Source organism: Mustela erminea, chromosome 16 (genome assembly GCF_009829155.1).
Source record: "Mustela erminea isolate mMusErm1 chromosome 16, mMusErm1.Pri, whole genome shotgun sequence".
Taxonomy (NCBI): domain Eukaryota; kingdom Metazoa; phylum Chordata; class Mammalia; order Carnivora; family Mustelidae; genus Mustela; species Mustela erminea.
Genome location: NC_045629.1, coordinates 17,462,346 through 17,595,877, shown reverse-complemented (window position 1 = coordinate 17,595,877; position 133,532 = coordinate 17,462,346). Strand labels below are relative to the sequence as shown.

Sequence of the window (133,532 nt, the reverse complement as noted above, 5' to 3'; positions counted from 1 at the left end):
AGCAGATTGATGCTGTATCCACTTTTGAGATTTCAGATTCACATGCATTTTAATAAAAGTCTCCATGCAGTCTTAATTCTTAAGGTTAAGGCTTTCTGATTTGGAATTCATATACATAATAGTGCAAAGGTTCTGCGGTATATCTTTGTGATATGTATAGGCATAACAATTTTCCAAAAGTAAGTCTGGAACTAATGTATAAATGTGCTCTATAAAATCAGTAATATTAATAAATCTGAATTACTTTAAAGAAAAATCTTGGATGATATGTGACGTTTATAAACAGAGATAACTTGATTTTCCATTATATTTTCTTTCAGACCAAGTCCTGTGTGGTGGTTAGGGGGTGGCTGGGAGCCATGATAGGAAGAGAGAAGTACAATTCCTGAGTTCAGAGTTCTGACTCAGAACCCTTCTTCGACTTAAATGAACACAATTATCTGATAGAATAAACAGTGTTCATTATTCATAATATCATATAGATGTATTTCTCTAAAATACAATCCAGCTCAATAATGAAGAAGTCAGCAAGTCAAATTAAGGGTTATAAGAAAATTTTCCAGCTAAGTCTTACACTGAATATACCTTGTCCCCCAAAAACCTATTCCAAAGAACTACCTATCTGTGCCAGACTTTGTCTGTGTCTACTGTATTGTTCATCACAGTGGTTCTTGAAACGGGTGAAAGGAGTGGTAGTGTTTTCACAATATCTGGAAACACATTCATGTCTCATGCCCACACAGTGCTGTGGTTACAATAATGTAGTGAACTGGGTTCTGGGGCCAGAGATGCTTAACTCCTGTATTGCTCAAGACAATCCCAAATATTGAGAACTGTTCTGTCCAAATTGCAAGTAGAGAAACACTGATAATAAGTAAATTGAGTGCATACCAGTAATAATACCATAATTTTGCTGGTTAATAAATTACATAAATTTAGATCAGATATTTTACATTTTATTTGAGTATGAATCAGCAAATTGGGACAGATTTTTTTAATTTAATTTTTTTTTAAAGATTTTATTTATTTATTTGACAGAGAGAGATCACAGGTAGGTAGAGAGACTGGCAGAGAGAGAGAGCGAGAGAGAGAGAAGCAGGCTCCCTGCTGAGCAGAGAGCCCGATGTGGGACTCGATCCCAGGACCCTGAGATCATGACCTGAGCCGAAGGCAGCGGCTTAACCCACTGAGCCACCCAGGCGCCCCCTTTAATTTAAATTTTTTTAAAGATTTTATTTATTTGACAGAGACAGAGGGAACACAGCAGGGTAAGTGGGAGAGGGAGAAGTAGTCTCCCCAAGGTGTGGAGAGCCTAAGGTGGGGCTCAATCCCAGGACCCTGAGATCATAACCAGAGCGAAGGCAGACATTTAATAACTGAGCCACCCAGGCACCCTGGGACAGAAGACTTTTTTATGTCATGTGTTCATTAAATCTCAAAGTATAATTATGGTAACCATTAGGAAATCATGGAAGTCCTAAATCACCCATGAGGAGATGTTTCTTGACTCATTGACCTATATTCTAATGGAAGATTAGACATATGTTCTAATGGATTGGTCAGTCTAAACAATCTCCACTCATAACCACTAAATGTAAGAAACAAATACATTTCATTAAACTGAATCAAACAAATAATGATTTTTGAGTAAACATACTGAAATTCTTACATTAATTTTAAAAAATTTAAGCCATTTTTCTAATGAGCCCAAGCTTCCTTAAACTATATTTCTGACTTTTTATGCAAAAGGAGGAAAAATGGTAAAATTGAGTTTGTTCATGTGACTTTTTGCTCTACCTAGATGAATAATATGCTAAGGGAAAGGTTGTTTACTAGAACTAAGAATCTTTTAAATTTGTGTGTGTTCTATTTCAGTGGCTCAGTGGGTTGAGCCGCTGCCTTCGGCTCGGGTCATGATCTCAGGGTCCTGGGATCGAGTCCCGCATCGGGCTCTCTGCTCAGTGGGGAGCCTGCTTCCTCCTCTCTCTCTCTGCCTGTCTCTCTGCCTACTTGTGATCTCTGTCTGTCAAATAAATAAATAAAATCTTAAAAAAAAAAAAAAAAGATAGGGATAGATGGCATTCCTCGTTTTCACTAGCCCTGTAATACAAATTGCTGAAACTGTAAAATGTGTATTTCCTGAGGCTGTTACTCCAGTCAGACTGTCTTACCTTATTGTATTTTGGACTTATACATTCAACAATTAAAATAATTGTATAGTAACTATTTCGTATTCTTTTCATGTTCCTGTAATGATTACACCAAAGTTAGCCATTGATTTACTTATCAAGAAATCTACTAATTCAGCTTCTGGGAATCTGAGAAGATCTAGGATTAGGGTCCAGCTATAGCCCAAAACCTGTGTGACTTAATTGTGCTCTTCAATTTCTCATATGCAAAGTAAGATTAATACCTATCTTCATAGGACTTGTGTGAGGCTCAACTTAGCATTTTAATTTTATTTGAAACAAAGGTAAACTTGAACTTAATCTTTAAAAAATTTTAACCAGTATTGTCTTTCTAAAAACAATCTCATGTTGGGGCGCCTGGGTGACTTAGTTGGTTAGGCATCCAGCTATTGATTTCAGCTCAGGTCATGATCTTAGGGTTGTGGGATCAGCCCCATGTCCAGCTCCATGCTCACTGAGGAGTCTGCTTGTCCCTCTCTTCCTGCTCCTTCCCTGATTACACACACACACACACACACACACACACTCTCTCTCTCTCTCTCTCTCTCTCTCAAATAAGTAGAGTCTTTAAAAATGAAAACAATCTCATGTGAACTTACCATGAGGAATAAATAATGGCTTCAAATAATCTTTGGGATCCTTTGGAGGGGCGTGGTATTTGGTATTTGTACTAAATATGGATGGAGCCTTAAAGTGACAGTCTCTTAAGTTGCCTTTGTCAAAGGAAAATAGCCCAAGACAGCTTTGTCTATTGGAATAGAAGTGTTTGCATTTTACCATGGTGTTAACTCAGCCATGGTCGTGACTCTTCAGGGGTCCGAGATGAGGGATGGTGACGGATGACCTAGTCAACTTCCAGCTTGGATTTTTTGGAGCTAAAAAGCCCTGACAGGGACGCCTGGGTGGCTCAGTTGGTTAAGCAGCTGCCTTCGGCTCAGGTCATGATCCCAGCGTCCTGGGATCGAGTCCCACATCAGGCTCCTTGCTCCGCAGGGAGCCTGCTTCTCCCTCTGACTCTGCCTTCCACTCTGTCTGCCTGTGCTCGCTCTCGCTCTCTCTCTGACAAATAAATAAATAAAATCTTTAAAAAAAAAAAAAAAAAAAAAAAAAAAAAAAAAAAAAAAGCCCTGACATAAACAGAGATAATAGTATCAAAGTACTAGTACCATTATGGATGCTGAAAAATTTCAAATCTTTCTTCTTTAAGTTTACCTGGATTTTTCTTACTCTGAGCAAAGCAATAGCAGAAATTAGTACCAGGAGTGGGATATGAACCACCATTTCAAGATCTTGATTTCATTACCAGTATCTTCATGTACATAGAGGAATCCCATCAGAGTTACACTCAAATTTTATGACTCCAACTGGAGTGCTGGGCCAAAGAGAAAGTGAGAAAGGTTGAGAATTTAAGTCCTGCAGTCACTTGTGCCTACCATTTCTCTTGAGTATCCCCCAGACTAAGTGTTAAAAGGGAGACATTAATCTGTGGCTTCCTCAATTGGTCATAGATTCTTTGTGCCATGTAGTGTGAGCTTCTCACTGTGCAGAGTGTGATTCTAGTGTTTAAAGATAAGTGTTTTTTTTACACAAGATGGCCTCAAATACAAGCCAACTACTTCATCTGGTGCTCACCCAAAGAATGAGCCATCTGTTTGAATGCTGAAGGAAAAATTGGCTGTGTTGGACATATTGAGAGTCTGCCTCCAACATGGTCTGTAAATGTTGTATACTGTATTTTAAAGGTGACTTAGATTTTCAAGCATAATTTTGACTTTATGAGGTTTTTTTTCCTTGTATGTACATCTCTGTATGAGAAGTAAACTCTACTATAATAAATGTTGCATCCTTCCAATTTCCCTTTGTTACTGGATAACAGATAATTCCAACAGTTCTTTATCTTTCAAGGTGTATAGGGACATTAAAGTTTTTTTTCATTAAAAGAATTGAAATAATGACCTGAATATAAATTAAGGTTCCCAGCAAATAGTTTTAAACTTTAGGTATAGCTGCAAATGACCCATACAAAGTCAAGGCTATTACACAATTTAATTAAATTGCGTAATTAATGAAATAAGCCCCAATCATGGCAGCAGCCTTGCATGGTTATCCTCTGTAACCATCCTTTGTCCAGTCCAGAAGGCTATGTGGTAGGGTTTGCTATGGGCTAAAAGATGATGCTCTAGATCAGAGATGAGCAAACTTTTCCTTTAGGGGACCAAATTCACCAACAGTGAATATTCCAAAAAGGACCAGAAAAAGGGTTTCGTAGGGTATAAAGTTTGTCCCAGCTACACAACTCTACAACTGTACCAAGAAAACTGCCAGAGACAATATGTAAACAAATGAGTATGCCTGTGGTATAATAAAGCTGTATAAAGAGAGGACAGGTTAGATTGGGCCCCTCTGGGCTGTCCTGAGCTAGAAGATGGTGCCCTAGGCAGTGGTTCTTTAATAATGTTTGATTCCCAGACCAGCAACATTGACATCACTGAACACTTGTTAGCAAGGCAAATTCTTGGACCCCACCCAACAAGTAGCTGATGGGTCAGAAACTGGGGTTGGGATCTGGCAATTAGGGTTTTAATAAGCCCACCAGGGGACCTCGATGCAGGTATGCTGAAGTTTAAGAGCCGCTGCTATAAAGACCTAGAACCCTTTGAGGCCAGCCCTAAAACTGCACAAGATGATATTTTTGGTGGTGTCATGATTGGTGTACAAGACAATAAAGTCATTTGAACAATGAAGTATCCACAAGCATTCTACTGAGTCAGAAAACAGTTTAATACTTCTAATAAGGACATTTTTGTTTTTCTAATTTCTGAAGTTGTCTTTTCTGGTTAATATGTTTGAATGTATTATAAATTTCTCTTGAAAAAAATTTCCCTTAAGTTTGAGACCAGTTTTTGTTTGTGCTATCATCATATATACTGAAACCTATGAAAATAGTACAAAGTTTCTCATTGTGGGATTTATTTTAGTGGAACCTAACAATGTTGCAAAGTTGTTGCATATGTTCATTTCCCATGTGTATAAAAGACCCATGTCTTAATGCAGGTGTCAGGATATTCAGTAGGAACTTTCCTATTGTTCTGGAATCCATGGCCATGCCTGAAACTAAGAAGAAAGGATAGTAAATTCTTCGTCCTAACCCAAAATGGACTATCTACTGTCCAACACTACCAAATTCTGTATTTATTGTATGAACACTTCCTTTACCTGTGAGGTTATGTAAGAAGTTTGAAGAAGGGGGAGTGAAATTTTGACCTTAAGAAGAAATAGCAGAGGACTTGTTCCACTTCTCTCGGTGGTTTCTCCCAACCTGGGGCGGGTGGGGAGGGGTGGGTGGCTCCAAGACAATCAGTCTGACACCAAAAGTACCAATAGGTCCTTCTTGCATTGTCACTTTAGTGGAGCATGGACAGAGCACAGAGAAGCAGAAAATATTTCCCATAGAATCTGGAATGGAATGTGTACACAGAACTACTACGTGCTTCTGTCTATGGGTCTCTGAAGGCAAGAAGTTGGCTAGAGTAGCCTGAGTCAGTAGAGTGTGAAGGGACCTTGAGGTGCATGTGGCATGAGTGCTTCTGTAGAAGTGGGTGGGAGCTGCCACCCTGTTCTAGGTTTGTTCTAGATATCCTGTTCCAGGATATCCTCAGGCTATGGAAAAGTTACTTAGAGATTCTTTGAACTCCTTGAGAAGGAACTTGGAGGTTAAAGGAAGGACAGGAACTATACAGTTACCTAGGTCAAGTGAGAAAACTAACCACCTCAAGAGGGGCTTTGAGGACGTTTGTTGTGTATGGGTCAAAGGGAGAGACTCCTCCTCCCTGAAGGAGCTGGGCTGAAGCTAACAGGAGCATGAGAGGAACACACATAAAGCCTATTTGGAGACCACCAGCGTGAGACAGAACCAAGTCCAGTTAAGAGAAATGAAGGACCCTTCCTACCGGGGGTATCTTCCCTCCCTCCTCCTTGTCTCCAGCTCCAGATTTAAAGAAGAAAAGGGAGAAAATATCACAAGGATGGACAATACTGTTACAAGTCCTGGGGTTGCCATCCAGCCCTCGATGGAGATGGTTTGGAGGATAGCAATGGGCAAGGGGTTTTGCATCAGATATGAAAGTCAAGAACTGTAGAGGATCTGATTTTACTTTGCAAGCTAACAAGTTAGCTTCCACATCTACTGGCAGAAGATATTAGATTCCTAAGTCAGAAAAATTGATTATATTACTCACCACACAATAAAAGCACAAACCTCCTTGCCCCCAAGTCCCATTGAGGGTAGGGGTGATTCATGGGCTGGGCTAATATGAATACATGGAGTAGGTTATACTCCAGGAAAAGCCAGGACCCAAATCAGCAAACATCATAGAGCAAGCAAACCAGTTTCACTCTTCTTAAGAGTGAGCTGTTACGTGGGAGTTGTCTGGGCTAGGAGAACGGTGAGGCAAAGGAGGGCATCCATGGTGCAAAATTTAGGGAAGCACTCAGTCCTAGGTTTGCACAAATGTAGGATTAGTATCTAAGGGTGAGAAATTCCTTAACTTTTGTGTCCAGGGCATCTTGCTTGCCTCACCCTAATCTTGGCTTTGGGAATCATGGGGGACTTCCTGGTGGTCACTTTGATTTACTTAGTTATCTACATGAGTAGCTACAGTATTTGCTCAGTGTCGGAGGACACATAAACCTGGCAGTCCAGCACACATGGCAGAAATGGGCTTCTCCCAAGAATGAGACTGAAGCTTGGGGCACCTGGGTGGTTCAGATGGTTAAGCATCTGCCTTTGGCTCAGGTCATGATCCCAAAGTCCTGGGATCAAGTCCCACATCGGGCTCCCTGCTCATTGGGGAGCCTGCTTCTACCTCTCCCTGTGCTGCTCCCCCTGCTTGTTCTTGCTTTCTCTCTCTCTCTCTGTGTCAGACAAACAAACAATCTTTAAAAAAAAAAAAAAAAGGAATGAGACTGAAGTTCAAAACTGAACTTTTTTTTTTTTTAAAGATTTTATTTATTTATCAGAGAGAGAGAGGGGAGAGAGCGAGCACAGGCAGACAGAATGGCAGGCAGAGGCAGAGGGAGAAGCAGGCTCCCCGCCGAGCAAGGAGCCCGATGTGGGACTCGATCCCAGGATGCTGGGATCATGACCTGAGCCGAAGGCAGCTGCCCAACCAACTGAGCCACCCAGGTGTCCCCAAAACTGAACTTTTTAAACAATTCATGGGTCAAATCCAGTCCCAATCCATAGTGTTGTTATTTTTTAAAGGATCACAAAATAACAATATGAAACAGAGATCACATGTGACCCACAAAGCCTAAAATATTTACTATCAGGTTCTTTACAGAAAAAGTTTGCTGACTCCCATAAAAACTGGAAGGCATTTAATTTGTGCATATCTTTAAAAGATGAGAGAGGGAGACTCAAAGTAGTATAGCTTCAGGCAATAATTTAAAAAATTGCTTTACATCATTCCCCTAAAGAGCCATGTTTCTTCAATAAACTATTTACATAGATGATAAACATTAAGCCTCTTTCAAATGACAAAAACCCAACTTTAATTAAAGCTAAAAGAATGCATTGGTTCGCATAGACATCTTGCTGAAAGGGCAGGCTCAGAGTCAGCTCCAGGTCTGGTGACATCTAGGGATTTGAATGCCATTGGGACCCTACACAGGCTAGCTTTGTTTTTGCCTTGTACATTGTCATGGATGGACTTTCCCTGAATGGCAGGGAACAAAGCTCGAGCCACTCCAGCATCGTCCCCGTGCCACTCGGACAGGCAATATGGCGCCTGCATCCTAGCTACAGGTTGAACCATTGTCCAATCCTGGACCCGGCATCATGGCCAGCATGGGAGAGGAGCTATGTGAGTTGGCAGGCTGTGTGCCACCTCTGGCACCAGTGGGAGCATGAGCTGTTAGAGAGCAGTGAAGAGCACAGACGTGACCTTGGGTGGTCATTGGCAGCTGCCCCAATTTGTGTCTAACTATGTCCTTTAGTTTGGAATAACATGTGAGCTTTTAGGTCCTGTCAATGTGTGCAGTTGAAGCGCTTAGCCTATAAAATTTTCATGTGTTTAAAATTAGCTGCTCTGTTTCTGATTGATGTATCAGATTGGCCTCTCTACCCTTGTTTCTACAGTTTTATCACGTTGTTTGGAGTTGACTATGCCTTGCAGCACTTCCTCTTTACTGTGGGCTTACCATGGAAGAGTTGCTTAGGGAACTTTGATTAATCATCCTATTATGGTCAGGCACTCCTGTCTTTCTGGCCTCGCCAGATAGTTCTATGGCAAACATTACATTCCTGACTTTAGACTCACTGCGTCCTATAATCACAGTGATGAATCTGTTTTGCTAATTAATTTTTAGTGTGGCTTGTAGATGAGGCTCATGAAACGAGTGAAATGTGACAGGCTTACAATCCATAAAGAAGCCTGAGTAAAAGCAACCATTCTCTAGATGGTTAACTCTGTTTGGGACTTAATGCCAGGTTGATCCTCGGGGCCTCACAGACTTGCGAGGCTAACTCGGTTTTCCTTTGTTTTGTCTGACACTTTGTGGCAGCATAAATCATTCCTACTATCCATAGTGGGTCAAATTTTGTATGAAAACTATTTCCCAAGTGTCTACTTTCTCATCATAATTTCGGAAGCAACTGCTTTCCTGTTACATCTACAGGTCCGCGCTGGTCTGTTCTCTCTGGGGCGAGATCTAGCAGGCAGACTGCTCTAATATTCTGTTCGTCCTTCTCCCACCCAAGAAATCAACTCACCATGTTGATTTTAGTTAAAGATGTGTTTGACAGGGACATTTTTTGTTGGGTGATATATTTTCATTGGTTTTCTGCAATAAGCTAGTTTTTAAAATTTATTTCTGGAAGCATCTTAGTTGGCTCCTAAAATGGTCAATAGCCCCTAGCACCACAAACTTAAGAATATCATCTTTCACTCTATTTTTTATTTTCAGTTGCGTTTCAGGACTTGGGAAACATGAAAAAGAAAGGTTCTTAAAGACAGTGAGTGTGGATTTGTGGGAAGTAAGCAAATTCTTAACTTTTTTTAAAAAAAGATTTTATTTATTTATTTCACAGAGAGACACATAGCGAGAGAGGGAACACAAACAGGGACAGTGGGAGAGGGAGAAGCAGGCTCCCCACCCACCAGGGAGCCCATGTGGGGCTTGATCCCAGAACCCTGGGATCATGACCTGAGCCGAAGGCAGAGGCTTAACCACTGAGCCACCCAGGCGCCCTGCAAATTCTTAACTTCTGAAACAAATCTGTGGAAGAGTTGTTTCCCATTAGAACACACAGAAATCTGAACAAGTTTAGTGTTTGCATGATGTTTTTTCTTTTACAGCATTAAAGCTGTATTAAGCATATGTCAGTGTTTGATCACTCTGTTATGAGGCAGTGGAAGTATTTTAACAGTTTCTTGGACGTCAGCATACTGTTTCTGTTTCCAGCATGTGCAATATAGAAAAATATAGTTATGTCTTGAAGATAAAATGATACTTCTTAAGTTATTATTATTACATAATACATACACATAGTTTTAAAAAATAGATTGGTATTCAATGGTTTTAAATAACAAGTAAAAATCTCTCACTCTATCTTTAGTATCACTTTTCAGAGGTGGTCACTTCTTAACTGTTCTGTTTTTTAATTCTAAAGGTGGCTACCACCAGAGTAAATAATACAGTTCTCTGTTTCCTGATGTATGTCATCGTTAGGCTGTATTAGTCAACACCCTAATGTGAAAGATGACTCCCACCTCCCCCACTACTGGCCCCTGAGTTTGTTAGTTATATTATTATTATTATTATTATTTATAAAAGATTTTATTTATTTATTTGACAGAGAGATAACACAAGCAGGGGGAGAGACAAGCAGAAGGAGAGGGAGAAGGAGGAGCCCAGCTGAGCAGAGAGCTTGTTGCAGGGCTTGATCCCAGGATCATGACCTGAGTCGAAGGCAGATGCCTAACCGACTGAGCCACCCAGGTGCTACTTAACTGATTGCTTCATTTTCTGTATAGAACTTTCTTTAGTTTGATATGGTCTTATCTGTTTATTTTTGCTTTTGTTGCTTATACTTTTTTGTTGTTGATGTTGTTGCTTGTACTTTTGATGTTACATCCAAAAAATCATTGCCCAGACCAAAATCAAGCAGGTTTTCCCCTATGTTTTCGTGTAAGAGTTTGACAATTCAACTTTTACATTTAGGTCTTTAATACATTTCAAGTTAATTCTTATGAGTGGTACATGTAATACTATTTAACACTGAGGCAGGAGGATTGAACCAATAAACAAACATACTCCCACCAAATCAAATCTTTGCCACTTGGAAGAGAATTTTTCCTATTTTTTTTTTCAGGTTTCTAAAATTTTTCCAGGGCTTCCAGAGTTGTTGTTGAGAAACACAAAAAAACATGTTTCTTTGCCTTATCAGTAAGTTCTTTCAGCTTCTTACTCATATGATTTGCTGAATAAAATCCATTCCAACATTCTTTTTGAAGACAGTCTTCTTTATATCTTCTAATGTCTTGTCTTAGCCACATAGCTGTCTTCACAGGATTTTTTTTCATAGTAATGTGGGTTAATCTTATTGTTTTCAGATTCTATGAAATTTTTTTCCAGAAGGATGTGTCCACAGAGTCCTTGAATATCTCTGAACCTTTTTACTTTTCTTCACACTTGGCTTTGTTGCTTCTCTGAATGATATCTTAATTTCTTTCTTTCTTTCTTTTTTGAAACATTTTATTTATTTGGCAGAGAGAGACACAGTGAGAGAGAGAACTCAAGCAGTGGCAGAGGGAGAGGGAGAAGCAGGCTTCTCGCTGAGCAAGGAGCCCAATGTGTGGCTCTGTCCCAGGACTCCGGGATCAGGACCTGAGCCAAATGCAGATGCTTAATGACTGAGCCACCCAGGTGACTAGTATCTTACTTTCAATTTTACTTTCTTTTTCTTTTTAGGTAGGCTACACGCCCAGCATATGGCTTGAACTCATGACCCTGAGATAAAGACCTGAGCTGAGATTAAGGGTTGGACACTGACATGATTGAGCCACCCAGGTGCCACTCAATTATATTTTCTTTTTTTTTTTTTAATTTTTTATTTTTTATCCCCAGCGGTACAGGTCTGTGAATCACCAGGTTTACACACTTCACAGCACTCACCAAAGCACATACTCTCCCTCAATTATATTTTCTAATTGGTGAGTGTAGAATAATGCTATTGAGAGGTTCATTTTTTTTTTTTTTAATCTGGGAACTTGGCTTAACTCATTATTTCTAAGAATTGACTGATAGTCAGTTTTATCTTTTTCCTTCTAAGTCTTATCATTTTCTTAATCTTATTTCCGTGATCAAGATGGCTGGTACTATGCAGTTTAGAATTATAGATCTATACCATTTTTTTCTCTCCAAATGTTTAAAATATTGTCTTATATCATTCAGGCACTCTGTTGAGCAGTTAAATATTACTTTGAATTCCTCCTTTGTAGGGAACCTGTTTTTATTCTCTAGGAGCTCTATGGTCTCTACTTTTTCCTTGAAATTCTGCAGTTTTACAAGGCTCTACCTTGGCATAAGGTATACTTTGGTGTATATATATAGATAAATATCTATCTATCTATCTATCTATATCTTGGTATAAATCCTTTTTATTTATCTTGCATGGCATTTCATCCTGAAGACTTTTGTCTTCAGCTCTAGGAATTTTCTTCTTTTAGTTGTCTCTCCCCACCCCAACTCCCACTTTTTTTTTTTTAAATTTTTTAAAATTTATTTATTTTCAGCATAACAGTATCATTATTTTTTCACCACACCCAGTGCTCCATGCAATCTGTGCCCTCTATAATACCCACCACCTGGTACCCTGACCTCCCATCCCCCTGCCACTTCAAACCCCTCAGATTGTTTTTCAGAGTCCATAGTCTCTCATGATTCACCTCCCCTTCCAATTTACCCCAGCCCCCCTTCTCTCTAACTCCCCATGTCCTCCATGCTTTTTGTTATGCTCCACAAATAAGTGAAACCATATGATAATCGACTCTCTCTGCTTGACTTATTTCACTCAGCATCATCTCTTCCAGTCCTGTCCATGTTGCTACAAAAGTTAGATATTCATCCTTTCTGATGGAGGTATAATACTCCATAGTGTATATGGACTATCTTTGGTAAGTGTAATTTTCTTTCCATCACCTTTCCTTGAAAATAAGCCAAGCAGAGAAAGTCAATTATGACCTAAGCCAAAGGCTTAACTGACTGAGCCACCCAGGCACCCTATCTCTGCCCTCTTTTTAAAGCACCACCCCCTGGGAGATCTCAAGGCAGGGATGTAACTTACGATTCACAAAACTGAAAAGGTTGAGTAGTAGTGATTTCTTTAGATGAAGTTTAGTTTTCTATGGGAGCTTACTTTTAACCATTTCCATTTTAATGGGAATTGTCCTAATCAGCTTTCCCGTTTCTAAAAGGGATCACCCGATACATACATAAATAGGAATGTGGGCTATTTCTGGGGAGATGGAGACAAAGCTTCCCCACACAACTTCAAGGATTTCTGACAGGAAGATGCATTAAATAAAGGAAATTTGCTGAAGGGAAATTTCAAGGAAAAGGAGGACAAGTACTTCACTATGTTAATGTCATTTCACCCCTTCCTCTCGGAGATGGAATCTCAGCTCTATTCTTTTTTTTTTGCTTTCTTCTCCCTATTTATTCTTTTAAGTTAGAGTGACAAGCAGAGGAAAGAAGGCAATAAATAACTAGCATCAGCAATTCATAAGTCAATTTCTATACTCTATCTGTTCTGCAAACCCGTTGTCAACTCACTGTGAATTTTCCTAACCAGTTTGTTTTACTTAAGTTCAGACATAAGCCCTTTGACTCAACCTTGTGAGGATAAAGGATAGAATGACTGGATTTTACCCGCTGAATTAGCTGGAAGCATCACATTTGATTTTAATACCTTTTTCTGTTTTCCTTCCTAAACCCACTGTGCACTTTGCTCTTGCTGGAGTGTTACAGTGTGGCAATAGTCGTTCTTGTAACTCTTAAAAATTCTCACTACTTTGACAGCTTTGGTGTCTGGAAGCATGAGTTTACTCGTCACTTGGAACCTGAGATATGGGCCAGTCCACCCTCATGGCCTGATGTCACCTGAGGAAGCAACAGTCAGGACAAGACTCTGGACAGAGTCTGCAGATTAGGGGACTGCCATGCTGATGCCCACTGATACAGGGCTCTATGCCTCTGTTCTATCACACAGACATGCTGGATGAGATTTCTAAGGTTATTTGCAGCTTTGACATTTTATCATTTTATTATCTGCCAGACAATGTGTTTAGATTTTGTTTTGTTTGTTTCTTGTAGTGGGCTTCACGCTGGGCATGGAGCCCAGTGAAGATTTGAAATCACGACCCTGAGGTCAAGACCTGAGCTGAGATCGAGTTGGCCACTTGACTGACTGAGCCACTCAGGCACCCCAACAATGTGTAGGTTTTGATGTTAACCAAGAATCAGACAGTTCTGATCTATTTATTAAAATATTATTTATTTATTTATTTGACAGACAGAGATCACAAGTAGGCAGAGAGGCAGACAGAGAGAGAGGGAAGCAGGCTCCCCGCTGAGCAGGGAGCCTGATGCGGGGCTCAATCCCAGGACCCTGAGATCATGACTTGAGCGGAAGGCAGAGGCTTAACCCACTGAGCCACCCAGGCGCCCCACATTGAATAAATTCTTAATATAAATATGTCTCAAGTTCTTTTTAAAGATGTTTTTATTTAAATTCAATTGAACTAACATATGCTGTATTATTAGTTGCAGAAGTAGAATTTAGTGATTCGTCAGTTGCACACAACACTCAGTGCTCATTACTTCAAGTGTCCTCTTTAATGTCCATCACCCAGTTACCCATTCCTCCACCACCTCCCCTCTAACAACCCTCAGTTTTTTCGCTATAGTTAAAGTCTCTCATGGTTTGTCTCCCTCTCTGTTTTTGTCTCATTTTTCCTTCCCTTCCCCTATGTTCATGTTTTGTTTTTGAAATTCCACATATGAGTGAAATCATATGGTATTTGTCTTTCTCTGACTGACTTATTTCATTTAGCATAATACCCTCTAGTTCCATCCATGTCATTGTAAATAGTAGGATTTCATTCTTTTTGATGGCCGAGTAATATTCCATTGTCCAATTTCTTTTTAAAAAGCTAAAATCTGAATTTAACTGGGTGTCCTTTCCCCCTCCTCTAAATTTAGCAATACAGGCTTTCTTCCTGGCCAATGTAATATTTTATCTTCAAGTCCCCAAGCATAGATTTTATAGAACCTTATGAAGAAGTGGCATTTTAGAACCAGAATCTGGCTCAGAAGATCTATCAGGTCACCTTTCTCCTCTTATGGAGCCATCCACATTATAACCAGAGGTAAATAAATTGCAACTGAGAGTGCATATTAGTACCCTGCTCTCCTACCTTTCCTAAAAACTGATTTACTATATATACCATGCTTAGACTAGCAATCAACTGCAAGGTGCTGGTCTGACAGTGGCCATAGATATACATGTCCCTGGAGGTTCCTCAAAAAGTTGAGCATAGAGCTACCCTATGTCCCAGCAATTGCACTACTGGACATTTACCCTAAAGATACTAATGTAGTGATCTGAAGGGACATATGCACCTGTATGTTTATAGCAGCAATGTCTACAATAGGCAAACTATGGAGAGAGCCCAGATTTCCATCAACAGATGAATGATAAAGATGTGGCATATATATACAATGAAATACTAGGCAGCCATCAAAACCCCCCAAATCTTGCCATTTGCAACCATGTGGATGGAACTAGAGAGTATTATGCTAAACAAAATAAGTCAATCATAAAAAGACAATTATTATATGATCTCTCTGATGTGAGCAATTTGAGAAACAAGACAGAGGATCATAGGGGAAGGGAGGGAAAAATGAAACAAGATGAAACCAGAGAGGGAGACAAATCACAAGAAACTCTTAATCTCAGGAAACAAACTGAAGGTTGTTGGAGGCAAGGGGGGTGGAAGGGATGGGGTGACTGGGTGATGGACATTGGGGAGGGTATGTGCTATGGTGAGTGTTGTGAATTGTGTAAGACTGATGAATCACAGACCGGTACCCCTGAAACAAACAATACATTATATGTTAATTAAAAAAAATAAATTTCAAAAAAAAATACATGTCTTCCACCTTGATCATGGGATCCTGAAGAACAAATTTGGAGAGTCTCATGAACATTCCTTTAATAGACTCTTTTAAGTTCTTTCAAGTGGGGAAAATTCTATACTTCCTCAGATTTACTGGAGAAAGAAGTCAGGGAGGGCTAGGCAGCAGGATTTTTTCCAGTTTTTTTTTTTTTTTCAGTTCTCCAATATATATATTATGACTAACAAGGATTTCTATTTTTTCCCTTCTACCCCTTTCTGGATTTGTTGCTGACCCTAAAACTTGGGTACTCCAAGGAATGCTTGCAAGTCCAGAAATGGTACAGGACATTTCAGCACGAATGAGTAACAACACTTGACAATGGGTTTGGCAGCCACGTAGGAAATGTCTCCCCACACTTCACAATAGCATTCACCCACTGGGTCTGCATTCAGAATCAGACAAGGGATGATAGCCACAATCCTGACACCAGTTTCATTCTGTGTGTTTTTCAACACCACCAAGAAGTTCTCTAGGATCAGTTGAGTCCCACACTTCAACTCTGTTCTGACACCACCTGGAGACAGTACCACATACCTCATGCTAAGGTCTCAGTCCCACGAGACTGCCCCCTCCACACACTTCAGATGACAATTGCAAGTCCAGATTGTCACCTGTGTTTCTAATCGACCAGCTACAGATTGAAAGTTCTAAGGAACCTTCCTTCAGTGCGATTGATTTGCAAGAGCAGCCCACAGAACCTAGAGAAACATCTTACTAACTAAGATGTTAGTAAGTGTATTATAAAATGTGTATTATAAAAGGGTCTAACTCAGGAACAATCAGAGAGAAGTGTTACATAGGGCCAGGTGGGGGGAAGGGGTGCAGGTCTTCTGTGCCCACTCCAGGCACACACTCTCCCTGAATCTCCACAGGTTCGCCAAACTGGAAACTCTTTGAACCCTCTGTTGGTTTTTTTTTTTCTTTTTTTTTTTTTTTAAAGATTTTATTTATTTATTTAACACAGAGAGAGATCTCAAGTAGGCAGAGAGGCAGGCAGAGAGAGAGAGAGGGAAGCATGCTCCCTGCCGAGCAGAGAGCCTGATGCGGGGCTCGATTCCAGCCAGGACCCTGAGACCATGACCGGAGTCGAAGGCAGAGGCTTTAATCCACTGAGCCACCCAGGCGCCCCAACCCTCTGGGTTTTTAAGGAGGTTTCATTACATAGGCATGATTGATTAAAGCACTGGCTATTGGTGATTGATTCAACCTCTGGGGCCCATTCTGAGATGTGGTCCAAAGCCACATTGTTAACGTAACAAAAGACACCTTTATTGCTTTCATCATTTAGGTAATTTCAAGAGTTTTAGGAACTCTGTGGTGGGAATGGCGACAAAGACCACCCATATATTTATCGCCAGAATCACAATATCTCGTTCCCATTTCCCCTTTCCCTCTCTCTCCTTTCCCTGCTCTCAGTGTTTGTGGAGGGGAACGCCTCTGAAGTTATTGTACTCCTACCTCACCTCATCAAAAGTAGGCTGGCGGTTCTTCGAGGGCCGTTCCAGTCTCTAACGAGTGGTCACACCACCGGGTGAGCTCCAGCGGAAGACCTTGAGGGCAAAGCAACGCCTGTTGGGAAACTGAGAAAAGAAACTACTCCCTCAAGCTGTCAAGATCGCACTGAGGCAGCAAGACGCTGCCTGTGACTGACTCCAAGACGGTCATCGCTTTGATCCTCAAGGCCCACCTGCAGGTACACACCCACCTCTGTCCCACAGTTTCCTTATATAAACTGTGGAGGTACTTTTGTCTCTTTGGAGATAGTCTTTGAGATGGTAGTCTGCTGTCTTCCCAGGGTTGGCCTCACCAAAATTAATTCCTTTCTCATTTCACTACTACTCATTTCTCTGTCTTTGGATTTTGTCAGGGGCTAGTGGCTGCACCTGGTCCATTTGGGACCCCCAGCTCCATGCTCTTGTGTTCCTGCTCCCAGCTACAATTTCCCAACGGTGTGTAGGTTTGGAGGGACTGGGTTTGGAGCTAGACCAAAACGCCACGTATGTTACTTTTTAGGTAAGATATTTTAACTTCTACTTTTTAAGTTTATTTATTTAAGTAGTATCCTTTAAAAAAGATTTTATTTATTTATTTGACAGAGAGTGACACAGTGAGAGAGGGAACACAAGCAGGAGAAGTGTGAGAGGGAGAAGCAGGCCTTCTGCGGAGAAGGGAGCCCGATGTGGGGCTCGATCCCATGATCCCAGGATCATGACCTGAGCCCAAGGCAGACACCCAATGACTGAGCCACCCAGGCACTCTTTAAGTAATATCTACACCCAACATAGGGCTTGAACTCATAGCTCTGAGATCAAGAGTCGCAAATCCCACAGGCTGAGCCAGCCAGCACCCTTGGATTTTAACTTTGTTTTCTAAATTTTTCTAAAATTAGGCACTCCTGTTGGATAGAGATAATGCCAATAGTGTATAGTGATAGAGATAATGCCAATAGTGTATATTACAACATTAGGTTTTTTTTTTTTTTTTGGAAGTGATCAGTAATATAGTATGTAGCCATTTAACATTTTATTATCTATTTGGTTAAAAGTTGCAGCTATCAGTCTTACCATTTATAAAACATTGGTCTTTTATAGTAATTATTGCCTAAGCGGCGAAAAGAACATTTGTTTCCCTATCAAGGTAACATTTGAAAACTAAAACATCTTAAATTTAAAAATAAATTTAAATTTAAATTTAAAAATAAATCTGGTTCTTATGAAGATGTTTAATATAATATGTTAGAAATAGAATGCGATATAAATTGAGTTATATTTTGTTCTGTCACATAAATGGTCATGAACAACCAAGAGTCTTTTCATATCTGGTGTAATGGGTGGGGAAGGACTAGATTGGCCGCTCCTCAGCCTTGACTGCATTACCTCGATAATCCACGAGATGGCAGCAGAGAAATGTTCATTTAAATTTATCATCCACAAAGAGGTGGTTGTAAGCGCGCTTCAACGGCAAAACAGACTAACCTTTTTAATTTGCTTCTTTCTGAACAGAGAGTAGCCAGCGAGGGCTTTCAAACCACTTCTCGGGCCTTTTATGAGACAAGTACTGAGGATTTTATTTTCTTTGTTCGTCCTGAAATTGTTTTCCTTGCTTACCATCTTTTGCTGTGAGTCAGGTCTGAGCCTGGGGCAGTGTGCCTGCTGCCCTCCGTGTTTCTGTCACTGCATTCTCTTAAGTGATCTTAGAAAATCTGGGAACAAAAACTTTGGGATCTTTCTGTGTTCTTTGCGGTGATTGACAACCTGCTCCCACCAACAAGCAAGACAATGAAAGACAGTGATTTTGGGGTCTTGGGGCCTTGAGGTTACCTGGGGAAGTGTGGGTGGGTAGAGCACGAAGAAAGAGTGTGCTTTGGGGAGAGAAGGTGTTTTTATCTAGGCTGTGGTTTTCCACCTAAATTTATATTTCCATTATGGGCTTCTCTTTCACGTATTTGTTCGAGTGGGTAATTGCAGTTAACAATAGATGGTCATAGGGGCTTTTGAGTCAGAAGAAAAGAAATTGTTTTTCTGTGAATGACCTCCGTCTTCTCAGTTGAGGATCATGTATTTCTTAGGAAGTGATAAAAGGCATAATGTAAGTCTGGGTATGATTAATAACAAATTAACTGCCATTACACTGTGTCATTTATTACTTTGGATTTTATTATGTCCACAGTTTGGAGAACTTAATTACAGGTGCACGTGGGCACACACATACACACACACGCAAACCTGCATGTGTTTTTTGTTCAAAGTAATAATAAATGCTTGTTGCAAACTTTCGTTCTTTTTTATTATTTTACGAGAGATTTTTTAAAGAAAGATTTTATGTATTTATTTGACAGAGGGATAGAGAGAGGGCACAAGCAGGTAGAACAGTAGGCAGAGAGGGAGAAGCAGACTTCCTACTGAGCGGGGAGCTCAATTTGGGACTTGATCTCAGGACCCTGGGATCATGACCTGAGCCGAAGGCAGATGCTCAACCAACTGAGCCACCCAGGCACTCCTGTTGGAAACTTCCAAAACATAGGAATATGTGAAAGAGAAAATGAAGTCTCCCATAATCCCCTCAGGTGGTTTGTTCTTATCCTCCGAGGTATCTCTTTGTGTAAAGACAAGCATTTACATTTTAATAAAATGAGATCCTGTAACATTGATACTGTTTCGTGGCTTAAATCTTACATTCACTTTATCGTGGACACCTTCCTATGTTTAACTTTTGCAGGCTATATATTATTCCAAAGTATGTTGGTGATGTAATTTCTTAAACTACCTCAATGGATAAATATTGTTTTCCATGCTACTCTTGTTGCTAATGGCAATGTTGCACTAAACAAGTTTGTTGATCTTTGTGTACTTCAAATCTAAACTTTTTTTAAAAAAATTTTTTGATTTTTTTATAAACATATAATGTATTTTTATCCCCAGGGGTACAGGTCTGTGAATCTCCAGGTTTACTCACGTCACAGCACTCACCATAGCACATACCCTCTCAAATCTAAACTTTTGACCCAACAACATTTTCAAAGCTGGACCACCACATTGAAATTAGTAATAAGATCCTATAATTACGTTGTTGCCGCAATGGATAGAGTCTGTGCAGGAAACATAGGAACATGTTGCTAAAGTGTCCTTCTCCTTTTTTAAATTTTCAGGTGAAGCCTGTGCTTGAATGGTGGCAGCAAAGGACAGAAGACACACTTTCCCAAGTTTTTAAATGTATTAAGTAGTAGCGATTTCTACAAAAGCCCTCCCCTTTCCATGGAATGTCTTTGCACTTGTGCAGCCTTGACGCTGCTGGCTCCCGGTATAACTGGCCGAGCAGGTGCAGGGGCCGGCTTTTATCTAGACAGCCGGCTTGAACCGAAATGTGCTCTCCCCAGGAACCCTCCTGTCTGTGATTCCTCCTCCTGTCTGTGATTCCTCCTCGGTGCCAGAGAGGAAGGAGCTGGAGGCTTGAAGTCTGGGAACTCAAGAGACAGGGTATTTTCAAGGAGAGAAACAGGACCCTGGAATGCACTCCCTCCCAAGGTCCAGCAGAGCCCGGTCTGTTTGCCTTCAGGGCACAGCAGAAGACCCATCTGTTTACTCAAGCGTGTTTCTGAGTGGTCGCCTTATGGTGGCTCCCCTCACCCACGAGCCTGGGTAGCAGCAGCCTCATCTTGTCGTCTTTGCCACTTCACGCGGAGGGGCTAATGCCGGCAAAGATGGTTTTACAATAGGGCTTCTCTGCCAAAGGATTCAGACTCATTTATTCCACGTGACGTTTGATCAACATTTGATACAAATGGTAGGAATTAAAATCTAAGACATGCGGACCATTTCAAATTCAGACCTCTTTTTCAAGTCCCATGGTTATTTGGTTATTTATTAAATCTTATGTCTCTCTAGCTGTATAAGCTGAGGATTTAGGGTCTTTAAAAAATAAAAACCTGTCTTCGTATGAACGGGGGAAAAAAAGATCCTGACACTGTAAGATCCCAAGATTTGCAAGGAAGACTGTTGGAAACAACTTTTCCTTATAATGTAAGGCAGCATCTTATCAATATTCTTATCAATAACTTTTCTTCTTGTTCCACTTTCCAACTGTACCTTGTTCTATAGTCGGGACTGCTCACCGTGTGTCCGGTGTCTCAGAGTCCCTTTTAGGTTTCCAGCACAGCACATGCATTGTTGCTTGTGACTTTACAAATAAGACAGCGCTGCTCTGCTGCTTATGAGTGAAACCTGTAAAAAAGGCAAAGCCATGAATGTGCACTTCTGCTCCATCCAGGCAGCATCTTCTGTGTTCTGCGTCCCATGCAGTTGGAATAGTAACGAGGGCAAGATATCAAGCTTGCGGAGCATTAATGCTTTGATTTCATTCATTCAGCAAGCTTACTTTGAGTCCCTGCCACAGGCCAGGTACTGTTCTTGTCACTGTTTTGTGAAAAAAAAAAAAAAAAAAAAAAGGCAAAAATTCAGCAAACAAACCCGTCTCAGGCTATTAGGCGGGGATCATTGCCAAGGGAGGAAAACAAAGCAGGGAAAGGGAATGAGTTGTATTTTTAAAGCAGGGTAGGCCTTACTCATAGGATGAATAAGATGACATTTGGACAATGACTGGAAGGAGTAGATAAACCGGGAAAGAGGGCCCCAAGTAGGAGGCCTAGCATATGCCACCACTCCAGGCAGCAGCCCGCCTTGTGGGTATGTAGCTGGAGCGCACTCAGCAACGGGGAGAGAGCGCGGCATGAGGTCAAAGAGGGAAGAGGGCTCTAGTCTAGGCTCTGGAAGACTTTGCTATCTAGGTTTTAAAGCAGAGGAGAGAAGCGATTCGATTCTATTTATAAAAGGGTCAGTGGAAGTGCTGGTTGGGAACAGTGCAGTGGGGGCAGCCAGGAGACCCGTGGAGGCCACCGCTGTAATCTTAGAAGGAGCGTGACTGGCCCACACCACATGGTGGTGGTGGACATGGAGATTATCTATTTTGAGGGTCATGATGACAGGATTTCCTGAGAGTACGGGATCTTCCTAATAAGGGTCTAAAGGAGGGGAGAGTTTCTGACACAGCTTGAATGAATAGAGAAGCAGAAAAAGAAGCTGGAAGAGTAGAGTGGGGAGAAATCATTTAGGAGATAAGCCTGACAAGAGGGGGAGACCTTGGATGTGGAAGGAAGCTAAGGAATTCGGTTAATTTATAGTGTTTGGGTGAAGAGCGCAGTGAAGACTTCTGACGGGATCCAACGGCCCGTGAGATGAGCCAAAGGCATTACGGCTCAGAGAATGAAGTTGTCCCAATTAAAGCAAAGCGCACAGAAAATACCTTTGTCAGTAGCAATATGGATAATATAAAGGCAAAGAGTGGAGAGAATATAATAATCTCGGCAAATCTGTAGTGAGTGAGGAATAGAAGGGAAGGGATGGTTCTGAAAAATTTGATAGCGAAGACACCAGCAACATTTGGCAATTTAGTGCTTAGAGTGTAGGATAGAAGATAAATTCAGGGCTTCTCCAAGGTTCCTAGTTTGTGTTTTTTTTTTTTTAAAGATTTTATTTATTTATTTATTTGACAGAGAGAGACAGAGAGTGAGAGCTGGGGGGTGGGAGTGGGAGGGCAGAGGAAGAGGGAGAAGCTGACTCCCCACCTGATGTGAGACTCCATCCCAGGACTTAGGACCCTGGGATCATGACCCAAGCTGAAGGCAGACGCTTAACCACCTGAGCCACCCAGGCATCCCTTTCATTTGTAGTTTCGAAGAGATGTTAGCCGTCTTTTCAATATTCGGAGGTTAGAGCCAGGGAAGGCTCATGACTGAAGAGTTAAATAACATGTTTTTTGAGAAGCATTGAACAGATCTTGTAGAAAGAGCAGGAGACAAAGTGCCATTTTCAACTCAGAAGGTGAAAATACAGGGTCAAAGTCGATTGGGGGGTTTACCAAGGTTAGGCAAAATAACAGGCCGAGAGCAAATGATCTTCTCTTATTGTAAGTAGAAAAAGGAAGGGGTCACCTCAAAATGCCCTCAGATAATAAAAAGCTCAGGGAGAGGAGAGAGAAAAAAGACAAAGCTCTCCCAGAAGCCAGTTCAGACGGGACTCTGAGAAGTCAGGGGCGCCCTGTCATATCACAAGTTATATAGACATTTTAGGTGGGGGTCTCTGGGCCATGGGAGACAAAAACCCAACTGGGAAGGATGACAGAATATTATCTTCATGGACGCCAGGGTAACGGGAGATGGTGTATTTCAGTCCTCCCAGGAACAAGTTTTAGATAGAACAGGAGAAGGGAAAGCTGCAGGCATGAATTAGGATGAGGGAAGGGACATCCATGAAATTCATACTCATTTTTAAAATTATTATACATAACCGGCTGATGAATAAAGCCCACCAAATGTTTGCTGTAACAGGGCATGCAATGAACATCACTGCTGTATGGGAAAAGATTCTGCCTCCACAGGGAAAGGAACACCCTGCCTTCAATAACTGCTGGCCCCAAGTTTTTATTTATTCATTCATTCAACAAAAATTACGTAGGGCCTGCTGTGTGTCTGTCACTGAACTAGACAGATTCTGAGGACACAAAGTTGAGCAAGGTATGAACCTTATCCAGAAGCAATCTGGAGTTTCGTCGGGGACAGAGACATCAAATATTCAACAATCAGAGTAAAAAAATTACTTGGGCTTTGAAGTCAGATAGACAACATTCACACCCCTGCTTGCCGCTTCCTTTCTTGCGTATGCTTGGGAAACTGATCTTTGATTCTCAGCCTCCTCGGCTACAAAGCTGTTATGGTAAGTTCTGCCTTGCATTTCAGGTGCAGGGGGGATCAACAGGTGCCAAGGCAGGTAGTCGCAATAGAGCATGATCAGTAAGACTTTTTTTAATCAGTAAAAAGTTTGAAAAAAACGGATTAGGGCTTTTCTGAAAAGACCTTTGACCCTTTAACTCTGTGAAATATCTTTACTGAAAACACTTGATATCAACTAATTATCATTCCTGGCCCTGGCTTTATAAGATCATTTTCACGTAACTTTTTTTTTTTTTTTTTAAGATTTTATGTATTTGACACAGAGAGAGAGAGTGAGAGAGAGAGAGAGAGAGAGAGCGAGCAGGGGGAGAGGTAGAGGGAGCAGGAGGAGCAGACTCCCAGCTGAGCAGGGAGCCCAACTTGGGACTCCACCCCAGGACCTCAGGATCATGACCCGAGCCGAAGGCAGATGCTTAACTGACCGGGCCACCCAGACCCTCCACATGGAATCTTCCTTTCAACCACACTGTTAATTACCGTTCCTCTACGCACTCTGCTCCCTCCAGCTTCTGCGCTATTCCTGGAGTATTTCCATCTATCCTGTGCAGCTCCCGGATCCACGCCTCCGGATCCAGGGCCCAGCAGCCTGAGCCCTCCCACCTCGGACCCCCCAGCACTCCTTTTGCTTCCTGGACTTTCTCGGTCAACACTTGCATGCTTAGCCCAGGATAAGAAGTATCTGGGGGTCAGGAATCAGGTCTTATGCATACTTGTATCTTCTCAGGACCTAGCTCTCCGCGTTTTACGCATAGTGGATGACATCTGAATGTTTGGGAGGTTGAGTTTGGTGCAGCAAGCCATTTCTTGTCTTATAGCTGCAGAACAAGAGCTAATCTGTAGTTGTAAAGGGTTCTGGATCATTGAATGAAAGCTGCTCTTTCAGCAGATCATAATTGTGCAAAGCTGTTAAGTGTATACTTTTGAAGAACAGGTTTTGCTGTGTTACTGAGTTCATGTTGCCATGGCAACCTTAACTTTTGGCACTTTCTGAATTTAGTGTCCTACTTAATTTCCTGTGTTTGGCTCTGAGAGACCATATTGTTCTGTCCCTTTTGCTTGGTTATACAAATCTTTGAACTGAAAAAATCTTTTATAAATTTATTTTATTTGCCTTATTAGGTCCTCAAGAGGATCCTTAAGATTTGGGACTTGGTCTGTTATCCTTAGGATCCCTGATTGCACCCAAGAGTGCCCTGTACTTTTAAAATAATACGTGTGTCAATATATGGTTTAGATGAATTGAGAAATGATCGGTGCTGTAGGCTGAACAATGTTTGTCCCAAAGACATTCAAATCCCAATCCTTGGAACCTGGGAATAAGTCACCTTACAAAGTAAAAAGGGCTTCAGAGGGGCGACTAAGGATTTTGAGACAAGGAGGTTTTCCTGGATTGTCCGGGTGGGCCAGTATAATCACAAGGGCCTTTTTAAAAAAAAAAATTTTATTTATTAGAAAGAGAGAGAATGAATGCGCGTGTGCGCGCGCACACACACACACACACACACACACACACACACACGTCAGGAGGGGAAAGGGACAGAGGGGGAAACAGATCCCTCGCTGAGCAGGGAGCCTGATGCACAGGGCTCGATTTCAGGACCCTGGGATCAGGGCCTGAGCCAAGGCAGATGGTTAACTGACTGAGCCACCCAGGCGACCCCCCACAAGGGCCTTTGTAAGAGGAAAGCAAGAGGATCAGGGTCAGTGACAGGAAACTGATGATGGAAAAAAGTGGGGAGGAGCCACAAGCTCTCAAGGAATGTGGCAGTCTCTAGAAGCTGAAAAAGCCAAGGAAATGAGTTCTCCCCTGAAGTATCCAGAAGGAATGTAGCCCTGTGTACAGCCTGATTTTAGTCTTCTGACCTCCGGAACTGTAAGAGAATAAATATGTTGCTGTAAGCCGCTTAGTTTGTGGGACTTTGCTATCACAGCGAGAGGAAACCAATACATTTGGGTTACTCTTTTAACAGGTTTCGAAGACCACTTAATGGAGTGAAGTGCAAGTCCAGTTGGAGGTATTTTTTGGCTAGATTCCAGACAATACTACTTCTAGTAGTACATAAGGGTGAAGTGGGAAGGAGGCATTGAGATTACCTTGTGAATGTGGTTATTGTCAGAACTCCAGTAGTATCTAAGACAGACATGGAGTTATCTATAACTAGTCTACTAAGTTTAAAACTGCCATTCACTGGAAAAACTTACAAGGGGCGGGTGGGGGGTGCAGTCAGAGAGTTCTGGTCTCCAGGTCAGACCTCACAGGGTTTGAGTAAGAACATCCGTAGTTAGCAAGGCTTGGATTAGTGAGTGTGTGGGGCCTCAGGGGGTACTGACTATGACTCAGTTGATTGTAAAGCGGGAATTAATATGTCAAACCCTATGTCAAAGCCCAGAAGGATGGTGTCTTCAGGATCCATGCAGACCTTCCGCAATAGTCATTCTCAACATCAACTGGGCATCAGATCCTTTGGTGGAGCTTTTTATGGATCCAGATGCCAGTGCCTCATCCCAGGAGATCTGGATTCGGTTGGTCTGGGGTAGAGCCTGGGAGGCTATGTTTTAGAGTCTTAAGTCTGTGGTGCCCCAAAATGTCGAATGTGGCTTATACGTTGATAATTAAAACTACTCAGTCCTCAATTGACAACACGGCCTGCCAGTGATCGTACTGTAAGTGACATTTCTAATGTGTTTCCCTAAGAATACATGGCCTCTCACATGGCACACCCACACCAATTTGATGAACTTTGCTAAAGAATGTTCACTACTTTTTTTGGAGGGTCATGATGGACATTCGTACAGTAAAAGCTCTTAGTTATCCTAGACTAAAAGAATCTGTTTAACTCTTCCTCAGTCATATTCTCCAAATTTATGTGACCATTATACTGCCTCAGTATGTAATTTTAATTAAATATGCTGTACCATGAATGCTATCCAGGGTACACCTGCGAGGACACAGATCTAGAAAAACGGAGGTAATGAAGGCATTTGCCTTATTTAGAAAGTACCAGTGGATGGGTGGGAATCTTGTAATTACCATCAGCACAAACACGATGCATCCATTCACATGAGAAGCAATGGTCCCAGGATTTTCCAACCTAGAGAGTCCATTAAAAGTGTATATTTTAAGTCACAGAATCATAAAACTTCCATCCAGATGGTCTTTCTCGTATTGATCATGGGTGGGAGGTTGACGTTTGCAGAGTGCTCGCTGCTTCCCACATACTCTGCATGTTTCGTGTTGCTTCCATTTTATTGCTAGTCCACATATGATCACTACCACCATCAAGATGAAAAAGCCGAGACAAAGCAGTTAAATGGCTTGACTGCAGCCAGGTGCTTGTGAAGTCCACACCTAGTGTTTGGACAGTGCCGTGTGTTTGACAGGCAGTGTTTCATTTAATCCTCCCACAGAATTTAGAGGATCGACATTAATGTGGGTGAAATTGTCCAAAGTCCTTCAGCTCATATGTGACAAAGTGGGACTGTCTCCACAGACCATGTCCTTCCTAACTCCCAGGGCACCCCATTTTTATCTTCTCAGGGTAGAGCTAAAGGATATAAATGTTGACAAAGTATGAAATTGATGGGTTAGTACAGAAGCCAAATGGATGATTAAGGAAAAGAAGTTCAAGGAGTGAATGCTACCAGCAGGGAGAAGAATAGAAATATTAGAATTTGAGTCTTACTCAGGAACAAAGAGAAAAGTCATATCCCACTTAAAAAAGACATTTTGCCAGGGGATTCAGTTATCTCTGTTTTAATTAAAGTCTTTCTATGTGTTAAAAACACTGTCTTTTTTGAAGGGCCCTCTCTCTGAGTCATAGTTTCTCAAATTCAGTTGTTAGAGTCAACATATGAACAACTCATGAAACACAAGTGCTTGGTGACCACAGGGACAGCTGCCTGGAGTCTCCTTGTGACAGCAGCATTGATTCAGAGCGAGGGGAGCAGCCAGCAAATGAAGTAGTTAATAGGAAGGCTAGACTCCAAAGTGAAAAAAGATCTCTACGAAGTCCCAGAAATCCTGGAGTATTCTTTCCAGGGATCAGTGAATTTGTCATATAACTTTTATTCCACCGTCACCCACCCCGCCCCCCAGCCATTCACAAGTGAAGTAATCACAAAAATCAGTAGCAGTGTTCACTTAGGAAAGGGAAAATTTAAATAGGGACTGCTGGAGATTGGCACAACCATCTTCTTTCTGCTTCTGAAATTATCCTGACGGGCACGCCTGGGTGGCTCAGTCAGTTAAGCGTCTGCCTTCAGCTCCAGTCATGATCCCAGGGTCCTGGGATTGGGCTCCCTGCTCAGCGGGAAGCCTGCTTCTCCCTCTCCTGCTGTAGCTCTCCCTGCTTGCACTCTCTTGCTTCCTCTCTCTCTGTCTCTCTTTCTCTGTCAAATAAATAATAAATAAAATCTTAAAAAAAGAGAAATAATCCCAATGTGTTCTGGTCCTCACAACTTCCCAAATTCCCCCAATTTTTTTTTGTTATAACTTTACTGAAGGATTACTTACAGATTAAACAAGCAGAAGATTTTCAGGGAGGCACCTGATACTTCCCTTCACCTGTAATTCGGGCTCACAATTGGGATTTTTTTTGTTTTTGTTTTTGTTTTTTGTTGGTTAACATTACTGCTAAAGAGAGGAAAGGGAACAAGATTAGTATTTTTTGGTAGCAAAACCACTGAAGCTGAGATGCCTCCTTTCCTGACAAGAAGGGATTTTCAGGGACACCTGGGTGGCTCAGTTGGTTAAGCAGCTGCCTTCGGCTCAGGTCATGATCCCAGGGTCCTGGGATCGAGTCCCACATCAGGTTCCTTGCTTGGCAGGGATCCTGCTTCTCCCTCTGCCTCTGCCTGCCTCTCTGTCTGCCTGTGCTCGCTCGCTCTCTCCCTCTGTCTCTGACAAATAAATAAATAAAAATCTTTAAAAAAAAAAAAAGAAGGGATTTTCGTACTCCTTGAGATTGGGTAACTCAGGGTTTCTCCTCCCATTTCTTTTATAATATGAGACAAAATCACTTCTTTTCTAAAATTAATTTTTATTATTTTTTAACGTTGTATTAGTCACCATATTGTACATCATTAATTTTTGATGTAGTGTTCCAAGATTCATTGTTTGCGTATAACACCCACTATTCCCCGCAATACGTGCCCTCCTTAACAGCCGTTAATAGGCTCACCCCATCCCCGTCCCTTCTAAAACCCTCAGTTTGTTTCTCAGTGGTTCGTCTCCCCCTCTCATGGTTCGTCTCCCCCTCCAATTTCCCCCAAATCACTTTTCCTCTCCTTCACCCAATGTCCTCCATGTTATTCCTTATGCTCCACAAGTAAGTGAAACCATATGATAATTGAGAGAAAGATCACTTCTGAAAAATATTGTCCTTAGGTGTTTCCCTAATGTAAGACTGAGAGGACCCAGCGTGCACCCTCTTCACTGCTTTATGAATGACACGGTACAAACAAGCAACCCTCACGCATCAGGCACTCTGGGAGCAGATGACAGAGACAGTAAATGAGAATTCTCACTCTGCTGTGGGCTTTGTAGGGGGAGCAAGGCAGCTTTCCTGCTTTATCTCTATGTTAGCCTTTCTGCCTGTAAAATGAGGTCACACCATTAATCCAGCTCACAGAGCAGTTGTGAGAGAAGTGAATAAAAACAACACTACTGTTGAGTCTTTGTATGAAATGCCTGCATCCTAGGTGTTTAGCAAGATATATTATAATTGTTAGAAACAATTGTACATTAACAGACTACCAGGCACATCTCACTAAAAGTTGGTAGGGAAATGAAAATATTTGTGTTTCTATCAATGGTGTTAAAACAACTGGGTATCCACATATAAAAAACAAAATCTAGATACAGACCTTATATCCATCATAAAAATTAGCTCAAAAGGGACCACAGACCTAAATGTAAAATGCAAAACTGTAAAACTCCTAGAACATAATATGGGAGGAAAATCTAGGTGACCTTGAGTGGTGACTTTAGAGATAAAGCACTGAAGGCATGATCTATGAATGGAAGAATTGATAAGCTGGACTTCATTAAAATTAAAAATTTCTGCTCTGCAAAGGCATTGTTGAGAAAGGAAAAAAAAAATCCACAGACTAAAAGAAAATATTTGCAAAAGACATGAAAGACTGTTGTCCAAAATATACAAAGAACCCATAAAACTCAACAATAAGAAAGCAAATAACCCACTTAAAAAATTGGCCAAAGACCTTAATAAGCACCTCACCAAAGAAGATATACATATGGCAATTAAGCATACGAAAATATGCTCCACATTATATGTCATCAGAGAAATGCATATTAATACAACAAGATACCACCACACTATTAGAATATACCACTATTAGAATGGCCAAAATCCATAACACTGACAACACCAAAAAGTGTTGAGGATATGGGGCAGTAGGAAGTCTCATTTATTACTGGTGGAAATGCAAGATGGTATAGCAACCATGGAAGACAGTTTGGTGGTTTTTTATAAAAGTGAACATACTCTTATCATATGATTCAGTAATTGTAGTCTTTGGTATTTACGCAAAGGAATTGAAAACTTATGTCCACACAAAGACCCAAACATGGATGCTTATAACACTTGTATTCATAATTGTCAAAGTTTGGATGCAAGCAAGCCATCCTTCAGTAGGTGAATGAATAAATATACTGTGGTACATCCAGACAGCGAACTGTTTTTCAGCACTAAAAAGAAATGAACTACTGGGGTGCCTGGGTGGCTCAGACATTAAGCATCTGACTTCGGCTCAGGCCATGTTCCAGGGTCCTGGGATCGTGCCCTGCATCAGGCTCCCTGCTCAGCCGGAAGCCTGCTTCTCCCTCTCCCACTCCCCTTGCTTGAGTTCCCTCTCTTGCTGTCTCTCTTTGTCAAATAAATAAATAAAATCTTTTAAAAAATAAATAGAAATGAACTATTAAGTTACAAAAAGATATGGAGGAAACTTAAACATGCATATTACTAAGTGAAAGCAGTCAATCTAAAAAACTACCTATTGTAGGGTTACAACTATGTGACATTCTGCAAAGACAAAACAACGGAGGACAGTAAAAAGATCAGAGGTTGCCAGAGGGTTGGGGGAGGGATGATGAGCAGAACATAGAGGATTTTCAGGGCAGTGAAACTACATTTCTCCAAACCCATAAAATATGTAATACCAAGAGTGGATAAACATAAACTATAGTCTTTGGGTGATACTGATGTGTGAACGTAGATTCATCAGTTCTAACACGTGTTCCACGGTGGTGGGCTATATTGATAATGGGAGAGGACATCTATGTGTGTGCAGGGGCAGGGAGTGTATGGGAACTGTGTGTCTTCTGCTTGGTTTTGCTGTCAACCCAAAACTGTTTTAAAAAATAAAGTCTGCTGAGAAACCCACTTTTGTAAGTGATAGCTTCACTTTATTTATTTATTTATTTCAGGTAAGCTCTTGGCCCAACATGGGGCTTGAACTCATAACTCTGAGGTCAAGCCAGCCAGGTGTCCCCGCCCCTTTTTAAAAATCACATTTTTCTTTAAAATAAGGGCTCCAATATTCACCTATATAAAGTTGTACATAATCAGAAACAAATCCTGGTGAATGACAATGCTATCTTCACCTGTCATTTAATCTGTCAGTTCCCTAGTTGGTAGGAATACTTCAAAATCACTCAACAAAAATAAAAAATAAATTAAATGATTGGTATGGGGGTTAGTGGGTACACCAGGGAACATAAAACTTAGCTTATCAGACAATTTCAGATTTCTTTTTTGTTTTATATATTTTATTTATTTACTTAACAGAGAGAGAAATCACAAGTAAGCAGAGAGGCAGGCAGAGAGAGGGGGGAAGCGGGCTCCCCACAGAGCAGAGAGCCCCATGTGGGGCTCCATCCCAGGACCCTGAGACCATGACCTGACCCGAAGGCAGAGGTTCAACCCACTGAACCACCCAGGCACCCCCAATTTCAGATTTCTTAAGGCACGTGTGTTGGACCATTTGCTGAGGTAGGAATCTGTTAGGCTCTGGCACTAAATCATTTGTCCCATGTAAATATATATCATAATCATCTATGTTGCCTGTAAGTTCATACTCAATTAGATGAGTTATAAATGTAATTATACATTACAGTTATTCATTCCCACATGTTGCTATCAGTTTTCCAGAAGGACTGGGCTTTAGAAGTTATAACAACTATGTCCATTTCTACGTGACTTTCTTGTATCTTCTGTGTCTGATAATCTGCCTTATCCAAAACTCACTTACTGTTCACTACTAGCTCTTAATGTGTGAACAGCCTTTTCTTCTTAAGATTCCTCCATTCAGCGCCACCTCCTTATAGTCTTTCTTCGCTGTTCCTGCCAGAATACTTTTCTCTGTTTACCACTTTGATTTGACAGATATATTTGTTATCTATTGCTGTGTAACAAACTATCACAAATGTAGATGCTTCAGACAGCACTGATCTATTACCCGCAGATTTGGAGGTGAGAAGTCCAGCACAGCGGGGCTGGATTCTCTGTTTGGGATGAACTCAAGGCAGAAATCAAAGCATCGGCTGGATCGAGTTCTTGTGTGGAGACTCTGGGAAAAAATCAGCTTCTAAGCTCATGCTTATTGTTGGCAGAATTGCAGATATTTGCAGTTGCAGGGCTGTGACTTTTGCCTCCTTGCTGGGTGTCAGCTGGCAAGGGCTTTTAGCAACTAGACCCCGCCCATATTCCTTGCTTTGTGGCCCCTCCATCTTCAGGCTAGCAATGATGAGTTGAGTCCTTCTCATGCTCCAGGTTTCTGATTTCCTCTTCTGCTGCCAGCCAGAGAAAACTCCAAGCTTTTAAAGGCTTCAGGCTGTTAAGTCGTCTACATCTTTTTTTTTAAGTCATGTACATCTTGATAAGATTCCTTTCTTAAAGTCACCTGTGTCATATAATCTAAGCATGGGAGTAAAAGCCATCAGATTCATAGTACTGAGGGTTATTTGGGGTGGGTGTGGGGCTGAGGAGAGGAGGCATGACATCTTGAGGGCCAGTTAGAGTCGTACCTACACAGCACTCCTTTCCTCCCTAGAACTTTATGATGAATCCAGTCTGTGAGCTTTAAAAGCCTTCTGCAGAGTACCATGGACAACCTATATTCCTTTTTTGTCCCAGTCTGACTCTGTCACATGTCATTGTTCTCCTATTTTCAACCCTCCCTCAAGGCAGCATCTCATGGCGCAATTCCCAAATGTTCCCAAATGCTCACTGAGTTCCATTACACCAGTCCTCAGAAGCTCCAGCTGCTCTGAGCTTGATCCTTGGGGATCCTAGGCCTGTAAACAATCCATGTTGTCAGACACAGGGGGCACCCTGCTGGTTTTCTCTGAGGATGGGCTATGAATATTAAGATATATTACAGTTATTTTAGTATATGTGCTGCCGAAGCGAGCACGATATATTACAGTTATTAAGAACAAAACCAACCAACAACAAAACCGAAGACAGCACAATTCCCAAACATTTAGTGCCTATAGTCACTTGACTGAATTACTTAAAATCTTAAGAGCTATGGTCCTAAAATTTCTACTAAGAGACCGGAAATTAAGTTTTTGCAGGCTGCCATCTGGGCCTTGAATGAAAGAGAATGTTGTGTCTAATTCTCAGTTCCAGTTTTGTTCAGAGGCAAAATAAAAAAAAAAAAGGAAAGAAAAAAATAAAAGAGGTCTTTTGTAGGCAGGCCCTGGGAAGTGGTATGTTGTCTTGTTCTAATTTATCACACTTGCTCATTTGTCACAGCACCTGGGTGGCCCAGGGATGGGTATTGTATAAAATTATAGACCAAAATGCTTTAATTTGTTTTTGGCAAGGTGCTTCCTGATTTAGATTTTTAATAGACGTAATTCAATTTTTTCAGTACTTTTTTATTGTTGCAAATAACTGAAAACCTGTCTCAAACCACCTTAAGATTTAAAAAGATTGATTTTTTTCTGTCACTGAAAAATAAAGTAATCCAGGCTTTGGGGTTTCATTTAGAGCTTATTAATGATATTAAGGATCAGTTTTCACCTTGTCTCCAGTCTACCTTCTAAAATGTGATCTTTATCTCAGATCTGATGCCCTCTACTGGTTATAAGATGACTTGCAATAACTCACAATGCAGTGTGCCATTTCTGTTGACATCTAGTAGGAGGAAGCAGAGTTCTAAATAGGCAGAAGAACTATAATAAGTTATGAATAAGCCAGTTCTCCAAATGGCAAAATTATCCCATTCTTGATATAGATATGGAAGATGAGATCTGTCTCTGCTCTCAGAATTCTCATAGCTTGGAGATTTAAATTCTGTCATTGCTTGGAATGGATAATTCAATAAGAAAAAGGTCAATACCTGAAATAGAGTTGGAATAATATATATGGAAAAGACCTTTCCTGACAGCAGGTTTCTCTCTCTCTTTCTGATTTAGCACAGTTCCAGAAACATTTATACTACTATTTGGCGACACCTGAGAGTGAACAAGACCTTTTCTTCCTCTAAACCTTATCTGTCAATCCAAATCTTAAGAAAAAGGTCAAACCAGTCTCACCTTTGTGCCTTACAGAGTTCCAGTAATCAGGGAATTTTCTCACCAAATACCCAAGCTTTGGCGTGGTTGTGGTTTCCCCCTTCATTCCTCTACAGTGGCTCCAAAGGTCCCATCATGCTGCATGAAGCCCGTGCATCTTTGGTAGCTTCTGCTGAAAACCACTGGCCAACAAGGGCCATGGCCTCATACCCAGGCCTGATAAAACCACAGTGTCAAAGGTATGTATTCAACATGGGAAGACGATTTCTCAACATTTTGCCCTCAACTCCTAGGACTTCCTCTTCAATACTTCTTGGAGGTCTTATAAAAGACTCTATCTCCTCTATTTCTTCCAGTGGGATATTTTACCTGGATTATTATCACAACTATTTTGCTACATGCAATGAAATTAGTGGTGATTCCATTTGTTGAAATCATATGTAGACGGCAGTGCTCTCTGCCTTATTACCAAATGAGTACAGTGTGCCCTTCAATAATTCTTTAAACTCTCAAATGCCAAGGAAATAATATGCTGGAATATTACTGAGCTGTGACTGAAGAACCATTTGTGCTAAATATGACAGCGCACAAATGATATTTCTCTATAAAAGTTCAAACTACATTAATCTTTTAGGGAGGTTCATTGACTGAGAAGATGGCTTAGATATAAAATAAAGACACTGAGGGCTCACTGAGGAGAGCTTTTCTGGTCAGGATGTCTAGGAACAAGTGTAAGGTAAGGTCTGTAAGTTAACCCTTTATGATTAGAAATGTGAACAAGAGAATGCAGTTCTGAAGGGAAGAGATTCAAACGCTAATGCATGTATTTCAATATGAGGGAAAAACACGCTTCCAGGTCTGAGAAATACAGATTAAAAAACAGGGATTAAACAACCAAGACAAATAGACAATATTATTGTTGTGGGAATCTGGAGGAGACAAATGTGTTGAGAATTCCCAGGTTGATGCTTATAGTCCCAGCCCTTACCCATTTGCTGTTTAAAAGAATGGGAGGATTTTCCTGCACAGTCTCTCCAGTGCCATCTCGTCTTTCATTTCCCCTTATCTTAGGGCTGCACAAAGAGAAACAATCGCATGAATATCTTCTTTTCCTGGGTTTCTAGGAATGGCAGTGAGTCAGGAGGATAGCAGCACATATCAAGAGGTGAAAACGGGTTAGAGCTTTAATTAGCATTAACAAAAGTAGTTTCAATGTAAATATGAGATACTATTAGGTTTCTCGGTACTAGTTTTTCTAAAATGTATGGAACGTATAAAGAACAACACTGCTATTTTTCTTAAATTATAAATGTAATATATATTTATTCAACGTATAAAACATGTTAACAGTATAGATGCATACAGAGGGAAAGTCACCTATCATCACAGCGTCCAGAGAAAACCATCACTAACCTGCTGGCGGGTATCTTGCAGTCTCTATTCTGTACAGATAGAGACACAGTATCATTTCATTTTATTTTTTAAAGTTTTTATTTAAATTCCAGTTTGTTAACATACAGTGTCACATAAGTTTGAGGTGTGCAATATTCAATATTCAGCACTTCCGTATGACACCTGGTGCTCATCACAAGTGCACTCCTTAATCCCCACCACCCATTTCACCCATCCGCTCACCCACCTCCCTTCTGGTAACCATCAGTTTGTTCTCTGTAGTTAAGAGTCTATTTTTTGGTTTGCCTCTATCTCTCTTTTTTTGTTAGAGTGTCATGATTGACTTTTACTCAATAATGTATTCCCCTATGTCAGTAAATAAGTAAGGTAAGTCTCCCCGCACCAAATGAAGGAGCTTATTATTAATATTTTTATTATAAAATTATCATATTATTTATTGTAAATGTAATATATACTTTTCCAAGGAAAAAGTAAGCACCACAAAAAGTTCTAAAAAGAAGTAAAGACCATTCGAAATCCCATCACCCAGTGATAAACCCAGTTAACATTTGGAAAAACATTCTTTGATATATCTTTATCATCGGAGTGATAAATGGGTCCTCCTCAATTTCTTTTTTTTTTTAAGATTTTATTTATTTATTTGACAGATCACAAGTAGGCAGAGAGGCAGGCAGAGAGAGAGAGAGAGAGGAGGAAGCAGGCTCCCTGCTGAGCAGAGAGCCCGATGCGGGACTCGATCCCACGACCCTGAGATCATGACCTGAGCCGAAGGCAGAGGCTTTAACCCACTGAGCCACCCAGGCGCCCCTCCTCCTCAATTTCTTAAGGTGACCAATCAGAGTCACTTCTGAGGCATTCCTGAAATTCATAGGAATGTAGTTGGAAAACCAGTAGATTGGAAGATAGATAAGACCTACTTCAGTAATCTCTGTAAGGAATGATGACAGCGCAAAATAAGTCAAAAGAGACATCAGAAGGATATTGATGAGGGAAAAGCTACAGGATACAATGACGATGTGGGAGGAGGAGAGAAGTCTGTGGTAACTCTTAACATTTCTGACTTGAGTCCTACTGAGGAAAAGGGAAAAAGAACCCATGCTCACATGAACTACTCACTCACCCATTTTAGACAATGAGGCTTTCTTGTGTTTCTGGCCATGAGCTCTTATTCTGATTGTTTCCTCCACCTGGAACCCTTTCCCCATAGATCTTACTTCATCAGCATCTTCTCCTCTACCAGCTGAATCTCTGCTCAGACTTTACCTTCTCCATGAGGACTCCCTGAATATATATCCTCTCTTACTTACCATATTGATTCCTCCTTACCTTACTTAGTCTTGTCTTTTTGTTTTTTTGGTAGCACTTAACCCCTGCTACCATTACTATATAATTATATAACTTACTTATATATCATGTTTTGTATTTGTTTGTTTACCTCAGTAGAATGTAAACACCTTAAGGACAAGGAATTTTGTTTGCTTGGTTCCCAAGTACCCAGAATAGGGCCTGCTCAATTACTATATGTTGATGACATTAATTAAATAGCACTGGAGGGTACAATCATGAAAGTGGGCAAGAAGAGAGGAGAGGAAAGATTGGAGAGCTCTTATATGGATGGAATCCATAAAACTTAGAGAAAAAAAAAATGAACCAGACATGTCCTTAAGATCCCATATGAAAGTGATTCCCTGCCTTTTCACTATTGAATTATCCTGTCAATTATTTTTAAGTCTTTTCCCAATAACTTACAACTTACTAATAGAGATTCATAGAACTGGGTCAAAAGAGTCTATTATTTTTAGGCTAAACATATATTGAGTACTTGAAGCCAGAACCAATTGACCTATTGATTTGAGAGCCTCGACAGAAAGTCCATTTACCTGCCAAGTTCTGATTTTCCGTGTCAGAAAGAATCCCTGCACTATTGATTAGCTGCTTCTGGGTGCCATCAGTGTATTTTGTGACTGGATGTTTCTAAATAAGGATTAAGGTAGAGACCATGACTTTTAGATACCAATTAATGCAGTAACAGAGACCAGTATTGTAAATAAAGGTTTTCTATGACACGAGCCACGGGACAGGATGTTGACTTTGCCATTCAGCCTCACTTACTACAGGGAAGTCATTTAATTTTTTCCCCAAAACATTTCTGTTTGCCTTTGAGTCTTGCCTGTGGCACTAAGATGGTAGAGAATATCCCTGCCTAGACTCTTCACTGTCAGTGATTTGTGGTGTAACAGTGCTAATAAGCTACTTGATGATGGGTAAATATTTTGTAATCTTTTTCCTGGCTTGCATATCAAAGAATCTACTCAGCTTCAATCTGCAAGCTTTGCTCTCTCCCTGCCCACCAAAACCCCAACTACTTGCACTTGGATGCTATTAAAGCCAATAGATCAAAGCCGGAAATATTTGTGTCCATCCTGGACTGGTGAGTTCTGTACACTTGAATGCTGTAGTGCAGCTTAAATACTTGACACTCGACCTACCTTTTCTTACTTACATTTTCAGTCAAAAACATCCTAATGACAAAGTTTTCCTGAAGAGCCTTGCTTTTCCCTTAAACTTCTATTCCCTCCACCAACTTTCCACTCCACAGTTAAAGACATCATGCACTTCTGATTACTTAAACCAGGAACATAGCAGTATCCATAATGCCATCACTATCTGCACCACCACATGCAGTCCCGTCTGAAACCCTCTCTTCAGATGTCTTAACATTAACCCCTTTACACTTTCACCTTCCTGCCTTTGAGAGAATCTTTCCTCTTTAGCCTCTGATCCCCTCTGACTCACTGGCTGTAGGACAGCAAAGTCACCTTCTTAAAACATAAATTGGATCTGATCAACTCAGTTTGAGCCCTTCCATGACTTTTTTACATGTATCCGCTTTGGAATACGGGCCCACTGTATTTTTGGGACTTTGGACCATGCCTCATATGTAGTTTGTGCTCAGGAGGTACTCTCAGAATGAAGAAGGCTTGATGACCTAGACACGTTTCTAAAAAATGCAAGGTCCTCATCATTTTTTTTTTTTTTTTGAATGATCACAGTAAGAGTTGGAATGGACCTTAGAGATTATCTGGTTCAATCTCCTTTCATATCTAATTTCACAGTGTGTGCCTGGCTCAGCATTTTGGAGCTATTTTGTTGCTAGCCTCCGCTTCAAGTTCCTGTCTGATCAGTCACTGGTCCTATGTATGCACTATCTACAGTGCCTCTTGGATTGGGTTCTTTTTCATTGCTTCTGCAGCTAGACCTCATCCTGTCTCTTTTCACTTTGTGTTCAGATCATTGAGACGCACAGTAGCTCAGTTTCTCTCTGATTTTCTTTCTTCCAGTATTTAAACAGATGTATCTCCCCAGGTAATTATCAGTCTGCTGTTCTTCTACTTAAGAACATACCTGACTGATCAAATCTGAATTCCTTTGCTTGAAACGAAGGTGCAGGAACCATCTCATCTTCCCTCTACCTATTCATGCCACCTCACAGACACAGCCTCTCTTTTCCTGGCAAGCCTTATGATAAAGAGGTGCTGGTTCCTAGATTTTTTCAAGGTATTACAACACTTTCCTCATGATCAAGGTCACGACTTTGTCTCAAAGGCCTAATTCCTAATGAATCCATTTCACATAAGTTCTTAAAACATAGGTCATAATACTTAATATCACTTATTATTTACTTGCATTTTAAAGATATTTCTTATGCAACAAAGTAGCTTGAGCGGAACCCAATTGGCAAGTGTACCTTTAAAAATCTGAGATAACTGTGTAAATACTAGAAAACTTATTTCCATAAGGAGCCCAAGTCTTCTAGGGGATGTGGCAGAGAGAACTTTTGGATTTATTATTGGGCTACTGAGATACTGGGATAAACATGTCTCTATAGAGAGGAGAAGCAAACGTTATTTGTTTTTGAAAATGTTTATTGATTTATTTGTTTGAAGAAGAGAAGTGGGGGAGGTGCAGAGGGAGAGAGAATTGGAAGCAGACTCCACACTGAGCATGGAGCCTGACTTGGGGCTCCATCTCATGACCATGACATCATGACCTAAGCCGAAACTGAGAGCCTGATGCTCAGCTGACGGAGTCACGCAGGTGCCTCAAAGGTTATTTGGTTTAAAAAAAAAAAAATAGGGTACCTATAGTGGCTCAGTTGGTTAAGTGTCTGCCCTTAGCCCAGGTCTTGATTCTAAGGTCCTGGACTCGAGCCCCTTGTGGGGCTCCCTGCTCAGCATGGAGTCTGCTTCCCCTCTCCTGCTGCCTCTTCCCCTTGCTCGTAATCTCTCTCTCTCTCTCAAATAAGTAATAACAAATCTTAAAAAAAGAAAAATAAAAAAGCAGCTGTCCTGGTAAGAGAGGGAATTAAGGTAAAATGTGCTGTCTGAGATTTGGTCTTGGTTGACACCAGGGCAATGTATTTCTCGTATTTTCCCAAACAAGGAATAATTCAGGCAAGTTCATCATCTCTTTAAAATTTTTTAAAAAATATTTTATTTATTTAGTTGTCAGAGAGAGAGCGCACTTGTGTTAGCACAGGCTGGGGGAGGGGCAGGCAGAGGGAGAAGCAGACTCCCACTGAGCAAGAGCCCAGGCAGGGACATGATCCCAAGATGTTGGGATCATGACCGGAGCTGAAGGCAGATGCTTAACTGACTGAGCCACTCAAGCGTCCCTCTTTAAAGAATTTTTATATAAATGTATGTAATTGGGGCACCTGGGTGGCTCAGTGGTTTAAGCTTCTGCCTTAGGCTCAGGTCATGATCTCAGGGTCCTGGGATTGAGCCCCGTGTTGGGCTCCCTGCTCTGCAGGGAACCTGCTTCTCCCTCTCTCTCTGCCTGCTTGTGATCTCTCTCTCTGTCAAATAAATACATAAAATCTTTTTTAAAAAGTGTGTAATTAATAAACTCTAATGTTTGCACTGGCCAATTTAACTTTTTTTTTTCACCTAAAAAAACGCAAGGCCAGAGCCCAATGTGGGGGCCTGAATACACTACCCCGAGATCAAGACCTGAGCTGAGATCAAGAGTCAGAAAGTCAACTATGTGCAAGTAACTCCTCAACCTGTAGATTTGCTGAAGTGTGAATGGGAGTCAAGAACATTGTGGAACTAATTTGGAGGTGACTATCTGAGCTCTGAAAGAAAGAGCTTTCAATAAATATATCCTATGTGAATGAATTGACCTCAACCAAAGAGTAAATCTCTTGGAGTTTTGAGTGTTGTTACTTTGTGAAAATATCCCTTAAAACACTGTCCATTGCCAGTTCTGTGTTACTGTTCCTGAATGTTCTTAAGATTTGGAAGGTCACGGGACACATCCCTTAGGGACAAAAAGACTCTATAGTGATGAGTTTGGTAGTTAGAGCTCCCCATGCCAATCAGCCAGTGGAGACATTTTGGCTTAAAGAAAAATTGATACTTGGTCTTCGTAAATATTTTGTTCTCATGGCCTTGGGACTTCCTGATCATATAGCTATTTTGAGGAACATTCCTGTTAAAACTCATAATAGTCCTCCAAAAAATGGAAACATGTTTTCCCTTCACCTTTCTTTTTATTTATTTTTTATTTTTTAAAAAATATTTTATTTATTTATTTGTCAGAGAGAGAGAGAGAGAGAGAGAGCGCAAGCGCACAGGCAGACAGGGTCAGAGGGAGAAGCAGCTCCTTGCCAAGCAAGAAGCCCGATGTGGGACTCCATCCCAGGATGCCGGGATCATGATCTGAGCCAAAGGCAGCTGCTTAACCAACTGAGCCACCCAGGCATCCCTCATCTTTATTTTTAGAAGACCAGTATTTTTTTTAAAATTTTTTATTTTTTATAAACATATAATATATTTTTATCCCCAGGGGTACAGGTCTGTGAATCGCCAGGTTTACACACTTCACAGCACTCACCAAAGCACATACCCTCCCCAATGTCCATAACCCCACCCCCCTTCTCCCAACACCCCTCCGCCCAGCAACCCTCAGTTTGTTTTGTGAGATTAAGAGTCACTTATGGTTCGTCTTTTAGAAGACCAGTATTATGGGAATAAAGGAAGCAGTTTATCCAGGAAGAAGCATATCCAGGAAGAATCTGAATCATTCTTTGTAATCAAATAATTTCCTGCTTTGATAACTCTATAATTTGGCCTCACCAAATAAACAGCAATATAAAATTCCTGATTCATATATTGCATTCTGGGTTGCCTCTTGAAATACTTCAAAATGGTCTTCTCCTATTGTAAGGCTGGATTAAATTTTTCTAAACAGCATGAACTTATCCACCGTATTTCATGGAAATGTATCTTAAAAATGCCAACATCTCAGCACATTTGGGTGGATCTGTCCACTGGCAGGGCAAAATAATCACTTTCTTTAATCTTTAAAACCAGCTGTTCACAGACATTAATTGCCATGTCACTTACACTCCTCGAAACAGTGTCATTTGACAAAGACACACATTTTAATTTGTTTGCTGCGTCTGGTCCTATTACACTTGATACCTAGCCATTGTCAGTAGTAAAAGATTCTCAGATGCTTAACTGACTGAGCTTTAGGTGGTTGGCATTGTTGTGCAAGATGTAATGATTCCAAATAGGGCATTTTGAGAATAATTGCATTCATATAGCATTAGTTTAGAACATAAACCTTTTTTAGTTGAAAACATCACATTTTCAATTAGAACACAAAATCAGTGCTTTTTTGTTTTTTGTTTGTTTTTTGAGGATAGATGCATTTATTTTTGAAGTCAGGCAGTGATGTAGAAGGCTGTGTATCTTCATTTAACTAGCCCTCGTAATGCATTGACATTTTCATAAGAAAATAAATAGTTGCATACTTAATGTCTGGGTCAGCATATTTTTCCACTTCTTTTTTTCTTTCACTACAATTTTGAGTATCATCCAATAAAGTAAAGAAGCTATTTCTCATTAATTATTATCTTTAGACACTTTTGCATAAAAATGCTTAATGTATGTAAACCCATAGTTCCTTAAGTTACAACAGAATCCTAATGCCTGATTAATTGACTTATTTTTTTCATGTATTTATTTAATATACATTTACAGAAGAGTTACTCTTTTCCAGGCAGTGTGTTAGATTCCAGTAATATAAATAAAAATATAAGATTTCTGTGTACCTCACAATCTAGAAGGAGAGAAAAATTGTAAAGATGGAATTATAATACAACAGTAGTGAGACAGGGAACTATGGTTAAGGTATGTGAACCCAGAATATCTAATGATTAATTCTACCTGGAAAGCTCAAGGAATTACACAGTGATAACCTTAGCAGTCAGAGTTCGGTTTGCAACTTTTTCTGTCCTATCTTGGCCCTGCAGACAGAAAACATCTGAACACCAAGAGTCTAATGACCTTGGTTGAGTGGTAGAGATTTGGGGTGCCTGGGTGGCTCAGTGGGTTAAAGCCTCTGCCTTCGGCTCAGGTCATGATCCCAGGGTCCTGGGATGGAGTACCGCATCGGGCTCTCTGCTCAGCAGGGAGCCTGCTTCCCTTCCTCTCTCTCTGCCTGCCTCTCTGCCTACTTGTGATCTCTGTCTGCCAAATAAATAAATAAAAATCTTAAAAAGGAAAAAAAGAGAGAGAGGTAGAGATTTTATGACCCTGTTGACATGCCATAGCCAGGGTAGCTGGACTAGTGTGGAACGCAGGTAACCTCGCTGTCCCTGCTTACCGAGAAGCACTGACTTCCACTTCTGTGGTTTTGGGTCTCAAATCCCATCCTCCTCTGCATTCAGTGTCTACTGGCATTCTCATCTCCTGTCATTTTACTGGCCTATTTCTAGTCATTTGGGGTTTAAATATCTTCTTCAGCAGTCCTTTCCCTGGCCTTTTTTTTTTTTTTTTAAGATTTTTATTTATTTGTTTGCCAGAGATCACAAGTAGGCAGAGAGGTAGGCAGAAAGAGAGGGGGAAACAGGTTCCCTTGCAAGCAGAGAGCCTGATGTGGGGCTCGATCCCAGGACCCTGGGATCATGACCTGAGCCGAAGGCAGAGGCTTTAACCCACTGAGCCACCCAGGCGCCCCTCCCTGGCCCTTTAATCTATATTAGTCACTTCTCAAAATGTTCACCAAACTCTTTGAACTTTCCACCATAACCTTTCTAGCAGTTTATAATCACAGCTTTATTTATATGTCTGTTGATTCATATGGCAAGGACAGTGTCTACCGTTACTGTGACATTTTCAGTACCTAGCACACATAGTACCTACTTGGGGAATGACTGAAGTATTTGTGATTTATACAGCAGCACAATCTTGGATGTAATGTACCTCAAAAAAGGAGACCATACCCTTCTGAAGATGCTCCCCCCCCCCCCCCACTTCTTAAATTCTTTAGTCTTTCTTATTTCTTGCCAATGGGTACTTTACCTTTGTGGTTGCTCTGAGCTGAATTAATTATGTACCTAATCAATTGTGAGGGTCCATACTGCAGGGACACCCACCGAAGAGCCCTCCCTGTTCTTTACCTAGCAGCTCCAGTCTTGGCTTGTGTGAATAATGACATCAGGACTGTTCATTATCCGTCACTTTATTCTTTTTCAGGGTGGTATAGGCTTCTGATCCTCTGAAGATTTGCCAAAGGTGTTTCAGCCTGTAAAGTTTCGAGGGGTGTGCTGGTTGGGCTGATGATACGAGTATTCTGGCATTTTATTTTCACTAACAGTAGTGATTGTAACTAACATTTGGTAGCAACGGATCATTTACAGGATACAGTCTGTCGTACACTGGTTGCCTCAGGGAAAAAGTTTGGGGCAGGGGAGTCTGATGCGTGGAGTTGAAAGGATTAAAGAAAGCATCAGTAGAGTAATACCCTCTTCTCCGTGGTGTTGCTGCCCGTGGTTTCAGTTACCCATGGTCTGAAAATATTACCTGGAAAATTCCAGAATTAAACAATTCATAAATTCTAAGCTTCTCGAGCCCCTGGGAGCAGCGTTATGAATCTGCGGGGTGTGCTCCTGTCCCGCCCCGGACCTGCAGCCGTCCTTTCCCGGCGCATGCGCACTGTGAAGGCTGCGCCCGCTTGGGTTTTCAGATCTCCTGCCTCGGGGACTGCAGGGCCTGTGTTTAGGTAACCTTTATTTTACTTAATAATGGTCCCAAAGCACAAGTCAGTGATGGTGGCAATTAGCATATGGCAGAGAGAAGCCTCCAAGTGCTTCTGTTAAGTGAAAAGGTGAAAGTTTTCAACTTGATAAGGAAAGAAAAAGAACCGTATGCCGCGGCTGCCAAGATTTACGGTAAGAACAAATCTTCGTGAAATTGTGAAGAGGGAAGCGGAAATTTGCGTTAGTTTTGTTGTTAATCTCTTACTGTGCCTAATTTATAAGTTAACTTTATCATAGGTATATATGTATGGGAAAAAGACGGTATATGTAGGGTTTGGGAAGAGTTCCTGTTTCAGACACCCATTGTGGGGTCTTGGAATGTATCCCCTACAGATAAGGGGGAACCACTGTACCAGGAACAATCGTGGGCGTGGGGGGGAAGATAGTCCTTGATAAAGATCAAATTAAAATGAAAGAGTCAGGATTTGGAAATGAGAATCTGAGAGGAAAGTCAGTGGTACGATAAGCCAGTTCTTGTTATTTTTTTATTTTATTTTATTTTTTTTAAAGATTTTATTTATTTATTTGACAGAGAGAGAGAGATCACAAGTAGGTGGAGAGTCAGGCAGAGAGAGAGAGAGAGAAGCAGGCTCCCGCTGAGCAAAGAGGCCGATGCGGGGCTCGATCCCAGGACACTGAGATCATGAGCTGAGCCGAAGGCAGCGGCCTAATCCACTGAGCCACCCAGGCGCCCCCCAGTTCTTGTTATTTTTAAGGATTTATTTATTTGAGCGAGAGAGCGGGAGCACTTGAGCGCCAGGGCAGGGGAGGGGCGTGAAGGGTGCAGGGGAGAGGAAGAGAGAAGCTCAAGCAGACTCTGCGCTGTGGAGCCGGGGACTCCATCTCAGGACCCTGAGATCACCACCAGAGCTGAAACCAAGAGTCAGCCACCCAACCAACTGCACTACCTAGGTGCCCCACAAGAAGCTGATTCTTTAACATGTGAGAGCGGCTCAAAGCAGCAAGACTCGTTGTGTACTATGGTCACAAGTACGAGTCCTTCTGGAGGGAGAATGGGCCCCTCCCTCTGGGTTAGGATTGGGCTCCTGCCTCCTGGATGCAAAAGGTCCCTTCCTCCTTTTTTTTTTTTTTAAAAGAAGGATTTTTTTTTTTAAAGATTTTATTTATTTATTTGACAGACAGAGGAGATCACAAGTAGGCAGAGAGGCAGACAGAGAGAAAGAGAGAGAGGAGGAAACAGTCTTCCTGCACAGCAAAGAGCCGTGTGTGGGGCTCGATCCCAAGGGCCCGGAACCATGACCTGAGTTGAAGGCAGAGGCTTTAACCCACTGAGCCACCCAGGTGCCCCTGGTCCCTCCCTCTTTACGTCAGGCAGGCGATGCCTCTCACCAGCCACTACTTTCCCTACTACAATTGTTATACATTATTAGGAGCACGGTATGGAATGTCTGTTTTCCCTGCTAGACCTTGCAGAGAAGGGATGATTTTGTGCCTGAATATCTCTATATTCCCAAAGCCTAGACAGATTCTGAATAAAGGGTGATATCCAACCTATGTGGCCAATGACTCAATATGGACAGAGTCCCTTCCAAGCCCTAAAACGTGGTCACTGATTATGGCACTATGCAGGGAGACCCTCTTCCGGTGAGGAGGGGTGGACAGAAAATGGCGAATTACTTCTACACCCAGCATTTGGTAGGTTCCAACTCTTCGGCTTAGTCCCTTGGTGAGAACAGGTCATGGCTCATCTACTTAACTCTGGCAACGTGCATCAGCTAGTCTGAACAGCCTTCTGCCCTCCGTCTGGTTCCCTGTCTCCACTGGAGTTCCTTCTGGAAAACTAGCTTTCAGTCTCTGTTAGCTCAGAGCTTTGCATAATGGTCTAGTTTACCTCAAATTTACCTATAACTCATGTGACCACCTCACTCTACCCTGTCCTCCTGACTTTGGCACTTAAGCTGTCTGAGCTTGGGAAAGTTGCTTTACTCCTCTAAATTAAGTTCTTATCTCTCAAATGGGAACCATAATATCCACTTCATATGTTTTGTGTGAGGGTTAAATGAGTTAGTATATGTAAATTATTTAGCACAAGGCTTGAGATGTAAAAAGATTCCAGGGGTGCCTGGGTGGCTCAGTCAGTTAAGTGTTTGCCTTTCCCTCAGAAAATGATTCCAGGGTCCTGGCATGGAGCCCACGTCGAGTTCCTGCTCAGCAGGGAGTCTGCAACTCCCTCTCCCTCTTCCCTGCCATTCCCCCACCTGATTAGTGCTTGCTCTCTCTTGCTTTCTCTCAAATAAATACATAAATAAATAAAGATACCAGCTGACAGTGTTAGCACTGTACCGGTAGCAGAGGCTTCTCAAGGATCTGGTAGGAGAAATGTTATAGTCCTTGTGCCCAGACTGGGCAAACCTGGCATTCTCTAAGCCTAAATCTGAACTGGCACAGACTATAATGCTAATTGACTCACACCCCATATCCATTCTCTCCTTCAGTTCTTCCTTCAGTTAAAGAATTCCCAAATTTCAATGGGTGCATGGCTGTCCAACTAGGGACTACATTCCCCAACTTCTGGCCAATGGGATAGAAGCAATAGAAGCAGAAGTCACATGTACTAGTCTACTTTCTCCTTCTTGCAGACTGTGGTATGGTTAGTCATCTCTAAAAATGCAGATGAGGGCAACACTCTTGGATATAGAGGAACAAAAATAGAGAAGGGTTGTGTGTACCTGAATGATTTCATGGAGCAGAGCTATCAACCCCCAGAATTGTCTATCTCTTAAGTTGTTATGGGAGAGAGAGAAGTGTCTTCTATATTGTTGTATTTGGGAGTCTCTATGATAAACAGCTTGCTACAATATGACTAATACACCAGCCTGGTGAGAATGTGATTTGGTTGGACTCCAGGAGAAAGAAGAGGAAGTAGTGGGAAAGAACATAGGAAAGCAATTAATATATTGAGCACCTGTGTTTTATTCTCTTTTTTCCTCTTGTAGTCATGTTAGTGAAAGTAGACAGCATATACTAACACATTCATGTCATTTCTGCATAAATCAATGAGAAGTCATGTGGTATCCTGTGGAATACCACAGGAAAAGAACCATATACCTTGTGTGTTGTATGAGTTTTTATGACGTATGTGAGAAATGTGTGAAAGAAAAGCAAAGTATGTGGCAGCTTCCTTGAGGAGATAGCTTGGAATGCTCCCTCACTTGAGCAGCCCAGACAGTCCCCTGGCTGAGATATTTTCTGAGAAGTGGGTATTCTGAGAGAGGTGGCAGTTCTTACTGCCTGAGAGGGAGATATGTCAGGATGGATTGGGGGGAGGGATAATTGACCTGAATGTGCCAGTTATAATTTTTAGCAGAAGCACACCTCTAAAGGAATTCACCTTCAAAGTCAATGGAGTGTCAACTGAGGAAAACATTTTTGTGTTCTTGAGCGTGACTCCCACAAACTGAGTCACTGACTGAGGCAACTTAGAGGGAGCGAGAGGGAGAGCCTTGAAAAGGACCCTGCGGGAAAACTCACAGTGAGGACAGGTCTGGCCTCAAGGTTGATCTTAACAGAAAGAGAATGTCTCTAGCCTGGTTCAATTAATATGATCTTATGTAGGTTGAAGAGAAATAAGTGTTAGTGACAGAACTGATGCTCTGGAAGCTGTCAAAATCCTGTCCAGAGTTGACAGGGAGCTTTTGTGACTGAGCCAGCAAGTGACTGTAACTGACGGATAGGACAGTGTTTGGGTATGAAAGACAGCTTTAAAGAAGCTGTCTAACTAGAGTCCAGAAGAGTATACCTCACATAAAGTGCTTGCAGTTTCTGTCTGCAATTGCCATGTTGACTATTTCTTATTCCAGTAATGAATTTAATACTAAATTCCTTGTCGGTTTTAAAATAAAGATTTAACTTCTGATGGTTGGTAGAGTTCTGTTTCTTCTTTATTTACAATACCTCAGCACATCAACTTGACACAAACCTCAGTTGTGCACTTCCAGCTGCGAAATTAATTGGCACCTGGAACAACCTAGCAGAACTTAGGTCTCAGCTAAGCCGCTAAGAGCTTAAAGAGGTTTCTGGGGAAAATAATTACAAAAGAGGCGGGGTGGAGGCTAGGAAAAGAAAGGGGAGGAAAAGGAGTGTTGCATAGGTCATTGCAACCTTGGGAAGAGAAAGGTCGCTGAGGCAAAGTGCGTGCATTCAGGAGTTTGAGTTGTCTTGCCTCCCCCTTGGGAGGAGATGTCAGCCTCTGTGAGGGGAGCCAATGGGACTCCAGGGAGAGAGTTTGAGACCTCTCAGGAGCTGGGTAGAGCCAGGTCTGCTCATTGTTGTAAATATGCAGGGAATTTGAAAGTAACTCGGGAATGTACTTTGGGAGTTATCCTTAACTATGGGAGTAATTTAAATGAAGTTTACCACCGATTTTTCATATTTTAAACATCTGCAGTACTCCACTGCAGTGATAACATTTTAAAGTGTGCTGTTCTTATGGTTGCGTCTATTTGCTTCTACAGGTGGATAGATTTGTAAATAAGACAAGGTTTTTGCTTGCATGTTTGGGGCTGATCCCAAAGTCATCACAAGGGCAATAGCCATTGAAATCACAATATATAGATAGGCTTCACATTTATAAAAAAAATTCAAGCTGGAGAGAATTTAATACCATGACTACTAATACAAAATCATGTTATTTTTTAAATTGTTTTTTTGTAAAAGACTTTATTTATTTGAGAGAGCGCGCGAATGAGTGAGTGCATACCTGAAGGTGGGGAGGGGTAGAGAGAGAAGCAGACTCCCTGCTGAGCAGGATGGCTGGATGAAGCTCAATCCTAGGACCCTGGGGTCATGACTTCGGCTGAACGCAGCCGCTTAACTGACTGAGCCACCCTGGTGCCTCCAAAATCATGTTCTGTTACTTTATTTTTTAAAAAAATCTTTTATTTATTTATTTGACAGAGATCATAAGCAGGTGGCGGCGGGGGGAGGGTCCCTGCTGAGCAGAGAGAACCAACGTGGGGCTCCATCCAGGACCCTGAGATCATGACCTGAGCCGAAGGCATTCTATTGTGCAGAATGATTTGTTGTGAAGTACCTGTAACATACAGAGTTGCAAAGTAGACTTTGGGTAAGACTTTGGGTAAACAAGCTTCATTGCTCTGAAACTTTCTCGATAATGATATACAATTACTGAAAGTTATCTTTAGGGTTATTTGGAACATTTTTTTTTTAAATTTTATTTGGAATAGCTTTAAAAGTCATTTGCCAAATTTGCTCTGAGTACTTTTTGATGTTTATCTGTGTTTTCTTACTTCTGTCTAATTTTTAATGATATTTACACTGATCTTTTTGGTAATGATGGGGTAACTTGAAAAAAAGATGAAAGGCAACTTTGGCCCCCAGAAATTTGGGGGGCTGGTATTGATGCAATTCTGCTCTATAAGGCAGAATATGAAAATCTTTTACCTACCTCTGAGGTATTTACGAAGGCTTATATAAAAAAGGTGATTATGCATCACAATGTGGATACACTGAATGCCACTGACCGTACACTTAAAAATAGTTAAAATGGTTAATTTTGTTATATATGTGCTTCCACAATTAAAAAAAAGTGGTGGGGGTGGGGAAGAAAGAGAAGAAGTGCATCCCTAATCTCGTCATTGTCATCTTCCCCTATTATTCAGATATATTTCTTCTGGGAGACTTCTAGGTGTGCCCAGGGCTCTGAGCATTGCTGAATCTTGACATTTTAAAACAGCTTAATGGGGGTGCTTGGGTGGCTCAGTGGGTTAAAGCCTCTGCCTTCGGCTCGGGTCATGATCTCAGGGTCTTGGAATTGAGTCCCGCATTGAGCTCTCTGTTCAGCAGGGAGCCTGCTTCCTCCTCTCTCTGCCTGCCTCTCTGCCTACTTGTGATCTCTGTCTGTCAAATAAATAAATAAAAATCTTAAAAAAAAAACAAACACATCTTAATGTTCTGGTCTCTCCCATACCCAGTTAAAACAAACCAACCACACATAAAACTACATTAATTCTTAGTGGTGGGTGTTGGGATATACAGAGAAGTATAAGATGAGGGTCATGTTCTCAAAGAGATGACAAAGGGTTGGAAAAATAGTTGCAAGTTTAGCCACAAAAACACACGTATAGCTAATGTTCCATATAAGGCTTTTAAGTGGTAACTGATTAATGTTGATTGTAAGGGTTTAGGAGATGGGCAAGGAAGAGAATGCTAGAATAGTAGGACCATCAGAGAAGAATTCATTGAAAAGGTGAAACATGAATTGGTGCTTAAAAGATGAAGAATTAGGGGCGCCTGGGTGACTCAGTGGGTTAAGCCTCTGCCTTTGGCTCAGGTCATGATCCCAGGGTCTTGGGGTCGAGCCCCACATCAGGCTGTCTGCTCAGCGGGGAGCCTGCGCCTGCCTCTCTGACTACTTGTGATCTCTCTCTGTCAAATAAATAAATAAAATCTTAAAAGAAAAAAGATGAAGAATTAGATTGGTGCAGAATTCATCACAATGAGAGACAAATTATAATTTTATCTAAGAACAAGTGCTCATTTTCTTCTTTATGTGAACTCCATTCTCTCCTTTGTTTTTTATTTTTTAAAAATATTTTATTTATTTATTTGACACAGAGAGAGAGAGAGAGAGAGAGAGAGGGAGAAAACAATCGGGGAACAGCAGAGGGAGAAAGAGAAGCAAGCTCCTTGCTGAGCAGAAAGGCCATGGAGCTTAATCCCAGGACCCTGGGAAGGCAGACGTTTAACTGACTGAGTCACCCAGGCACCCCTCTTCTTTGTTTTAATAACATCATCTGGATACCTTAATTTATTATGCATTTAAGAATTCATTTCTTAGCGCCATGTGTCTTGCATATAGCCTGATTCTTATCCATGTGTTGGGGTACACTATAAACAAAGTAGAATCTCTGCTTTCATGGAACTTACATTCAAGTGAGGGAGACAGATGATAAAAAAGTTCCGTGAATGAAATATAGTGATAGCTGTAGGAAAAAAGTATATTAGAGGAAAAGATATAAATTGTTAGGGGATATTGGAGTATAATGGGGTGGCCAAGGAAAGCCTCGCTGAATATCTAAATTTTGAATGAAGATCTGAACACAGTAAGGAAGTTACTTAGGGGAAGAGCATCCTGGACCAAGGGTCCAGCACACACAGAGGTCATGCTGTAGACGTGTTCCTGATGTGTTTGAGGAACTGCAGGAAGGCCAGCGTGGCTGGAGTAAGGAGCAGGTGAGAGTGTCAGAAGATGAGATAAGTGAGGCAATGTTGAGCCCAATCACGTAGGGTCTTTCATGTCATAGTAACAACTTTGAGTGAGTTAGGTCATCTTTGCAGGATTTGAGTACAGAAATAATATGATCTGACTGGGTTTAGAGTAGATTCTTCTGAAAAGGACTGAAGGAGAGAAACTGGTTAGGAGGTCATTGAAGTAAACTAGAAGAGAGGTGCTCTTTGGTGAAGATTGGTCAAGATGGTGAGCAGTGTTCAAATTCTTGATGTATTTTGAAAGTAATGCTGATAGAGTTTGTTGAGAGACCAGATGTAGGAGGTGAAGGAAAAGAGGAGTTAAAGACCTCTTGCCTTGAGTGACCATAAGGATATAGTGTGGAGAAAAGATATGAGCAAAAGAAATTTGGAGGATATAGAAAGTAAGGTTCAGACCTGGAGTGGCTGGTGTTTGGGTCACTGGTGACTTTGAAAAAATGAGTGTCAGTGCCATAGTTGGGATGAAAAACCCAAGTGACAAATTCAAGAGAAAATGGGAGAGGAGGAACTGGTAGTAACTGAGTATCATTTCAAGGAGTTTTGCTGTAAGAAGAAGGAAAGAAAAACAGTAGTATCAGAAGGAGAGAAGTCAGGTCAAAAGAAACTTAAAAAAATGATCTCAGAGTAATGTGTGCATGTTTGTATGCTAATGGGAATAATCTAGTAGAGAAGGAAAAATTGAAAATGCAGGAGAGAATATAATTGTGGGGGAAATACCCTTGTAAAGCACGGCATTGGATATAAGGAATGGTTATAAGAATTTGAAGTAACCTGAGAGAAGGTAGAGTATATACACATACTTGAAGGTAAGTGGGAGGATGAGAAAGTGGCACATTTACTTCAACACATTTTATTTTTATTTCTTTGAGTCCTTTATGAACCTCCTTGAAGACAAAGACTACTACTTCATCTTTAGATGTGGCCCCATCACTCAACAAATGTTTCTTGAATGAGTGAAAATGATAAATTCAACATTTATGGCTTTAAATACAGATAAATGAAAAGCTGGGTTTTAAGCATTAAAAGAAACAAAGTGGAACCTAATATTTTTAGCCTTCCTCCATGAAGGCTAGGATGTTAGAGTTGGGAAGATATAATGAAATTTTTATTCTCAAAAGAAAAATTTTCATGATTATCATCTAAGTAGATATTACTAAGAAATGACTTTTAAAAATTAACTGCTTTATTGAGATATAATTCATATACCGTTAAGTTCACTCTTTTTTAAGTGTACAATTCAGTGTTTTTTAGAATATTCACAGAATTATACATCTATTACCACTAATTCCAGGAAGGAACCGCAGAAAAGAAACTGCATAGCCATAATGGTCATTTCTGTCTCCCAAATCAATGGCAATCTCTAATCTATTTTCTGTTTCTATGGATTTGCATATTCTGGACATTTCATTAAAAATGGAATCATAAAGGGATGCCTGGTCCACCCAGTTGGTTCAGTGTCTGCCTTCAGCTCAGGTCATGATTTCAGAGTCCTAGGATTGAGTCCCACATTGGGCTCCTTGCTCAGCAGGGAGCTTGTTTCTCCCTCTGCCTGCTGCTCCCCCTGCTTGTGCTCTCTGACAAATAAATAAATTAAAAAAATATATTTAAAAAATGGAATCATACAACATGTGGCCTTTGTGTCTGACTTCTTTGACCTAGCACATTTTCAAAGTTCTTTTGTGTTGTAGCATGTATCAAAACTTCATTTCTTTTTATGATCAAATAATATTCCATCATGTGAATATACCATGTTTTATTTGTCCATTCATCAGCTGGTAGACATTTGGATTGTTTCTACTTTTTGGTTGTCATCAATAATGTTATGAACATTTATGTACAAGTTTTTGTGGGGACATACATCTTAAATTCTCAACCTGTTATAGCATCAACTCAAACTTCACAATCTATTCTAAATATTTTTTATTTTTATTTATTTATTTATTTATTTAAAAGATTTTATTTATTTATTTGTCAGAGAGAGGGAGAGTGAGCGAGCACAGGCAGACAGAATGGCAGGCAGAGGCAGAGGGAGAAGCAGGCTCCCTGCCGAGCAAGGAGCCCGATGTGGGACTCCATCCCAGGACGCTGGGATCATGACCTGAGCCGAGGGCAGCTGCTTAACCAACTGAGCCACCCAGGCGTCCCTATTCTAAATATTTTTAGCTCAAAGGTTCAAATATCAGTTTAAATCATACAAATTAGGTATGGTGAGATTCTTGTAATAATCCATTTCAGGGCAAATTTTGTCTTCATCTGTGGATGAAGCAGATTATCTGCACATAAATATAGTGGTGGGACAAACATAGCCTAACAGTTACAGACATTCCTGTATAAAAATGGAACAAAAAAAGGAGGCACTGGTCCCAAGCAATTTTTCTGGCTGGAAAACTCTATTAGGTTTCAAGTTGTGGGAATAATTCTCTGTAAATCTTGACTCTCCCCTCTGGGCACTCAATTCTGCCCTCAGAATTATCCTTTCTTTTTTGTCAAAGGTAACATGTCTTGCAGCTGGGTTGACTCCTGCTTGTAAAATTTTGGGTGTCTTAACAGCCTTCTTTCATTTTGTAGTCTCTCTGTCCTTTGGGTCCAAGCTAGTCTTGCTTCTGCTAGTATTTAAAATTCTCAAGAACCTTGTGGGTCTCCTGTTATGTTATGGGATTCGCTCCATATTGGTGAGGATCCTCCAAGATATTTCTTAGATAATCCCATCTTTAGTTTTGGCCTCTACTGAGACAGCTGAAGGGATTTATGCGACACAAACTTAATCTTTTTAAAGGGCCTTTTGTGTGATATGTGACTGAATATTCTGACCTTTTGATTGATCTGAGGTATTAGCAAAAGTTTATGCAGCCACAGACTCAGCTTTTTCTTTCCTGAAGGTACATCCCTTAAATTTTAGCATCTTTGGCAATCTGATAAAGCTGAAAATTCCCCCAAACCATCAAGTCCTGGTTCCTTTTTTGCTTAACTCTTTCTCCTGTCATTCTTCCAACAGTCTGTCGACATGATTTAGGTACTGTGTGAGGTGATACATGTTTTCCTTACCACACTTCCTCACTTCTTTCCAAGGCTTCACCAGCAGAGTTTTTAGTACCCATATTTCTGCTTTTCCTATCCTGCATCTCAGAAACTTTCCAGCCTCTGCCAACTGTCCATTTCAAAAGTTACTGCCACACGTTTATGTATTTGTTGCATCAGAACCCCACTCTCATCGCTATAACCTCTGTTAGCTTTCCATCACTGCTGTAAAAACTTACTACACACTGAGTGGTATAAAGCAACACAAATCTATTACCTTGCAAATTTGTTAGAAGTCTGACACAGATCTTACTGGGCTAAAGTCAAAGTGCCAGCAGGGCTGATTGGGTTAATGGGAGAATACTACTGCTGGCATTCTCTGGCTTCTAGAGGCTGCCTGTACTCCTTGGTGTTTGGCCTCCTCCTTTATCTTGGAAGCCGGCAACAGGGGTTTCAATCCTCCTCACGTGGCATTCTCTGACAACCTTCTACTTCTGTTTTCCACTTTAAGGCCTCTTGATTAAATTGGGTCAACCCAGATAATCCAGGATAATCTCCCTATTTTAAGGTCATTTTATTAGAAACCCTAATTCTCTATGCAACCTTAAATCTCTTTTGCCATGTAACCTAACATATTCACAGGTTTAGGGGATTAGGACATGGACATTGTTGGGGTGCCATTATTGTGACTACCATGCTCTTATAATCTCTTTATTTGTTGTAGGTCTATTAAGATTTTTCTTTTCTTTTCTCTTTCTTCCTTTTATTTTTTTTAAAATCAATTTTGGTAGTTTGGGTCTTGCTAGGAATTTGTCCATTGCATCTAGGTTGTCTAATTTCTTGGCATACATTTGTTCATACTATTCCCTTATATTCATTTTTATTTCTTTGAAGTTGACAGTGATGTAATTTACTTTTATTCCTGGCTTTAGCAATTTGAATTTTTTTTTTTTGGCTTTGTCAGTGTATCTAAAGTTTTTCCAATTAAAAAAAAAATCTTTTAAAATGGAACAAATGGGGTGCCTGGGTAGCTCAGTGGGTTAAGCCTCTGCCTTCAGCTCAGGTTGTGATCTCAGGGTCCTAGAATCAAGCCCCTCATTGGGCTCTCTGCCCAGCGGGGAGCCTGCTTCCCCCTCTCTCTCTGCCTATTTGTGTCTCTCTCACTCTCTGACAAATAAATAAAATCTTAAAAAAAAGGAACAAATAATCCTAAAATTTATATGGAACCAGAAAAGAACGTTAATAGCTAGAGGAATGTTCAAAAAGAAAGCCAAAGTTGGTGGCATCGCAATTCCAGACTTCAAGCTCTATTACAAAGCTGTATTCATCAAGACAGTGTGGTACTGGCACAAAAACAGACACATAGATCAATGGAACAGAATAGAGAGTCCAGAAATGGACCCTCAACTCTGTGGTCAACTAATGTTTGACAAAGCAGGAAAGAATGTCCGATGGAAAAAGACAGTCTCTTCAACAAATGGTGTTGGGAAAATTGGACAGTCACTTTGCAGAAGAACAAAACTGGACCATTTCCTTACACCACACACAAAAATAGACTCAAAATGGATGAAAGACGTAAATGTGAGACAGGAATCCATCAAAATCCTTGAGGAGAACAGGCAGCAACCTTTTCAACCTCAACTGCAGCAACCTCTTCTTAAAAATATCAGCAAAGGCAAGGGAAGCAAGGGCAAAAATGAACTATTGGGACTTCATCAAGATCAAAAGATTTTGCACAGCAAAGGAAACAGTCAACAAAACAAAAGATAGCCAGCAGAATGGGAGAAAATATTTGCAAATGACATATCATCTAAAGGGCTAGTATCCAAAATCTATAAAGAACTTAGTCAAACTCAACACCCAAAGAACACATAATCCAATCAAGAAATGGGCAGAAGATATGAACAGACATGTCTGCAAAGAAGACATCCAAATGGCTAACAGACAAATGAAAAAGTTCTCAACATCACTCGGCATTAGGGAAATAAAAATCAAAACTACAGTGAGATACAGAGTCAGAATGGCTAAAATTAACAGGTCAGGAAATGACAGATGTTGGCGAGGTTGTGGAGAAAGGGGAACCCTCCTACTACACTGTTGGTGGGAATGCAAGCTGGTGCAGCCGCTCTGGGAAAGAGTGTGGAGCTTCCTCAAAATGTTGGAAATAGAGCTACCCTTTGACCCAGTGGATATTTACCCTAAATATACAAATGTAGTTGTCTGAAGGGGCACGTGCACCCGGATGTTTATAGCAGCCATGTTCACAATAGCCAAATGATAGAAAGAACCTAGATGTCCATCAGCAGATGAATGGATAAAGAAGATGTGAGATATCTATCTATCTATCTATCTATCTATCTATCTAAATACTATGCAGCCATCAAAAATACTGAAATTTTGCCATTGCAATTAAGTGGATGGAACTAGAGGGTATTATGCTGAGCGAAATAAGTCAATCAGAGAATGACAATTATCATATGATCTCTCTGATAGGAGGAATTTGAGAGATAGGGTTGGGAGTCGTGGGGGGCAGGGAGGAAAAAAATGAAACAAGATGGGACTGAGGAGGGAGACAAGCCATAAGAGACTCTTTTTTTTTTTTTTTTAAAGATTTTATTTATTTATTTGACAGAGAGAGATCACAAGTAGGCAGAGAGGCAGGCAGAGAGAGGGAGAGGAGGAAGCAGACTCCCTGCCGAGCAGAGAGCCCAATGCGGGACTCGATCCCAGGACCCTGAGATCATGACCTGAGCCAAGGCAGCGGCTTAACCCACTGAGCCACCCAGGCGCCCCATAAGAGACTCATAATCTCAGGAAAAAATGTGAGGGTTGCTGGGGGGTGGGATGGGGAGATAGGGTGGCTGGGTTATGGACATTGGGGAGGGTATGTGCTATGGTGAGTGCTGTGAATTGTGTAAGACTGATGGTTCACAGACCTGTACCCCTGAAGCAAATAATACATTATATGTTAATTTAAAAAATCTTTTCACAGAAACAACTTTTGATTTTGTTGCTTTACTCTGTTGTTTTTCCATTCTTTATTCCATCTATTTCCACTCCAGTCTTTATTATTTCCTATCTCTTGTTTACTTAAAATTTAATTTTCTTTTCTTTTCCTAAAACCAGAGGAAAAAAAAGGACTTTTTAAAGAGATTTTATTTATTTGAGAGAGATAGAGAGCACACAAGAGAGAGCACGAACTGGTGTGTGTGGGGAGAGTGGGCAGATGGAGAGGGAGAAGCATACTCCCGCCTGAGCAGAGCACCCAATATGGAGTTCGATCCCAGGGCACTAGGATCAAGACCTGAGCTGAAGGCAGGTGCTTAACCATCTGAGTTACCCAGGTGCCCCCAAACAAAATAGTTTCTTAAAGTGAAAGATTAGATTAGTAATTTGAGATCATTTTTCTTTTTTACATATAGATCTTTATAGCTGTAAATTTTCTTCTAAGCATCACCTTAGCCATATTCATACATTTTGGAATATTGTATTTGGTTTCTAGTATTAAAAATATTTTCTTTTTTTTTTTTTAAGATTTTATTTATTTATTTGTCGGAGAGAGAGTGAGCACAGGCAGACAGAATAGCAGGCAGAGGGAGAAGCAGGCTCCCTGCCGAGCAAGGAGCCCGATCCCAGGATGCTGGGATCATGACCTGAGCCGAAGGCCGCTGCTTAACCAACTGAGCCACCCAGGCGTCCCAAAAAATACTTTCAAATTTCTTTTGTAACTTCTTCTTTGACCCATTGGTAATTTAGGAGTATGTTGTTTAATTTCTACATATTTGTAAATTTCCCAAGTTTCTTTCTATTATTGGTTTTGAATTTTATTCCATTATTATCAGAGAATGTACTTTGTATGATTTCAGTCTATTTCCATTTTTCAGACTTGTGTTAATGACCTAAAACATGGACTATTCTTGGGGTTTTGTGTACACTTGAGAAGAATGTGTATTCTGTTGTTACTAGGTGGTGTCTTCTATAGATGTATATTCTAGTTTATAATTTTGTGATAGTATTGTTTATAGTATTGTTCAAATCTTCAGTTTCCTTGCTGATATTCTATTGGTTCTTCTATTCATTATTGAAAGTAGAATATTATATTTTCCAGCTATTATTGTTTAATTTTATATTTCTTTTTTTAGTTCTTCCCTTATTGCTTTGTGGATTTTGGGGCTTTGTTGTTAGGTATATATGTTTACAACTATTTTGTCTTCCTGACAGATTGATCTTTTTATCTTTATAAAATGTCCTTTCTCTATTGTAACAATTTTTGTCTTAAAGTCTGTTTTGTCTAAAATACATAGTTAGGTCTTTTGGTTACTCTTTGCATGGTATATCTTTTTCCATTATTTTTTACTTATTTGTATTCTATTTCTTATTCATCTAAAATGAGTCTTTTGTAGACAGCATATAATCAGATCACTTAAAAAAAATTCACCCTGCCAATTTCTGTTTTTTGATTATTGTGGGTAGTTCATTACATTTAATGTAATTACCAGTAAGGTAGGATTTATGTCTGCCATTTTGCTGTTTGTTTTCTGTATATTCTGTTGTGTTAAGTAGACATTTCCTAGCGTGACATTTTAATTCTGTTATTGTTTTTTTCACTATGTGCTTTGAGTTATTTTAGTAGTGGTTGTCCACTACTAAATTACAATTAACACCTTAATTTAAAACCATGTAGTTAGATTAATACCAACTTAGTTTTTTTTAAAAATTTTTTTAAAAAAATTAAGTAGATATTTCCTAGCATGATATTTTAATTCTGTTATTGTTTTTTTCACTGTGTGCTTTGAGTTATTTTAGTAGTGGTTGTCCACTACTAAATTACAATTAACACCTTAATTTAAAACCATGTAGTCAGATTAATACCAACTTAGTTTTTTAAAAAATTTTTTAAAAAAAAATTTTAATTTTTAATTTTTTATAAACATATAGTATATTTTTATCCCCAGGGGTATCCCCCAGGTCTGTGAATCACCAGGTTTACACACTTCACAGCACTCACCATAGCACATACCCTCCCCAATGTCCATAACCCCACCCTCTTCTCCCAACCCCCCTCCCCCCAGCAACCCTCAGTTTGTTTTGTGAGATTAAGAGTCACTTATGGTTTGTCTCCAACTTAGTTTTTGTAGCATACAAAAATTGCGCTCTAGTGAAGCCCTATTCCTACCTCCCTTTCTTGTACAATTCTTGTTATACAAACTACATCTTGACTTATTATAATATACCAATACAGTTTCATAATTATATTTATATCTAGTCTTTTTAATTAGGAGAGAGAAGGAATTACAATCTAAAATACATTTATACTACTTTTTATATTTTTCTATTTATTTTTAAAGGTGCTTTTAAAATTTTCATGTGGATTTGAATTACTGTCTAGTGTCCTTTTATTTCAGCCTGAAGGACTTCTTTCAGTATTTCTTGCAGGGTTTGTTTTCTTGTGACAAATTCTCTGGTTTTGTTCATTTGGTGTTGAAGAGAAAAACTGTCCTGACAGCTTGGTAAAATAGTAAGAAAAACTTTACTCAAGACTATTGCAGTAGGGGGGCGCCTGGGTGGCTCAGTGGGTTAAAGCCTCTGCCTTCAGCTCAGGTCATGATCCCATGGTCCTGGGATCGAGCCCCACATTGGGCTCTCTGCTCAGCAGGGAGCCTGCTTCCTCCTCTCTCTCTCTGCCTGCCTCTCTGCCTACTTGTGATCTCTGTCTGTCAAATAAATAAATAAAATCTTAAAAAAAAAAAAGACTATTGCAGTAGGGAAAGAATATTGCAATAGATGGAGAGATTGGGCTTAACTCTGAATACAACAAGGACGAATGGGGATTTATAACCAAAAAGCAGAGAGTAAGTGCCAATAGATAGAAAATTACTAAGAGGGGACATTAATAGTAGAGAGATTCTTGCTAAACTGACTTAGGATTCTTGCTAATTGCAGATCAAGATTTAGGCCTAATTGAGAAGAGGGCTCAGAGGTTTGGTCAAGGAGAGAGTCTTTGTCACTGGGAATCTTGTAATTTAGCTTTCATCTTTGAAGCATAGTTTTGCTGGATATGGAATTCTTGGTTGACAGTTTTTCTTTTAGAACCTTGAAACATCATTTCCTTGCCTTCTGGCCTCCATGGTTTCTGGTAAGTCAGGTTTTAATCTTATTAAGAATCCCATGTACATGATGAGTTATTTTTCTCTTGCTGTGTTCAAAACTCTTTCTTTGTCTTTTGCCAGTTTGATTATGATATGTTTAGGTGTGTATCTCTAAATTGATCTTACTTGGAGTTCTTGAACTTCTTAGACATACAGATTAATATTTTTCATCAAATTTAGGAAGCTTCTAGCCATTATTTCTTCAGACATTCTTTCTGCACCTTTCTCTCCCCCCTTTTCTTCTAGGATTCTCATAATTTGGTATGATGTTATGCTTGTAGGCATCCCATAGGTCTCTGAGTCTTTGTTCATTTTTCTTCATTCCTTTTTCTTACCATTCCTCAGCTTGTATAATCTTCATCAGTTTGTCTTCAAGTTTGTTTTCTTTCTTCTTCCAGACAAAATCTGTTGTTGAGTCTTTCTAGTGAAATTTTCATTTCCATTATTGTACTTTAAAACCACAGAATATTTATTTGGTTCTTTTTTCCTCCTCTTCTTCTTCTTTCATCTTCTTTTCCCTCCTCTCCCTCCTTCTTTGTTCTCTTCCTTCCTTCCTCCTCCTCCTTATTCCTTATGATTTCCATGTGTCATTGATGATCTCAGTTTGCTGAGATGTTATTCTTATAATTTTCTTCAATTTATGACACATGGTTTCTTTTAGCTCTTTGAATATATTTATGGTAGCTGCCTTAAAGTCTTTTCTTAGAAGTTCAACATTTAGACTTTCTTAAGGACAGTTTCTGTTACCGATGTTTTTCCTGTGTGTGGGTCATACTTTCCCTTTCGTTGCATATCTTGTTTTCTTTCTTTCTTTCTTTCTTTTTTTTTTTTTTTGTTGTCATCTGGACACTTAATATAATATTATGTGGCAAGTCTGGAAATCACATTCCTCTGTACACACCCATCGTGAGTTTTGGTTGTTGCCTTTTATGTGTTTATTTAGTGACATTTGACCTATTCTGTAAAGCCTGTAAAATTATATATAGCCACTGATGTCTCTGCTTGGTTACCTTTGTGACCATCTAAGGAATGGACTGATTCCATAAATGCTTTGGAATCAGTAAGGCTTCCAACCTTTGCTAATGTGTGTGTGTGTGTGTGTGTGTGTGTGTGTGTGTGTGTGTGTGTGTTGGGCATACTTTCAATGCTCTGGCAAGTTATTTACAACTCTGCCTTAGCCTTTACTTTTTACTTGATTTGGGTCTCAAGATAAGCCAGAGGTATGAGATTCTGGCCTTCTCAGGTATTTTCTGAGCATATGCAGAGCCCTGGGTGTGTACACAGCCATGTTCATATACACAATCTTCTTGCTTGCCAGAAATATTTCAGAACTTTTCAAAGCCTGTATGGACATGTTATTCCCCAGTTTTTCATTTTAAGTATTTTGGTCAGCCTATTTGTTAGCCCCAATTGGTAATGCTCTCTCAGGCAGCAGCAATGTTATACCAGTTGCCATTGGTTGTCTTTGACAAGTGTCCTGTAGATAGGTCTGTTTGCACAGAGTGAGTTCTGAGTCATGTCAAATAAAGACAAGCCCTGCACAGAGCTTTTTTGGTAAGCAGCAAGACAGAGCAAATGGTGACAGTTTTGTGGGGACATATCTTTTTTTTTTTTTTTTTAAGATTTTATTTATTTATTTGGCAGACAGAGATCACAAGTAGGCAGAGAGGCAGGCAGAGAGAGAGGAGGAAGCAGGCTCCCCACTGAGCAGAGAGCCCGATGCAGGGCTCAATCCCAGAACCCTGGGATCATGACCTGAGCTGAAGGCAGAGGCTTTACCCACTGAGCCACCCAGGTGCCCCTGTGGGGACATATCTTCTGGGGGAGTTCCAAACCCATTCTGTTTCTTCCAGTGACTGCTAGACTACTATTTTTCACAGCTACCATAGAACTTTTATTCTTACAGTTTCTTTCTTTCTTTTTTTTTTAAGATTTATTTGACACAGAGAGAGAGGGAGAGACAGTGAGAGAGGGAATACAAGTAGGTGGAGTGGGAGAGACAGAGAAGCAGACTCCCTGCTGTGTAGGGAGCCAGATGTGGGGCTCGATCCCAGGACCCTGGGATCATGACCCGAGATGGAGGCAGACACCTAATGACTGAGCCCCCCAGGTGCCCCTACTCTTATGGTTTCTGACTTGCAGCTTTCTTTAAGAACTACACAGGAAATAAAAAATGAAGTTGTCATTTATTATATTAAGGAAGAAAAAATAAAAGAAGGTATTATGTCTTTTTAAAAATGATGAGTCTTTAGAATAGGAAACAAATTGAAGGTTGATGGAGGGGATGAAGGATGGGTAACTGGGTGATGAACATTGAGGAGGGCACATGATGTAATGAGCACCAGGTATTATATAAAACTGATGAATCATTGTCCTCTACCTTTGAAACCAATAATACACTATATGTTAATTGAACTTAGATAAAAATAAATAAATTTTAAAAAATGATTAACCTGTTCAACAAGGATTTTATTAAAGAAAAGTTAAATATCATCTTTCACTTTCACCCACCACCAAAAATGATACTGATTTCTCCCCAGTGCTGGGTAAATGATTCTCCATGAATTGCAGAGAATCCTTGTTTAGAGGGATCCAGTTCCCTTTTAATCGATTTAGGCATGGAGGAATCTAGAATCATACCATTTCATAGAAACATTTGAGTTTGTTCTATAATAGATAACTTAAATGCGTTCACCTGAGACTAATTTTCTATTTCTGAATTCTGAATATGTAAGAGAATTCTGAGTATGTAAGAGGATCACAACAATTGAAGATCTGGTTTTATAGCCAAGTAAATTTGATTAGGCTAACATCTAAGTTATAGGCTATAAGATGAAATTTCTAGTCGGCATCATCCTTGAATTTGCTCAACTCAGTAGACAACAAAAGCAACAACAAAGCTTGCAAAAGACAAATATATAAACAAACAGCCACAAGCATAAACATCTGAACTCTACTGGGATGAAGCCAGAATTATCAACAATTAATTTTATTTTATTTATTATTTTTTAATAATTTGGAAGTAATTTTTTAAAAGATTTTATTTATTTATTTGACTGCGAGAGATCACAAGTAGGCAGAGAGGCAGGCAGAGAGAGAGGAAGGGAAGCAGGCTCCCTGCCGAGCAGAGAGCCCGATGCGGGACTCGATCCCAGGACCCTGAGATCATGACCTGAGCCGAAGGCAGCGGCTTAACCCACTGAGCCACCCAGGCGCCCCAACAATTAATTTTATTCTGGAGCTTGGGGCTCCAGAATTTTTATGGGGCTTGGAATTTAATTACAAATTGTATGATTTGGGGAACAACTAGCTGGCTTAGTCAGTAGAGCATAGGACTCTTGATCATGGAGTTGTGAGTTTGAGCCTAATGTTGGGTGTAGAGATTACTTAAAAATAAAATCTTAAAAAAATTGTATGATTTGGCCTTCTATTTTTTAAGTGTGACTAGTCCACTTACTTGAGTATAAGATGGTGTGTGTCATTGAGTGCCTAATATCTTGGGTTAACCTTTAATCAGTGACTAAACTTTTCAGTCAGTCAAATTCATAATTTCCATATTCTTTTTTGCCTCTTTTAAACATGAGAAAAATAAACTAGTTGTTTTCCTTCTTTTTTCCCCCTGCCTATTCTTCTGGTAGTACTTTAGATCTTAATAATTCAAAGTCTGAGATTTAATAATAATTTTCCCTGATGGGAAAATGAATAATTAAATGATGAGTATTTAAATGACAAAAAGTTGTTTTTTTTTTTTAATTTTTATGTTTCTGTAGGAAAAAGTGACCACAAGCAATCTTATTCAACTTTCTAATCAAATCTGGTCCTGGGTTCTGTTCAGATCTGGGTCCAGATATACTTTTTTGTCCTAGGTACCTTAGCGGACCAGAAGGTCAAGGTAGCTTTTCTCAAATTTGTTACTACACAGGGATTAGTCCCAGTGCAAATTGGAGTTTCTTTCTCATACTTGGTACAACTTTGTTTGTACTCACTTTTTACCAGATCTGATAAATATTTATGTAAGCATTAAAGTGATCAGCACTTTAGAAATATATAGATCCACCTGATTACCTGTGAGAGTGAATTATAATCAGTGTTGTTGGTGAATGATAGTTTTGGTTATACAGAAAACCTTAAATACAAGTTTCCCTCCCCAGCCTCTCCACAGAAGCACATGATTGTGGCTGCTGGTTTATGGAGTGGGGAATATCCATTAGTCTCTGGTGGCTTGAGCCAACATAAATGATTCCTTAGAGCAGTGAGATGGAAAACTAGAAATCTAACTAGCTGTATGGCAGACAAGGACTAGACTTCCTCCTATAATTAACATGTGAGATGGAAGCATTGCTCCTTGTGAGGCTTGATGGCCTCTCTGCGTCATGTAGCTCACTGGGTGTGAATGATGTCTGCTTGTTTATCCGGAAATCTGAAAGTTTGCCTTTGTCTTATCTTTACAGCTCATTGATCCTCCATCTCCTTTTCAAATCTCATTTAAAAGGTATTTAGATATTTTTTCCTTGCCTATCTTTCTTAATTTTACTCTGCCTCTCTTGATAGCCTCATGATTCCAATGTCTAACATTATTTTTTTCCAGGGTGTTTGCCAATCTTCTTCTTCAACTCAAACCTTCATATAAAATATCTGTAAATTTGGCCAATGAAACTTGACTAGGGCATGGAAATATAGTTGTCTAAATTTTAGTTCAGGACAGTAAACGTACATTTCTAAAATGTAAGTTGGTCACTTAGGACCTTGCATTACCACAGCCACTAATAGTTTCAGAAGTTAAATTATTAGTACAGTGTGCCAGTAACACACTGATGTTCTGAATAACACTTGTTATTCAAAAACTATTTATAGATTAAAATATGCAGATGTTTTGAGATGAAATTACCTTTTAAGAGCATGGCCCCTCTTTTTTTTTTAAATTTTTTATTTTTTTATAAACATATATTTTTATCCCCAGGGGTACAGGTCTGTGAATCACCAGGTTTACACACTTCACAGCACTCACCAAAGCACATACCCTCCCCAATGTCCATAATCCCACCCCCTTCTCCCAACCCCCCTCCCCCCAGCAACCCTCAGTTTGTTTTGTGATATTAAGAGTCACTTATGGTTTGTCATGGCCCCTCTTTTTATAGTAAGGGGTTATTCTAGCCAGAAGAGGTGGTAGGCAGTAATGAATTTATGAGGTTATAAGGCAAGGTGGTAACTATGGAGAAGTGTGGAAAGGAGTTTGTAAAGTTCTCACTAGGATTTCCTGCCATTGAATTGAAGGGAGTATACTTTAGCAGTGCCTTCTAAAATTTTAATCTCTTGTAGCTTGTGTATGCTTGTTCTTTCCCTGTTAAAAAGGCTGGTGGATAGAGGTCTAGGAAGGGGGTCATGAAAATCACCTGTGGTTACATCCCTATTCATTTTAGTCTCGGGGCATTTGAAAGTGAGTGAGACAAACTTTGAGTTAATTTTACCAAATGTGTGCATTCTACTGGATATAGATTGAGGTCAGTCAATTAGTCATAGTGGACCTGCTGGGGACCCTTGTCCCTGGTGTGTAACTTCAGTCACAAATAGAATAGAGACTCTGGCTGAATCTGATCCACTATCATTGGAAGGTATTATTCTAAATAGACTGGTTTTAACCCAAATATCCAAGTCTTAAGCATGAGCTGCTTTTTTTTTCCCTCAATGACTTATTATTTCTTGAGCTAGTCTTTGTTTACTAGTAGTGGGCTAGCTAAATCTCTTAGGTATATGGTAGGTAATCCAGAGAAAGAAGTGAGGGTGCATGTCTTTTTCTGCTGTGAGCGGGCTGAACATCTCAGTTTCTGGGCTACTTTCAAAGTTTGTGAATGCCAACATGTTTGTCTGTATTATTCTTGGCAATATTGGTCCTGGAGAGACTATTTCTTGGATGGATGCTGCACTGCAGGAAATAAGGGTTTCTGGCCAATGTGGTACCATTCCAAAGGAGCTCTGCCTTTCAGGGAGAGGCTTTCTGTGAAATGTACTGTGCCATTGCTTTGAGAGATGTCTGTCAGCATCTCAAGGAGACTAATTGTGATCAAGCGCCTGGAAGTAGAGATTTAAGGGCAGGTGAGAAACCCCAATGGATTTTCCTCCATACCCATACCATTTGCAAAAACAAATCAGAATTTAGGATCTGGGAGCTTGAGTATCAGTTTTCCTCAGAGATGGAAGGCACAGCCTTAACTTATTCTTGCTCCAAAGTGTTATTTCTTTGATGCATAGGTCATCTTTTTAATATCTCTGTGGGAGAAGTAAGACATAGGATTTAATTTGCTTACTTGAATTGGGGTTGAGGGGGAACTTGGAAAAGTAAAGAATCTCCAATTGTTTCTTCTTTGTAGAAGAGCCTAAAGAAAGGCAAATCCATTGAAATGGAAGAGATAGATATGTACCATGGTATGTTGACAAAGTTTTCTAAATTCAAACAGTTGAGTTCTAGGATCCTATGAGGCCTCCCTGAAGGTTTCTTGAAGGAAGGTTGGCCGTGGCTGATACTTAATCTCTCCTGTTCTGTTACCTCCAGACTTTATCCTCATCAGTGTTTTTGGAGAAGAGATTTTTACATCCTAACTCCCTATGTTTAGAATAATGATGAATTGAGCTGCATGTATTCATCCCCGTATTCTTTTTTAAAAATATTGTCTTCATTTTTATGAATCTTTCTTTATCTCCTTATTCTTTTTTGTCAACATTTATTGATACCTATTGTGTGAAAATAGATGTATGTGAATTTTCCTCTGCCTCAGTGATAGACTGTTTTGTGCTTTTAGTAAGTCAGTCACCCACTGGTATCCGGTGCCTCTTCAGAAAGTGGAAGGTCACTTTTCTCAGAGCAACAGCATGAGGGCTAATTTTTTTTTTAAAGAACTAGGTTGCCGGGCCATAGGTTCTTTCTTATGCTGCTTCATCTAGGTGTTTTTTCTTGTTCAGGATAAGCTTTCATGAGTTAAAATGATTTCCCAATGGTCTGCCTTGTCTCCTCAGAGTATCTTTCAGTTCAGTGCCCTCAGATGATGATGAGTATGCTGGATATGAAAGCTTTTGGCTGAGGCTGAATAAGCTCCCTCTAAGACAGATGTTCAGTCTGTAGAAATGTAATAGAAAATCTATTCAGTGTCTCATCAGCCCCAGGTTGATGATGTGATTCAACTTCAGGTGCTTTGTCTTCAGTGTAAACTTTTTCATCTCTTGCTTTGAAGATGGAATGATGGTTTCAAATTGGATTTAGGATGCTGATGGAAACCAATGCCTACCTCATTGCTCCTGGTGGCCTATACACTTGTCATTCTTGTCAGCCAGAGAAAAGGCCACTTTTTACTTCTTTAATCCCTTTTTGTTTAACATTTCCCTTCTAGTCAATATTGCTTTCTTTCTGTAATGTCCACAGGGCAACCCCTTTAGTTGCTGTGATAGGTTGTAGTTATCCCTCGACTCATCCTCCTTCTTATTTTACTTCCTTTCCCTCTCACCTGGTCCATTTTGTTCTGGTAGGAAGAACTCAGTGCATTTTTTCAGCATCTACATTTTCAAGGTAAGTCCGTATTCTCTTTTTGAAATCCTTCTTCTTTAGGTTTAGTTGAGTATGACAGATGTTCCTTATAGGTAGGATCAAGGTCACTGTGAGTCAGTATACACAGATAGATCTATACTAGTTGTTGAAATATTGAAATATGTCTGAACTGGTCAGGAAGTGACCCCTTCCTTGAGACCCTGGATACTCCTCACATGTTTTGGCTTTCTTGGCCCCTCCTCTGGAATCATTCCTTGGAATTCCCCATGAAAGGGTATTTCAGACCCCACTTCAGTGCTGTGGCATCCGGGAGTTCATTCTGATTGGTTGGTGCCTATACTAACCAGTTATAAATACTTTGAGCATTATCCCTCAATATGAATAAAATAGAATTTATTGGCAGAGCTTTCCAGACTTTAACATAGATACCTCTTCTGAGGACTAAACCTTTTGTTGAGAAGCTTGACTTCCAGGATTAGATACCAAAATGGAGGTGAATGTCATAATAGAAAACAAACAATATTCATGTCAATCCAATAGTAGTTTTAAAGCAGTTTCTCAGACCTAGGCTAGTGCTTTCATGGTTTTCTTGATAACATTCCAGTGTCCCATTTCCTAAGACAGTATTTGGAACTAACTTGACTTTTGAAGTTTTGGGACCATGGGAGATTACATGTTTAAGAATAGTCAACTCGACATCATTGAGAAAAAGTTCTGATCTTTCTGAGTGATTTTTGGAAAGCTGTTTAGTTACCACCTTTTTGTTTAGTGACTTGGCAGGACTTAACCAGCTTCCAGGAATTAAGATTTATCTTTTTCCAGTAAAAAACATTCCTCCTTTGTTTGGCATTTAAAAAATGTGATTCAGTTTGCACTGTACACATAAGCTCTAGAGTTACATTTCAGAAACCTGCAAGCAAATGGAATGAACTTGCTTTGTGTGTCAATATGTGGTTTTATGGATGGGAAGAGATGGGCACATGCCCATTGCAGGCCCATTCATTCCTCTCATGTTTGAAAGCTTCACTCTGAAATGCCTTTAATGGAAGATGTTTGTGTAATATAGAGGTGGTTGTTCACTGTACCATCACTGATGTGCTGCATTTTGACCAAATGACTAACTTTGTAAATAGACTGTTTATGTCGAGTAGGAGAAAAGCTTCTCCACCGAAGTGCATTTTTAATGATCTACTTTAAGAATAAGTGGGTTTAGAAGTAGCTGCCCAGGAATCTGATTGGCTGGCACCAGTGCCACTTCCCATAATTACCCAATAAACCATAAGGGCTTTGTTGGCACATTTATTCATGCCTGTCATGTCAGACCAGCTGCCACCCAGCATCCTAAGTCCACTTATAATATCCTCTTTAAAATCTTTGTGGAGAAATTTGGTGCCTACATACCTTTGAAAAATCTTTGTGGAGAAATTTGGTATTGAAGCGCTACAGATTTCATGATGAAATGTCATGTTGTTTTAAAAATGAGTTAATTTTTTTTCTAAAACATTATGAAATTATGAAAATTATGATCTAGACTAAGCTGTTATATTGAGTTTTAAAAAATGTTTCACTTTAGTACATTTAGGATAAGTACTAAAAATGTAGATGTAATTTAACCTAAAAGATGCAAATTGTAAATTCCAATTTGAAACCCATTCTTGGAAACTTGTGGGAACAATGTATTAAAAAATTAAAGGAATAAAAAGAAATTTAAATTGTATCCTGGAGGTAGGAAGTAACCTGCTCAGTTTCTATGGTTAAAAACAACAACAACAAAAAAAACCCCAAATAAACTGTAATGTAAGAAATCAGAAGAGCAACCTGTACACTAAGTATAATTAAAGTATTTTCTGATTTCTTTTTTTTTTAATTTTCTGATTTCTTGATGAAATATTTCAATTGTATGGTAGACCAAGTCTGTCGTAAATGATTCTTACACCATTTTTTGAGGAGTAACAGGAAAAATATTGAAACTATAATAAATATGGTACATTTAGAGGAAAAACATTTCATTTTCTGGGAGTATAGTGATTTTGGATCTTTCACTTACGCCTTCAGATCTTCCTACTAAGATCTCAGCTGTGTTTTTATTGATTGGCAGGTAAGTAAATGGCAGTCTGTGGGCTCTGCCATTCATTGTTGATATCTAGAGTAATTCAGCCTATTTTCTCAGACTACTGGACAGTCTCTACATTATCATATAATTAAGTGGGACGTGGGAACAGTGACATATTGAATAAAGAACATGGACATAAACTGAAAGATTAAGCTCTTACAATAGCTGGGTAGGCTTTCCAGAAAAGAATAGTTTTCACTTTAAGAGACTATCAGAGTGACTCTCTGTAGCAATACAAAGTGAAAATTCAGTATTTCCCCAGCAGAATATCCACTCCATGGAGATGAGGATATTGGCAATGTGCTAAAATGAAATAGAAGAAATTAAATGCACTTGACAATAATTGGCTTAAGAAAATTCAGGAGATGTGCAGTAGCAGCAGAGCACAACAAAATAACACAATTAGGGACACATTAGCCATATGTCTCTATTACATCGAGAACACAGCAATATAAATGACCAGGTGATGACCTTCACCCCAAACTGGAAGGTGGATGACAAAGTCCATGTTGGTTTGGAAACTTAAATGTGGAAAAAAAAAAAAGGACGAAAAATCAACAAAACATTGGAATGGCAGTGGTCTGCAGCTTAGAGCTGATGAAGACTTGATATCAAGTTCAGTAAAGGTTCAATACTAGAAAAAATTGTCTTGGTAGGTGCTGTGGATTAAATGAAATTAAAAGTAGTTTTTATTAGATCTCACCAGGACCCCTTGTAATTTAAACTTTATGTCAGGAAATATTTATATGTAGCATGTATAATTACATCAGAGTAAGTCTGCCCTTGGTACTCATGGATGAACGGCCTTCTGCAGCCACTGCATCTTGTGCATTTTGCAATTAGAGCCATGATCAAATGGCCCTGTAATTGTTGGCTTGCACATTTCTCTTCTGACTAGCATCTGGTCTTCCATTAGGTGGGCACAGTGTCCTCAGAATCTAGCCTACTGCCAAGTACACTGTGGTTACTGAATAAAGTCACTGAATGAATGGTTTTAAGGTGACTTCAGTTATGAGGCTTGGTGTGTCTGTGAAGACAATTGACTTGCTCTTTTGGAACCTTCTCTCTATCTCATATGCATTTTGTCTCTTTTTATGGGTTTGTCTTAAGGGAGGGCTTGGTCATAATACTGTGTGGTTTTCTCATATTCATTCTGTGGTTGTTACCAAACTCCACACAGCTAAAGTAAATATGTGCTAAAGAAGTAAAGGAAGGAGGAAAAGATAAATTAATGAAACAGTTTAAAGAAATAAAATCCCCCAAATGTTTTATGAGTAGTGGCAGGGAGAAGAATTAAATTATAAATATACTTACTTATAAATATGTTTATAGAGTTATAGGTTAGATAAGTCCTGCAGAAAAACTTAAGAATATATAAGTGTGTGTACAATATCTAATATTTACAAATATATACAAATACCTAATTTAACACAATTGGAAATAGAATCAGAGATCTGTCCTTCTGTCCCACATATTCCGTCTCAATTTTAATATGAGTACTGGTTGTACAAGTATTTCAGACGTGGGCAAAATTTCACATTTTATCTTACTCTTCATTTTTATGATTTCTGTTTTGTTTGCAAAAGGAATAAAGGTTTTTATCGACCTTTTAATAGATGCCAGGTGTAGCTTCAGAGTACTTGGTTTTTGAGTATATATTGGGTTCTAGGTAAAAATTTTTTCATGCTTGTGTTTTGTGTTTATTTTCCTTTATAGAAAAGGGTATTCAGGGCACCTGGGTGGCTCAGTCAGTTAAGCAGCTGCCTTCAGCTTCAGGTCATGATCCCAGACTCCTGGGATCGGGTCCCACATTAGGCTCCCTGCTCAGCGTAGAGCCTGCATTTTCCTTTCCCTCTCCCTGCCACTCTGCCTACTTGTGCTCTCTCTCTGTCAAATAAATAAAATAAAATAAAACAAAAAAAGAAAAGGGTATTCAGGTTTGCATCGATATATTTTACTGTAATGCCAGTTTCAGATTTAGTAACCTGGCTTAATAACTGCTGGGGCAATCATAAGCCAGAAGGGGAGGAAACAGGTTTTTGAGGCAGATGAGTCTTTATTTAGGTTCCAGATCTTCCCTTTACTACACGAGTGATCATAAGGAAGCTACTTAATACTTCAAAGTTTCAGTTTTCTCCTTTGTGAAGACAAGATGATATATTCCTCATTGGGTTGTTGTGATGAATAAATAAAATAACATAAAATACGATGGAGGTATTCAATTAATAACAGATGTTAGTGGAGGAGAACACTTTTCTTCATTTTAGTGTTTGTCTTCCTAGTTACTGATAGGAGTGCTATTGTTTTACCTCTTGTTACCTGATGTTCTCTGTGACAGTGGTAATACTATAATATTAATAGATCATACTTTTTATTACATTGATTCGTTATATGCTAGGACTCCCTCAGGTCCAGGTGCAATGTAATGCATTTAAAGTTAATGAATTCTGATTCTGTCAGAGTAAGGCTCCTGTTTTTGCTGAATTTTAAAATCTGATTTGAGGCAGAATGGAAGTACTGATGAAGAAAGTGATTTGAACCCTTTGAACATCAGAGTTATATTAAAATATATTATCATTAAAAAAATATATATATTATCATTATCACAAAAGTGTTGATAGATTGAATGTTATTATGTTCTCAGGGAAGTACTATATACTTTATGTAAGTTTAATTTTGGAATAACCTAAGAATATAAGTAAGTATTATCAACCCCATTTTATAGATAACAAAACTGAGGAACAGGTAGTCTAATCTTTTCCAAGGTCAGAGCTAGCTACAAACTGAGGTCAGTGTCACTCCAATACCTATCTTCTAAACCATTGAATGGCTGTTGTTGTTATTATTATTTTTAAATTTATATCATTCTTATGCCTCCTAAGAGTGTTTAAATCATTATCATAGAGCCCTAGAATTCTAGAAGTCCAAGAGATTTCTTGGGATGAGCTTATTCTCTTTTCCTATATATCACAAGCTACTATATGGTGTGTGTGTTTGTGTGTTTTATCTTTTTTTGTTTTTTTTTGAAAAATATTTTATTTATTTATTTGAGAGAGAGAGAGTGCACAAGTTGGTGGGGAGGGGCAGAGGGAGAGGGAAAAGCAGACTTCCTGCTGAGCAGGGAGCCTGACTCAGGGATCAGTCTCAGGACCCTGAGATCATGACTTGAGGTGAAGACTGAACCACCTAGGTGCCCAGGGCATGTGTTTTACCTTAGTTGATGCTGCTTATATTCTATCAATTTAGACTCTTGCTTTAGCTCATCCATCCCTTGAATGTTGTCCTGGATGACATAAGGGAAGTTTCTAGGTTATCCAGTTGTAATGGGGTTCTGACTTAGGGTTCTACTCTGGATGTTATGAGGACTATGTCTTAGATGTTCCTCATCCTAATGGCTTTCCTGACTTCTTCAGCCAGGCTCAGCCCTTGGTACTTGGCAGTAGTTAGCCAATCTCATATTTTTTTTTTACCTAACCCATCATTCCCTAATCCAGTCTTCTAGAATCCTGTTCCAGGTCCCCAGTCCCGGCCTGATCCCTCTCTTCACTTATCTTCTGGTCCTAATTTTGGCATCTTTCTGATGAATTACTGTATTGGCTTCTCATTTCTCAGCCTGATAAGTTCTTACTCCTTTGTTCATATCAAACAAATCAGCAGTCAAACTTGGCCTCTGCTACCAAGCGCCTGGTCTTGGTGCAGTCACCATCATCAGTGTCACCATCATCATCGTCATTGTCAATGTCATTATTTTTATTCCTCCTTTTCTCCCTTTTAAAATTTTCCTCTTTTCTTTTTAAGACAAAATCACTCCCTAAGTCCCATTAAGGAAAAAATACAGAAGTTTCCTTCTAGTTTCTTCACCCTGGTAAATATACAAAAGGAAGGGCTAGAGAAGGGAATGGAACCACCTGGGACTTCTCTATTTCAAGAGGAAGAAGTGCCCTTGAATGATTTTATTGTCCATGGAGCTGTTTAAAATCTTCCCACTGGCTAGTTATACTATTAATATTTACTTCCAGTAGCATATATCAGTTTCTGTTTCATGTAGAGATCTAAGGCACTTCGGGTTAGGTTCATTGTTTTGGACTTTAGTCCCTGAAGTCAGGTTAAAATGAATATTGGAGATAGTTTTGGGAGACAAAAAGGCAATTTTTCTTGCCTATTCCTTTCAGACAGCTTCAAATGGTTGGAGGCTAGGGATCAAGGGGGAGTTAAAAAAATAACAACAACAAAAAAGAAACACTGCATTTCTACTGTGTCTTTCTTCTTTACTTTCACTTGGAATACTTCACTTATGATCAGTCTGGTTATGAAATGTGTTTTTTTCCCCCACATCAAGCAATTTCATAACACCAGGTAGAATTAAAAAAATTTTTTTTTTTAGAGTAGGCTCTATGCCCAGTATGAAGCCTAATGCAGGGCTTGAACTTACGACCCTGAGATCAAGACCTGAGCTGAGATCAAAAGTTAGATAGTTAACCCACTGAGCCACCCAGGTGCCCCTAGAATTTAACAGTTAAGCTCAACAATTCTCTCAGTTTTGGAGATCATGTCAGATCCCACAGGTTAAATGGTTCAGTCCCATGGGACTACTACCCACTTGAGAAGCCATTCACAAGTATTAAGTTCCCAGGTTACCCACAACTTCTTTCTGACATGGCTTCTTTCATGACTTGAATCGTAAGTTCCCATGACCTCCACCCCCTTGGATTCAATTATTTCCTAGAATGCATTAGCTCACTGAACTCCCAGGAAGACTTATTTACATTTACCAGTTTATTAAAGTATTCAGATGTATAGCAAGATGAAGAGATACACAGGGTGAGGTCCGGGAGGATCTTGGGCATGGAAGCTTTTGTCCATGCAGAGTTGAAGTGTGTCACCCTCCCAGAATGTGGATGTGTTCACCAACCTGGATGTTCTTGGAACCCCATACTTTTAGGATTCTATAGGGATTTCATCATGTCTGCATGATCGGTTATTAATTCCATTTCTAGTCCCTCTCTCTTCTCCAGAGAGGTTGGGGTAGGGTGGTTTTGAAAATTCTAGTTGTGGCTTGATATTTTTGGTGACCTGCCTTCATGTGGGAACTCATGCAGAACAAAAGATGCTTCTTGTGCTCTGATTTATCATTAGAAAATTACAAGGGTTTTAGGAGCTCTGTGCCAGGAACTGAGGGCAAAGACCATTATATATGCTTTTTCTTATCTCACAGTGGGGTCTTGGATAAAGCAATGCCCACGTCATTTGTTCTAGTTGAAATGTGGCTGAGGTTTTTGGGCTGTAGTGTACTGTTCAGCCAAATGGGCAGAAGAGCTGATCAGCTGCTTCAAATTGAAGACCAGAGTGAGTAATTACATCTGAGTGTCTGTAATCCTGGAACATGATCTGTCAGTCATGTGAAGCTGGAGAGGGATTTGGTTGGCATTTCAGCTTACACAAAATATCTTTATTCACTTTAAAATACCTAAACTCACTTACACAAATATCTTTTTTAACTGAATTAAGTCTGAGTTAATGAATGGAAGTTGAGTCTGGTTTCAGGGTTAAGGTAAGATATTTGAAAGTAGAATTTCATATATGGCAGAGGAGTTTAATTTTTCTACGAAGTTGCACTTCATATGAATGTATATTTCTTGCCTCTGAAAGATCTGAAGCCATACTGGGACACTCTGATGCTCAGGATTTATCCATTAGATTAGGTGGAAGGGTCATAAAACATTCTGCAGAAGCCAGCACTGATATATCACTCTTGAAAGGTGTTAATTTGGTTCTCCAGCTCTGATTTGTTTAGTAGAACATATTAATTGCTTGGTGGACAGAACTAAACCATTTTAGGCTTCAAAAAATTGGAAGCTTTCAAAAATAAATAGCTTGATCATTGTAGAACATTCATTTTGATTACAGCAGCTTATTTGATCAAAGGCAGTATAAGTTTATTCTCAGAATTTTTAACAATTGCTTTTAAAATGGGATTTGATACTGATACTATTCAAATGAAATACATCTTCCTTCAACAGCTAAATAAAAATGGTAAGAATAAAATGCTGTCACTCTGTCTCTGAGGGCATTATCACATGAAAGCATAGCAGTCGGGAAGAAGGAAGATGTTTTGGCCCACACTGTATATCAACTGAATATTATAGTGATTAATTTTTAATATAGATACCTGCCCTTTATTGAGTTTTTACCTATTTTATACCTGTACAGTACCTTGTGTGTCTTTAGTGAGTCTTTACATGCCTTAAGTTATTTAATCCCCAAAAGACTCACCTATAAATATAATTCCATAATACAAGTGAAGGGACTATAGGGTAGGGAGGTATGCCTTGTCAAATGTCAGATATAGCAAGTGGTGGGTCTTTCTGATTCCCAAACCTGTGCTTTCAACCCCATGACTTAATCATCTTTAAATTATTCCACCTCCCTAGGAGGATCTCATTGTAACGAGATAGTAAACAAGTGTTGGAGAGGATATGGAGAAAGGGGAATCTTCTTACACTGTTGGTGAGAATACAAGTTGGTGCAACCACTTTGGAAAACAGTGTGGAGATTCCTTAGGAAATTAAAAATAGAGCTACCCTATGATCCTGCAATTGCACTACTGGGTATTTACCCCAAAGATACAGATGTAGTGAAAAGAAGGGCCATCTGTACCCCAGTGTTCATAGCAGCAATGGCCACAATCACCAAACTGTGGAAAGAGCCAAGATGTCCATCAACAGACAAATGGATAAAAAGACATGGTCCGGGGTGCCTGGGTGGCTCAGTGGGTTAAGCCTCTGCCTTCAGCTTAGGTCATGATCCCAGGGTCCTGGGATCGAGCCCCACGTTAGGGCTTTCTGCTCGGCAGGGAGCCTGCTTCCTCCTCTCTCTCTGCCTGCCTCTCTGCCTACTTGTGATCTCTCTCCCTCTGTTAAATAAATAAATAAAATCTTAAAAAAAAAAAAAGACATGGTCCATATATACAATGGAATATTATGCCTCCTTCAGAAAGGATGAATACACAACTTTTGTATCAACATGGATGGGACTGGAGGAGATTATGCTGAGTGAAATAAGTCAAGCAGAGAGAGTCAATTATCATATGGTTTCACTTACTTGTGGAGCATAAGGAATAACATGGAGGACATTAGGAGAAGGAAAGGAAAAGTGAATGGGGGAACACCAGAGGGGGAGACAAACCATGAGAGACTGAGGACTCTGAGAAACAAACTGAGGGTTTTGGAGGGGAGGAGAGTGGGGGGTTGGGTGACCCTGGTGGTGGGTATTAAGGAGGGCATGTATTGCATGCAGCGCTGGGTGTGGTGCATAAACAATGAATCTTGGAACACTAAAAAAACAAAATAAAAAATAGCTTCATAAATATACAGTACTTAAGATAAAGAAAAAATACCACTTCTACCATCTAACAAATTTTAAATTAACTTTTAAATTAAATTTTAAAATAACTAAAAATATTGTTGAGATATGGGAAATGCTCTGTATCATTTTTTTCAGCTTTACTGAGGTATAATTGACAACATTGTTATTTCAAGTGTACAGTGTGATACTTTGATACACGTATACATCATGAAGAGCTTCACTATCGAGTTAATTAGTACATTCATCACCTCACATATTAATTTTTGTTTTTATTTTTGTTTTTTGGTGAGAACTCTTAAGTTCTGCTCTCTTAGAAAATTTCAGTTAAATAATACAATATTATCAACTATAGTTACTATGTTATTCATTAGATCCTCAACCTTATTCATCTTATAATTGAACTCTCTTACCAGCCTCTATCTCCCCCACTCCTAACTCCTGATAACCACCATTTTCCTCTCTATTTCTGTGAGGTTTTTTTTGTTTGTTTGTTTTTATTTTTTTAGATTCTACATATAGATGGTACCATGAAGTATTTGTCTTTCTTAATCTGGATTACTTCACTTAGCATAGTGCCCTCTAGAATCATCCACATTGCAAATGGTAAGCTTTATCCTTCTTTTTTTAAGACTGAATAACATTCTATTGCATGCATATCTATCTATCTATTTAGCTATCTCACATTTCCTTATCCAGTCATCTATCTGCAGATACTTAGGTTGTTTTTTTTTTTTTTTTTCAATAAAACACAAGTCTGGTTCAAGTTTTTGTTTTTGTTTGTTTTTTAAAGATTTTATTTATTTATTTGTCATAGAGCGTGAGCACAGGCAGTCAGAGTGGCAGGCAGAGGCAGAGGGAGAAGCAGGCTCCCCGCTGAGCAAGGAGCCCGATGTGGAACTCGATCCCAGGACACTGGGATCATGACCCGAACCTAAGGCAGCTGCTTAACCAACTGAGCCACCCAGGTGTCCCACTTAGGTTATTTTCATACCTTGGTTATTGTAAATAATGCTGCAGTGAACACAGGAGTACAGACACCTCTTTGAGATAATAATTTTGTTTGCTTTAGGTATAGTCCCAGAAATGGAATTCCTGGATCATACAGTAGTTCTATTTTTAATTTCTTGAGGTTACTCATTACTACTTTCCATAGTGGCTGTACCAGTTTACATTCCCACCAATAATATGTAAGTGTTCCTTTTTTTTCCCCAGGTCCTTGCCAGTATTTGTTATACCTTGTCTTTTTGATAGTAGGCAACCTAGTAGGTTGATATCTCATTGTGGTTTTGATTTATATTTCCTTGATGACTAGTGGTATTGAACTTTTCATTTACCTGTTGGCCATCTGTATGTTGTCTTTGGAAAAATGTCTATTCAGGTCCTTTGCCCATTTTTTTTTTTTTAAAGATTTTACTTATTTGATAGAGAGAGATCACAAGTGGGCAGAGAGGCAAGCAGAGAGAGAGAGAGGAGGAAGCAGGCTCCCTGCTCTGTGGGACTCGATCCCAGGACCCTAAGATCATGACCTGAGCTGAAGGCAGAGGCTTAACCCACTGAGCCACCCAGGTGCCCCCCTTTGCCCATTTTTAAAACTTGGTTATTTTATTTCTTTTTAAATTTTTTGCTATTGAGTTATATGAATTACTGGTCTATTTTGGATATTAATCTCTTCTTGGATATGTGGTTTGCAGATTTTTTATCCCATCTCATAGGTTGTTTTTTATTTTGTTGATGGTTTCTTTTGTTGTACAGAAGCTTTTTAGTTTGATGTAGTCCTAGTTGCTTAGTTTTTATTTTATTGCCTTTGCTTTTTGTGTCAAATACAAAACAAATTCTTAAATCTAATGTTAAGGAGCTTACCCCTTATATTTTCCTGTAGGAGTTTGATAGTTTCAGATATTATGTTCAAATCTTTAATCTTTAATGCACTTGAGGTGATTTTTGTTTACGGTATAACTAGGGATCTAGTTTCCTTCTTTGGCATGTGGCTACCCTGTTTTCCCAGTACCATTTACTGAAGAGACTATCCTTTCCTTATCATCTAGTAGAGTATCTTGGTTGGCAGCTTTTTGTTTTTTGTGTTTTTAAATTTCAGCCCTTAATATATCATTCCACTCCCTTCTTACTTCTAAGGCTTCTGCTAAAAAAATCCATAGATTGTCTTATGGGGATTCCCTTTGTGTGTAACAGTTGCTTTTCTCTTGCTACTTTTAAGATTCTCCCTTTGTCTTTGATTGTAATGTGCCTTGGTATGGTTCCCTTTAGATTTACCTTTTTTTTTTTTTTTTTGGTACTCTTTGGGCTTCCTGAACCTAGGTATCTGTTTCTTTCTTCAGGTTAGGAAGTTTTTAGCCATTATTTCTTTCAATAAGCTCTCTGCCCTTTTCTCTCTCTTCTCCTTCTGGGACCTCTGTAACGTGTATATTGGTCTGTTTGGTAGTTTCCATAAGTCCCTTGAGCTCTCTTGACTTTTTTTCATTCCTTTTATTTTTTACTCCTTTAATGGATGAATTCCTCTGTTCTGTCTGAGTTCACTGATCCTTTCTTCTGCTTGACTTAATCTGCTATCGAACCTCTGTATTAAAATTTTCAGTTCAGTTATTCTACTTTACAGCTCTATTTTTTTTGTATTTCTTAATAATTTCTCTTTGTTGAAATTCTCATTTTGTTCATATATTGCTCTCCTAACCTCAGTGAGCATCTTTAAGATTGTATTTCAACTTTTTATCTGGTAAATCACTTAATCTCTGTTTCATTAAGATTAGTTTCTAGAGGGGCCCCTCGGTGGCTCAGTCAGTTAAGCATCTGCCTTCAGCTTGGGTCATGATCCTTGAATCCCAAGATCAAGCCCTGTGTCAGGCTCCCTGCTAAATGGGGAGTCTGCTTCTCCCTCTCCCTCTGTTCCTCCCCTGCTCATGCTCACTCCTCTCTCAAATAAATGAATATATAAAATCTTTAAAAAAATACAATTAGTTTCTAAAGATGTGTTTTATTCTTTTGTTTGAAACATATTCCTCTGTTTATTTTCTTTGACTCTCTGTGTTGGCTTAGGCACATTACATAAAATGGCCACTTCTCCCAGTCTTGACAGACTGATTTTGTGTAGATGAACCTCATCAATCAGCCTGTCCTGAGCTGGTTGCCTTTCAAACCTCTGTGACTCTACACCTTGCTGTCTTTGTTCTTAGTGGCTCCCAGTAGTTGAGGGTATGCTAAGGCCCATCAGTATCCTAAAGGGGAGGATCACAGTCAGCACCTATGTGCAGGCTGATTAAAAACTGGACCCTCAGGCAGTAGCTATGAAGGTAGTTAAGACCCTTCATGGAAAAACTGGGAGGTAGGCATTTTTTTTGCCTGCTCCGTCTTCACTGAGCTTGAGTGTTATAGCCTCTGGGTGGGTTCGTCTGTGACAGTTTAAAAACTGTTTCTTTGTTTGCTATAGTCCTGTGAGATTCATGAATGTAAGCCCACTGGCTATCAAAACTAGGTGATGGGGCACCTGGGGGGCTCAGTAGGTTAAAGTCTCTGCCTTCAGCTCAGGTCATGATCTGAAGGTCCTCAGATCGAGCCCCACATTGGGCTCTCTCTGCTCAGCAGGGATCCTGCTTCCCACCCCCTCTCTGCCTGCCTCTTTGCCTACTTGTGATCTCTCTCTGTGAAATAAATAAATAAAATCTTAAAAAAAAAAGCTAGGTGATTTGGAGTCCCAGCTTTTAGGTGATAACCAAAAAATTCTACTCAATAAGTGGATAAACTCCTTGCAGGGAGACACCAGTGACTTGGTCTGATTGTTGGAGTGAGTCAGGGGGAGAAGGCAAAAAAAGTGTCCACCAGCTCTTTCAGGCTCCAGCCAAATGCATGCTAATTAGCAGCTAGATCCTCAGACCACAGCTTAGAAAGTATATAGTCAAATCCCTTCTCGTGAAAGACTGGGAGATGGGTGTTCTGTGTGCTGCTTCTGCACTGGCCCCTGGGGGGATAGCCATGGGGAATGCTCACATGCTTGTTAAGGACTGCTACTTTTTTGGTACAGTCCTGTGGGACTTGTGGATCAAGCCCCACTGGCTTTTTGGGGGTCTGTCCCTTCAGTCTTCAGGGAGAAGCTGGCAGTTGGGAGGTTTGCTTCTGATTGTATGGTGCTGTGCTGGGCTGGGGTTTATGGTGAGTGTGTGTTTCAGACTTTTCCTAATTTCATTTGCTAATGCGTAGAAGTCACTCAGTTTCTGTTTTTGTCTCAGAGAGAATTGCTCCATATGTAGCTGTATATTTGGTGTGTCTATGGGAGGAGGAAATTTCAGGGGCTCCTACATTTCCATTTTGATCCCGCCCTGCCAAGTGATCCATATCTTGATCTGGATGTGGTTCCTTGCGTATGGAATTGTATAAAACTTCATCGAGCTGTGCACTTTGAACTTGTGTGTTTTACTGTATGTAAGTCGTACCTCAGTAAAAATGTCAAAACAAAATACTACTAATTTGATGTGCTTAGTATATTATTTATTCAACACTGATTATGTATACACCGTGTGTTTGACTAGCCATGGCCTATAGTGCGATATTTCTCAAAGTCTGACCATCTAAGGGATGAAATTGCCCACTCTGAGAACGAGAGGGGAGAGTTAAATTCAGGAAGTTATGGTCCTGGTGTCTTCTTGCAGACTTGAGGCTAGGATTCATCACATTCCTGCTTCTTTTCTTTTCTCCCTTTCCTTGGAAATAGGTTGATATGAGACTCATCTTCAGAGTGACTATTCTTTATTTCTGTAGTGTTTTCTCTCAAGAAACAAGATAGGGTTTCTGTTAAGAGAGAAATTATAAGAAATATGTTCCTTTTGTACTGTCTTCATCCTGCCTCTGTAGTCTGTGCTGTCTGATAAGCTCAAGGACTAGCCTTTCACAGCAAGGGAAATGGAGAGCTCGGTGGAGCAGTGTTATTCAGCATTTCTTCTTTCCTACTACGAGAAAATTCAGACAACAATTTGAAATGACAGAATTGTCATGATTATGCACTTTACAAAATAATTTAAGGTTCTATAAATACTTGGATCTCTAGAGATAATTGCATATGTGATTGATTATGAATCCTTTGACAGACTGGTGGTTGAAAAATTGTAAAGATTTAGCAGTCACTGTTAATTGAAATTTAGTTAAACATGAAGATAATAAAGTATCTCTGAAAGAAAATGTCCTCAAATGGGAAAGTATGACTTATTTTATAAATATTTCAACTTATACCTAATTTTTGGGAAGCTGTTCTTTTAAGGGAGATAAAAATGTGTTGTGGAACATTATTAAAAGAAAGAACAAACTATTCTTTATTTACATTATAATTTCTATTGTTATAAGTTAATCTTATAAATATCTAATTACTATAATAAGTGACTACCATTTATTGAACACATACTGTAGGTCAGGCTCTGCTGAAGCATTTCATCTAAGTTTTCTCAATCCTCTGAAATCTCTTGAGGTACACTTTATTATTATTTCTATTTTATGGTTGCTGATCCTGAAATTCTTCAAAGTGTTGATATGTTTTCTGAATCAATAAAGAAAAGTGAAATTAGTTATCATTCCAGTGCTATGTGGTTTTTATATTGTGACTTGGAAAATTATTGCAGAATTGCATGAAATAATTCTTTGTTAAGCATAATGCTGGCTTAACAAGAGAGGAAGTATGGAGTAAATGGGTCTCCAGGACCAATGCCATGGCGTAAGTCCTAGATTGCCACAGGCCAAGATTAAGAAACCCCTGTGTGCTGTTGTTCCTTATTAGTTGAGGTGTAATATTCACCTTCTCTACTTCACAAAGGTATTCTGATGGTACAATAAATTAATACGTCTATAGCTTGTAGAACAGTGGCTGCACAAAGTCATCTCAATAAATACTCATTTTTATTGTTATTCCATTACCTGAAAATACCAGTTAATGGCAAGTTGATGTAGTTTGTTAATGCCTGGGATATTATCTGTTCTTTAAAGGGGGACTGAGAATTTGAGTGTAGTATAAGGACACATAAATGATATAAAGATATGAACCAGAAAAATACTATTTAGTTACATTTTGATTTGTTAAACATCAAGTTTCTCTTGATGGCTAGATCTGTTGGTATATTTTTTCTTTCTTTTTTTAAAAAAGATTTTTTTAAAAGATTTTATTTATTTATTTGAGAGAGAGATAGTGAGAGAGAGCATGAGAGGCGAGAAGGTCAGAGGGAGAAGCAGACTCCCCATGGAGCTGGGAGCCTGATGCGGGACTCAATCCCAGGACTCCGGGACCGTGAGCTGAGCCTAAGGCAGTTGCTTAACCAACTGAGCCACTCAGGCACCCAAAAAAGATTTTTATTTATTTAACAGACAGAGAGCACAAGTAGGCAGAAAGGCAGGCAGAGAGAGAGGAAGGGAAGCAGGGAGCCTGATGTGGGGCTCAATCCCAGGACCCTGGGATCATGAACTGAGCTGAGGGCAGAGGCTTTAACTCACTGAGCCACCCAGGTGCCCCTCTTTCGTTCTTTGTAGGAAGTAGGGGAAAGACAGGAGGGAGTTAGAATGTTGAACCCCACAGCTATAATACAACTATAAAATGAAAAAAAGTGATTTGGAGTCCAGACCAGATTTTACTATTTTCTTACAGTAGTAGATAGACGTGGTACCCATAAATTTGCCTCTATGAACTTCATTTGTAAATGGGATAATGATAATCTTAAAGCCATTTAGGATTTTATCGAAATAGTGAATAATTCATGTTTGTGATGTGCTTTGAGCATTATGAATGCCTTTGCCTAAAATAAACTAAAATGTAGAATTCTAGTAAATATAAAAGGACCCATTTATTTATAAATTAATCACTTTTGCGTGTCCCTTTTTGTCCTCTAAAGATCCAAAGAGTAATATTTTCTCTCTTGGTTTGGCACAATAGAAGAATGTGTTATTCAAAATTCTAGTTGTGTAAGTTGGGAGAAAAAGTGACATTTATCATTTAATTAGTTCTTTTGACTCAGGATCCAAAATTACAGTCCAAGTTTCCTAATAAGCTGAAGAATGTGAGCAAATGATAACATCTTGCTAATAATAATAATAATAATAATAATAATAATAAAATCCTTAAGGGATACCAGCAGCTTGTGTTCTGATTTAATTATTAGTAGGATATTTTCTCATATGTTTATATTAATATACAGTAGCCCCTTTGATGCTTCACGATTTTATTTAAGATATAGAAGGTTCTGTGGGTAAGAACAGGCTAAAGCTATAGATTGAGAAACTTATTTTTAAAAATTTGGCTGTTGAGACCTGTACCCCTGGGGATAAAAATATATTATAAAAATAAATAAATATATTATAAAAATAAATATATTATAAAAAATAAATAAAAAATGAAAAAAAAAAGAAAGCTCTTCAAGGCAGAAGAACATGAAAAAAAAATTTGGCTGTTGTTTCTTTGTCCAACTTTTTTTGGGTGGGGGGACAGACGTTAGTCTCTAAGTCTCCTTTAAGATTAAAAAAATCATGATTTCTATGACTCTATTGCTTATGTACAGGGTATTTGTTTAAAGTAGGAGAGAAGATGAATTAAATGGTGTGAGGTTGGTGATTGGTATTTGGGTCAATTATTTCAGAAGGGAGATAAAGTCTGAAGAGATTATTAAGAATTTCTGTATAGATGCTATTTTGGGAAATGTAAATAAAATAAATATTAAATACATCTGTAGGATTAGCTGAATTCCAAGGATTTTTAATTAAAAAGATCTGAGAGCTTTTCTGTTTGTTTTCTTTTTGGTCACAGTTCACGTGGTGCTTTTTAGGATAAGGCAGAGTGAGAGAGAGAGTCCCTGCATGTACTTTGGTGCCAATATAAGCCATGTGAAATAGCATTCAATGCTGGTACAATTTCGAAGAATAGCCTAGTGCCTAACCTCACTGGTAGTACTTGGTTTAATCATCTCTATTATTTTATTTTGTGATTTCAGGGTGTTTTAACCACAGAATGTTGTGTGTGTGTGTGTGTGTGTGTGTGTGTGTGTGTGTGTGTGTTTTCCTTTTTAAGTTTTATTTAGGTAATCTCTATTCCCCTGCACAGGGCTTGAATTCCCAAGTCTGAGATCAGTAGTTGCATTCTCTTCCAACTGAGCCAGCCAGGCACTCTACCGGTAGTATCTGGCTTACAGCTCAACTCCCTGGACTTTGAATTGCTTCCTCTTTGATATCTGGCTTTGTAGCTAACTCTGAACTCTGCAGTGCCCCATGAGGCTTGCTATATGTGTATGTGTGGATGACCCTGATTCCTATACTATAAGATAGTCATAGGGTTGTCATAGAAGGTTTGACATATACCTCTTACTTCTTTTGGGGACTTGACATTCCCTGCACCATTTCTGCTAAGTGTTTCAAAACTGAGGAATAAGACTGAAGTTAGATATTTAGAGACCATGGATTATAGGCCAAGTGTATAATGAAGGCATTAATAGGGGTAACAAAGGTCCCCCAGACCTCAGTAGATTACATCAGGGAAAAAAAAAATTGTTCATGGGTTGCTGGGACTCTGTTCATACCTTGATTTCACTTATCTTATGATTCCACCAGTCAGCATGATGCTTCAAAATTTACTATGGCTGAGAAAATGTAGAGATGAAAGTGTCACTCTAGCAGTTAAATGCTGGAGCTCAGAAACGACGCATTCTCATAGTTCATTGGCTAGAACGATCTGCATTGCCCCATGTAAGCACAGTGGCGGTAGGGAAGTGTAATTCTCCCATATTCTAGAAGCAGAGCAGAGCTGGGTTTGAGTGAATCTTGGATGTCTCTACCTCACCATTCTTCATTATTAATAATATTGTATATTCACACACAGTACATTTTATACATTGCCTAGGACTTATTCAGAATATCTGTAATGTAAACATTTGCCATGACATATCTGTGCCCAAAACGCATACATCGTTATGTGTTACTGACCCATGTTTGATATAGCAGATGCTTTAAATGGATTTTGTATTGGCGCTGGATTTGCATGGATCCAATTACATTCTATAAATATGCAATTTATTACATCATTTCTGATCATGGGTAAATCTGCGAGGTGAGCAACTTCAGTTGTGAAGAGGCAGCTGCCTGAAGCTAGTTGCCAGCCTGAGAAATGAACCAGTTCTTGGTTTCATTTGGATTATGTTCTAATGAAATGCATCCACCCTTTGCCCCAGCCCAGTCCTAGGAATCTCAGGATGATATGTGAACATGAGTCGAGTTTCCTAGTCTTCCTTCTTCTTACTGAAGTGAGGAGGTAGGAGCACGTTTCTAGACTTTTCACATAAGGAGACCGAGGTAGGCTGATGGCTAGGGGTGGTGTCTAGCGCTCCAGAGAATGGTATGAGCTTTTACTCCTGTGTCTGAAGCCACAATATGGAATTTGTAAATTGGAGAGAATCTTGCTGGCAAATGGAAGTTTTGCTCTTCAAATTTTTTATAACTTTTGGGGTATAATAAAGGTCATCCAATTTTTCAGATTCATCCATCTAAACTTTTTTGGTCCATCTGTTTTTGTCCTGGCACGCACAGTAGTAAATTCTTCATTTCAGAGCTGCTTCACTGCTCTTCCAGAACAGAGAAAAGAGAGCACTCAGAATTATTATTAATTTCTAAATAAAATGGGCCAGGTCTTATGCTCTCCTAAAAATGGAAACAGTTTTTTTTTTTTTTTTTTCACAAACCATACAGGGGGTAAGATTTTAGTGTGGTTTGTGGGAGAGTGGCTGTCAAACTCTTTGTATGAAAAGGCAATTAACTGTTTTTAAGCTGGCAGTGGGGCCCTGGAGAAGGGGGAGGAGTGGGAGATGAGAGGGTCAGGTTCTGATTCCCTTCGGCAGTCCATGTGGCTCTTTCCTGGCAGAGCGCCCCTTGATGTCAAAGTGAGCGGTGTGCGCCAGAAATGAGGCAGTGTGAGCAGAATTAGATACCAGGTCTGAGCGGTTTGCATTTTTCTTTCTTTTCCTACCCCCATGCCCCCCCCACCCCAGTTTTTTGTACAATGCCAGTTTTCAGAATAAAGGAAGTTTGCTTTCTGCACAGAGTACCTCTTAACAAAATTATTTTGAAAATGCTGCATTAAGCCCTAGGGGACAGTATTTTTGGACATGGAGCTGAGTGCAAAGTTCAAGTTGAAAAGGGACAAATTGAACTAGGGTTTCTATTATTAAACTTGGCTAAGTTGGAGCCTTATCCTTAAATTTGGTAAGTTTAGCTGGTCATTTGGAACCAGCAGGGGAAGCAAGGTCAGTGACTCTCTAGATATTTGATTTTGTCTCTGCCGTCAACCCACTCGGTGTCCTTGGAGGAGACTCTTCAAATCGAATTCTTCATTTACGAAGTCAGAGTGGGTAGGGGTACAAAAAGAGCCCGGAAAAATGCAATATTTAATCAAGACGTTATAATGCTTTGGTAACGTGGTATACATTGTACTGTGCCTAATAAATGATTTTTAATCAGGAAGATGCTTATGAAAAGGCTGAGGAAATATGGTAATTAGCATTATGGGACCAGACATAATTAAGTACAAATGGTGCCTCAAGGTCATCTGGTCCTAACATTTGCTTCATGGCGGGAGCAGTTCCAACCATCATATTGAGTCCTTTCATTTGACTCTGCTGATCATATTCTTTCCTGGTGGGATGAGGAATGTGTGCATTTGTGATTTAATATTGTGATATACTGTAATATATATAGCTGTATTTTTGAGGTCTTCCCCTGTACCAGGCATTGTGCAATGAATGCTTTGTACTTTGTAGATGTTAACTCATTTGATTGTCACAATAGCCTTATGAGTAGAATTTAAAAATAGAAACAGTGTTTACTGTTCTCATAATAAATAATTGATTATAATAAAAAATTGAAACAATTTCACACTTACAGAAAAATTAGAAGAGTAGTACAAAGAATTTTTTTTTCTCAAACCATTTGAGAGCAAGTGGCTGACATGATGCTCCATAATCCTGAATGCCATGTGTATTACCTGACTTCCATTGACATGGATGATACATTATAGCCATGGAACTCACAGACCCATTTAAGTCTACCATCCTTTATAGTGAAGGGATTCAATCCCACGACTGAATGTTGTACTTGGTGGTCATGTCTTTATAGATTCCTTTAATCTGGAACAGTTCTTCCTTCTTTTCTTGAATTTTTGTGATCTTGACACTTGTAAAGATTTTTGTCTACTTATTTTGTAGGATGCCCATTAGTTTGTGTTTTTCTGATAATTGCTCATGATTAGATTCAAACTCTACTTTTTTTTTAGAAGGAATATCACAGAATTGATGCTGCGTTCTTATTGTATTCTATCAGACGGCACACAATTTAATTTGTCTCATTGCCAGCAATAACCTTGATCCCTTGATTAAAATACTTGCCAGGTCCATCATTGAGTTACTCTGTGATCCCCTTTGTAATCAAAAGTATTTTGTGGGGAGGTGCTTTGAGATTATGTAAATATTCCATTCCTCATCCAACTTTCACCCAGTAGTTTTAGCATTCTTTGTTTTCTCAGGTGAATTAATTACTTTCATGATTACCAAATGATGATTTTCTGATTCTGTAATTCCCCCCACATTCATCAGATGGCATTCCATTGTAAGGAAAAGCTATCTCATCTATGTACGTAAGTATGTATGTATTGTGTATGTCAGTATAGACTCATGGATTCTTTCCTTATTTAATGGTTTATAATCTACTGGTATCATTATTTATTTTTACACTCACACAGTCCCAAATGGGCCAGTGGGAGCCTCTTTAAGCTGGCTTCTATGTCCTTCTGATGTATGCCCATCACTCTGAAAACACTTCTTTACCATCTGAAACAAGATATTGCAGGTTCAGCTTATATTTTCCCCACCTCAGCCCTGGAATCAGTCATTTCTACAAGGAGCCCCAGGTTTGTTTTAGTGGAGAATAATATGTAGTGATCAGGATCGGGGTGTTAGGTGTGTTCATTACTATTGAGGTGTCGGGATTTTAGACCTCTCAGTTCATGGAGCTAGGGAGTATGTGTATATATGTATATACACACAGCTACTAGACTTGCTTCTAAAAGTATTTATCTATATTGAAAATCTTGAGTTCACATCAACACTTAAAATCCAAATTCATCAACATCATAGCATTATAGTTTTCCCCCTGGTTCCCATTTTCTTCTATATGTTTACATATTTGACCAGTCTCTCCTGTATGTACAAATCTTGCCAGTTACCATGTCCCTTCCCTCCCCCAGATTTCTACTTTACTCTTTTCAGTCTAATGTCTTTTAAATTATTTTATCATTATTATTATTATTATTATTATTATTTTTTTTTTTTTGAGAGAAAGAGAGAGAGGGAGAGTGAGAAAGCATGCATGAGTGGTAAGGAGGGGCAGAGGGAAAGGGAGAGAGAGAATTTTAAGCAGGCTCAATCTCACAACCCTGCGATCATGACCCGAGCTGAAATCAAGAGTCAGATGCTTAACCAACTGAGTCACCCAGGTGCCCCCAATCTAATGTCTTTTATTTATTTATTTATTACAAACTTATTTATTTATTTGACAGACAGAGATCACAAATAGAGAGAAAGAGAGAGGGTAGCAGGCTCCCCGCAGAGCAGAGAGCCTGATGTGGGGCTCGATCCCAGGACCCTGGGATCATGACCCGAGCTGAAGGCAGAGGCTTAACCCGCTGAGCCAGGCTCCCCTCTAATGCCTTTTAGATTGAATTATTCATAAAAGGAAAGAGGGAGGCAAAGAAGGAAGAAAAATTGCTAATTTTCAATTTAAAGCCAATACATTAGAACTTGTTACTAATTCTTTCTTTGGTGTCTCTACCATGTATGAGAAATAAAGTTATATTTTCTCCTAGCACATATTCATGTTAGTATAAGCATGTTGCTCTAATTAGGTTGCTTGTCTCTATGTGGTAAACCAAATAATGGTGGTTTAGATGAGACAGAATGTTTTTCCAGCTTATACACTAAACATTTATTGGTTAGGCACTGTCATAAGTACCCTATGATAGTACCCATTCTTGATAACGCTAGCTTTTTAAACAAATTCGGACGTGTTATCTACTTTAGACACCAAAACTCAGGGTTTGCTTATATGCTTTATATAAATTATGGCTCATTCTGGCTCAGTAGTGCTAAACTCACTTAAATTGATATTTTAAAAAGATAAAAAACAAACATATTCATCAAATGTTAATTTTGCACAATGGCTACATTTTACATAATTTAGCCTGGCAAAACTGTGAATTGTGAGTTTTCTGTGTCAAATAGCATTTGTGGGTTTTTTTTTTTTCTTTTTTTGTGGTTCATCAAACTGTAGTTTAAGATGCAGAGTCATATAAAAACAGGAACCCAAACTGAGAAGAGGGTGGGGCAGTTCAGAGGAAGCCAAACGTGGAAGAAAAAGCTCCTGGACTCCAAACATTGCTGCAAGCATTTATGTATGCTTTTTATGTAAGATGACTTTATTGACACCACATCATGTACCTGTATGCTTATTGTGACATCACCAAATCACCTGATAGAATTCTTTCCTAACATAAAGGCCTTTCAGATTTATGGAAATATGAACTCTGGCTTGATAGTCAACAGACTTCAATGCTAGTCTTGAAATTTTTGTCAGTGAGAATTTCCTTTGATTTTTTTTGTGCTTGTTTCTACCTTGCAAGATGGAAGCAACAGTACCAGCTTACACTTTTTGTTCAAGTATAATACTAACTTTTTTTTTTTTAAGTATATTACTGACTTAAAAGAGATTTGTGACAGATGCGAGGGACACCAGAGATTGTATAGCCTATGGTTGTATAGCTTTTTGAAATCAATAGGTCTCTTTTTTTTTCTAAATAATCTGTGCATGAGAGTCTTTTTAATAGCTATAGCTAAAAGGTTAGGGTGCATTTATTTTGCTAATAACATGCTCAGGCTGGGGGCCTGAGGTCTGACAGGTCTGGCCTCACCTTTCCTTCAGGACCCCTGAGGTCTGTAGGGTACTGTTTGAAACGCCCTGAGGTCTTCCACTTCACTCCCATTTTATAGTTGAGAAAAACCCAAACCCCGATGCAAAGTGATTTATCAGAAGTTGGGCAGAGAATTTGCACTGAAGCTGAGATCCAATCTCTGGTCTTTTGACTCCCAATCAAATATTCCTTCCATTAGACGAAGTTTTATTGTTATTCTCCCTTTTTAATCTTTTTAGAAAGCTCTAAAATTCTTTATCTATATGTAGCTGGCATCATGATTTTTGATCTATCATTCTCTTCTCTTTTTTTAAATTACAATTTAGTTATCTGAGAGAAAGAATGAGCATGTGGGAGTGTGGGAAGGGGCAGGGGGAAGGAATCTTCAAGTAGCCCCCCCTGCTGAGTGCATGGGGGTGGTGTAGGGATGGGGGGGTGGGATTGGCGGGGGTGCGCATGGGGCTTGATCCCACCACCCATGAGATCATGACTCCAGCCAAAACCACGAGTCTGATGCCTCACCAAGTGAGTCACAGAGGCACTCTTCTATCATTATTTTCTGCTTGCTGAAGTACATACCCATTTATTGTCACAAGAATGCTCATTCTTGGTTGAATTGCTGCCACTCAAAACAATATGGCAAAGAACTTTGTAGTTATAGCTGCTCACTACCAAGCTTCCTAGTTCAAAACACTATTCTCCTCCTGTTTTCTTTTCTTTCTTTTTTTAATTTTAAGATTTTATTTATTTATTTGACAGACAGAGATCACAAGAAGGCAGAGAGGTGGGCAGAGAGAGAGGAAGGGAAGCAGGCTTCCCGCTGAGCAGAGAGCCCGATGCGGGGCTCGATCCCAGGACCCTGAGATCATGACCTGAGCCGAAGGCAGAGGCTTAACCCACTGAGCCACCCAGACACCCCTCTCCTTCTGTTTTCTATTACTAATATTTGGGGTGATATTTGATGCCTCCTTTTCCTCATTTACAAAATCTAAGTCACCATAAATTATTTCAGATGGATGTTGTACTTCTTTCTAACAACAAACTTAAACTGAATGTCAGCTGCATGTCCTGTTTGCGTTGCACACTGAGAAAACAGATGAATAAGACCCAAGATTCAGGCAGTCTCTCCTCCTCCTTTCTCTCTTCTCTACCCCCAGCTGTCCTCTTGATGAGTTCACAAACTACTGGGAAAGTGAGGTCCCGATGATAGAGGCAAACTCAGCTAGACGATGAAATCTTCCTCACGTAGGAATCTTTTATTCCTGATTTTACTCCTTCAGTTATTTGTGGGTTTCAGTTAGAATGGTTCACCAACCCTGCTCTCATATTATATCCTTTGTTGATCTCTTCTGCTATTATTTTCCAGTGAATCAAAAGCCAAGTACTGATACAAGGGCTTAAAGACTTTCCATTATGTTTCTGCCACCCCTCCCATGCCAATAAGAGCATGTAGATTCTGTGGCCTCCCTTCCTTTTGTCCCTTAATCAGACTCTCCTATCAAGCCCTACTTTCTTCTTAAAGGACATTTTTTAGTCATTCCCCACCCTCCCCCAATCAGTGGTTCTCATATGTTTTCCATCATGTTTTGTTTAGAAACATTGGTTTGTACATCTACCACCTTGAATCCTTTCTGGCCTTCACAAAATCAGTTCTGTAAAAGCTTTTATTAATCCAGTTCCACCTACCCCCACAAATAAAGGCATCATAATGTTGGCATTGCCCACGAGTTTGCACGCATTAGAAAGTAATATGACCTTTTATTTTGACATTTGTCCTATTGGGTCATTAACATTTTTTTATATTGATGGAGGTTGATATAAATAGCCCTGGGAAATTATTGTATTTTGTGTATGGATATTTAGGACATTGTTCACAATATTATAGTCATAAACTTTGTAAATTATGTGATCATGTTTCTCTTTTTGCACTTGTTGCCCGTAAGCTCAGACCAAAATGTGTGGCTAATCAGAAAGTGGCTAGAACTTCACACTGTTTGCTGCTTTTTTCAACCTTACCTAGTGGTTTTACCTTTATTTTTCTTCCCCATTATCCTTTGCTTTCTAATCTCCTCTGTATTTTTTTTTTAAGATTTTATTTATTTGATAGACAGAGATCATGAGTAAGCAGAGAGGCAGGCAGAGAGAGAGAGGAGGAAGCAGGCTCCCTGCTGAGCAGAGAGTGCAGTGTGGGGCTCCATCCCAGGATGCTGGGATTATGACCTGAGCCGAAGGCAGAGGCATAACTCACTGAGACACTCGGGTGCCCCTCCTCTGTATTTTTTTAAGGTTTTATTTATTTATGAGAGAGAGAGAGAGATAGTGAGACGGGGATGGGGAGCCGGGAGAGGGAGAGGCAGGCTCCCTGCTGAGCAGGGGTCCGGTGTGGTTTGATCCCAGGACCCTGGGATCATGACCTGAGCTGGAGGCAGAGTGACTGAGCCACCCAGGTGCCCCATCATCTGTGTTTTTGTTTAATCTCACCACAAATAATTTTTTGTACATTTAAACCACCTTAATTCCCGTTTGGAAAAAGATGTAACAAAACAAGACATGACTGCTTATTAGACTATGGATTTAAGTAGCTAACTAACTGGGGAGCAAGCCTGTAATTCTTGACATTCTGTGTAGCTTCATCTCAGGTGTGGGACTCCAGTGTGCACTTGGGTATGTTGGCCAAAGAGCCAAAGAGAAGACATTTCACATACAAATTAATACTATTTATTTGAAAAGATTTTAGAGAATTTTTGGAATGTGTGTAAGGAGGCTGCTTGTTTCTATTTGGAGCTTTAGATTTTTATGTTTTTTTTTTGTTTGTTTGTTTTCCTTAAAAATCTGCCTTAATTACCTTTCCTCTGGAAGAACTAGTTGTATTACTTAGAGAGTCATGTTGGATGATCAATACGCAAATTCGCTTTGAAGTTGTCTTATAGGTATGCATTATCTAAAACCTTCTTACCAGTGCTGTAGTCTATGCTGTTGTAAATTCAAGTGTGCTGTCTCATGATGTTGAGGAAACTGCAGTTGGAAAAGTGGATGTGTTCTGTTGATGCTAATCAAAGTGACAAATAGCATTTCACTGAAAAAAGCATCTGGTAAGCAAAACTTTTAGGAAATTTGAGACTGAAAAAAAAAAAAAAAAAAAAAGAACCCAAACCCTTGATCAGTCAACAGGCACTTACAGAGCGTGCCTGGTATGTAAGGAGCTTATTGCTACACATGTGATTTATAGCAAATAAGTTATATCAGATGGTATCTCTAAGAGGATTTACTACATTTGCATGCGCAAGAGCAACTGGAAATAATGACTTTAATTATTCAGTAAATGATAGGCATTAAAAAGTCTAACCTTATCCAATGAAAACTGTTCGGAGCCAGAAAAAAATTATCAATATCCCACAAGCTCTGCTATTAGACTGCCTGGGTCAGATATTGGGTCTTGGGGGAATGCTGCCCAGTGAGCAGTGTCAAAAAATTATTTATGGAACCCTGGGCTGCTTTAAGAAATATAGAAATTTTTTCAGTTAATAGGTGAAGGAGAGATCATGATGATGGTGATGATGATGATGGCGACATCAAGTGACCACCATTTCTATAGCCTTACTCTGTGCCAAACACAGTGCGTTAGCACTGTACATTTATCACCCCAGTTAATCCTAACAATAACCCTACGAGGTGTGTTTTATTATTTTCATTTTTATGGATGAAGAAATAAAAGATTAGGGGGTTTAACAGACAGGGTAGATTAATACCTTAAAATTGTGTTGTTATATAACACAATCAAGGTCTATTTCCCTTCAGTGAAATGAAGGCCCAGGAGAGGACTGCTTTGGTCCATGCAGCCTTTGGAGTGCAGGCTCTGTCCATTCATAGTGGCACCATCTGAGGGTTCCAGAACCCACCCTTGGATCCTCTGCACCTGGCTGGGACAGATTAGTGAGTGTGTGGAGCAGGAGTGCTCCTTTTTAACCGCTGCATCTGGGGGTGACACACAGTACTTTCCTCGTATTTCCTGGGCAAGGACCACACCTAATGTCAAGGGAACTGGGTACTTATGTGGCTCCAGGAAGAAGAGGAAATAGGCGTGATGAGCATCTAGCCGGGGTTTGTCACAAGAGATGGGACTGAGGTCATAGAGCTGCTAAGGCATAGAGCTGAGATGCAGAATCAGTGCCTTCTCTCGTCAGGAAAGCTACAAGACCCACAAAGCAAACATCCTTCTAGTCAAGCAACAAAATGACATCATTGAGCTTAAGATTTATGATACAATTTGAACTAAGAAAGTGACCTAAATCTATAGGTTAAGTTTATTGCTGCTAGGATGAGAACATTAATTGCTTCTGTGAAATGGGCTTGAAAATGTCAAACAGGATTTCGAGAAGGGCTTCGTAGTGTCACCAAGAGTCTGACAGGCTGTAGCCAGCCTGGGATAGACTTTCTGCCTTAAATATTGAACTCTAAGACCCCCTGCTGTATTAGTGGCAAGAAGGCATTTTATAGAAGAAGGCATTTGACTGGTTTCATTCACAATGAGACACATGTCTCCAATGGTAATTCACTCATAAATGGTAAAAGAAATGGGTAGATTTTGTTAACAAAACCACAAAATAGTTATGTCTGTATTATAGATAAGTACAGTGTGTATTAGATTGAAACAAAAGAAAAGGCCAATATTGGCTTATTTTTGACCTACAGGAAGGCCATTTCACATGGTCCAACCTAATACAGGAAGTGAGTGTCTACATTAACTGGTAATCTGTAAATATATTCTTTCATCATATGGACTCAGTGCTTATCAAGCAGTCGTAGTTTGTCCACGGGAAATTCCAAGTTAAAGTGACCCCCAGATATTCTAAGTAGGGAGCCTGCCCAGGTGATGAGTAGCATTCTTCATGAACAGTTGGATCAGGACCCCATTTCTATGGGGATGCTTCCTCACTGTTCCAAAAACGCCCTACTTCATTCACTTTAGTCGTTCTTTTTTTTTTTTTTTTTTTTTTTTTTTTTTTTTTTTTTTTAATTTGACAGACAGATCACAAGTAGGCACAGAGGCAGGCAAAGAGAGGAGGAAGCAGGCTTCCCGCTGAGCAGAAAGCCCGATGTGGGGCTTGGTCCTAGGACCCTGAGATCGTGACCTGAGCCGAAGGCAGAGGCTTAACCCACTGAGCCACTCAGGCGCCCCAGTTTGGTTGTTTTGAAAGCAGCTTTTAAGTGTGAATGTTTCCAAGAGAAATTGTCCAATGAATCACTATCAGAAAATAGCACCTTTGTGTGCCAGCAGAGTGCAAGGCTGTGATGTCCTCAGAGAGACAAACAAAAAGTTTCGATGAAGAAGAGTGATGTGTTAGAAGTTTGGGGCTTCAAAAGTACGAGGCAGTGGTCAGTTTGAGGATGCTGTGTACCTTCTATGATTGAAGATTCAGAGTGACTGGATGGGAGAAGGGATAGAGAAAGGGAACCGGAGTGATGTTGGAGAGAAATTCAGCTTGGTTGCAGTTTGGCGCAGGGCTGATTTTACAATGACTGTGGTGTTCACAGAAGGAGAACTTATTTTCCATCTCTACTGCATGATTCTGAAGATCTCCCATGTGTTCTAAAAAATTTTTGAATTTTGCATACTGATGGTCCCAGCCTAAAAAGCTAAACTGGCATCTACTTCTAACTCCAACAAAGTAAAAGAGCTGTGTGGAAAGAGGTAAAGTATCTGCCAAGGAGTGGTTAGAAAGGTAAACAATCGGCTACATTTCCCGTGTTTTCCTAATTTTGTATATTTTCTCCTGTTCTCCTCAAATGTGCTCTTACTGCCCACCACTCAGCTTTTCCTTTCAGTGCTCCAAAATCAATATATATGAATGATATTTGGACCTCTTAATGTTTGAGTGCTCTTTTATTCCTTATTTTTGTTCCTTAGGGAATCTCATTAAGTCTCATGGCTTTAAATATAAACTATTAGCTTAAGTGTCTCAAGTTTATATATCCATTTTGAATTTCTCACCTTTATCTCCCCACTGGAATATCCGACTTGGACGTCTATCTCCATGGTCAAGTAGACATATCAAACTCAGCAGAAACTGCATTTCTAACTTTCTAGGTTCTACACGTTGCCTTTCCCTTTTCAGAAGATGGCAATTCCATCTTTCTGGTTGCTCAGGCCAAAAATCTTGGAAAATATACTTGTATCCTCTTTTTTTCCCCTCTTACTCCTCATCTAGTCTGTCAAAATGTCATTGATGTCATCTTGAAAATACATCCAGAGTTATATTGAGACAGCATGATCTGTGTTACTGCAATGAGCTCCTATCTGGCTTCCAGTTCTTTCCACACACTCCCAGCACCCCAGCCAGAATGGTCTAACCCCTTTTCTCCCCAGTGCAGTGCTCAAGATGGCACTCAAAGTAAAAGCTGAAGTTCTCACAATGGTCCCCTGACCCTGTGGCTAGTTCTATCTCACTCATCTCCATGATCTCTCATAACTATCTTTTCCTCCTCATCCTTCTTTTACTCCATTCTAGCCATGTGGTTTTCCTGATGTTCCATGATCAGGATGGGTATAATCCTAGCCTAGGGTCTTCCTGCTGGCTGTTCCCTCTGCCCCCAGACATACATACACATGGGTAACTTCCTCACCACCTTCAAGTTTTTGCTAAAATATCTATTTAATCTTTTCAATGAAGTCCATTCTGGTTACGTTGAAGAAAGTTGTAACTCTTTTCCCTGTCCCGACCCTACAGATCTACTTAGCTTTACTGTTTTCGGTAATATGTGCCTCCTTCCAATACGATGTACAAATATATACCATGTAATTTACCTTTTTATATATTTAAGCCTTTGTAATCTGTCTAATCATTAGAATATAAGCACTGTAAGGATGAGGAGGTTCTTTGTTTCTTTCTCTGATGCACCTAAAATGAGACTGGCACATCGTACATGCTCAATAAATATCTGTTGACTGATTATTATTACTTATTATATGGAGGTTAATTATTTAATACACATTTGAATAAAATCATCATACAATTTGTATGAAACTCATTGAATACTTTCTTTTGGAATTAGATATAAGTAAAGAAAACAATGACATATATTAGTTGTCCAATAGGAAACTTAAAAAAAAATGATATATGCCACCTTCAGCAGGAGTTTAAACTTGAACTGTGATTGGACTTCTGTCCCCTTTAGTGATAAACCAGATAATTTGCACCAACACTGCTGTTTACATTGACTGGAAAAGCTTAAGAAAATGTTTAAAAATCTTCTAAAATCGCCTAAGAACGGACAAAAGAGTAAAGAATTACTTTGCGGAGACCTGTGAGAAGACAGTTATACAGAACAGGAGCCTGGCATTTGGGATCACTTTTGCATGTCGGGAACATTTGCCAATCCAGAACAGGTGGATGAAAGGATGAGCACTGCTTGGGAAAGCCTCAGAGGACGGGGCGGGTCGGGGGGGACCTAAACTAGAGTTTAATGATACCAAGAGTGGAGGGTCCGTGGGACCGCCAGTTGTGGATGGGGCACCAAAATTCTGCACCCTTGCAATGAGACATAGAGCAACACTTGCATGGATTCCTGGCAGCCTTCCGGTTATCCGTGAGCCCCAAAACTTCAGACCTCGAAGTTTGATCAAATGGAGCCTGGATTGCCAGTGCAACCTGAGCTCTAGCGGAAGCTAGGAGTCTTCTTTTAGAGGAGGACAAGTCATTCTCAGCCTCAAATTAGAACTCTAAGGTCCCCCCCCCAACTGTAAAGTCCACTACATTGTTAAAGATAAGAAAAAGAGACAAGAACACATAACTGAGAACAGAACACTTAAAGAGACGCGTGGGATATCCGCAGAGTAGAATTACCAGAGGCAGACCGACATAAACCATGTTCATTATGCTTATGGAGATAAAATTCAGTGTTAAATATTTCATGAAGAAACTGGAAACTATAAAAAGTGATACTTCAAATTTGAAAGAGAGTGACCTAGAAATTCTAATAGAAAAATATGATAATCAAACTGGAAGTGTCCCCCCTCACTATTATTCTCTTACCATGAAATATTCTGTGTCGAAGTGAGGCAGTGCTGGTGAATATTTCTCTTTTATTTTCACTCTTTCTGGTTATGCTTTTATCTAACCTTGGATTTTTTCCTGATATTTTTCTGGCTTATCAAGTTTAAAGTGAGATATAAAGTAATTGTTAAATATGATTATACTTTCTTTCTCAATGTTACATTTTCATTCTAAATGCTCCTTTGTGACAACAAAGTGATAGTTACCCTGTTTAGGATACTTTATGTTTTGTTTTTGGTTTTGGGAACGGTTCTGCAGTTGCTCCTTTTATATGTAGACGTAAGAGGATTTTTATTTTTGCCATTTCTTTATTCTTTTATCGCAACATTTCCTGTTAGATAACCAAATTTAAACATCCATGAGCCCTACACATAGTACTTTTGGAACAAGTTTTTTTGTCATCTTATATTTTCTCCTTTGATAATTGGTTAACTTAGCTATGAGAATTTCAAGAATAACGGGATTGTAGAGTGAGAAGAGGAGCTGAGGCCAAAATTTAAGCCCCTTACTTCTCATTTTAGAGAATCCTATGGCTTTGGAGATGCTGAACGTTCCAGACTGGTCTCATTGTTGATATCAGACTCACAGCTGACTCATGTCACTGATATCAGAAGGTTTAGCAAAGCAATTCTCTTGTCCTTTGAAGGCGTTTGTTTAACTGTGGTATTGGTTATTACATTTTCAGAGAGTTTTATAACCCTGAGATTGCATATTTGAAAGAGACTGTACTGGAAGAAGACACACCAGATGGCATAAAGGGGGAAAAAGCCAATCTAATCTAAAATGTGGTAATAAATGAATTTTTATTTAATTAGTATGCTAATGATTAATAGGAAAGTCAATACAACTGACACCAAAGATATATTAGACATGTATTCTAATAAACACTCTGATTTGTGCTGCTATAGTCTGTCAGATTGACATATCCCTGCTTGTGTTTTATGTGACACAGGAGTAAAGAAAGAAAAGTATCTATTATTGCCAGGCATACACTGAATGGTGGCTTTATTTGAACAACTCCCATCTTCCTTTCTGAGGAGCAGCATTCAAGTAGCCAAAGTGTCCTAAAGGATCTGATACAACAGCAGGAGTTTCCAGGTAGAGCCAGTGATTGAGTCAGGTGAGTGGCACCTTTGTGATTGTAGGTGTTCTGTATGTTTGCAGGATCACATTCCCCACCAGAGGCTGAGGCTTAAAGGACAGAGTCATGCTGTCAGGGGTGGGGAAGGGATTTGAAACAAAATAAATTAAGTTTCAGGGGTCCAGATGAATGGCTTGGGATTCAGATGAGGGTGCCTCCTCTTGGTGGGAGGAAGAGGGAACCCGAGGGCAAATCAGAGAGGTAGAAGCACAGTCACACAGAGGAGGAAAACATGACTGGGGCTTCCAGGAGCAGCTTCCACCAAAGGTCTCCAAGCTGGAACATTCAACCTGGGGACTATGCACATGATCCATGGGAGCAAAGAAGAGAGACACTAGCACTATCATTTATATTTATTTTCATCTCATTCTTTAAAAAATTATACTTCTATGTATGTGTTATGATGTATATAATATAATACTACAGTAGAACTTGTGTGAAATTTACGTGCAAATAAAGATCCATGTATAGGGATGCATGCTCAATAATCATTGCTAGAGGGTGTTATCATCTCAAGGTAAATGGAGATTAGTCCACCGGTTAATCCAGCTTTGTACAAGGTTGACTCAAAAAATCCAATGGGACTGAACATACAGGTGATGGGGCTGCTTAGTCATGGCTAAGAGGTAAGCAGAGGAAGGACTGGCAAACTTGAAGAATCATGTGCAGTTTTATTGACTTAGGCTCACCTGTCCTTCCTTCTCTACCTCCTCCTTCCCTCCCTTCTTTCTGACTTTCTTCCTTTCTCCCTCCCCCCGCCTCCCTCTTTTTGCAAGTAGTTGGCTCTGACAGGATCTAGTTCTTTAATTCTTTACTTTAAAAAAGAAAAGTTTTTTTTTTTTTTAATTTATTTGAGAGATTGAGAGCGTGAGCATGAGCAGGGGGCAGGGGCAGAGAGAAAAGCAGACTTCCTGCGAGCAGGGAACCTGATGTGGAACTTGATCCCAGGACCCTGGGATCATGACCTGAGCCAAAGGCAGACGCTTAACTGACTGAGCCACCCAGGAGCCCTCATTCTTTACTTTTCTATGAGACTTTTTAACAACTAGCAAAATATAATTTATATACTTGATAATATGATCTTTTATTCTTTTGGATTTTAGCAGCTTATCAGAAATACACAAATCTCTTTAGACGTCTTTTCTGTCAGAAAGTGCATTTTAATATTTTTCTAGATTATTAGCACAAAATAAATAGTCACATTATAATTATTTAAAAAAAACTCAAAATGATCATTTTTTCAGTTTTATTAAGAAAAAATTGACCTACATCACTGGATAAACTTCAGGCATATAGCATGATAGTTTAATTTACATATGTTGTGAAATGATCTGCAGTAGGTTCAGCTAACATCCATCTTCTTATACAGATACAATAAAAAGAAAAGAGAGAAAAAAGAAAAAAAATATTCTTGTGATGAAAGTTCAGGTTTACTTTCTTAGTAACTTTTCTGTATATCATGCAACAGTGTTAATTATAGTCATCCTGCTATATATTACACCCCTTATAGTTACTTATCTTATAAATGGAAATTGGTAACTTTTGACCACACTTCCTCCAATTCCCTCTCTGCCCTCCACCTCTGGTAACCACAAGCCTTTTTCTATGAATTTTTTTTTTTTTTTTTTTAAGATTCCACATGTAAGAAGATCATAGTATTTGTCTTCCTTTGTCTGTCTTATTTCACTTAGCATAATGCCTTCAGGGTCCATCCATCTTGTTGCAAAGAGTAGAATTCCCTTGCTTTTTAATGGCTGAATAATATTCCACTATTTGTATGCCACACTTCTTTTTTTTTTTTTTTAAAGATTTTATTTATTTATTTGACAGACAGAGATCACAAGTAGGCAGAGAAAGAGGGGAAAGCAGGCTCCCCGCTGAGCAGAGAGCCCGATGTGGGGCTCAATCCCAGGATCCTGAGATCATGACCTGAGCTGAAGGCAGAGGCTTAAACCACTGAGCCACCCAGGCGCCCCAATGCCACACTTCTTTATCCATTCATGCATTGATGGACACTTAGGTTGTTTCCATGTTCGGATATTGTAGATAATCCTGCTATGAATGTGGGGGTGCAGGTATCTTATCCAGTTAGTGTTTTCCTTTGGATATATTCTCAGAAGTAGAAGTGCAGGATCATATGGTAGTTCTATTTTTAGTTATTTGATCCTCCGTACAGTTTTCCAGAGTGGCTGTACCAATTTACATTTTCTCCTGCAATGCACAAGTGTTCCCTTTTCTCCACATCCTTGGCAGAATTTTTCCTCTCATGTCTTTTTGATCATGACCATTTTAATAAGCATGGGGTGTTATCTCATTGTGGTTTTAATTTACATTAATGACTAGAGATGTTGAGATCTTTTCATGTACTTGTTGGCCTTTCATGTGTTATCTGGAGAAATGTCTATTCTAGTCTTTTGCCCATTTTTAACTGGGTTATTCTTTTTTTTTGTTATGAGTTGTATGAATTTTTAGCCTATTTTAGATATTAACATCTTACCAGATACATAGTTTGCAAATACTTTTTCTATTCTGTAGGTTGTCTTTTCATTTTGTTGATGGTTTCTTTTACTGTATAGAACTTTTTAGTTTGATCTAGTCCCATTTGTTTATTTTTTATTTTGTTGCTTGTGCTTTCAGTGTCATATCAAAAAATCATTACCAAGACCTATGTCAAAGAGATTTGTTCCTATGTTTTCTTTTAGGTGTTTCATGGTTTCAGGTCTTACAGGTAAGTCTTTAATCCATTTCAAGTCAATTTTTGTGAGTGGTGTAAGCTTTGGGTCCAGTTTCATTCTTTAATGTGAATATCCATCTATTCCCACTACCATTTTTTGAAACAGCTGTCTCTTCTCCATTGAGTATTTTTGGTTCCCTTGTCAAATATTAGTTGATGATATGCTTGGCTTTATTTGGGCTCTTGGTTTGGTTTCATTGGTCTATTTGTTTTTATGCTGATATCATGCTGTTTTGAGAGCTATAGCTATATAGTATAGATTGAAATCAAAGTGTGGTGTCTCCCGCTTTGTTCTTCTTTCTCAGGATTGTTTTGGCTATTTAGGGTCTTTTGTGGTTTTGTATACATTTTAGAAGTTTTTTTTCACTTCTAAAGAAAATATCATTGAATCTTGGTGGGAGGAGGGTATTAAATCTACAGATGGCTTTTGGCTCTATTGACATTTTCACAATATTAATATTTCTAATCCATGAACACAGGATACCTCTCCATTTATTTGTGTCTTCTTTGATTTTTTTTAATCAACATCTTGTAGGTTTCAGAGTAGAGATCTTTTACCTTTTTAGTTAAATTTATTCCTAAATATTTTACTGTTTTTGATGCTCTGTAGATGTGACTGTGTCTTTCTTTCCTTATCAGAAAATTCATCGTTAGTGACAATGACTATTTTTAACTTACTGTTACTTTAACCATTGTTAAAATTGCCAGTCTAATTTAGACTTTTATACCTTGAGCTCTGAGCCAACAGCTTTTATCTTTTCTTTATCTATCCTTATGTCTGGTGTGTGCAATCTAGATAATGAAACAGCATCATTCTGGCAATCAGAGACTGGAACTTCAGGATGCAGACTGAGTAAGGCTCAGGGAGATAAAATTAGCCTTTATTTACAGTACATGAGAATAAACTAGACTGTCAGAATATAGCAACACTGTGTCATGCTACATTCAGTAAGTGTTTACTGAGTACCTCTTACAGGCTAGGCGTTGTGCCAGCTGCTGCAGAAGTTGAGGGGGAAGATACAGGGCAATATAAGATATGTTATTGGATCTTAAGAAGCCTACAATGTGCTTGGGGTGATAAACCATACACATATACAAAGGTAAGTAACAGTTATAAGTGCCAAATGTGTATTACAGACAGTAAGATTTTAAGAGCTTACGAGAAACACGAGTCTTTTTTTCCCCTTTTGTTTTCTTCCTTTAATCTCCCTGCACTTTTTCAAATTTGTTCATATTTGCTTAGATGATTTTATGTGGATGATTACAATGCTTATACAAAAGGACAGATAAATTTAGCTATAGACAAACCTAATTATGCATTTGGTTCCTTTCATCCATCCATTCATCCTTCAGTCATCCATCCACTACCGAACATTTATAAAACCCTTTTTGTGTACCAGGCAACATGCTAAGTGATAGGATTACAAAGTGCATTACAAAGGATACAAACGCATCCTCAATTCATATTTGCTGATGAAAAAGTCTACTTCGACCACAAATGAGTGATTTGGGGATACTAATAAATGATATATTCAGCCCAAGGATCATATTCATTCATTCTCTTGCTGACTTATACATATATTAAATGTTTATTCTTGTGTACCAGGCACCATGTTCAGTGATGGGGATAGAGTTATAAAAAGGCAAGGCAAGGACTCAGCTTGTACAGTAAAACTGGTTCTAGTTTTCATAGTCCTTATAATTTTTTTTTTAGTCCTTACAGTTTAACAGAAGAAGCAGACATTAAACAAATACAGCTGGTCCTTGTACAACATGGATTTGAACCACACAGATACCAATTAAATGCAGATTTTTTCCATAAATATAGTACCATAAATATATTTTCTCTGCCTTATGATTTTCTTAATATTTTCTTTTCTATAGCTTACTTTATTGTAAGAATATGATATATAACACATATAACACAAATATGTGTTAACTATTTATGTTATCAATAAGGCTTCCGGCTAATAGTAGGCTATTAGTATTTATATTTTGGGGAGTCAAAAGGTATATACAGATTTTTGACATGTGTGGGGGCATCAGTGCCCTTAACCTCCATGTTGATGAAGAGTTAACTCTAATTACTGAATCATAATTGTGAGAAATGGTGTGTAAGAGCAAAACGAGGGCTATGGGAACATGTAAAAGGAGAACTAATCTCTCTTTGACAAATGGTGTTGGAAAAACTGGACAGCAGCATGCAAAAGAATGGAATCAGAACACTTTCTTACATCATATACACACACACAAATTCAAAATGGATTAAATGTGAGACCTGAAACCATAAAAATCCCAGATGAGAGCACAAGCAGTAATTTCTCTGACATCAGCTATAGCAGCTTTTTTCCTAGATAGGTCCCCAGAGATATGGGAAAGAAAAGCAAAAATAAACTATTGGGAGGGACAATGTCAAAATAAAAAGCTTTTGCACAGTGAAGGAAGTAATCAAACTAAAAGGCAACCTACAGAATGGGAGAAGATATTTGCAAATGACATATCAGAGTTAGTATTGAAAATATGTAGATGTTATAAAACTCAACACCCAAAAACCAAGTAATCCAATTTAAAAATAGGCAGAAGACATAAACAGACATTTCTCTAAAGAAGGCATTTGAAAGGCCAACAGACAACTGAAAAGATGCTCATCATCACTTATCATCAGGGAAGTGCTAATCAAAACCACAGTGAGATATCACGTCACACTTACCAGAATGGCTAAAATAAAAAACACAAGAAACAACAGGTGTTGATTTCATTCTTTTTTTTGTGACTGAGTAGTATTCCATTATATATATACATATATAATGGAATACTTTACACACACACACACACACCCCCCACATCTTTTTTATCCACTCATCAATCAGTGAATACTTGGGCTGCTTCCCTATCTTGGCTATTGTAGATAATGCTGCTATAAACATCAAGGTGCATGTATCCATTTGAATTTGTGTTTTTGTATACTTTGAGTAAATACTCAAGTATGACTGCTGGATTGTAGGGCATTCTATTTTTAACTTTTTAAGGACACTCCATACTGTTTTCCACCGTGGCTGCTCCAGTTTGCATTCCCACCAACAGTGCACAAGACTTCCTTTTTGTCTACATCCTCATTGGCCATTTGCAGTGACATGAAAATGTCAGACAAAACACATTTCAAAGTTGCTTGCATCTCTACTGGTGTTAGGAAATATAGAAAATAGTTCAATAGCACTGATGTTGAATGAATAGGTAGAAAGCCTCTTGTGTCCAGGACTTAGAATTGTGTGTGGCACATGGTAGGTATACAACATGGGTGAGTGAACCAATGATGATAGAATTTCTGCATCGCAACCAGGCACATTATAGGTAATGGAAAATTACTGGCTGAATTCAGTGGAATCTCTTGGAAACTGAAGAAGAATGTTAAATTGATGATTTAGAATAAATGTGTTAATATTATGCATATTTAACACTTAATATTGAATGTTTCCATAGAGCCAAATTAAATGTAAAACTCTTGACATGTTTTTATCTGTTTCACTTAGTTTTTCTACACCTCAAAAAATGTTTTTGTTTGTTTGTTTGAAACTAAACCCAATGGATTAAACCATCTGCCTGCTGTTTTCAAAATGAAAAAATTATTTTTTCCCAAGTGAATGAGCTATCCTAGAATATAAACCCTTAGAGGGCAAGAGTTAATATTTTCATGTTATTTAATATTCTTCAAAGGCAAATGCTAAACCCATGCACTCAGGAGACACTAATAACACCAGCTAATTATGATCAAGCCTCTTGAAACCAGGCTTAAAATAGTTCTTTTTTCAGTTTGTCAAAATATTATCTATATTTAGCAACACAAAATTTTTTAAAAAAGCAGATAGTTCTTTGTTTTTCAGATTGTCAAAATATTATCTGTATTTAACACAAAATTAAACAGAAATCCAAACATCTTTAAATATTTTTTTAAACGTGTAGGTAAAAATCAAACAATGTTTCTTAATCTCTAGGATTTCACAATTGTTTCCAGTGGTTTTGTTTTATCATTAGTTTATTTATAATCTCAGTCATAGTTAGACTAAATTTCTAGCTTCTTACAAGAATTTCAAGATAAATGTAAAGTTGCTTGTAGTATAAATCCCATTCGACAGAAAACTGCTCTAAATGCTCATGAAGAATTTTTGAAGAAATAGAATAATGATAGGCAGTAAGAATGGGAATTTGGATATCCCTACTGTATTACTGATCCTTCTTTAAAAATTTTTTTATTGTGTTATGTTAGTGATTGTTTTTTTTTTTTTTTAAAGATTTTATTTATTTATCAGAGGGTGGGGGAGAGAGAGCGAGCACAGGCAGACAGAATGGCAGGCAGAGGCAGAGGGAGAAGCAGGCTCCCTGCTGAGCAAGGAGCCCGATGTGGGACTCGATCCCAGGATGCTGGGATCATGACCTGAGCTGAAGGCAGCTGCTTAACCAACTGAGCCACCCAGGCATCCCTGTTTTTTTTTTTTTTTTAAAGGTTTATTTTATTTATTTATTTGACAAACAGAGATCACAAGTCAGCGAGAGGCAGGCAGAGAGAGAGGAGGAAGCAGGATCCCCGCAGAGCAGAGAGCCCTATGCGGGGCTCGATCTCAGGACCCTGGGATCATGACCTGAGCTGAAGGCAGCAGCTTAATCCACTGAGTCACCCAGGCGCCCCAGTCATTGGTTTTTGATGTAATGTTCCATGATTCACTGTTCGTATATAACACCCAGTGCTCCATGCAGTCCGTGCCGTCAATACCCATAATCTCAGATTCTAGCTTTTGGCTAATTCTAAACATTTTCACAGCAGTGGGATATAGGACTCCATTTCCACTAAAGGGAATGGCTGGGGAAGGCAACAGCTTTTCTGAAGCATCTGCTAAGAGTTGGGTGCTTTGTATATTGGCTCATTTAGCCCTCAGAACAACTCCATGAAATTAGAAAACCAAAGCAAGGTGAGATTGCACCAGTTTCTTAAGGACTCACAGATGGTAAGTGGAGGAATGGGATGCTACCTTCTTTTCTTCTTTTTGGTAGGGTGTAAGGTTGATATTTGCTTTCTTTTTTTTTTTTTAAATCCCCAGAATACCTGTTAGCATCACATCACTTATTGGAAATCCATTCCCCACCAATCTGCACAGCCAGTTCTAAACCACGTATATGTAGATTTCCTTCTAGCTTTTCTATTCTATTCTGCTGGTCAGATCTGCTTATTTCTTGTCTGTCTCTTCACTAATACTACCTGGTCTTAATATTTAAGTTTTGATATCTGTTAAGGCAAATCCTCCTTAAGGAACGATAGTTCCTTTTAAGGAGTACTTGGGGTCCTTAATCTTTCATATAAATTTTGCAGTTGACTTATCAATTTTCAGTTATATACATGGACACAAAAACATGCTGAAATTTTGACTGGAATTGTATTAAATTTATATGTCAATTTAGGCAATTAGGAAGATTTGGCTTGTATATGATATTAAGGTTTTCAGTTTTTGAATATGGCATATTTCTCCATTTATTTAGCTTTTTAAAGATATATTTCAGTAAAGGTTATGATTTTTCACCATAAAAAGTTTTATTCATTGTTGAGAAAGCTTAGTAACTTCCAAGCAGGGGTATTTCCCAATACCCAGTACTGATAGGACTGTGAAGAACAGTGGTCATGGAGGCACCTTTCAGAAGGAGGAACTGCTAAGATGAAGGAAAAAAATGCCAAGGGAACTCTTTTGTATGCACAGAAGAGTTCAATCAAAGATCTTCTATTTTCCATCCCCCATCCACCTCAGGGTACAGAATTTATATGGATTCTGCAACAGGATTTAATGATTGGTGATTTCTGATGTTTCTTATTCTTCCCCTTTCTAAATGGAGTTTTTGCTATAGTTATCCTGATCCAATTCCACTGTTGTATTTTGAATGTTAGGAATGTCGGTGTCCTGTGTTCCTTGTTCACAGGTCACTGAACCTTGAGGAGCCATATCAACATTTGACTGAGAGGACTGTATATGATATTAAAATCAGAAATGAATAAAACAATCAAAAAGGCTATGTTTTGTCCCTTTTGGGGTAGCAGTGAATGTATCCTATGTGTGAGAAGAGTAAAAAGGTTATCAGATCTATGCCTCAAACTATATAAAATTTTTGACTCAAAATGGATCACAGAATTAAATATAAGAGCTAGGACAATAAAACTATTAGAAGAAAATATAGGTGTAAATTTTTGTGACCTTGGGTTAGTTAGGTGATGGTTTCTTTGATATGACTTGGAAAACACTTGTAGCAAAAGAAAAAAGGCCATTAGACTTCAAAAATTAAAAAAAAAACACTACCAAGTATGCAGAACTGATTTAACATTTGAAAATCAATGAATGTAATAATCACATCAACATGCTAGAGAAGAAAAATTACATGATCATATAAATAGATGCAGAAAAAGCATTTGACAAATTCCAACACCTTTTCATTATAAAACCTCTCAGTAACTAGAAAGAGAGGGGAATTTTTCAGCTCAATAATCTAAAAAATTTCTTATAGCTAGCATCATATGTAATGGCGAGAAGCTCAAAACTATCTCATAAAGATCAGGAACAAGGCAAGAATGGACTCTGTCATCACTGCTTTTCAACATCATACTGGAAATTCTAGCCAATGTAATAACACAAGAAAAGGAAATCAAAGGTATACACTGGGAAGGAAGAACTAAAGCTGTCCTTGTTTGCAGATGACATGATTATCTATGTAGAAAATACGAAAGAATCAACAAAAACCTGCTGGAACTAATAAGTGATTATAACAAGATTGCAGGATACAAGGTTAATATATAAAAGTCAGTTACTTTTTCTATACCAAAAATGAAAAAGCATTTGAAATAAGAAAATTTATATTAGCACCTCCCAAAATGAAATACTTAAATATAAGTCTAACAAAATGTGCACAAGATCTATATGTACAATGAAATATCATCACACACTTTTAAGAGGAAGATTACAAAACTCTGATCAAAGATATCAAAAAAGTAAACAAATGGAGAGATATCTCATATTCATGGATAAGAACTCAGCAATGTCAAGATATTAATTCTTCCAACTTCATCTATAAGTTCAGTGACATCCCAATCAAAATATGAACAAGTTATTTTGTTGCTATCAACAAGCTGATTCTAAAGTTCATGTGAAGAGGCAAAAGACCCATAATAGCTAATATTGAATATTGAAGAACAAATCTGGTGAGCTAACATTACCTGACTATAGGACTTACTCTAAAGATATAGAGATTAATGACAGTATGGTATTGGTGGAAGAACAGACAAATATATAGAACAGAAAAGAGAACCCAGAAATAGATCCATATAATTATATCCAATGATCTTTGACAAAGGAACAAAGGCAATACAATGGAGAAAATACAGTCTTTTCAACAAGTGCTGCACAACTAAACATCCACATGCAAAAAAAAAAAAAAATTAAACACAGACCTTCACATTTCACAAAAATAAACTCAAAATGGATCATAGTCCTAAATGTACAGTGCAAAACTATGAAATTATTAAAAGATAACATAGGAGAGAACTTAAATGACCTTGGTTATGATGACAACTTTTTAGGTAAAGCTCTGAAGTCATAATCCATGAAAGAAATAGTTGGTAACCTGGAATTTATTAAAATTAGAAAACTTCTCTGCAAAGACAAAGGAGTGAGAAGAAAAGCCATAGACTGGGAGAAAATATTTGCAAAGGAAATATCTGATAAAAAATTGTTATTAAAAATACACAAAGTATTTTGTCGAAGATTATTTGACCATAGAGTTGAGGGCCCATATCTGGGCTCTCTACTCTGTTCCACTGGTCTATGTGTCTGGTTTTATGCCAGTACCATGCTGTCTTGGTGATCACAGCTTTATAGTAAAGCTTGAAATCAGGTAACGTGATGCCCCCAGTTTTATTTTTGTTTTTCAACATTTTCGTAGCAATTCAGGGTCTCTTCTGATTCCATACAAATTTTTGGATTATTTGCTCTAGCTCTTTGAAAAATACCAGTGGAATTTTGATCGGAATGGCATTAAAAGTACAGATTGCTCTAGGCAGTATAGACATTTTAACAATGTTTATTCTTCAATCCAAGAGCATGGAATGGTCTGCCATCTTTTTTTGTCTTCTTCAATTTCTTTCATGAGTGTTCTGTAGTTCCTCGAGTACAGTTCCTTTACCTCTTTGGTTAGGTTTATTCCCAGGTATCTTATGGTTCTTGGTGCTATAGTAAATGGAATCGATTCTCTAATTTCCATTTCTTTATTTTCATTGTTAGTGTATAAGAAAGCCACTGATTTCTGTACATTGACTTTGTATTCTGCCACATTGCTGAATTGCTATATGAGTTCTAGTAGTTTGGGGGTGGAATCTTTTGGGTTTTCCATATAAAGAATCATGTCATCTGCGAAGAGAGAGAGTTTGACTTCTTCATTGCCAGTTTGGATACCTTTTATTTCTCTTTGTTTTCTGATTGCTGTTCCTAAGACTTCTAATACTAGGTTGAACAAGAGTGATGAGAGTGGGCATCCTTGTTGTGTTCCTGATCTCAAAGGGAAGGCTGTGAGCTTTTTCCCATTGAGGATGATAATTTGCTGTGGGTCTTTCATAGATAGATTTTATGAAGTTCAGTATATGTGCTGCCGAAGCGAGCACGATTTTATGAAGTTCAGGAATGTTGCCTCTATCCCTATACTTTGAAGTGTTTTAATCAGGAACGAATGCTGGATTTTGTCAAATGCTTTTTCTGCATCAATTGAGAGGACCATGTGGTTCTTCTCTCTTCTCTTATTAATTTGATCTATCACATTGATTAATTTTCGGATGTTGAACCACCCTTGCAGCCCAGGGATGAATCCCACCTGGTCATGGTGGGTAATCTTTTTAATGTGCTGTTGGATCCTGTTTGCTAGGATCTTGTTGAGAATCTTAGTATCCATATTCATCAGTGATATTGGTCTGAAATTCTCCTTTTGGTAGGGTCTTTGCCTGGTTTGGGGATCAGGGTAATGCTGGCTTCATAGAAAGAGTATGGAAGTTTTTTTTCTGCTTCAGTTTTTTGAAACAGCTTCAGGAGAATAGGTGTTATTTCTTCTTTGAAAGTTTGGTAGAGGGGCACCTGGGTGGCTCAGTGGGTTAAAGCCTCTGCCTTCGGCTCGGGTCATGATCCCAGGGTCCTGGGATCGAGCCTCACATCGGGCTCTCTGCTCTGCAGGGAGCCTGCTTCCTGCTCTCTCTCTCTCTCTCTGCCTGCCTCTCTGCCTACTTGTGATCTCTGTCAAATAAATAAATAAAATCTTAAAAAAAAAAAAAAAAGAAAGTTTGGTAGAATTCCCCAGGGAATCCATCAGGTCCTGGGCTCTTGTGTTTTGGGAGGTTTTTGATCACTGCTTCAATCTCATTACTAGATATCGGTCTATTCAGGTTGTCAATTTCTTCCTGGTTCAATTTTGGGAGTTTATAGTTTTCCGGGAATGCATCCATTTCATCTAGGTTGCTTAGCTTATTGGCATATAACTGTTGATAATAACTTCTGATGATTGTTTCTACTTCCTTGGTGTTAGTTGCGATCTCTCCCTTTTACTAATTTGGGCTTTCTCTCTTGTCTTTTGGATTAGTGTGGCCATTGGTTTATTGATCTTATTGATTCTTTCAAAAAACCAACTTCTAGTTTCATTGATATGTTCCACTGTATCTCTGGTTTCTACCTTGTTGATCTCTGCTCTAATCTTGATTATTTCACTTCTTATGTGTGGAGTTGGTTTGACAAAACAGGAAAAAATACACAGTGAAAAAAAGACAGTCTCTTCAATAAATGATGCTGGGAAAACTGGATAGCTATATGTAGAAGAATGAAACTTGTCCATTCTCTTACACCGTACACAAAGATAAACTCAAAATGGATAAAAGACCTCAACGTGAGACAGGAATCCATCAGAATTCTAGAGGAGAAAATAGGCAGTAACCTCTTCGATATCAGCCACAGCAACTTCTTTCAAGATATGTCTCCAAAGGCAAAGGAAACAAAAGGGAAGATGAACTTTTGGGACTTCATCAAGATCAAAAGCTGCTTCACAGCGAAGGAAACAGTCAACAAAACGAAGAGGCAACCCACAGAATGGGAGAAGATATTTGCAAATGACAGACAAAGGTTGATATCCAGGATCTATAAAGAACTCCTCAAACTCAACACACACAAAACAATCATATCAAAAAATGGGCAGAAAATATGAACAGACACTTCTCCAATGAAGAGACATATTTGCATATGTTATATGAAATAAAATAATGGATAATAAGGTTTAAATGCAAGTAATACATTTGATTACAGACTTGTGTTCAGAATATGTAAAGAACTTTTATAAATGAACAACAAAACTGGTACATTTAGTACAATTTAAAAAATGGGCCAATGATTTGGGTAGACATTTATCCATAGGAGAGAAACAAATGGCCAATAAGCATATTAAAAGATGCTCCATATCATAAGCCATTAGAGAAAAGATAAAACCAGAGTGCCATACCACTTCACACCCACTAGGATTGCTAAAACAAGATAGACAATAATGAATGTTGGCAAGTATGTGGTGAAATTGGCAGTTATATGCATTGCTGGTGGGAATGTAAAATTTTGTAACCACTTTGAAAAACAGTTTGGCAGTGCCTTAAAATATGATACATAGAGTTACTATGTGACCCTTGATTGACCAGCTTGAGGCTGTATTTCTAAAGGGAGATTTTATATTTGGTTGGTTCTTTTAGGTATTTTAGAGGAGTATTACAAGTTAGGTACTACTTTTTATATTGATATCTCAAATTTCTGGACCATGCATGATACAGGCCTGTATTTCCATATTCTCCAACATTAGAGCTGGTATTTTTTTTTAAATTTAAATTCAATTAATTAACATATAGTGCATTATTAGTTTCAGAGGTAGAGTTTAGTGATTCATCAGTCTTATATAATACCCAGTGTTCATTGCATCAATGTGCCCTCCTAGAGCTGGTGTTTTTTTTTTTTTTTTAATTCCTTTTTTTTTTAAGGATTTATTTATTTATTTGAGAGCGGGAACTTGAGAATGTGGGGGGAGAGGCAGAGGGATCAAATCCTTTAAGCAGACTCCCTGCTGAGCAAAGAACTCAATGCAGGGCTTGATCTTAAGACCCATGAGATCATAACTTGAACAAAAAATGAGTTGGTCATCCAACCTACTGAGCCTCCCAGGGGCCCCTATTTTTTTTTTTTTAAGATTTATTTGAGAGAGACAGAGAAGGAGGAGGGGCAGAAAGCCAGGGAAAGAGAGAATCTTAAGCAGACTCCCCTGCTGAGGGTGGAGCCTAGTGCAGGGCTGGATCCCAAGACTCAGAGCATGACCTGAGCTGAAATTGAATCGGTTGCTTAACTGACTCAGCCTCCCAGGTGCATCTGTTTTTTGTTATTTATTTATTTATTTATTTATTTATTTATTTATTTATTTATATTTATTTATTTTTTAAAGATTTTATTTATTTATTTGACAGAGATCACAAGCAGGCAGAGAGGCAAGCAGAGAGAGAGAGAGGAGGAAGCAGGCTCCCTATCAAGCAGAGAGCCGGATGCGGGACTCGATCCCAGGACCCTGAGATCATGACCTGAGCTGAAGGCAGAGGCTTAACCCACTGAGCCACCCAGGTGCCCCTGTTTTTTGTTTTTTAAACCTGAATATAGTCTGGGATTGAAAATATATACTATTATGATTAACAGTTGGAGATTAGATATTTTGTTAGTTTCCTCTTTCTCTGAAAAACTTTTTTTTTTTTTTTTTTTTTAAGAAAGGCAGCCTTCCACATGGGGAGCCTCATTTGGTTGTGTCTGCCGTCTTGGAAGTTTGACTTCCCTACATTCTCCTACAAATGGACCTTGGGAGTGTGTTTGGAGGTACTAGCAGGGGCGCACTGCTATTTCTATACATTTGACCCACAAGTGGTCCTTCTCCATTGGGGAAGGTTGTTCTCTGACCCAGCCTCATGGAGAGTTGAGGGAGGTTGGGGATACTTGCCTCATGAGCCAGATCTGCTGACTTAACCCTGGTGATCAATGAGGTGACAGATGTAGCAAGATTGCCCTCACAAGGCACCTGGGTGGCTCAGTCAGTCAAGTGTCTGCCTTCAGCTCAGATCATGTTCCCGGGGTCCTGGGATTGAGTTCCGTGTTGGGCTCCCTGCTCAGTGGGGATTCGGCTTTGCCCTCTGTTCCTACCCGCTGCTCACGTGAATTTGCTCTCTCAAATAAATGAATAAAGTCTTTTTCTTTAAAAGAAGATTGTCCTCACATCCTCTTTCTCTGAAATTTTTGAAAATTTCTGATTATCAGGGGACTCCATTATAACTCCCTACATTTAGGCCCAAGGCCATATGTCCTGTTCTTATTTGGCCATTAAAACAGAGCCTTGCTTTTGGTGAATAATGAGTGTTTTCAATGCAGTAAAAAGCTCAGAGATGGCTCGCCACTCTGGTTTTTAGTTTCCTTTTTATTTTTGGCCCCCAGAGATTTTGCTTACTTTTTTTGGATCATATATTCATTTAAAAGAATTTTAAAAAATGGTCCATATTTCTAGGTGTTTTATAGTGGCAGGTTTTCTTAGGAAATATAAGTAAGCCACTGTCCTGATAAAGAAGGAAGTTAAGTTAGCATTCCGTATGAGATTCCACATCACTGATGTTATCTATGATAGTCCCTCAATGGATATCTGATAAATAATATCTAATAGGTCTAAGTTTTCACTAGAATATTATTTTGGCCCTGTTTATCCAGATTTCTAAGTATAACATAAAGTTGAGTGGATTATATAACCCTGGGTTTGAAAAAGAAAAGTTAAAAATGGATAAGGCATAGCATGAGATGAGAACTATGTACACTTTACTGAAAAGTTATATTAAATAAAATTATGTACACTATATTATCCTATATGGATACCATATTATGTACTAGATATTATATATCTAATATGTATATCATGATATATAACACGTACACACAGTAATGCTGGTTTTAATCTACCAATTTCTCTTCATCAAGGAACTGGTGAAAACCCTTCACCGAATATACTGAGTGAATAATTTTTGTTCACGCTCAGCTGGGGCTCCCCTTCTTCCATTGTCCCAGTGTAGCTGACCTTTCCCTAAGTTCTCCCCTTCATTTATGCCTCTGGCCCTTCTGTGCTGTGAGTTCACTTCTTATACCAGGGACCTGAAGGCCCCAGGAAATCCAAAGATAAAGTTCTCATAAATTCTTTTTATTCATTGTATTTCTGAGGGGATTGGCCCTCTGCATTATGCTCTGTAGAATATGGTGTTGAGTACTTGATCATCTCAGAATACATTCCTTCTCTATTTGCTTATCTCTGAAGCTTTCTGGTCTTTTCTGAATCTTTGCTAGGTGTGATCTCTGTCCAGCTGTTTCTCACCTTATTGGTAGAAGGGGTATTTGAAACACCTTATCTTTGACAGGTAGAGACACTCCTTGACCAGGATCTGACCTAAAATTACATTTTCTATCTGGCAGAATGAGGGACATACAGGCCTTTCATTTATAGAACAAGTTAACATGCTCCTTATTTGCAGAGGCTCAGAGGAGTACTGGATGACCTATTTTATTATCCGCAGTGGGCAACACAAGTTCTCAGCCTGTAGGTTCCGATGGCTTATTCAGGTCCTGGAAGCCCAGTTATTCACACAGGAGGGAATTGATATGTTTCCTGCTGTTAATGTTTGAGAAAATCAATGCTCTGTAGCATATATACCTACCTTAAAAAGCACAGTGAACCAAACATCTTTGCCTCTAGCTTTGACCACAGAGGGGAAACTAATTATTAGTCCTGCTATGACTTTAAGCAACAACGTTTCTCCTGTAATAGAGGGAGGACGGCAATGAAATTTACATTTCAACCAAAAGCAAAAAGAGCAATATTTAGTCTCAGCTAACAGACTTTTTTGAAGCCCTATTGTAACTTAAGCACACTGGTGGCAGCTTTTTACTCATAAAAAATACTTGTTACAGAGCACATACCACTAAATGAACCAAATGTACAAAGTGGGGTTTTCTGTTTAAATAAATAAGCACCATTTGACATCTGGTGAAAATATCTCCGCAGCACCCTTTGTTCTCTTTAGCTTACATTGACGGGGTTTTAAAGTTGAGAAACTGCCCTGTTAGGAAAGGAAGCACATGAAGAAACATGACTATTAGTTTTCCTTCACTGCAAATGTCTGAAAATTTCACATCTAGAGTCTGTAGTTATTATGGGGTTTGGCGTGTGGGTGGCTGAAAATATGGTACTTGGCCTTTTGGTGCCAAACTTTCACGCAGCTTCAGCTGTCTGTATACAAAAGACATGGCAGAACGTGTTGCTTTACTTTTAATATTCGGAATTGTTCGCCTTGCCAGTGGAATAGTGAGTATGTGGATGGTACTGCTGATCTCGGAGCCTGCCAGTCTCATAGAATCTTAATTGATGAAGATGCTGTTAGGAACCGAGGGAGCATGTGGGTGGGGGGTGGCTCAGGGAAAGTCTGCACATTAGAAAATGCTGCCCCGGATGCCGTTTCCTCTTGTATCCCCTCTTTTCCCTCCACATACCAATTTGCTATGTTTCCCCCTTTCCTGCCTCAGATTAATGTCTTTGATGTACTCTGGCCCCTAATCCTCCTGTAGAAAGAAAGTATAAGTCATATTTCAAAGATCCTAAATGGCTTCTTTGATGGATATTTCTTTATATTTTCTTAGGTTCTGGGAAATGAAAATAAGTGATCTGGAAGCCCCCAGCTTCTGGACAACCTTCTCTGGAAGTTGGATATCGTAAAGGTCCTGCACCCGAAGAGAGCTGTGAGTTATGAGTCGTGATCCGGGTGGCTGTTTTGCTTTCTGACTGTCTGCGTGTCTGTCATCCTTGCTAAGCTTTCAGTTTCCTTTCCTCATGATTTTCTTCCAACTCTGTTCCCTTTCTCCGTATTTCTGTCTTCTTAAATGGAGAACTATTAAAGCCTCATGTCCTAGGGAAATTGTGAAGAATAATGCGGTGGCTAAGTTGTTTTACCTAAGGGAGCTGTGAAAATCACATCTCTGGAGAGTTTAAAAAAACAGTGTCAATATGAGAAGAATCTGTACAAGGTTCTGTCTTGAAGAGGCTGGAGCTTGGGGTACAACCACTCGAGCTCTGGCTGCAACAAACAGCCCATTCTTCACATCAAAGGTGAATCCTACGTGTGGATTCCAACCTAGGAAAGATTAAGGGGCACGGTGTCCTCTTTATTCTTGGTCACGACCATAAACCTTCCTTTCATCCACGAAGCCTGTCCTTCCTGTTTGTGCGGGCTTTTTCTGGAGCAGGTTTGATATGTGATCTTGAAGAAGGGATACTTAGAACTGTGAAAACAAGGGCTTCCTATAGTTTCCGTCATTGTTTGTGCAACAAATATTTTTTGACTCTTTCCATGGACTTGCCTTTCAGGCACTGGGGTTGGGACTGGTGATTCAAAGAAAAGTTAGATGGGTTTCTTTCCCCAGAGATGCTCACTGTCTAGGGGAGGTAAGACCAACCACATAATTTGCGAGTTTGCAGGATTTGTGTGGTTCAAAATGAAAATCCAGAGCTCTTCACGAAAAAGTTATTAAGAAATTCACTGTTTCACAGTAGATCACTAAGCCAAGCTCCCTTCTGAGCATGAGGCTCTGCGAGGTAGAATGCTCACGAGGCTGGCTGGGAGAAGGGGAGAGAAGTGACACGTTTTGATACTGGGCTGGGCGAAAGGGTCCAGGGGAGCTCTGTACGAAGTCTTCTGGTGGCCCTGGGGACGGAGGGGTCCCTCCAAGTCAAGGAGGAGTGAGAAGGAAGTCTTCCCTCTCAGAGGTTTCCCTTCTTATCTCAGTGTCCCTAATGGACTTCAGAAATATGTATTTCTCACTCCTTCTCTGGGACACAATCACCAACAGCTTTGTCATGCTAGACTGAGTGTACTTTATTTTTTTTTTATTTTTTATTTTTTTAAAGATTTTATTTATTTATTTGACAGAGAGAAATTACAAGTACACTGAGAGGCAGGCAGAGAGAGAGAGAAGGAAGCAGGCTCCCTGCTGAGCAGAGAGCCCGATGTGGGACTCGATCCCAGGACCCTGAGATCATGACCTGAGCCGAAGGCAGCGGCTTAACCCACTGAGCCACCCAGGCGCCCCTGCAAAGTTAATTTTTTAAAAATTGTGGTAAAATAGGGGCCCCTGGGTGGCTCAGTGGGTTAAGTCTCTGCCTTCAGCTCAGGTCATGGTCTCGGGGTCCTGGGGTCAAGCCCCGCATCAGGCTCTCTGCTCTGCGGGGAGTCTTCTTCCTCCTCTCTCTCTGCCTGCCTCTCTGCCTACTTGTGATCCCTCTCTCTCTTCAGATAAATAAATAAAATCTTTAAAACAATAAAATAAAATTGTAGTAAGATAAACATACCATACAATTTATCATTTTAGCTATTTTAAAGTGTGTTGTTCAGTGACACTAAGGACATTCACATTGTTCTGCAACCATCACTGCCGTCCATGTCCAGAACTTCTTCATCATCCCAAACCGAACTCTGTACCCATTAAACAATAACTTCCCATTTCTCTCTCTTTCCAGGCCCCCCCCCGGCAATTACCATTCTACTTCTCTCTATAAAATTGACTACTTTAGATATCTTATGGAAGTGGAGTCATGCAGTGCTTGTGTCCTTCTGTGACTGGCTTGCTTCACTTAGCATTAGTTCGTCAAGGTTCATCCGTGTTGTAGCCTGTGTGAGAATTTTGCTCCTTTTCAAGGCCGAGTAACATTCTATTGTATGTACATGCTGCACTTTGTTTATTCATTGATCCATCAACGGACCCTTAAGTTACTTCCATCTCTTGTGTTATAAATGATACTGTTATGAACATGGTATCTGTATCTGTTTGGGTCCTTGTTCTCAATTCTTTTAAATGTATACCCAGCGTGGAGTTTCCAGATCATAGGGTAGTTCTATGTTTAATATTTTGAGGAATAGCAAATTTAGTTTTGAGGTTTCTAGCAGTCTTCTTCTTCTTCTTCTTCTTCTTTTTTTTAAAGATTTTATTTATTTATTTAACGGACAGAGATCACAAGCAGGCAGAGAGGCAGGCAGAGAGAGGAGGAAGCAGGCTCCCTGCTGAGCAGAGAGCCCGATGTGGGGCTTGATCCCAGGACCCTGAGATCATGACCTGAGCTGAAGGCAGAGGCTTTAACCCACTGAGCCACCCAGGCGCCCCTTCTAGCAGTCTTCTCAAGAAAAGGAAGTGTAATAAAGTATATAATTCCCAGTGCCCTCAAGGTAAACATGGATCAGTTGTTTGTGAGACTAGAACAAACTTTCTCCCACAGGTACTTAGAAAGAAGGTGCCTTGAGTTTTGATGAGCGACAGGCTCTGTAATCACCTCAGAGTAAAGATGACAGCGCGTTTCTAGAGGCTGTTCCGTGCAGATGATGGCACAGTGCCAAAGCACAGGTCGGTGATGCAGACCATGCGGGCCAGGCTTCGAGTGGGGGCTGGATCCTCTTAGGATGGAAATTCAAAAGGAGAAAATGGTCCACAGGGGAGAGAGAAATTAAGAAACACATCTAAGGGAAAAGGGAGTTTTCTTTAAGAAAGCGTTCTGAGCACTTTGCAATTTAGAAAGGAGCGTTGCCCCTCCACCCCGCCCCGATAAACTGTTCTTTATTTCTCTCTGTAGCAAACCATATTGCTGATTAACCACTGCTTTCATAAACTTCAAGTGGGCCATTCACGCTGCCTCACTGCTGCTTAATGTCCTGTACTGAGCTTGCTCTTCCCGCAGTGCCGGCCTCGTGTTTTGTTTTTATTAGAAATTCACCTCGCCTTGTCTACTGAGGGGAAGGAGAGGGGAAATCACACCCCAGAGCTCCGCAAGCCCATAAAATGGCAGAGCTTCCTGGAGAAGGCTGTCCTGAACCCCAAGGCCCTGGCTGCCTGCGCCGTAATGAAATGCATGACTACGGAAGACAATAATAATTGCAGCGAAGGCTCGTTCCAGCTCCCGGATGATTTGGTGCTGTCAGGAGTGCGCTGTCCTCTGACATCCCAGGAGGCGAACGGCACCAGTGACTGCAGGCCCTGATTGGGGCAGTGAAATATTGCTGGCAAAAATTAAAAGGTCCCCGTGTCAAAATAATTCATGATATGCATATCTTCCATTCTGATGAAACGGCTGATATCCGGATTAGCAAGATAATAAAACTGATCAGGCTACAGTTAAACAATTTAAGTTGGAGAGCTGTTCATTTTGTAGGTGTCACTTGTCAGATCAAGGGGTCAAAGCAGAATGAAAGGCTCTCCCCGGTAACCTTCCGACGATGTGGATCTGGAATGTTCTTCATGATTTGTCCAAAGTTTTCATCATCGGGCTGCCGACTAGCATTACCGCGGCAGGCTGTGTTCTGACATTCAAATCCCCGGAATGACAGGTTATTAGGAGAGGAGGACTGGCTCTACATACATTAAGCGCCATATCTCTGACCTGTAATGTGAACTGATAGTGATATTGTAATTGAGTGAGTCTGAAAAAAAAAAAGAGGGGGGAGTCTTTATTAAAACATGGGAATAGAAAGGAAAGCATTTATATTTCTGATGATTTGTGGGTTTGTAAAATAAGCTTTTTGGTGATGATTTATTTTCCGATTCTACAAGGCTGAGTGCTGTGCATAGTGTTTATTTGGTGTAACAGTTATTAAACTAAGATAACACAAACTCTCTCAGCCTCTTTCCACATGCTGAGCAGGCACAGATCAAAAGAGATTTGTTCTATTAAAGGCAGTAGCTTTAAAAGAAACAAAATGGACCCAAGTACAACCCGGGGCCAGGACTGCTCTTTAGGATGTTTGCCTTACAGCTCTGGCGTCACGAGCTGCTCCGCCTGAGGCTGAGATCTCTCTCCTCCAGGAGCCCGGCTGAGGACGCTGGGCAGCCTCCTTTATTGGTGTCAGTGACTCCATTGTGGGGTGGCGTCGTGCACTGGGAAACTAATTTAATGTGTGTTAACGGGGTCTTAGGTGATACCTTTCAGCTTTCTCATGAAATACCCTTGTTATTAGGGAGCGAGGCAGGCAAATCACTGAATTCATCGGTGGTTGTGGGCCTCCTGAAAGAGCCTGACTCTTTGGTGACCATAAAGAAGCTCAGTGGGGGCACTTGGGTGGGCTTGGTCGTTGAGCGTCTGACTCTTGCTTTCAGCTTAGGTCATGATCTCAGGGTCATGGGATCAAGTTCCACACTGGGCTCTGTGTTCGGTGGGGAGTCTTCTTGGGATCCCCTCTCTCTCTCTTCCTTCACTCCTCCCTTCTCCTCTCTAAAATGAATAAATAAATCTTTAAAAGTAAAAAGAAACTCAGTGTGGGAGTATATGTGTGTGTGTATGTGTGTGCACATGTGTGTGTGTAGGTGCACACATGTCTAGTGCGTGTGTGTGAATACATACATGTTTGGGATCTTCTACTGATTTCATAGGGTAAGGATTGCTCAGAGAAAGTTCTAACAGCATGAGCACTGTACCAGGCATTGGGAAACTGAGGTTCTTAGATGAATTTCAGCAATGACACACTAAGTGACCTTGGGCAAGTTAACCAGCACATCTATCTGTAAAATGCAGTCATAGTTGTCATGGTGCTGTAGTAAGGGAGAAATGACATGAGTGGCATAAAAGCCATTATAAACTACAATATGATCATAAAATATTATTGTTAAACTAAGATAGGACGGACACATGTTTAGCCTCATGCAGGGTTGTTATATCTACATTTTTTGGATATAATTATAGGAGATTGTATGCAGGATTATATAGGAGATTAATGCAGATGCTTCAATATTTGAAGTATATTCTATAAAAATACCCCCCCCCCATGAAATACAGTAACTTAGAATATTTTGGAAACTGTTATTATCTTTAGTCTCTGTTTAGTTCTCACTATTACTATTTTTCATTTTATGAATTTTTCTGGGGTGTGTATGTGTGTGTAAAATCTTCACATACAAAAGAGGCATCGCAGCCTGCCCCAAAATTGAAGCTAGTGATTATTGCTCCTCTCGTTTTACAGATGGTGGTCTAACAAGGGTGTTCAGAAATGCCAGTAGTGAGTCAGCAGGAGAGAGTAAAGGCAAGGATGATCCAGGATTTCCTGCTTAAGAAACTGGGTGAATGATGGAGATATTTTTAGAGACAATGAATGCTGAGAGAGGGAGAGTTTCTGGGATTAAAAAATAAGAGTTTTATTTGGGACAGATCAAGTTTGAAATGCCTATTATGTTCCGTCTTTTCCTGCTATAAGTTGAAGGATAGTATCCCTGAATGGTTTACTTTTATATTCACATAGGAGAAATGTTATTAATTAATTAACTTACAAATGTTATAAATGAATTTTAGTTAAGTAGATAAATTACAAAAATAAATCAAGGCATTTCTTCAATCCAATAAACACAATGATGTTTAAGGCCTTGTGTATAAAGAATACATAAGTAGCTTCTCCATGTGAGAAAAAAAAAATACAGCAGTAGAGAGTAGTGATCATTGTGGGTGAGGGTAATCAAAGAATGCTTCCTGGAGGGGGTTAGTTTAAAAGGAGACCAAAGGAAGCTGGGTTGATGGATGAGAAATACAAGGGCATTTCGGAGGGGAAAACACCATGAGTAACTGCTTCAAATAAACATCTGGATGGAGGCCTATCAAAATATAAATCTCATTTAATAAGAGTGTAAGTAAATGGTAAGTAGAGACAGAAGTAAAGAAAAATTGAAATAACGGAAGAGCAAGAAGAGCTAGTATTTCAGGAATAGCTGTGTGGAGTGATGTCTGTGTGAATTCATGTATACTGTATACTTTTTCAGCAACTATCAGGGACTGTGAGTCAAGGACAGGTGAAGGAAGCCAGGTTTCAGTTCAGTGAGCAAACTTACACTTACACACATACAGAAACTAATCAAATATAAGTTACCAATGGATTTCTGGATGGAGAGTAATCCCAGGTACTGGGATCTTGGACAGCCAGAGGCCGACTCTCCATACCTGTTTATGAAGATGTGTATGCACGGCTCGTGTTTGGCCACTGGGGTGCTTCCTGGTCTGGTGATTTAGGAGACAGAAGAACTAAGAGTGAAAGTGTTTGGATAAACACTTCTGGTAAATAAAATATTTTGTGCCACTTACAAATTTGTCTAAGTCTACTGGCTAGCTGGACGTAGTTTTGCTATGTCCTAGGCTAAATCACTCATTGGAAAGATCTGGCTGAGTCTAAGTTACTTATATCAGTATAGATATTTTGATTTATTAAGCCAAAGGACTTGTTAGTAGCAGGTATTAGAGGGTCAGTATGTCCAATGAGTATGATCCCACTATACTTGTATTTTGAAAAATAATACATAAAAGTTGGTTTTTGTACGTTTAGGAACTGTTGCCAATGTCTATTGTGCAGGGCATTGTAAGAGAGTAAAAGAAGGGAGGAACAGATGACTCGTGATGTCACCCAACCTTGCTGTGGCTGAGATGCTTCCATGGGAAGACCTGATTGGTGTTTTTCAAAAGAAGTGGTTAGTCTCGTTAACCACCTGTAACAGCTCAGTTGAGACCAGAAACCTTCCTGAATTGATATACTCCAGTGCTTATTTACAGATAATCATAATTCCATAAAAGGTGAAAGCGAAGTTGAAAATAAAATAAGGTGCTGAATTAAATTTGGTCAACTTTCTGTTTATGTTGGAAGTATACATAGGAGAAAACTTCAACTTAAATGTTTTACCAGGATCAGCACAGATAATATTGTCTTATATAGGGTCTATAGTGTTATTTGCCTACTTGCATACTGAAATTATTTTTCGTTTTCAAAATCACATTTTCTCCCTTGGAAGTCTTTGATTTAATAAATACACATGGCTTCTGGTTCAGAGGTGAAATATTTAATCAGATGTTCATTGTAGATCAGAGACTTTCGGGTTATAATGATAAAGTGTTTATAAACTCCTGTATCATAGATCTAAAATGTTTCAGGATTTCCCAGTATGGATAGCAAAAGTGGAAAGCATCCTGAATTTAGTTCTAAGGAATTCCCTTATACCAGACCTGTGGGCTGCTTTTTTCACCTTTCATCTTTTATCGACACAGTATTCTTGGCCTTTATTTTTAAAATTTCTTTACCTTTGTTATCATTACTCTATTGTATTTAGTCCCATAATAGAAGGGAACACTTCTCAATATGTATCCTCCACTTATCAGAAAGAGTGAGAGAGAGAGCTGGGGCTGTTTAGGATTATGGTTTGTAATGGTCTCAGGGGTGATATGGTCTAACTTAAGTTCATAGAGATATCTTTGTTCTTACAGTTCTTGACTGAAGAATTTGTAACATTTCAAACAAAAAAAATGAGGTACCTCTGCTGCCTTCCTAAAGGGAGGCATCACATTTTGGTGGAATGGAGCACGTGCTCTGAAGCCAAATCTCTGCACCGTAGCTGTGTGATTTTTGGATGGGATGCTTACATCTCTCTGTGCTTCAATTCTCCATCTATGAAATGAGGAACGGTAATAAGTGGTAAATTATCTCATAGGGTTAGTGCAAAGGTTAAATTAGTTTATTTATTTATTTATTTGTATTTTATTTATTTACATGTTTATAAATTATTTACTCACAGCACTGACTAACGTAGGTTAATACTGTAATTCACCATTTTCCACTGTGGGCTCATTACCCTCATTGGCTTTTGGTGAGATAGGACTTAGCTTTTTTCTCTCGTTCCTTTGAAATTTAGGGGCCCATGCCAACTATTATCTTTATTGTGTGTTTGGAGCTTTATAATTTAGTTCATTATTTAGCAGCACTGCTAACCATCTCCTTAAGGCACTAAAATAGAAGCTTTCTTATTGGTCAAACTCTAGAAGGGGCAGGGGAAATGGCCCCCCCAGGGGAGGAGGAAGCCGTGGGAGAGTTAGGGCCTGGAGACGGACTTCAAAGGGGGCTGCCCCCTTGCTGTGCTCTGCCCCCTTGCTGTGCTCTGCTAGGTGTCTATCCCTACAGTGCTCAGATCTGGGGAAGTTGCTTGCTGGGTCCTTCTTCAGGAGCAAGCGGACATTGTGTGCTGTGGTTTTGCGTCTCGCCTACAGGGGGCAACACCGCAGCTCTGGTCATTCGTCTGTATCCTCATGTCCCCTCCTATTTCCTTTCTGAAATACATTGTTTTTACAGCCCATCTAATTTGGGTGTAAGCTTGGCCAGCCTCGTTGTCATTTTAATATATATTATTTCAGTTTTTCACACAATCTGTAATTTATTTTATTGACTTCCTAATAAATAGGGGGGGCAAAGCTCTTATTTCCATATGGACTGTGCATTTTGGAGAAGCTTCTCATGGCTTGATACTAGAGCAAATCCACTCTGGCTCATTTTCATCCCTCCCACTTGAGGTTTATGTGTCTCTCCTCTCCTAATTTTTCATTAGAATATAGTAATAGTCTGAGGAAAGGGTGATCTGATATGTGATATATTTCATTATGTTCTTATGGTAAGGGCAGCGTCTACAGTGGGAGAGCATCACTAAGTTTTCGGCACGGTAATTTATTCCGCAGCATTTAAATGCTGTAATTTTCACACGGAGGCACATGCTGCCACATCTATCTTCCCCTGGACCAGTCTGTCTTGCTCTTTCCTTTTCATCTGTTTTGTTTTTGCATATTTTTTTCATAAATTCGACAGATGGCCTCTTGATGAATCCTTGATAATACTGTCATGTAAAGCAGCTAAGACTAGAAATCATCTCGCAACAATTTTTCATTGCAAAGGGAAAATTGAACAGAGACAAACATTGCTAAGTCCATAACAACAGCCACAAAATATCCACTTCGTGTAAATAAAGAGGACAGGCTTGCCGCCTCATGCTTCCACACAAATGCCAACGTCCTTTGAAAGTCCTCTGAATATTTCATGTTGTGTTTCGATCCCCCTTCAAGCCTCAGGTTGGTTGAGGTTTGTGGGTTTTCACATTCTGAACATTTGCCCAGCCTCACGTCCTCTCTCTTCTCCCTGAGCCCCTCCTCCCAGGGCTTGGTAATTGTGGATCAGGTGAAGTTTGCGTCCCCTCATTTCAAGGTCATGCACCAGTAGGACCATTTTCCTGACTCAGAGGGCACGTAATTTCACAGCCGTGTACTCCTCATTAATCCCCCCGAGTGGGGGCTTGGGAAGTTCCAGATCACAGGTTTGTTTTTGTCTTGTTCTCTGACTCAGTGCCTCACAAAGGGATTAGATTAACCCCTTTGATTGTATTTGTGTCTCACTGCCTCCTGTTCGAAATAAAGTGATTTCTGCCACCCTCCCTCCAGTCCCCCTACCCCACCCCTTCCCATTTCCTGTCCTCATATTTTTTTCCTCTCATTTAATGAATAGGATGCAGTTCATTAGAGAGAGATTTGTGGCAAATACAGGGAATTGTTCATTTATGGTAGTAATTACAGCTTTCTTTTCAGATAGACACATATATATGTATGTATATATTTCCCCATTCTCTTTCAGAAGCCCATTTATATAGTCACAGAGATGAAAATGTCCTGTCCAGTGGGTGTGAAGTGAAACCCCTCTGGGTCTGAATTCTTATAGTTCCTAAAAATTAGAGTGTCCTGAAACTAGAACATTATTAATTTGTTTCTCTGTGCTGTTGGCTTCTAGGATGAGGAGGCACAGTATCTCGGGCAAGATCTTACCTCATTTTAAAATGGCTGCCTTCTCCTTGCCTTCCCTTTCCTGCCTCATTCCTGATCCTGCTGGCTTCTGTGACTCTCAGAGACCACAAAAAGGACCCTTTGGGGCCTTTTACAGTTTCTCAGGACGTGTGAGCTGTTGCAAGCCCTCTTGGCAGGTACCGAGATTTCCCATTTTCCACGAGGGGTGGGGAAGGGAGGTGTTACGTAACTCACCTGAAGTCCACATTATTAGAAGGGTTGCAGTCAGACTGAACTCAGCGCTCCTAGATCTCACAGTCCACCCTGTCTCCTTCCTCTATTCTATCCTGCTTCCTCATCTGAGAAGCTGTTCAAGGGTCCAAATTAATTAATTAATTAATTTGAGAGAGAGCATGCCTGTGCGCACGGAAGGGGGTGCAGAGGAGGAGGAAGAGAGAAGATCTTAAGCAGGCTCCACGTTCAGTGTGGAGTCCAATGTGGGGCTCACTCACAAGACCCTGAGATCATGATCTGAGCCAAAATCAAGAGTTGGATGCTTAACCGACAGAGCCACCCAGGTGCCTATAAGCTCCAAACTTAAGACCAATAGCCCCATTTTCAAGCTTATGTATTTGCAAATGCAATGTGAAACTGTACTCCATTTGACGCGATGATGCATTTCCTTTTTCTCTTTCTTATCCCTTTGACAATAAACATGAGCTCAGAAATAATCAAACAGAATTGGAGTGTGCTGGGCTCCATTCCAACTTAAGAGACAGGATATCAAGCCTGCCTAGACAACTGCCTGCCCTCTCTTCAGGGAAGCAGGAGAATGCAGGGACGGAGAGCATCAGCTGTCAGACAGACTGGGTTTGAATCCTGACTTCTCTGCTTCCTTACGTTATTTTACTTTTCTCTAGGCAGGAACACAGATTGTTGTGAGGATTCAAAGTTAACACGTGTATAGCAACTTTGGAAGGTCTCTGGCTCAGAGCAAACACTCAATAAGTAAGAGCTGTTGGTTTTGTTGTTGTTAGGAGCGTTATTCTGTGGTCCACTATGGGGCACCTGGCTCAGTTAGTAGAGCACGAGACTCGACCTCAGGGTTGTGAGTTCAAGGCCCACGTTGGGCATGGAGCCTACCTAAAAAACAAAACAACAACAAGAACACATACTCTATGGTCCACCAGACAGAGAACCCCAGGAACACACCTAGAGCCAAACCTAAGTTAGGTTTGCTTATTTGCTGCCATCAGGGATGATGTCCCTCAGGGGACTTTAGGGCAAATTGCTAAGAACCACTTGGAAGGCCTATTTGTAGGATATAGGCTTGCGCCGGGTAATCCTAAGGAGCATTTAAAGAAACAGAAGCCAGTGTTGGGTGGGTAGTGGTAGCCTGATGACTGGATAACCCGGTAGTGTTTTATCCAGGGGAGGAGGGGGATTAAAATGGGACCATAGCTGTCACTGGTAAAGCGGCAGAAGCTATCCATTTAGTCACAGGACGAGGGATGTTTAGTATCCTTGTCTCTGCCTCATGCAACATGTGAGCTTGGACAGGCTTTGTCTCTGCCTTGATCCCCTGCATCTACGGAATGACTTAGGTATGTGTTTATTCTTGTGAGCATTGTTTATGTGCTGTTGTGACTGTTGTGGCTTAGGAGGCAACTGCCAAGACTTTTTTTTTTTTAACCACTTTATCATTGATTAGAAGCCTTCTTTGACATTTTTTGAAAGAAACCAGATACTTAATAGAACTTATTGAATGCCTTAAGTGTCTTAAAAGATAACCCTCACTTTATCCTCATAAGAACCTTATAAGGGAGGTACTATTATCTTGATTTTAAGATGAGGAACTTGAGACACAGAGCAGTTCAGTAACTTGCCCAGAGTCCCAGCTAGTAGGTGACCTGTGATTGCTTTTCTCTGGTGTGCTCCATTTCCTCATGGAAGGAAGACTCATTCCCTTTAGGTTCAGAGAATTCTGATAACCTCTCTTGTGACTGAGGCATCATTAAAGGTGGGAGTTCCTTTCTCCTCTCTGCTATGTGGCATTTCTGTTATTTAAGTGTGCAGATGGATTCTGGGAGAGGAAACATAAATTTAATTTGTGGACTTGGGTCAAGAGGTTGGGAGGACTCAGATGCTCTTGGAACTTTTATGGGACTGGTTGCATAATATGGTAGGAGCTCAGGGAGGTGGGTTGTTATGGTGAAAAGAGTTGAGAGATAAATAGGGAGACAGCTGGATGAAATATATTGTTATGGACAGTTTGGTAATATTGGTATGACAATAAAGTTTTAGAAAGTACTGAGAGTCAGTTAGGGTCTGGATTTTGTATTTCACTACAGAGACGCCATAACTGGTATAATGGAAGAGGGCCCTGGTAGTGAAAATGAGATTCAGAAAGGTAATATAAAAATGTAATAGGGAAAAAAAACCTGGAAAAGTTCTTATTTTAAAAACTAATACTGGGGTGCCTGGGTGGCTCAGTGGGTTAAGCCACTGCCTTCGGCTCAGGTCATGATCTCAGGGTCGTGGGATCGAGTCCCGATTCGGGCTCTCTGCTCAGCGGGGAGCCTGCTTCCTCCTCTCTCTCTCTCTGCCTGCCTCTCTGCCTACTTGTGATCTCTCTTTGCTGTCAAATAAATAATAAAATCTTTAAAAAAAAAAAAAGCTAATACTTGGACATACAACAAATATTCATTGAAAATATAATAATGCATGGCATTGTAATAAATCCTGGGAATACAGTATATCACAGGGAAGACAAGCACCCTGACCAAATTCCTCCCTTTTAAAATTACATTCAACAAATACTGGGCACCTGATATGTGGTAGGCACCACACACACACCAGAAAAATGAAACCAAACCAACCAACCAACAAAAATAAAAACCAGCCCCAAACCAAAATGCAGATGAAAAACAGGCACATACTCCAATGAAATGAAATGAAATGAAATAAAATAAAATAAAATAAAATAAAATAAAATAAAATAAAATAAAATAAAAGTAGCCTTTGCCTTCAAGTTACTCATTCTTTGCCAGCCAGCAAATGAGGAAGAGTTTTTCCTGCCGATAATATTTTGAGATAAAGGACTCTTATTCAAAGCTGCCTCTCTGACTGCTTTGCTGTCTACAAAATACATTTCTTTTTGGCTCCCAGATTAATGTTCAACTCACCTTCATTGAGTGCAGCAGGCGCGATGTGCGGATGTTTTGCTACTGCCTTTTCTCTCTCCGCAAGAATGTGCCCTGGGCATTTTTCCCTCCGCCACACAGTGAGGATGCTAAGGTACAGAGTGGGCAAGTGAGTTGCCAGGCTTCATACGGCTAGAAATGATAGAGATGGAATTTAAACTCAGGTCTCCTCCCTTAATGGAAAGCATAACATCAGGCAGTTGCAGAATCTTTACACTTGTTTTTTCATTTGCTTCAGCCCTCAAACAAATTCCTCACTAATTTTCACCTTTACTCACTCCATGTACCTACTCTCTTTTATTAAGATTTTATTAATTTATTTGACGGAGAGAGAGACAGAGAGAGAAGGAACACAAGCAGGGGGAGAGGGCGAGGGCTTCTCTTGGAAGAGGGAGCCTAATGAGGGGCCCCACTGGATCCCATGATCCTGAGATCATGACCGAGCTACCCAGGTGCCCTGCTACTCTCTTTTAGAAGATAAACTAAGCCATCCTTTTTTTGTTTGTTTATTTTTGTCAGATAGGCAAGGTTTATATGTAATTCTGTACTTTATCTATGGCAATGAGATAGTAAAAAGGCAAGTGTGGGAGCGCCTGGGTGGCTCAGTGGGTTAAAGTCTCTGCCTTCAGCTCAGATCATGATCTCAGGGTCCTGGGATCGAGCCCCGAATCAGGCTCTCTGCTCTGTGGGGAGCCTGCTTCCTCCTCTTTCTCTGTCTGCCTCTCTGCCTACTTGTGATCTCTGTCTGTCAAATAAATAAATAAAATCTTAAAAAAAAAAAGGGCAAGTGTGAATGAAAACCTTTGTCTTGGCTTTGGGGGATCTCAGACTCTCGTGCCTTTTTATAAGTTTGGGTCTAGAATTCTATTTTCTCTTCAAGCTCTTCATCATCAAATATGAAGAAATGTTTTGCTTATGTTCTGTTGCCTCAAACTGGCAATTTCAAGTGTTTGTGTTTTTGTTAAGGCAACTCATTGAATCTTTCTGTGCCTCTGTTTCAAAATTTTTTAAGATAGGATAACAAGCATCGATATTTGATCAACAGTATTTCTGTGAGAAATAACTACTAACCCTTTTGGAGGGGAGTTTGCAGATATAGGTGGCAAAGACCACAAGCTCTCCTGTTGGACTTGACACTGCCCTCTGCTCTGTGACCCATGCGGGAATTTGTTGGGCTGAGATCATGGGTCTTACTCATATAATGGTACTACACCCAGTGTTCTTCATTTGTGAATTCACATCTGGAGATGTCTATTTGGAGAAGTTATCTTTTGTAACAGCCTTTGTGGTTTTTTCTTTTCTTTTTCTTGGAGTGAAATGAGGGGCAAGGAGCTTGTTTTTTTTTTTTTTTTTTTTTTTTTAAAGATTTATTTATTTGACACACAGAGAGAGATCACAAGTAGGCAGAGAGAGGGAGGGAAGCAGACTTCCCGCCGAGCAGAGAGCTAGACTCAGG

At 39.5% G+C, this 133,532-nt stretch overlaps 2 long non-coding RNA genes across 3 annotated transcripts; one reads left to right on the top strand and one right to left on the bottom strand.

Moving 5' to 3' along the window:
• Nucleotides 1–44,693: 44,693 nt before the first annotated feature.
• On the top strand, nucleotides 44,694–122,447 carry LOC116575094. 2 transcript variants are annotated; one of them, XR_004279609.1, is made up of 5 exons: nucleotides 44,694–44,915; nucleotides 101,201–101,368; nucleotides 118,919–119,017; nucleotides 121,545–121,669; nucleotides 121,896–122,447. It is a non-coding gene; the product is annotated as an uncharacterized LOC116575094 (long non-coding RNA). The 2 variants fall into 2 exon arrangements; XR_004279608.1 differs by having other exon boundaries at nucleotides 121,545–122,447.
• Nucleotides 122,448–122,515: 68 nt separating this feature from the next.
• LOC116575097 lies at nucleotides 122,516–132,203 on the bottom strand. Its single transcript, XR_004279612.1, has 3 exons — nucleotides 132,059–132,203; nucleotides 126,594–126,726; nucleotides 122,516–122,739 (listed from the first exon to the last, which is right to left on the bottom strand). It is a non-coding gene; the product is annotated as an uncharacterized LOC116575097 (long non-coding RNA).
• Between the last annotated feature and the right edge of the window lie 1,329 nt (nucleotides 132,204–133,532).